General features: G+C 44.8%; 1 long non-coding RNA gene across 3 annotated transcripts; it reads left to right on the top strand.

Moving 5' to 3' along the window:
* The first annotated feature begins 34,699 nt into the window (after nt 1-34,699).
* On the top strand, nt 34,700-139,691 carry LOC140707814 (uncharacterized). 3 transcript variants are annotated; one of them, XR_013536836.1, is made up of 4 exons: nt 34,700-57,869; nt 91,727-91,860; nt 137,002-137,069; nt 139,638-139,691. It is a non-coding gene; the product is annotated as an uncharacterized LOC140707814 (long non-coding RNA). The 3 variants fall into 3 exon arrangements; XR_013536835.1 differs by lacking the exons at nt 137,002-137,069; nt 139,638-139,691 and having other exon boundaries at nt 34,700-57,088; nt 57,504-57,869; nt 91,727-97,499; XR_013536834.1 differs by lacking the exons at nt 137,002-137,069; nt 139,638-139,691 and having other exon boundaries at nt 91,727-97,499.
* The last annotated feature ends 4,488 nt before the right edge of the window (nt 139,692-144,179 follow it).

The raw sequence follows: 144,179 nt of genomic DNA, 5'->3' as shown, positions 1-144,179 counted from the left end.
TTCACCCGTTTGATATATTTGCACCTTCCTAGTGGCTGTGTTGCTGTGATCTAGTGTAGCATGACTCCCAGGGGTGGGCAGTTCCTGCACAGAATTTTTTGCAAATATTTGGAGCGTGACTTTTAAGTAGCAAGCAAGTCTTCATATCCAAAGCGTTCACAGCGATGGAGAAACCTGTGGGATGAGCACGATAGCCATGGCAACCATCATGTCTGTTCCTCCTGCTGACAGTGGCGTAGGGAGAACATGTTGATAGGGATTGATTGGTATATACAGACTGTGCTCTGCAGACACTGCATGCCATATGGTGGGCGAGGCAGCAACGAAGGATCCCGGGTGTGTGTGTGTGTGACATTCAACTTAGTTTACAGAGTCGCTCTCCAGAGCTTGGAGAAGTTAGCTAATAGCTGGAGGATTCTAAGAGTCGCCCAAGAAATGAACTTTTCCAAACTCTTATCTCAACTCACGCGTTTTCCTCCTTCCTTGCAACAATCTTAATCGATATGGTTGCACTCTAAGATACTCTTAGACTCGTGTTGAAAGCTGCTCTTGATGCCACCAGCTTCAAGGATGGTGGGCGATTTCCACTGGGACTGTGGTGTTTGGGAAGAGATTGCTTTTCTTCTCGGCGACAGTCCTGTTCCAGATTACAGCCCCATGGTTGCTATTTGGAAACAACAGCAACTATCAGATGAGAAGAGATATTTAACTGATGTGTAGCTTGGCCTTTCCAGTTATTTTTCTTCCTTCAGCTGTTAAATATCATGATGAATGGAATATGTGAGCAAGTCCATTGTCTCAGACTAGTAAAAACAATCTTTTAACAAACAGATTAAGTAAATAAAATGAAATCTTCCAGGAACAGCTCTAGTTGAGCAATAGAGCAAGCTCTTGTTATTGCAGTGTGTGGGACAGATTGGATGACCCTCCCTTGGGTTTAAGGACATTGTGTCCTGTAGAAAGATTGGCAGAGGGGTTCAGCTCCCGATTCATTTGTAAACTGCTTAATTGTGCAATCCTCACAGGGCCCTCTGCTGTGGTTTTTTTTTTTTTTTTTTTTTTTTGGATCCACCAAGTAATATAAGCCATTGGTGAATGGACAAGTGGAACATAATTTATTAAAATAAATCATCCAGCTGGATTGTTGCTAGCCTCGTCGCAACTGGTTCAAAAGCATAATGCTTTAACAACAACAACAACCCAAAGCAAAACAAAATATCACCTCTGTCTGATGCCGTATGAATCCTGATGAGGAATTTGGAGGGCAAGGGAAGAAGGCAAGAAAGATCTTTTTCATGGGTTCAATAACAGTCCTCGTCCGAAGACCCGTTAGGGTTACTAGATGCAAAGATAAAGGGATTCTGTACCTTGAATACTTCTGCAAATTAGAAAAGGGGAGCATTTTGTATGTTCCGCTCTTCACACTGTGTGGGTCAGTGCACGTGTCCATGTCAGTTTTGAGAAGAGGTCCATTCTGGACCAGAGCTGGTGGGGTCTCACAGCCAGCGTAACCACGTCCTATCAGAATTATAATTGAGAAAGTAGCTTATTTGAAGCTTTTTTTTTGGTGGGGGGAGGTAATACCCTACCAAACAGGGAAACAGGAGAAATAACCTACCAAAAGTTTTATTCTCTTATAGGCTTGTGAAAGAGAAAGCAATTTGTCCAAGTTGCTATGATGCTGGGGATTTTGGAGTGGGGGCTGGAGGAGGAGTCAACTAAAACCAGAGTTTTAGTTTAAATCCCTCACGTCTACGTTGGCTTGGGCGTGTTGTGAGAATGGCTGACGGTCGGATTCCAAAAGATCTCCTGTATGGAGAGCTAGTGCAGGGAAAGCACCCCAGAGGGAGACCACAGCTGCGATACAAGGAGATCTGCCAGCGGGATGTGAAGGCCTTAGGAATGGACCTCAACAGATGGGAAACCTTGACATCTGAGCGTTCAGCCTGGAGGCAGGCATTGCATCATGGCCTCTCCCAATTTGAAGAGACCATTGTCCAGCAGGTCGAGGCAAAGAGGAAGTCACAAAAGCAGCAAAACCAAGGAGCTGGACAGGACAGACTGTATTTGTCCTCAATGTAGAAGGGATTGTCACTCTTGAATTGGCCTTCTCAGCCACACTAGACGCTATTCCAAGTCCTCTGTTCAGAGCACGTTACCATAGCCTCTTGAGACTGAAGGATGCTTAATGTAATCTAAAAAGTTTAAATCCCAATTTAAATGAAAAAATTGGATTTTTTTTAAAAAAATTAAATCTTCTAAAAACCTAATTTTTAAATGTAAATCATAATTTAAATCCATTGACATTCATCCTGACTCAGATTCATACCTCCCTTCCTTAGAGAAGCTAGACTTTGCAGCATGCCTTCGGTAACGTTTCCTGTGATTAATATACGGCTGCCTTTCAAATTGTTTATGAAGATTCAGTTGGTGGTAGATGCTGTTTTGTGCCTTCTGTTGTCTTTTTAGAGATGTGTTCATCCATCCTGTGCCGGTTAAATTAGTTGCTGAAGTACTGTCAGGTCCACCTCCAGATGCAGTGTTAGCCCTTAATAGCCTCAGGTATCCTGGGACTATCCTGTCATGAATATAGTTTCTCCCTCTTGCACTCCCTGGAAAAGACCCTGATGTTGGGAAAGTGTGAGGGCAAGAGGAGAAGGGGACGACAGAGGACGAGATGGCTGGACAGTGTCATCGAAGCGACCAGCATAAATTTGACCCAACTCCGGGAGGCAGTGGAAGACGGGAGGGCCTGGCGTGCTCTGGTCCATGGGGTCACTAAGAGCCGGACACGACTAAACGACTAAACACCAACATTGGAGTCCACATGACCGTTGCTGCGTTCTAGCCAGGTGATGTGATGATACGTATAGGTAAACAGCTGTAGCTTGCAGCCAGAGTTTTATAGTAACTGCTTGAAAACTGGAGAATTTCCTCAAGGGAGAGGAGGGAAAGAGTTACCTCTGCTGACTTTTTTGGAAAGGCTGTTTGGGGAAAGGCCGAAGACCTGTTTCTAGGTTTGCATTAAGTTTGATGTTGTGAGTGTTTGATTCTAGTTTATACTGGGTTTTTTTTATTATTAATTTAAGTGGCTTGGACGCTCACGCTTTTAAAGCATGAAAACAATGTAACCCGTGTTAATAAACCAATTTATTTATTTATTTGATTTATACCCCACCTATCTGGACTATTTGCCCACTCTAGGTGGCAAATTGTATCTAGTAAGTTTCAGATTACAGCAGTGCCTGGCATTACGATGTTAATTCGTTCCAGCGAAATCGCTGTAGAATGAAAGCATCGTAAAGCGAAATTTAAAAGCCCATAGAAACGCATTAAAACCTACTTAATGCATTCCTATGGGCTTGAAACTCACACTCCAGCGAAGATCCTCCATAGCGCGGCCATTTTCACTGCCCATGCAGTGAGGAATCTGTCGCAGAAAAGAGCGGGGAGCCATATTTTTTACCCGCCGGCCATTTTGAAACCATCGATCAGCTGGCCAAAAATCGTCATTTTGTGAGAATCGGTTCCCGAAGCAGGGAACCGATCATCGCAAAGCGAAATTCCCCCATAGGAAACTTCGTTGTAATGCGATTTCGTCATTAAACGGGGCGCTCGCCTTGCGAGGCACCACTGTACATGTGAATTGGAACTGTGTTCCAGTTAAACTACATAGTTATTAGTCCATCTGGTTTAGTGTTATTGCCTGTGTGTGGGGAACCGATGGCTGTGCATACAATTTTGGATTTCAGCTCCCATCATGCTTGTCTGCCGACCATGTGGGATGGGCCTGATGGAGGTTGGAGTCCAACAATGTCTGAAGGTCCACAGATTCTACATTCCTGGTTTACAACAAGTGTTTCAGGCAGTGGGGAACTTTTCCCCAGCCTTATCTGGAGATGCCAATGATTGAATGATGGAATCAATCTGGAAACATTTGTTTTCTCTTCCTTGATGGGTTGGTAGCATTCAAAAGGATAATAGTTTAATAACACCCACTTGGAAAAATCATACTTGGCATTGAAGTAGTTGCATATTTTCGAAACAAAATTAAATAGGCCACTTCTCGACAACTTAATGGAAAGAGGACAGACAATCCTTTAATCTCCTGCAACCATCCTTAGCATGGGATGAGGCACTTAAAAAGAAGGGGTGGGGAATACACAAAGCAAAATATTTTTCACTTGGTGAGCAGGGAGACTGCTGGAACATGTCACTTCAGGGTAAAACTCAAGATGATGTTTAGTAACATTTGACGAGGAGCTTGTTAAAAGCCAGCATTGCCTGGCTCCCACGTTTCTCCGTCTAATGGCTACAAAACTAATCCCAAATTGCAAAGATAAAGGTTCTTTTAAGAAACTGAAATTTCAAATTGTATGCCGCAGATTGGCAAGTGACCGTGCACCGAGCCTAGGAACTAAAGTGTGTCCGTTCGGCAGTGGCCGGGGGAAGCACTGATCGGACACACTGAGAGAAGGGCCGCCCCAAATAATGAATATATTTTTTGTGCCCTTGGGTTGGGAAAGGCTTATGTCTCAAACCTCTTCAGCAGTTTATAATAAAAATTCAAGCCAATGATTTCAAGCCAACAATTTTTAGAGGAATTAGAAGGGTGTGGATTTGGGAAGAAGAGCTTCTCGAGGGTTTTAATATTCTACCAAGACTCTACCTGACAAGAGGTTGAGAGTGAAACCAAAGAGTTGAGTAAATGAAGGTTATTTGGAAGGCTGAGAGTTGGGATGAAATCCTATACGTACATATCTGCTTAGAAGCAGAGTTTTCTACGTCCGGATGGGCAAATCCAGGGCCCCTCCTTCTGCTCCGTCTGTATTTTTACCGGAAGGCTATATAGACCCATAGAATACTTGAATTGTCATCGAGTTATTGGGTCCAACCACCTGGTAGAAAAAAGCTTCCAGAAGTTCCATTTGTGGACTACAGCACCCACAATCCCCAGTCATTGCTAGGGGCTTCCTACTTTCTGTGCGCTGTTTGCAGGCAGGGACATTTACCCCTATATCTTTCATTTATATAGCTCTTGAGTTCCTGTGAAATAACTATGGACGGGTTTCATTCATGGACTAATCACAGTATGGGTCCGGAACTGGATGGATTAGGTACAGGGGACATTATCAGCCAGTGACAGATAATGGAGTTCAAGTGGAGGACAACTAGAGGATTTTTCTCTAGCAGTGCTTTAAAGGTAGAAATGACCTCCCTTAAAGAAGACAGGTAGTCCCTCAAATGTGGAAATGGGAATTTCAACAGGTAGCAAAACGGGTACAATATTCTCAAACTTGAAGTTTCATGATTTCCCCCAGTGTTCTTTTAAAGCACTTTGTCCCTGGTTTGGATAGCAATAAAACTTTGTGCAAGCTACACCCATTAAAATTTCTTCCCAATACTGCTATTCAAGGTGCAGGGGCCTTATCCTATTTTTTGCATATAACCACCTCCTGAATGCTGAAAAATCGAATGTATGTATGTGATACACAATCTTGAGTTCCCGCCAGCAACGTTCAAGGTCTTTATTTTAGCTGGAGTCACGCTTGACTTTGATAACTGTAAGTGACAAGACAAGCAATGGGAGTATAAATGCAGTTTCTCTTCCTGCACAATTCCATGATATATAAATCTGAACAGGGGTAAAATGTCACTGGTTTCCGCTATTATTAGCTTGTTTCCTGACTAACTCCCCAAAAAAGAAAAATCTAAAAATTAATTTCTCAGAAAGAAAAGTATGTGTTTGTGTGTGTGTGTGTGTGTAAAAAACCATATGGACAGCAGGAGGGTGTGGGGAAAAAACACAGGAAAGAGGATTGCTAAAGGGATTAGAAACACCCTTTTTGGGGTGTTTCAGGAATGATGGCCAGATACAGAAGAGGACTCTTGAATATTGTTTGTTTGCTTGCTTTGTTTATATCCCAGCTTTCCTCGAATGAGCCAGAGTTCCTTGGCTCCTCTTCCTCCCCACGTTAACGTCAGCCCTGTGAGGTTGGCCAGGGTGAGACGCTGCAAGTGGCCAAAGGTAAATCCAGTGAGTTTCATGATGGAGAGTGATTAGAACCCAGGTCTTTTGAGGCCTACTACATCGTTCGCACCACTGTTGCACTGTGTCTGTTGCAAATAGCAAAGAGCGTGTTGTGCGTTTGAAGATGTTTTGACGGGAGGGCCTTCGGGTGAATGTCAAGTGCTTAGAAATACAGTGGTGCCCCACTTAATGATTACCCCGCTTGACGACGAATCCGCTTGATGACGATGTTTTAATGGGCAAAATCCGCTTTGCGGTTCCCTGCTTTGGGAACCGATTCTTCGCATTACGACATTCGTAAGTCGAGGTACCACTGTACATTTGCATGGTCTCTGAGGGTTTTTATTTAATCTTTCCAGGCAGTGCATCAGCGAATACTGATTCCGTGGATGAGGTGTGTGTGTGTCCTACGGCATGTATCTAACCAATAAGCTAAGTGACCCAAACTAATAAAGAAACCAAGCTAACGAAGTCCACAAGTTAAAATGTCATAATAAACAATCAGTCAGTATGTTTTCAGTTTGCATTCCCACATTAAGGTTTTCATAAGGAATGCAAAATGTTTTTATTCTTTCTAAACCAGTGGTACCGAACCCTTTTTTTTTTTGAATGCTTGTATAATAACCCCTTGTAAATAACCAAACCCCGGCCACACTGGCATGAAAAGGCATTTTTAATGACATTAAGTCATCCCTTCTCAGAAATCAAAAGGCTTCTTTTTCCCCATCGAAGGACCCCCTCCAAAAATACTGTATCTCCACTTTGTGCCCCTCCCTTGGGCATCTCAGCTCCCAGATTGGGAAACACTGTTCTAAACCAAGAGTCTCTGCTTATTTAATTTGAGATTGTATGCCGGTTAAACTAAAATGAGGCAAATCTGACTAAAAACTAATATATAAGGGGTGGTATAACTAAGGGAGACGTGTAAATTAAATTACTAAATCTGCTCTGTGGGTCTCTGTCTTGGCCCTTGCGTCGCTGTGGAAGTTTTTCATTTTCAGCCAGCATTTCCACATACTCTGCCCAATAGTGTGTAGGGTGGATTTGATTTAAATCATGATTTAATTTTTTTTAAAAAACTGGATTTTTAAAATGACTCAAATTAAAAAATGATGTTTTAAAATTTAAATCAATCGGATTTTTCTTTAATCATCAATTTTTAGCCATTTCTGGCGTCTCCGATATTCTGGAAGCTGTTAGAGCCGTATCCTTTCTGTGTATTTGTCTACATCTGGTTAGCCTTTGTTATGACAGCTTGGTAGCCAGATCTTGATTTCTTCTTGTCGGATGTAAAGCCCAGCCCACTATAATAGAGCACTTAACCATGTCGTGGGAAACCTTATTTTGGTCCCATCATCCCCACCATGGCATCTGACCTGTTGGCTGAGGAACTGTGGAATCTGTAGCCCACGCTTTTTCAATAATATTGTAGCCACGCAAAAACACCTGAACACAATTGCACCCGACAGGCTCCTAAACACACCGATGAAAGGAAGTCTTACGTTACTTGAAAGATTCCTTCCAGCGTGGGCTGCTCACTGACTGTCATTGACAAGCGCGGTCCTATTGTAAAGTGTTTTTTTTTATTCTACATGATTTTTAACAGCATTGACCAGAATCCTATGGGTGTTTGTAGGAGATGCTCTGGATGTCAAAAGGCACAGAAATTTTCATGCATGCAACAGGAGGAGGGGAAGAAATCTGTGCACTATCTGAGTCTTGCACCCAAACCCCAAGAGGGCTGGAATTGATGCCCCAGAGCTGTCTTTGAACCAGCTGGGGGACACCCTTGTCTGATATTGCTCTGGTTTTCTCCGAATTTTTCTCATTCCAAGGAACGATGAGAAGAACCTGGAGATGTGGGTAGTCACATTAGGTAGACTGTCTGAGCATCGGGTGCAATCTTAGGGTCCAATACAAAAAGCCCGTGGGCTTCCTTCCCGTTACGACCGGAGAATACAGTGGTGTCTTGCTAGACGATGATAATCCATTCCACTGAAATCGCTGTTTAGCGAAATCATTGTCTAGCGAAAAGCATTTCCTCATTGGAATGCATTGAAACCTGTTTAATGCATTCCAATGGGGAAGAATCGTCATTGTCTAGCAAAGATCAGCCATAGGAAAGCCGCTTTGTGAACCGCTGGTCAGCTGTTTAAATCGCTGTCTTGCGAAGCTTAGATCCCGAAAACACCTGTTTTGAGAGCGCGGAGGGAGCTGTCAAAATCATCATCTAGCGAAAATAAGTTTGCGAAGCAGGGACCAAACATTGTCCAGCCAGATTCCCCCATAGGAATCGCTGTTTTGCGAATCACTATAGCGATCGCAAAAAGCCAATGTCTAGCGAAAAAAATGTAATGTGGGGTAACTGTCTAGTGAGGCACCACTTGTATTTAAAATTGCAGGACACAAGAAGCAAACATTCAGGAATTGGCATCCGCATTTCTTAACTGCCCTAAACTTTTCATTCGCCCTGTTCTAACTATTGGGGCGCTAGGTTTTCATCTGGGGTATTAGCAGTTGGGATTTCTCCAGCTGTGCTCACCATGTTCCTGTGCAAAACCAGGGATCGGAGAAGGAACGTCTTCTCTAAAGCAGTGGTTCCCAACCTTAGGTCCCCAGATGTTCTTGGACTGCAGTTCCCAGAAGCCTTCATCACCTGCTCTGCTGGCCAGGATTTCTGGGACTTGCAGTCTGAGAACATCTGGGGACCCTCAGTTTGAGAACCACTGCTGTAAAGAGCACAGTGGGAGCCCCAGTCAAAATAATTCGTGAGTAAGGTATAATTCAGAAACCTCAGGCAGACAATATCTTATTAAAGACCAACTAACGTCCTGCTAAGAGTACACGAACTTTCAGGTTCTTCCGAGTTCTCTTATCAGGCTAAATGTTCCAACTGAAAAATTTGGCCAGATGTTGTAGCTTTTATTGTGTCTGTAATTAAACTCCACGAAGGAGCAGCTAGATTGTGGGGACGACATACGGTAAACATGCCACTTGTGAAGTTCCTGTGCCCCACATAAGTGACGCAGACTTACAGCATTAGTAAGTCACAGTTGATTCGAACAACAGTGTATTTTTATTTAGGAAAAAAAATTGAAATCCTGTTAAATGCAGCACAGCTGCAGTGTCAAGTTGCTGTCACTAGATGGACACAAAGACTATTGTAACCATGGTTGAGCGGTTCGCTTTGAAGATGATAAGCCTTCTTCTGCCTTGTAGCCAACTTTTGTAAAAGGCAGATAGTTGCATTTGCTAATGGGGGGTGAGGTTGATGGGGAGGGATATGTGATCCATAGATACTGCTTCCAGTCAAGGCGTTGGCAACATTGATCCGTTGCTCTGTGTAAGGGAAAGAGGGCCCGCTTCCCAATGAGCTTGCTCGTTCATTTAACTTTAATTAATGATTCAGTGTTCTGATTAACGAGGGATGTACACTAGACAGCTCAGTGGTTCAGGGAGTTCGATTCCCCACTTGCGCCTCCTAGACGGGGGCTGTACTTAATGATCCAGAGGGTCCCTTCCAACTCCGCAGTTCTAAAATTGTTGTTGTTACACCAATGATAAGATTTGGTTCAGACCTTGATTTAGCACTTTAGAAAGCAGTCCAATTTGACAAGGACCCGTTCAGAGACTGTCCCAGTTGACTGGACTTCAGACTGAAAAAAAGATCAGGGAAACTGAAACTTTATTTCTCCATTTTTGTAACTCTGGGAAATCAAATGACTGTACATTGCATAATTCTTAAATAGGACTGGGTGAAATTTCCAGGCATCGTCTTATCAGCAGATGACGCCTGAGAAATAATTGCAAGGATTTGGATGCTAGGTTTGTTTAATTCTTCTTTTTGAAACCCTCCACAAAAATCTGTTCTTTACTTTTTATTTATTTATTGCATTCATAACCCGCCTATCTAGTCGAATGACCACTCTAGGCAGTCGTTCGACAATATTATTTGACATAATAAAAGGGCATTTGCCAGCTGCTCTCTCTTTCTGTGGAGACAACATCCAACCAAAATTCAGACACATAGGACTAGGATGTGCATACAGAGATTGGGGGGGGGGGGGCTCTGTTGGTTTGGAGGGGTAGAAAACCTGCATTTTTTGAGGAGCAATTGTTATAAAAAGAGCAGATATTGGAGATTTGCACATTGGCTAGAAACCAAATTACAAAATTCAACAGGGTATATGTGGAGTTTCCTTTGCAGGGTGCCATCAAAATTCACTTAAGTTGGAAGTATAGTCTCTAAATCCCGTAAGGTACTACTACCTCCTCTATTCAGCACTGGTTAGGTTTAATCTAGAGTATAGTGATTGCCTTGATTTGCAACCATAATCCGTTCCAGAAGATGGACATAACTCGAAATGGTCGTAAGTTGAAGCACCATTTCCCATAGGAATGCACTGAAATGCAATTAATCCATTCCAGCCGAAGAAAATGTCCCCCCCCCCCCAAATCACTGCATACAAGACCCATCAGAAGTGCACAGAAAACAAACAGAGCAGATCGGAAATGCACAGAGAACAAAGGGACCAGGTCAGAAATGCAAAGAGAACAAAGGAAAAAGCAAGGGAAGCATGCAAGACCATCGGAAATGGGGGAACCCCCCCAAAAAAGCAACCCAAACCCCCAAGACCCATCGGAAATGGGGGGGAACCAAAAACAACCAAACCCCCAAGACTCATCGGAAATGGGGAAAACCCCCAAAAAGCAACCAAACCCCTCAAGACCCATTGGAAATTGGGGAAAAAACAAACAACCCCCCAGACCCATCGGAAATGGGGAAAAACACTCCAAAAAGCAACCAAACCCCCCAAGACTCATTGGAAATGGGGGGAAACCAAAAAACAAACCCCAAGACCCATCGGAAATGGGGGAAAAAACCCAAAAAGCAACCAAACTCCCAAAGACCTATTGGAAATGGGGTGGGAACCAACCAACCAACAAACCCCCCAAGACCCATCATAGCACAGAAACATAACCCCCCAGCTCAAAACCACGCTGCAAAAACACCCAGAACACTTTTTAAAAAGCAGGAAACAGCACCCTGGCAGCCTCCAACGACGACACACACTCTCTAACTGCTGGGGCGAAAGGGGTACAAAGAAGCAGCCTTGTCGCCACCTACAGCTAGAAATTTGAATTCCCCACCTTTTTTCCCTACATTTTTCTGTTCGTAAGCAGAAGCGCCAGCCTCAAGTCGAAGCAAAATTTTGCAGCCGGAGCTGGTTGTAACTCGAAATGGTCGTAAGTTCATAAGTCGAGGCACCACTGTACTGTGTCCAGTTCTGGACACCATACTTTAAGAAAGATGCTGACAAACTGGAGCCAGGTTCAGAGGAGGGCAACAAGGAGGATCAGGGGACTGGAACTCAAACCCTTTGAGGAAAGATTGAAAGAACTGGGCCTGTTTAGCCTTGAGAAAAGAAGACTGAGGGGAGACAGGATAGCACCCTTCAAATACTTGAAAGATGGTCATACAGAAGAAAGGCAGGATCTCAATCTTTCCAAAGTACAGGAAAGGTAATAGGGGGCAAAAACTAGGAAGCCAGATTTCAGTTGAATGTCAGGAAAAACTTCTTAACTGTTAGAGCAGTAGGACAATGGGACCCATGACCTCAAAGGGAGGTATTGAGCGCTCCAATGCTGGAGGCATTTAAGAGGAAGTTAGACATCCATCTGTCAAATGTACTTTGATTTGGATTCCTGCACTGAGCAGGGTGTTGGACTTCATGGCCTTCCACTTCCATTATTCTATGATCCATGACTTTCCAATTCAGTCTCCCCCCCCCACATGGGATCTGTCTTGGCCTATCAGTGTCCAAGAAGAACCCAGGAAGCTAACTTATTCCAACTCCAAGTCGGGCCATTGGCCCACCTAATGCAGGACTGCCTCGTCTGTTTGGTGGCAGCCATCCCTGATTCCAGACCCAGATGTTTCCCTCATTCTACCTGCAAACGCTAAAGACCAAATCTGGGACTTTCTGCCTACAAAGCAGATGTTCTGAGACTTGACCTTTCTGAGCTCTGGCATGGTTCCCTCCTTTCGTGGATCTTAATCCACAAAAGACCTAATCTTGACCTTGCTCTCTCCCAGAACCTCGGGTTCAGCAGCCAAGGTGATCTTGAATCCCAGCACCTCAGCAGTCATGCGTAGTTGAGGGCACCTGGATGAAGGAGCCAACCTGAAGGGGAAATGAGGGGGCCAGTCAAGGAGTTCAACAGGTCACAATATAGCTTATGAAGTCATATAATATGTCTGCCTCTAGCTATGGGTGCTGGTGAGTTGCTACCCTTGAGGGGCCTTTTAAAGGTCAAAATCTCACTTGGGTTGACCCACTCATGGAAGTTGTTCAAAGGAGAGAAGAGGGCAACTCACTGTGGACCCATAGAATCATACAACTGTCGAGACGGGAAGGGCCCCCAAGGTCATTAAGTCCAAACCTCGCCAATATTGGAATCCCATTCAAGAGAAAATTGGGCAACCCTCTGTCAGACCTACTTTGATTTGGATCAAAGCACTGAGTAGGGGGTTGGACCTGATAGCCTTATAGACCCCTTCCAACTCAATTATGCTATGATTCTAAGAGACACGGAACTTGATTGAGGTAAAACCTGTAGAATTAAGCCCAGAATGGAGGAGGTGGAATGACACTGCCTGTGTATCTAGTTCTAAGATAAGGTGAGAGACAACATTGTGAATCATAATTCAAGAACACAGGCATAGGAAAATAGGCTGACTTATAATGAATCAGACGGTTGGCCTGTCTACCCTTCATCCATCCATCCATCCATCCATCCATCCATCCATTCCTTCCTTCCTTCCTTCCTTCCTTCCTTCCTTCCTTCCTTCCTTCCTTCCTTCCTTCCTTCCTTCCTTCCTTCCTTCCTTCCTTCCTTCCTTCCTTCATTCATTCATTCATTCATTCATTCATTCATTCATTCATTCATTTAACTTATATGCCACCCACACTCCCCAAAGGTCGCTAGGTGGCTTACAACAATTAAAATACAGTTAAAAAGATAAAGCAATTAAAATACAATTAAAATATATACTTTAAAAATTGCCATCAGGACCCACAGTTGATATTATTTCAATTAAAAGCCTTCTGGAACAGGAAGCTTTTGACCTGGCGCCGAAATGTCATCAGCGTCTGCACTGGACAAATCTCAGTTGGGAGGGCGTTCCATAGTCTGGGGGCAGCTGCCAAAAAGGCCCTTTGTCTACAAGCTGTCCCTCTTACCTCCTTGAGGGATGGCTCTTTCAAAAGGGCCCCCTGGCTGGATCTTAACTGCCGGGTAGGTTTGTATGGAAGGAGGCGGTCCTTCAGGTATCCAGGGCCCAAGCCTTTTAGGGCTTTGTATGTAAAACAAGAAGGGACGTGATGGCACTGTGGGCTAAACCGCAGAAGCCTGTGCTGCAGGGTCAGAAGACCAAGCAGTCGTAAGATCGAATCCACACGATGGAGTGAGCGCCCATCGCTTCTCCCAGCTCCCGCCAACCTAGCGGTTCGAAAGCATGCAAATGCAAGTAGATAAATAGGGACCACCTCGGTGGGAAGGTAACAGCGTTCCGTGTCTAAGTTGCACTGGCCATGTGACCACGGAAGATTGTCTTCGGACAAAACGCTGGCTCTATGGCTTGGAAACGGGGATGAGCACCGCCCCCTAGAGTCGAACACGACTGGACAAAAATTGTCAAGGGGAACCTTTACCTTTACCTATGTCAAAACAAGCACTTTGAATTGGGCCCGGACAGCAACTGGTAACCAATGTAATTTAATCAGAATTGGCTTGATATTGTCAACTCAGACTGGCAGCTACAGCTTTCCAGTTTTACAGACATGATTCTTTCGTAACCCTATATAGAGATGTATTCAGGTCTCCCATCCAGGTACGCACCAGCCCTGACTTTGCTTTGCAAACAAAATTTGGTGAGGTGCACTGTGCTCAGGTCATGGCGAACGGATGGAATGTAAGTGAAATGGAAGGATTTGGGAGAAGGATCAGAATGTTGGAATGAAGATTATAGGAACTGGAAGGACGGAGCTAAAAATTATTCATCACACAAAACTCTTCTGCAGTTGACACTCTTATCTGAAATGTTGATGGCGACAGAGGAAAAAAGAGCAGCTATAAGCAAAGGATGCAAATCTCCTCCTGCTGACTACAGTCATTGTACTGCCTGTGATAAACCTTTCCCAAGGATTAGAAAGTAGACTTGTCAAATTAGACTAGCATCTGTCAGATCTGCTTTGATTTGGATTGCTGCATTGAGCAGGAGGTTGGACTCACTGACCTTATAGGCTCCTTCGAACTCTACGATTCTAAGTTCTTCTCTCCATTTGTCTTACCCCTTCAGTGTTCAGAGGATCTGGAGAATACTGCTTACTTTGTTTTGTTTTTTTGGCAGAAGGACAGTCTGTTTTTCTGTAGAACCTCTGAAGTCCACCCAAAGCTTTGGGAAGGTCTAAATCTTAATTCTGGACATTTTGGAAGGAAAAAATATCCATTTGTGTGAAACAGCCACTTTGATTTGCTAAGGATACCTGGTGCATCTCCAGTGATTATGCATGTTTTCAGAGCAGAGTCCAAGAAAGTGACTATCTGGACTTCAACGCCTGCTGTTTCCAGACTAGTTGTTCAAATCAGGAATTTGGCATCCAAAAAGTACTGCTGGATTAATTCGTCAAAACTCAGTGGTTTATGGATCTGCCTGCGGAGCCAGACATTAGCTATGCCTCCTCAAGAGGGCCTCAACTTGGTGATCCATAGGGTCCCTTCCCATCTCTAAGATGATGATGATGATTATAAATACCTTCTTCTGGCTTTGCTTCAGGCAGTGTTGATCTTGGCTCACAAAAATGCAGTTTCTTATTTACTTGGGCAAATCAGTGTAGAGCTATCATTGACTGCTGTTGGCCTCTTGATTTAATGTCTTGATTGACTGATGTAGTATTGCACAACTTTTTAATGTGTTTATTCAATTCATTTATATAGGTACTGAATTGCAGAGTCCAGTCTTCTTTTATCTGATAAATGAGAATATACTTTTACTAGTGTTCCTCCCCTCCTCAATCCAGATTTTTCAGTGTTTCATGGAGGACAGGCCAGCTTCTTTCTTTTTATGACTCTGGACAATGTTTAAGGTGCATGTGCCGACGTAAGTTGGATTCTGATATAATTGCAACGCATCGAAATAGAGAAGTTATTATTCTTGTCCTTCACCAATCCTTCCGCTTGAACAACGGGTTCAGTAAGAGGGGATTGTTGCTTTTGAAAGTGGTTTTTTTTAAAAAAGGACTTGTGGAGTAATGGACGGTGCAACATGTCGTGTGTGGGTTTTTCTTCCCTGCTCCTCTTTAATCGTGTTTATCTCCTTTTCAGGTTGAAGGACTGCTTTGTTGAACTTCTCGCCTCGTTAATCTCGGTCCTGACTTGCGGTGGCAGGATGATGCGATCTTGTGAGCTTACAGTGGAGGAAAGGATTTCATCAAGTGAAGAGCTACTTCATGGCTCCCTGAACAAGTCTCTGCAAGACATTTTTTTTTTAAGACGTCGGAAGGCTCTTGTGCGAGGCAAAAGGCTGTACGGACTTCTCCCCAATATTTTGTTGCTGTTGTTGGTTTGGTTTCCCTGCAAGAACATTTCCATCCATTACTACTCCAGCCCTGATCGTGTGTGTCTCTGACTAGGAACTTTGAAGCCAAGCCATGGGGCTGATGGTAGGCATTGAAACGGGACAGAATCTTGCAGGACCGTCGCCTCGGATGGTCATCCAGGAACAGAAATCCCACATAAATAATCTGCTTTGGGAAGGAATGATATTCCTGGATTCTCCAGTGACAGGATTATATTTCACTGTTGAGCTCAAGTTCTCCTACCTTCGGAGTCGCCTCCCTCCTTTATGGACCCAACTTTTATTTAAATCTCTCCCAACCAGGTGTTTCTCCGACCTGCCCTGATCTCTGGCGAGGAGCAAGACTGCAGCTACACTTAGCCACTGTGTTGTTCCCTTCCTGTGTTACCTTTACGGTTCAGAACGTCTTCCAAATATCCAAGCTAAACGTTTTTAGTAGCTGTTTCGGGGGTGGGGTGGTTATATTTTGTCCCTCAGTGGCACAAAACACAAGTCCATTCCCTTCATTGCAACAACTCTACAAGGGCTCGCTTATGGTTCCCTTTCGGTTTTGCTTTTCTGAACTCAACAAGCTCCGGCCCCTCGCACGTCTCTCATAACGGCCGCCAGATGTGATTCAGGAGCACACATCACTATTTTGTTTCTTGCTATGGCTTTATGATTTGATGGCAGCCCAGAGAAAAAGGACTTGCTTGCCTCTTCTTGGAGAGAAGTCACCTTCTCGTAACTTCTGCCTGCTCAGAAAGCAAAAAGATAGCTGAAGGCTCATCATTTTTGGCCACAATGCTACTGCCCTAAAGGTAAGACTTGGAAATATTTACATAAGACTTTAAAGCGCCTGTGTTCTGATGTAGGTGAGGTGAGGTACTGTAGGTAAGCTTCCTGAGGCAGTGGTTAACTGCAGTACAGTGGTGCTTCGCTTTACGATTGTCCCGCATTATGACAAAACCGCATTACGACAAAACCGCATTATGACGATCTTTTTGTGATTGCGATTGCAAAACGATGGTCTAAATGGGTTTTTTTCGCTTTGCGATGATCGGTTCCCTGCTTCAGGAACCGATTCTTCGCAAAACGACGTTTTTTAAACAGCTGATCGGCGGTTTAAAAATGGCCACCGGGTAAACAAAATGGCTCCCCGCTGTTTTCTGGGACGGATCCCTCTCAAGACAGGCAGCAAAAATGGCTGCCCTATGGAGGATCTTCGCTGGACGGTGAGTTTTGACCCCATTGGAACACATTGAAGGGGTTTCATTGCGTTTCAATGGTTTTTTTTTTCCGCATTACAATGTTTTCGCTTAACGGTGATTTTCCTGGAACGGATTATCGTCGTTAAGCAAGGCACCACTGTATTGCAGCCAAGACTCTGCTCTTGAACTGAGTTTAATCTCAATGGGCTCAGCTAGCCAGCTCAGGGCCGATTCAGCTTTCCATCCTTCCGGGGTTGGTAAATTGAGTACCCAGCTCATAGAGGAAGGGGAGGGCAAGGTGTAGCCTGCATAATTAAATTGTAAACCTCCCAGAGAGTGCTTTAAACACTATGGGGCCGTATGTAAGCAGCATACCTTGTGTGGGTTTTTATTATTATTATTGGCTTTTATTCGGTTTGAAGACACTCAAGGGCAAGGAAGATGGATCCCTTGCATGACAGAAGCCACGAACTGACTAATTTATGAAGAGCAACCAGGTTATTAAGGTTGTTCACTTACCTCAAGCTTGCATCTGGAAGTATAGCCAGTTTCCCCGAAAATAAGACCTAACGTGAAAATAAGCTCTAGTATGATTTTGCAGGAGGCTCATAATGTAAGCCCTACCCCCCCCCCCCCAAATAAGCCTCAGTTAAGTGAAACCCCACCCTCTACCCTTGTGCAGCCACCGGAAAAAGGTGACATGACTGTATTCAAATCAATGTAGATGGATCCCCTGAAGCATGCCCTGAAAATAAGCCCTAATGCGATTTTTTTGGAGCAAAAATTAATATAAGACCCTGTCTGATTTTCAGGGAAACACGGTATCTCTCAGATGCCACCAGTCAAATCGTAGTGTGTAACTTTCCCTAGGGATCCTTCCTGAATGGAAGGTTTTTTTTCCAGTAAGGAAAAAGCAAACTCTGGGAAAAGTTGGAGTGGTTAAAAAGGAAAGTCATGTTGCTCTGAACCTTCTGTGAGACTCAGCCAATCAGGCAGGGTGATTGCACATTAAAAGTTTCATCTGGAGAGCCTCAATTCTTCAGTCTTGTGGGTTCGGGAACAACATTCACTTAAAAAAGAGTCTTCACTGTGGTGATAGGCAAACCGCTTCAGGATTCCCAATGACTTCCCCCCTTAAGACCCCTTTGTATGCAAGAAATATACTTCCGGGGACAAGTTCCTCCTTTTCTCGGAGGGGGGGGGATCCAGGAGCAGAAAGAAAGGGGCATCAAGTTATTTCCAAAGATGATTTTATTCCCCCCTCTCCCTTTATCTGAGCCATTAGGCCTGATATCCAGGCCTGGCACAATTCAGGGTAGGACCACAGGGTGGGCGAAGATATGACTACCACCAGGCGTGCCAAAGGCGCCCATCCCTGTTCTCCGGCCTCGATTTGCATGCTGTTGCCTCTAGGGCATCGGATTTCAGTTGGTTCAAGTCCCCCTTGGGTTAAAAGACATGGGCTCCATCTGGTACAGAGTGACGTCCTGAGTATTTCACGATAAGGGAGAAGCTGGCTAAAGACTTGACTTCCCACTGTAAGAAGCAAGAGAGGCGATGGGCTGATCCTGCCCCTTACGATGCGCTTCAGCCCTTCCCCTCAAAAAGGATACTCAGCCATGCGTTACCCACATGGGTACTCACTGTACTTCAAAGGAAGCGCCGAATGCTTCCGCTCCCATCTTATCACCTTCTGCCTCGTCAAGTCTACAGAGATGTTCCTTTTGTGTGTGTGTGTGTCGGCTCTACGCATAGGCAGAAGTCCTGATTTCCCAAGGTTCTTGCTCGTGTGTAGAACTTACAAGCAACATCTCATCTGCAGGCGGGCCACTCTTCACATGCAGGAAGGGAGAAGGGAGGGACTTTATCAGGAAAAAACTTCCTAACTGTTAGAGTTGTTCAACAGTGGAACCAATTATTTTGAGAGATGTTGGGTGTTCCAGCGCTGAAGGCATTCAAGAGAAACTTTAGGCAACCGCCGGGCAGATATCCTTGGGTCTGTATTCCTGCATCCAGCAGGGGGTTGAACTTGATGGCCTTAGAGCAGTGGTCTCCCAACCTTGGGCCTCCAGATGTTCATGGACTTCAACTCCCAGAAATCCTGGCCAGCAGAGGTGGGGGTGAAGGCTTCTGGGAGTTGTAGTCCAAGAAGAACATCTGGAGGCCCAAAGTTGGGGGGGCCACTGCCTTAGAGGCCCCTTCCAGCTTCACTATTCTATGATTCTGTGATTTCTATCTCTTCCCCTCTAAACACAACGGGGGTGTTTCGGGGGGGGTAGGGCATGTCTGAATCCTTTATCCGAATGCTCATGGGTTTGGTGGCAAAGGGCATTTTCGAACGTCTACCTGTCCGCTATGAATAGCTGCAGAAGCTTTTGACAAAGACTTTCCTTATTTCTTCTGTGCTGTTCAGTTGGCACGAAATGAAAGACACGACAGGCATTAGAACACACATGGATACGCATGAGCAGAAGATTTTACCTTATGTAATTCCTCAATCCTGTTTTCTCTCGGTGAGCTCTGACAGAATGGCTTTTGCGATTTCTGCACCGAGGTAAGGGAAGAGAGACAGCTCGTAGAAATCGCTCAGGAACTACGCCGGAGGTTGATGAGAAGGACTGCGGTGTGTGTGTGTGTGTGTGTGTGTGTGTGTGTGTGTGTGTGTGTGTGTGTGTGTGTGTGTCCCCGAGTGCTCAGTTATCTATGATGAGTCAACAAAGGCGACCTAGTATGCTGAGTGGTGTCAATTTGGGTAAGTGGGTGGCATTGTTGAGCTCTCATATCCATGAAAAGCTTCACCCAGTATTGTTTGTAAAGCAGAGCCGGGAGCGTTTTTCCTCCTTTTTTTTTTTTTTTTGAGTATAATTCCCATAGCTCCAGTGGTGTAGGCATCTGGCCATGGAGCCAGAGGCTGTGAGTTCGATTCCCCACTTGTACCTCCCCAACAGAAGCTGGACTCAATGATCCATAGAGTCCCTTCCACCTCTGCTAATTCTAAGTTTATACTAACAGCATGGCCAGTGCTGGCCTTGAGGAATGTGGGAGTGGTTGTCATCCCCCAAAATAGCATTTCTTAGGGTCTGTTCTGAAGGCAAGAACCTGTACTGGTGTGTGTTGGACCGTACAATGCTGTGAGCCTGTGTTCTGAGCACACTCCTGTCCTGCAGCAAGTCCTGGACCCTTCATGCACGGCAGGAGAGAAAGCTGAACACCTTCCATATGCGTTGCCTCCGATGGATTTTTGGTATCACCTGGCAGGACAAAGTTCCAAATAGAGTAGTCCTAGAACGAGCTGGAATTTTCAGCATGTATACATTACTGGAACAGCGACGCCTACGTTGGCTCGGGCAGGTCGTGAGAATGGCTGACGTCTGGATTCCAAAAGATGTCCTGTATGGAGAATTAGTGCAGGGAAATCGCCCCAGAGGGAGACCACAGCTGCGATACAAGGAGATCTGCCAGCGGGATCTGAAGGCCTTAGGAATGGACCTCAACAGATGGGGAACCTTAACATCTGAGCATTCAGCCTGGAGGCAGGTGGCTGATGATGGCCTCTCCCAATTTGAAGAGACCCTTGCCCAGCAGGCCGAGGCAAAGAGGAAGTCACAAAAGCAGCAAAACCAGGGAGCTGGACAGGGGACAGACTGGATCTGTCTTCAGTGTGGAAGGGACTGTCACTCTCGAATTGGCCTTCTCAGCCACACTAGACGCTGTTCCAAGTCCTCCATACAGAGCACGTTACCATAGTCTCTCGAGACTGAAGGATGCCTAATCTAAGGACCGTAGAATAATAATGTACATCTCTAGAGGCAGCCTCTTCAAGGCAAAGAAGGGGTCTCTCCAAAGCAATCCGAACTAGCTCTGGATCTTCCTCGCATGTATTTTGGATGACTAAAAAAAAAAGCCCTGCCCCAAAAATAAGCTCTAGTGAAGTGAAATTCCGCCCTCCACCCTTGTGCAGCAACCAGAAGAAGATGACAGAATTGTACAGTGGTGCCTCGCACAGCGAGGTTAATCCGTTCCGGATTAACCCTCGCTGTGTGAAAGCATTGTTGAACGAGGCAGGAAAAGCCATTGGAACGCATTAAACATGGTTTAATGCGTTCCAATTGGGCCGAATACTCACCGTTCAGTGATGCTTCCCTATGGCCAGCAGCCATTTTTGCGCCCTCCCCTCGCTTTACGAGGGTGCAAAAACGCTGCGCGCGGCCATTTTGGGGCTTCCGGTGGCCATTTTGTAGCCGTGGAACAGCTGATCGGCGGGTCGCAAAGCGAAGGTTGGTAAGTGAAGTGCTTACCGACCTTCGCTCTGCGATTTTCGCCCTATGCAGGCACCGTTTTGCGATTGCATTTGCGATCGCAAAAACGGCCTCGTAGAGCGAATTCATCGCTCTACGAGGCGCCCGTTGTGCGAGGCACCACTGTATTTGAATACATGTGGGTAGTTGTATATGAAAAAAATAAAACATCCCCTGAAAATAAGCCCTAATGCGTTTTTTTGGAGCAAAAATTAATATAAGACCCTATCTGATTTTCGGGGAAACAGGGTAGTAACTCACCATCTGCTTCCATTTAGCATGCTTATTTCTACTCTGAGAAAAAAATTGAAAAGGTGCGTGAGAATCAGAAGTGAGCTTCGTTTTTTTGTAGACGGAGAAGGGGTGAGTGCTTCTTACTGGTGAAGGACACTGTGCCTCCGTACCAGAGTTAGCAAAAAGTTACTTGTTTGAACTGTACCTCTTAGCATCTCAGCCTGTTGACTAGCCATGCTGCCTGTACAATTTTAGGAGTCGTGGTGATTGAAAAATATATATTTTCTTATCTTTTATTCTGCTATAGGGAACCAGTTGTCTACACTTAAAATGCACCATTTGGCTTAACCTAGAGAGATGTGTAGGTAGGTAGGTAGGTAGGTAGGTAGGTAGGTAGGTAGGTAGGTAGGTAGGTAGGTTAGATTAGATTAGATTAGATTAGATTAGATTAGATTTCTGACTGCAGAGGAAGCCTTTTTACTCCTCTTTCTGTTAAGAAATCCTAGTTGAGGCCCTTTAAAAGGCGAGAGAAAGAGTGTTTTGCAATGTGTCATACTGTAATCCATGGTCTTGTGTTTCCTAGTGTAATAAAATAGTGAGTGGGTGGAGAAAAACATATCCTCCAGAGGAAGAGAGCTGTTAAATCATTTCGACTGGTTTAGTGATTCAGTCCATTGGTGACTTGTTGAAAGTTTTCTGCACCCTTGTTTCAACTTCCCAGAAATCAAGGCCATGTGCATGAGTAAAACCATCTCGAGGATGTTTTTAACTACGGTGCCGTGTACTTTCCCTCTAAAAACAGAAGCAGGGGCTGGCTTGCTGCAAGGGAAAACACATCGTCCCAGTTGGCTTGATCTCTCCTTCTTCGCCGCATCCGTGATTTTAACTTTGTGGTGAGCTACGAGAATAATCTTGGAGCGGCAGAGCTGGAAGGGACCTTATGGATCATCGAGTCCAGCCTGCTGTCAAGGAGGCACAGTGGGGAATCGAACTCCCAACCTCTGACTTTGCAGCCAGATGCCACTATCTTAAGAGTCCTATGAAGACATGAAGTGTTGTTTTCGGATTTCAGCTCTTCCGATTACAGAGGAAGTCATATTATCGATAGTTCAGAAGAGGCACGAACCATAATTAACTTGTAGATGAGGTTTTGCCAGTTTTTGAGTGAAATCCAGTGGTAAATCACAACTACAGGCCCGTTGAATCAGTGGGATTTATGAAGGAGTTGGCTTACCAAATCTCCACTGATTCGGGGGGGCTACTGTACCTGTGACCTGCCACTAGATTTCAGCCAAATCTCTCTTCATGGCCTGAGTTCGATCCGGATGGGTTCAGGTAGCCGGCTCAAGGTTGACTTTGGCTTCTATCCTTCCGAGGTCAGCAAAATGAATATCCAGCTTGCTGGTAGGCAGTGTTCTTTCCATAGCTATGTTGTAAACCACTCAAAGGATACTCTAGCACTGTTGTTGTTGTTTAGTTGTTTAGTTGTGTCCGACTCTTTGTGACCCCATGGACCAGAGCACGCCAGGCCCTCCTATCTTCCACTGCCTCCCGGAGTTGGGTCTAATTCACGTTGTTCACTTCGATGACCCTGTCCAACCATCTCGTCTTCTGTCGTCCCCTTCTCCTCTTACCTTCACACTTTCCCAACATCAGGGTCTCTTCCAGGGAGTCTTCTCTTCTCATGGGATGGCCAAACTATTGGAGCCTCAGCTTCAGGATCTGTCCTTCCAGTCAGCACTCAGGGTTGATTTCCTTCTGAATGGATAGGTTTGTTCTCCTTGCAGTCCAGGGGACTCTCAAGAGCCTCCTCCAGCACCACAATTCAAAAGCATCAATTCTTCAGCGGTCAGCCTTCTTTATGATCCAGCTCTCACTTCCATACCTCGCTACTGAAAAAACCATAGCTTTGACTATGCAGACTTTTGTTGCAATGTGATGTCTCTGCTTTTTAAGATCCTATCTAGGTTTGTCTTCACTTTCCTCCCAAGAAGCAGGCGTTTTTTAATTTCGTGGCTGCTGTCACCATCTGCAGTGATCATGCAACCCAAGGGGGTGGTATATAAATGAGAACAATCAATAAAACCAATGCTTGATATATTATGACAGCTCTTCTTATTGGGGGGGGCTGTACGCTTTCTGTGCCAGGTTCAAGTAACTGGCAAGCGGAAAGGTGAAGTTGGTGGCTTCTCTGCACCTGCATGACTTCTGGGGACGTGAAACATTCTGAACGTCATTGTTTGAATTGCGCCTGCAGGTTGATTGTTTGGTATTTTTATTTTCCGCATGGATTTTTGTATGCATTTTCTGTTTGCATTCTCTGCAACCTATTCTGCTTATATACTTTCCCTATCATATACTTTTTTTTACACATGTGCTCATGGACGAAACAGCTTTGTGCTTATTTTAGAACTGTGCATATTTATCCATTTGCATATTTAAAAATGCAGGCAATCATTCAGCTGCCCAAAACATACCATGAGCTTAATGTTTGAATTTCTGAGACAGGACAGGGACGATTTCCCAGGAAGAGCCAATGTGCCATAGAAATTTGCATGTTTGACTAGGAGAGTTGGGTTCGAATTCCCCCCTGGGTTCGGAAGGCCACACGCTTAATCTGACGTATGTCACAGGGTTATTGTAGGGAAGAAGAAAGCCATGTACACAGTCTTCAGCTCAGGCAATGAAATGAACCCCTCACTCAACCACTTTTGAGTTGAACCCACTTTGTTGAGTTGTTATGGAAAGAAAATTGGAGGAGAGAGGCTAGTGGTGAACCCCACATATTCTCCTGAGATTTCTGGTAGATTCTCAGAATCCTTAAGCCAGCAATACCCACCAAAAGAAAATTTTCAGAACTCTGCACTGGGGGGGGGAAATGGACGCCTGGAGGTAATTAGCTTTGAGTGTTCTCACACACTTCATTTTAACAAGTTTCTCACCCCTTTCTAGACAAGAAGGTAAATGGGGTTTCCCAGGGGAGGATCCCACAAAAGAGGGACTGCCCCAGATAAATAGTGGCCATTGCAGCGTGTATGGATCTAACAAATCATGAAAAGATGTATAGGAGAATTGGTGAATAAGTGGATGCACAGTGGAGTAATGGCTGGTTTATCTGTGAACAAACCCTGGTGTTTAGGAGATTTTTGGTATGAAACTAAATTTAAATGAGGATCATCTGTCAACCTTATCTTTCTTAAAAATGTTTTGTTACCTAGGAGATCTTTTAAAAGATAGGGTGTACTATAAACTCGAGTAAATAAATCATTGCTAAGGGAGGGGGGGATATCACCAAGCATAAAACTATGCTAGCACAGTGATGCCCCGACTTATGAACGTCCCGACATACGACCGTTTCGAGTTACAATCAGCTCCGGCCGCAAAAGTTTGCTTCTACTTGCGACCAGAGCTTTAAGTTACAACCAGAAAAAGGCAGGGGGGAAAAGGGGGGGATTCAAATTGCTAACCGTTGGTGGCAAAGAGGCTGCTTCTTTGTAGCTCTTTCACCCTAGCGGTTAGAGAGTGTGTGATCGGAGGAGGCTTCGGACTACCTGGTAAGGTAAGGTGCTGCTTTCTGCTTTTTAAAAACTGTTCTGGGTATTTTTGCAGAGTGGTTTTAGGCTGGGGGGATTATGTTTCTGTCCTGTGATGGGTCTTGGGGTTTTTGTTTGTTTTTTTTGGTATTTTTCCCCCATTTCCGATGGGTCTTGGGTTGTTTGCTTTTTGGGGGTTCCCCCCCCCATTTCTGATGTGTCTTGGTGGGTTTGCTTGCTTGTAGGGTTTTTTCTCCTATTTTTGATAGGTCTTTCGGGGTTTGCTTGCTTTTTGCTTTGCTTTTTTTGCATTTCCGAAGGGTCTTGCACGGTTTGTTTGCTTTCTGCTTTGCTTTTTTTTTTTTTTTTGCATTTTCAATGGGTCTTGCAGTTTGTTTGCTTTCTGATTTGTTTTTTTGCATTTCCGAAGGGTCTTGCATGGTTTGTTTGCTTTTCTTTCTTTTTTTCCTTCAGCTGTAATGGATTAATCGTGTTTCCGATGGGTCTTTGGCCAGAATGGATTAATTGCATTTCAGTGCATTCCTATGGGAAATGGTGCTTCGACTTACAACCATTTCGAGTTATGACCGGCGTTCCGGAACCAATTAAGTTCGTAAGTCGAGGCATCACTGTATTGGACAGAAAGGGAGAAGTGAAGGCCAATTTCCTAGAGGTTTGAGACCAGGGCAGACGGAACCACGTGACTTTTCCAGCGGATGGTTGTTCCAGAGAGGTGGCAGGAGGAAATTGCAAGCAGATAGAGAAATGATAGCAGAGGAGACAGTAGCTGGAGACGGCTCACCCTTGTAGTCCAAACAAGTAACTTCTGAGAATCCTTATGACTGAAATTGGAACTAAAGTTGGCAGTATCCACATGACTTCATCCAAATGTGTAGTGCGATCACCATTGAAGTATTGTGTACAGTTTTTGTCACTATGCCGAGAAAAGGGTCATGTACAGGCAAGCAAAGAGCCTGCCATGCCTTGCTTTGCTGGGTTGTTTTCGGAGGGGGGAAATGATCGGTTGCAGCTCAAGGAAGCCAGGATACAAGGAGAATTTGGTGGCTCAGTGGATCGCATGGTCTTTGAGAAGGAGGAGAGAGAACAGTTCTGGCTGTGAAGCCTCAGAAGATGAAAGGTGCCTGCCAGGTGTGAGGGCTGGTTGTCCAAAATAAGGGTGAGAACTCGAAGCCTTTCTTGATAACTGTGAGGGCCTCCTCACACGTCACAAAGGAGGTGTCACATCACTCTCACATACACATACTTTATTCACGCTGCCACCAACCATTCCCTCATAAATCTCTTCAGACAAATAAATGATTTTTAAAATAAAAACGTATGTTTATTTGTGAGAACAAAAGGAATGGTAAATCACTTTATCAATTAAAATAAAAGGCAATCTGAAATAATAAAGTATCCCCTCATACACACTCTCTCTCAGACCTTCACTAATACAGTACTTTATAACATATACAAGCCCTAACTCCCTAACCAAGTTCCTAACCGAACCCTATCTCATCCCAATCTTCCCATCTCCCAAAATCTTCTCAATTCTCTCTTCACCACATTCACTCCCCCTTTATATACATTAACTCCACCCACTGAAGTCCCACCTCCTGTCCTGCCATAGGTAGATAAACTCCAGCTATAGCAGTGACAGGCGGGTGACATCATCACAGCCGTCACAATAACGAACTGGAAACTGGTGGATGCCAGGGAGAGGGATACTGAGGGCAGGATTTGTGGGAGACGACTTCGGAAAGTCAACTCGTGCCTCTTACAAATTTCTTCCTGGCAAGACTTCTCCAAAATTCGTATGACCTGGATGGTATGAAGACCAGGCCTCTCCCTGTGCCATGTTGTTAAAGGTCACCGTTTCGTTGGACTGGATCTTTAGCTTGAACCACAGATGATGGCCAACCTTGGAAAAGGACTGGCGAAGGAAATGTAGCCCCCAACAACCTCCTCCTTGTAAACACTGCAGTGCCAAAAGGGCAACCATCAGTGTCAAAGGCCAGTGAAACAAAAGATGATCAAACCTTTGTTAAAAAGCTCAGTGAGAAATATCAAGCCACATGAGACTTTGAGTCCCAAGGAAAAATGGGACAAGAGACTCTGTCTTCTGTCAGAGCTTCCTCAATTCATGCAACACATCTCTGCCCAAAATTATGGTCAGAGTCTGGGTACGAGTGCCACAGACTGGATATTTGCTTTAAAAGAGGCAAGCAACCCATCCGGTGCTTCAGATCTTTCAACTCCCTTAAAACAAAGGAGCAGCAGAAGTATTTCTGCACAAATTGCAGAACAGCCTTTCTTGCTGATGTGAAAACTCTTGTCAAGCCCAACAAAGAAAGTATCACATACTTTTGCAAGGGACCAGAAAGGTTTTGTGGTCTCCAGGTCTCTGACATGTGCAGGAAGCAGGCAGAGATTCCTATCACACTTCTGTGTTTACAGGCCCTCATTTTAAGTCATCGCTCTTACTACCTATATATCTAATTGGAACCGTTTCGTGAATCTCCTTTTTATTGCTCGGGAGCACTCATTTCTGAATCCCGCCTCAGCATTTCAAGTGTGAGGCAGTTTCTGTGGGCTGCTGGAAACTCAATAGCAGTTAACGTGCTGAGTAATAACCTTGTAACATTTTACAGAAACACACAGTTTTTCTTTATGTGTTGTCTTGATGCTTCGAGAGACTAAGTAGCACGCAACAAAGAGAAAATGGAGGCCATTCAGTCCTCCATGTATTCCTATAAAAAGGTTATATGGGTTCATTATTTAGTACTGTATACTGTTTATTAATCTGCACGCCCACATGCTTATGGAGTGTTAGTGCTACAAACAAACACTTATTTTTCTTCCAAAACCCGGACTGTGTTTTAAGAACAGAAGATTGGAGAGAGGAGTGCTATCTCTTGTAAATCAGATCTGCCACCTGTTGCAAACTGGCTCCTTTACACATTCATTTATTTATTTTATTATTTATTTGAAATATTTTTTATCCCACCTTTCCTCTTAAAAAAAAAACCCCTAGGCGGCTTACATCATTAAAAAGACATTAGGTAGAAGCTAAGAACAGTAGCTGTATTAAATATATAAAAAAGAATGAAACAAGTATTACATGAAAAACAGTAATAAAATCAGTGCTAAAAGGCATTTAATACAACAGAGCACGACAATCCAATGTGAAAATCCCACTCAGGCAGTCAGTCACCTGAGAGAAAGCTTGCCTGAAGAGAAAGGTCTTTGCCTGCTTGTGGAAGGACAGCAAAGACGGGGCCAGGCTGGGCTCCAGTGGGAGGGAGTTCCACAGTCTGGGAGCAGCCACAGAGAAGGCTCTGTCCCATGTCCCCATCAGATGTGACGTGGTAGGACTGAGAGAAAGGCCTCTCCTGAGGCCTTTTAAAGCCCTGGCAGGCTCATAGAGATTCAATCCTTTAGATAGTTTGGACTTCAGCCATTTTGTGTAAATCAGGACAAAGCTTAGCAAAGTTGCCTTTTTTTGGACCCCAGTTCTCAGAATCTTCTAAGCACCATGTTCAGTGGAACCTCTCAGGCACGATAGCTGTTAAAATTCTGGAAGCTGTGATCTAAAAACATGTAAAATTCCCAAATTCTGCCATGGTTTCTTACAATGTATGGAAATTCGTAAGGCCTTTTAAGCTTACAGTGGCCGTAGTCCCAAGAAAACATTTTTAGATCCTCCTGGTTTAGAGGATTAAGAGTAAGTCTGAGCACTTCTCCTGCCTCATCTCCTGATGAGTCTTAGTTAATTTAACCTGTCATTCTGATTTGACGCACGGCTGGCTGTGTGCACCTGGCATCTCCTCAGATTGCCCAGGTGGAACTAGCCTCTATTTCTTTCCGCCTGATAAAACTATGGGCTTGTATTCTCTTCAGTCTTTAACCATGGTCAGAGCTCCACCTAGGAAAGTTGTCACAGCAGGTTGCCTGACGAAGTGGCCGTGATCCATGAAAGCTCACATTCAAATAGAGCAATTAGTCTTTAAGGTGCCGCAAAGTTTTTGTCTTCTTAATTTTTTTTGTTTCTCTTTTGTTTTTGCCTGAAATGCCAGCACAGACCGACATGGCTACTTCTTCTAAAACTAGTCCATAGTTTTTATAAGCCCGTAGACAACAAGGAAACTCATGAAAGAGGTGAAGTGGAAGCAGATGAGCTGAAGACCTGCTCTGGTTTGAAAGACAAGATAGGTTAACACCTGAAGCAAGGCTGTGACTGCCTTATAATTTTCCCCCTTTTGATAAAATAAAATACACAAACTGCTTTTCAGTGGTTGGTTGACTTTTAAGGTACAGAAGATTAATGGTATGAGAGGGAGTGTTTTGTCTTGCCAGGCTTCTGAGGATTGGTCAATGTTTAATGGGGTGGTAGCTATCTATTTTTGAGTTACCGTATTTTTCCTTGGTTTAGAAATTGGTGTAACGTTTATTCGATGATTTAACAAGAAACCTGTATTGACAAAGGTGTTGCAACCGTTTCCTCCCTCTAACAATGGGTCAGATGGGGGTTTCCAATCTTCAACTTTAAAGGATTGCACCCTTGAAGGTTTCAGGGTCCTGGGCAGTCCAGTGAAACATCTGTATTCAGTAAATGTATTGTCTCCCCTTCCAGGACGGGGACGGTGTCTTCGTCCCTGTTGTCCACCTGGACCTTGAGAGGGGGAATCCACCTGCCATGGTCCTCTGAGGGTTCCCTCTGTTGTAGCTCCCTCATCCTCCATTCTAATCTCTCCCTCCTTTCTCTCTCAACCTTCTCCTTCTCCTCTCTTAGCTTCTTTCGCCACTCTCTTGTCTTTTCCTCCCCCCATATGAGGGTTTTGGGGGTACTCTCGCGCCTTCTTCTGGCATCTGCTTCCTCCTTAGGGATTCTCAACTTCTCTGCTTTCCCCGTCCAAGGATCTTCCAGCCAGTTCCACTCCCACCCTGGCGGTAAATCATCGTCACCCCTTTTTATATCCATGAGACCCGCCTCCACTTCTACCCCGGGGGCTTCTGCTCAACTCCTGACAAAATAGTCCCGGTTTCTTTAACCATCATCTCCTTCAGTCTTCCTTCTACTGTCCATGGATCTGTTCCAGATGGCTTTATCTTCTGGGGAGGGGGAACTGGAGGTGTTTGGATATCCTTGTCGGCAGTGGGCGGGAGGGACGGCACTCCCGTGAGAGTAATCTTATTCTCACCTTCGTACAGAGGGGCCTTTGCAATCTACTGAATGTAAATCATTCAGCCAGATTTTATTGTCCTATGGTAGAAGAGAGCTTAATTGGGAAAGGTAAAGGTAAAGGTTCCCTTCGACAATTGTCCAGTCGTGTCCAGCTCTAGGGTGTGGTGTTCATCCCTGTTTCCAAGCCGTCGAGCCAGCGTTTGTCCATAGACAGTTTCCGTGGTCACGTGGCCAGCGTGATTAGACACGGAACGGCATGACCTTCTCACTGAGGTGGTACGAGGTGGGCCATCTCATGAGAAAAGAAGACTCCCTGGAAAAGACCCTGATGTTAGGAAAGTGTGAAGGCAAGAGGAGAAGGGGATGGCAGAGGACGAGATGGTTAGACAGGGTCACCGAAGCGACCAACATGAATTTGACCCAACTCCAGGAGGCAGTGGAAGACAGGAGGGCCTGGCGTGCTCTGGTCCATGGGGTCACAAAGAGTCGGACATGACTTAACGACTAAACAAGAACAAATCCTATCTCCCTTCAGTCGTCTTCTCTCTAAGCTAATCAAACCCAATTCTAAGTCACACAAGCTCTTGTGGTGCTGAGGAGCAGTTGAATGGCGTGTATATCACAATATTGGCCTGAAGATGCCCAGTTTCACCAAATTTCAGAAGTTGCAGCGTCAAAGTCTGGACTTGGAAACAATTTGGACTGCGGGTCCCACCAGAAATGGTAGGATCATCTAAGTAGGATTTTAAAAATAAAATACTCGAGAGCTGCTGAGAATCAAGAGTTGATCATAAAGGACTGGACAGACCTGTGGTTCCTCTGTGCTTCTGTTCCTTCAGGGGCGCAGAGGTGATTTCCAGATTGGGAGGCGAGCAACAGATTTTGGGTTTGGCGAGGAATAAAGAAGTGGGGGAGAGATAAGAATAACACGCGGCACTGCATGTCTGTTACCGAATTGAAAGGCACCTGTGGTTCTGTGAAAAATCCAACGCCCCCATGAGTTTTTCTTCTCTGCCTTCCCACTCTACAAACCTCCTGTTGTTGGTCAGTGCATGCTACCTTTCTTCTTTTTTTTCCTCTGTTCTTCTCTGAATCTGTTTTGGCAGGCAATTAGAGGGATAATGAATCGTTCTGGAAGACAGGCCTGCTCTGTCATGGTGTCTCCCGAGAAGAAAGGAACTCATGATTTATGTTTCATAAGGTTGGATGTTTGGGGTTGTTTTTAAAAAAAGCAAAATGCTTCAGTTGCTTGTTCTGATAGTTCTCTTAGGAATGAGAGAAAACACACTTGTTTTGGTGGATTTTTTTTAAAAAAAGAAACCATTAATGACAGTAAATGATGATGACTCATTTTTCTCTTTAAAGTCAGAGTTTCCCAAACTGGAAGCTCTGTCCTTTGAAAAGAACGGGTGAGCAGCTGACTAGGGGTTGAACTTGGGCAAGTTACATTTTTTAATTTTTGGAATACAACCCCCAGATTGGGGGGGGGGAGAACTCTGGAAGTCAAAAAAGTAACATTTCCGAATTCTGCTAGGGGTGCTGTCTTCATTCCTTTCTGGTAGCTTTGTACATGTGTACACACTTACATTTCTAAGTGTCGTTTGTTGGTCAATCCTACGTTAATACAGCCACGGCCATACCCACATGAAGGGGCCATAGCTCTGTGGCAGAGATACGTCTGGCACGCCGAGAGGCCCATGTTCAGTCTCCAGCATCTCCAGATGGCCCGCCTCCAGTCCTGGAGCTCCATGGATGCTCATTACATCAAGGAACCTGCAGCCCTTCAAATGTTGATGACCAACTATACCCACAATTTGTTGTTTAGTCGTTAAGTCGTGTCCGACTCTTCATGACCCCATGGACCAGAGCATTCCAGGCCCTCCTGTCTTCCACTGCCTCCTGGAGTTGAGTCAAATTCATGTTCAATGACCAACCATCTCATCCTCCGTCGTCCCCTTCTCCTCTTGCCTTCACTCTTTCCCAACATCTTTTCCAGGGAATCCTCTCTTCTCATGAGATGGCCAGAGTATTGAAGCCTCAGCTTCAGGATCTGTCCTTCCCACAATACCTTAGCTTTATTCAGGATGGCTGGGGCGGCGGGCAGCTGGGGTCCAGCAGCCTTCTTGGAAGGCCACAGCTCCATAGTCTAGGTGTAGATAACGGAAAGCCAGGTCAGTCAGCAATCTGATACATTGGATGTCATACATTGGCCCATGTCCTTCCCGGAGCCACTGATATTTCCCACTTGCTTTGCCCATTGAGGGCATGGGTGATCATTTTGTATCTGATTGTCAACATTGCCATCATCTTTTTGTAGCTGCCAGTGCCCCATGGGGACAACGGAACTTGGGTAGGGTGGTCTCTAGAGCAGCAGAGGGGCCTGCACAGACCTCCCGGCCTTGTTGAAAATTATTGGGCTGCGTTCATTACAACTTGGTTTCTCCCTAGACCTTTGGAGATAAGAGTAGTGCCTGAACTCTTCAAACCTTATTCGTTCGTTCGTTCGTTCGTTCGTTCGTTCGTTCGTTCGTTCGTTCGTTCGTTCGTTCGTTCGTTCGTTCGTTCGTTCATTCATTCATTCATTCATTTATTTAATATCCCACCTATCTGGTCGGTTAAGACCACTCTAGGCAGCTTACAGCATAAAAATACATAAAAGTATATAGTATATATAACAGTTTTTACATAATAGAACACATTTCAACAAGATGGGGCAAACAATAGGGAGAGGAAGGAAGGAAAGCATCAGGAATTGACTGGAGGGAAGGCCTGCCGAAACATCCATGTTTTCAATTGATTTTTAAAGATACCCAGCGAGGGAGCCACGTGAATCTCCAGAGGTAGGTTGTTCCGGAGGCGAGGAGCCACCGCCGAGAAGGCCCGATTTCTTGTCTTCTCCTTCCGGGCCTCCCTCGTCGTTAGGATCCTCAGCCTCACCTCCTGGGTCGCACGAGTGACACGGGTAGTTCTTGGTGGGAGTAGGCGTTCCGCCAGGTATCGAGGCCCTAAACCGTTTAGTGCTTTGTACGGAAGCATCAAGACTTTGAAGTCGATGCGGAATCGGATGGGCAGCCAATGCAATATGGCCAGAGTGGGTGAAATGTGTTGGTATTTTTCCACTCCACTAAGTAGTATGCCCGCTGCATTCTGCACCACCTGGAGTTTCCGCAACAGCCTCAAAGGCAGCCCCGCGTAGAGCGCATTACAGTGGTCTAATCTTGAGATTACGAGCGCATGCACCAAGGTAGTGAGCGCCCCCACATCGAGATAGGGCTGCAGCTGGGCTATCCGCCGAAGATGATAAAAGGCGGTTCGGACTACCGACGCCACCTTATTTGAAGAGCCTTCTGGTCATGAGGATTTAATGCTGGATGAAGGGAAGCATCTTCTGCTCAGCCTGAAAGCACAAGGCTGCCACTATCCTCAAGAGGTCGTTGTTCGGCTGTAGCCTGTGTTTTCTTGTTTCCTATCTCTAGAATCTCCCCCTTTCTCCCGTGATCTTGACAACCATGTAATGTATTATTTCTGGAGTGCCTACAGTCACTTCAAGGTCCCAGGTGCCTTCATTAGACAAAAGTCTGAAGATACTTCAGAAGTGGGTTGGGGAAGGAGAAATCCGTTAGAGGAAGCTGGAAGGAGAGGTGGGTTTCTAACTGGCATTTGCATGTATTTGAGTACCAGATCATCACCCTTCCTTGGTGTTGCCATGAAACTACAACTTCTCTTCACCGCTCCTCTTCCCTAGCTAGGGCCCACGTGCTTCCCTTGCCTGGGCTACAAAATGAGAGCAATTGACAGAGCCCCCTAAACTATTGTGATTCTTATGGTCATTGATTAGCAGTAACTGCATCCACTTGACCGCTAGCTCAGCATCTGGAGTACGAGTCTCAAGGATCTTGAGAAAAAAAATGTTATCAGTAGCTGTTCCATCTTTTCTTGCTGGTAAATGGGAAGCCCCAAACTCGTCCTGTTGAATTTGGGTTCGAATTGGGGCCTATATGTTAAGAGCGAGTCTGGGAAAAGTTACTTTTGATGGCTGGGGGATTCTGGGAACGGTCGTGCAAATTTTAGCTTCTTCTGAACTCTCTTGGGAGGAAAGGAGTCAAGATTTTTATTTTTATTTTTATTTTTATTTATTGAACAAGGGAGAAACACACTCTGACCCCTTCCAACTTTTGTTTTCTCTTTCGTTATTGTGCCCTCGAGGACATAATGTTCAGGAAACAATGGAATTTCCCTGATCCTTCTTGCTGTCAGAGAAGTTGAAAACCCCAACAGCCTATACATCAACATAAGTGAGCTCATTTCGGCCAAAGGATGTGGTTTATTTTTTGTCACTCCTGACCAAATTCAAGAGTGTTGGTGGTGGTTCTCTTCGGTGAAAACGAGATGAAATAATGAGCATGGTGGAGTGGTTCCTGGACTCTTTACTGGTGCTCTTCCAAAAATAAGGGGGTAAATTCCACCTAGAGTTGTACGCTGGAGGCCCCCTAAATAAGCAACACATAAACTCTGTGCATGCTAGAAATTTCCAGGACAGCCAACCCTCGCTGTTGTCCTGATAAAGAAGAGTAGAAGGGACAGTCATGGGATTCCCCCAAACTGTTTCCCTCTGCTGGGTGTATTTGTGTGGGTGAATGGTGCCATTCTGGCTGCAGAAGGATCTATGCTCCAATAATCGGTTTGCTGTTAGCATAGAGAGATGTCTTCGCAGTAATGTTTGTTATTACAGTATTAATAATGTTTATACTTTGGTTCATGCAAGGTTGTGGCTGCACCTTTTGGCAAATAATCTTGTTTTTCTGCTTGAGCAGCAGGCCAGGCAGGTAGAGGTGGAGGCTGGATTCTTGTATTGGTTGCTCTCTGATGTGCTTTGTCCAGTCACGTGGCTGATTGTCAGTGTCTAATTCTCCCAAAGACAAATTCACTTAAAGTTTATGCCATTCTCTGTTGGAAGGAAGGAAGGAAGGAAGGAAGGAAGGAAGGAAGGAAGGAAGGAAGGAAGGAAGGAAGGAAGGAAGGAAGGAAGGAAGGAAGGAAGGAAGGAAGGAAGGAAGGAAATGTAGATGATGGATAGAAGGAAGGAAGGAAGGAAGGAAGGAAGGAAGGAAGGAAGGAAGGAAGGAAGGAAGGAAGGAAGGAAGGAAGGAAGGAAGGAAGGAAGGAAGGAAGGAAGGAAGGAAGGAAATGTAGATGATGGATAGAAGGAAGGAAGGAAGGGAAAAAGGAAGGAAGGAAGGAAGGGAAAAAGGAAGGAAGGAAGGAAGGAAGGAAGGAAGGAAGGAAGGAAGGAAGGAAGGAAGGAAGGAAGGAAGGAAGGAAGGAAGGAAGGAAGGAAGGAAGGAAGGAAGGAAGGAAGGAAGGAACTGGTGATGGAAGGACAGGATCACTCTTAGCTTGTGCCTGGAACAACCTCTGTTATGTGCACAAGGTCCCAGTGAGGAACATATAATGGTGATTTCCAGATTCCAGAACTCGAGAATTTTACTTTTTGGACTGTAACTTTCAGTATTACTGCTCCTTCCTCCCTGCACCTCGGAAAAAGAAATCAATTGCACAGCGACAAGATGGGGGATACCTGGCTCAGCAAAACAACGAGGGAGAAGGATCTTGGAATTGTGGTAGATGACAAGCTAAATATGAGCCAACAATGTAATGTGCTAACAAAAAAGGCTGGTTAGGCCTCACCTCGAATCTTTTGTCTCTAGTTCTGGACACCACACTTCAAGAAGGATGCCAGCAAACGAACAAGTTCAGAAGCGGGCGACAAGGAGGATCAGGGGGCTGGAAACCAAGCCCTAGGAGGAAAGGCTGAAAGAATTGGGAATGTTTAGCCTTGAGAAAAGAAGACGGAGGGGTGATAGAAAAGCACTTTTCAAATATTTGAAAGGCTGTCAAAGGAGGGGCGGGATCTGTTCTCGATCATCCCAGAGTGCAGGACACGGAACAATGGGCTCACGTTAAAGGAAGCCAGATTTCGGTTGAATATCAGGAAAATCTTCCTAACCGTTAGAGCAGTATGAGGATGGAACCCATGACATCAAGAGGAGGTGGTGGGTGCTCCAACACTGGAGGCATTCAAGAAAAACCTGGATAATCACCTGGAAGATTTGCTTTGATGATATTCCTTCCTTGAGCAGGGGGTTGGACTTGATGGCCTTAAGAGGCCCCTTCCAACTTCACTTTCCTATGATCCTGTGAGAGCCTGGATAAATCTCTTTTTAAAGACAGCATCTTATAGAATCGTACTGCCAACAGGAGCAGTGGCCAGGTTGGTTCAGGGTTCTTGCCCTGAAAAGTAACTTTTTTTGAGGTTTCTGCTTAAAGAGTGCCACATTGCTATAGGGTTTGAGAGGTAGCAATTGATTGTGGGTGGGCAAGCTTAGCATTTTGTTCGCTATTGCATTTCCAGGAACTCCCAGGTTTCTTTAGAACATATGTAGAAAATTGCATTTCTCTTTGCCGTTATAGTGGCAACAGGCTTCTGGTGGCAGAAACAGTCTGCTTTCAATTGTGCACTTTAATTTTTATGTTCGTAGAATTGCTCTTTATCTGTTTCCAGTAACACCACAGCTTCATTTTGCTTGATCAAGAAAGAGGCATGTAATCCTCCCACAGGTGGCCTTGCTTGCTAGCAGATAGTAAGCGGTCTGTACAATTAATTCTGCACATTAGCATTTTCAATGGGAGGAAGAATGTTAACAGTTTTGAACTCACGTTGCAAAGCAGGAGGTATAAATGGGGAAATGTTTTTCTTAATTCTTTCTTCTGTGATTATTACAATATGGTACAAACGTCAGCGTCTATTTTTTTGTTGTTGCTTATTCCCATATTCTTCCAAATATCCCTTTAAAAAGAGGGTGGCGGTGCAGGATCTTTTTTCACCATAGTATATATATTTTTTAAAAAAAAACAATGTTTCTCAGGGCCAGCTAAAAGGTTATTATTTCTGGGCCATAGTCGGAGCAGGTGTAAAGTCAGGGGGAAACAAATTCAACAGCATAATTTAGTTTATTCTTTTTCTGCATTATATACTATGGTTGTCATGATATCACTGTTGCTTGCAAAATGTGCGGTGGCCAAATTCAGTTATGATTATGTGCTTAGGTGCATCTCAGTTGCGCGCTGGGTGTATGACCAAGCACACGATAGAGAGATGCCCCATCATCTTTTGATTTAGCTGTGATGAGCTGCAGCAAACCTTACATGAATAACAGTAGGATACTGGCTAATGTGTTAAATAATAGTGATAATAATAACAAAAAACAAACAAGCAGGGGGCCGGAGAGTGAGTCAGAAAGAGCGTGCCATTCAAAGGAGCATTCTGCACATGTTCAGTCAGTATTGCCAGATACCATTCGGGGCAGACGCATGGAGACCATGTAAGCCTGAGCCACTCCCAACATAAGGGGCTGGGTGGCTGCTGGGTTTTTCCTGCACACTAACCTCCACCTCTGAGATCACCCCAGCATCATCAGAGAGTGCAAAGATTGGCTCATAGAATGGACAATAGAATCACAGAAACCATAGAAAAGTGAAGTGGGAAGGGGCCTACAAGGCCATCAAGTCCAACCCCCTGCTCAAGAAAGGAACACAATCAAAGCATGTCTGCCAGGTGATTATCTACGTTTTTCTTGGATGCCTCCAGTGTTGGAGCATTATACACGAAGCATTATCCAATTCTGTTCCACATATCCCCTTCAGATACACTCATTCAAGACTGAGAGACTGCAGGGTAGCATATCCAGTTAGACCAGTGGTCCTCAACCTTCTCCCAACCGCGGACCAATTGGGGGTGTGTGTCTGTGCTCGCGGGTGGGCGTGATGCTGTCATGTACATGCATGCGGGGATAGCATGCTCATGGGCGGGGGTGGTGCTCATGCACATGCATGCGGGGGTATGGCATGCTCACAGGCGTGCGTGGCACACTCGCACACATGCATGGGGGGTGTGCAGGGGGGCAGGAAATCTGTGTTCGTAGCCCAGTCCTGCCTAGGCCACAGACTGGTGCCGGGGTGCAAACTGGGGGATGTGGACCCCTGAGCTATACAAACAGAATCACTACAGACCACATCAAGTGTCATTTCCTCTGCTTACCAGATCTTGTTTCCTGTTCGTAGTTATTATGAAATCCTCCTAATTAGTTTACTAGTCCTTCTTTCTGGTAGCTTTCTGTGATTATTATGCGCTTTGTCCAAGACTGCACAGGCTGGTTCTTTGCTCACGGTGGGGTGGGGAAAGTAGCACCTGACCCAGCCAGGCGCTCCAACCCACTGAAATATCCAGCCAGCTTATTAGAGGGTTAGACATTCTCGGCACGCTGTTGCACGAGATCCTTCCGGTAGATCCGAGCAAGCCTTGTCCCTCTCCGTCCCACGCTACCCATTCTGCTTCCTTCGGTTGTGTTGTCCTTCCTGGGACGTCACTCCTCCGTCCTTCCACCCCCAGCAGTGAGAGATGCTTCTTTGTGTGCTGCCTCAGTTTTGTGTTTGTGTGGCTGTTAGTTCCCCTGCTTGAGCACATTCTCCAGCACGGCATTTTGAGTGCGTGGTGAACGAGTACGGAGCATGAAAGGCCGTGCTGTGCTTGTACTCATGCGATACTTGTGCGCAGGAAACAAATTGTTCCATCGCTTGGAATAAAGGTCTGCTGCTTCCCTCGTCATTCCAGAAAAGAACATGAACATTTCGCCACAGGTATTCATTAGTCACTTGCCAAACGTTATTAAGATATACCTAGGGTGGGGGGGGGGAATGTTACATTTTGTGTATGTGCTCGTTGCTCGGCGAGATACATCTGTCTCTCATAAGCCACATCCCGAGTCCATCACACTTCAGAATGGCCAAAAAAAACACCCCACAATAACCCGCACGTAGGGCAGGGCTATGCAGATGAAATTATGGGGCTGTATAGATAAGGAGAGACTCAAATAGATGGGGTGACAGGAGACGGGGGCTGCTTTAGCCCTCATCGTTTGGAAGACAATAAGTAAGGTTTGGATCAGTGGTTCTTAACCTTTGTTACTCGGATGCTTTTGAACTGCAACTCCCAGAAACCCCAGTCAGGACAGCTGGTGGTGAAGGCTTCTGGGAGTCGCAGTCCAAAACTCCTGAGTAACCCAAGGTTAAGAACCAGTGGTTTAGATGGTACCTGGGAGGCAGGATGTCTGTATTGAAATGGGGAGATCATGTCCCCCATGCTGCATTCCACTGTCTTATGAGCAAATAATATCTGTAGCTAATGTAGGTCCTTGGGTACGGAGTGTCTGGCTATAGAGGTATGGGCTAGGCTAGGAGGAGGGCAGCTGAGATCATCAGGAACATGCATGGCTGATAAAGTAACATGCAGGACTACCCGTGTAGCCTTGGGCAAGCTGCACTGGTCCAAACTGCACCCCAGAAAGTGGGTCTGATAAAACTATTTTGGAGCACTTTATACCTAAAAATGATAACGCTGGCCAGATAGCTAAGTGACTTAGGCATCTGACTACATAGCCAGAAGTTGGGAGTTCAATTCCCTGCGGTGTGCTCCAGAATTGCCAGCCTATGTGGCCTCGGGCAAAGCCACACAGTGCCGGGGCCTCCCCAGAAAAGATAAACCACCTCTGAATATTCTCTGCCTAAAAAAAAACCCTGAAAAGGTTCGCTGTAAATCAGAATCGGATTGGCAGCCCATGGTAATGATTGTACTGTACCTGGAAAACCCCACGAACTTTATATCAGATGGCAGTGTGGTTTCTCTTTTACTGCGAACAGCTCGTCAGAAACAAAATTTAACTAATATTGGATTGCTAACTTTGTAAAGAGGACTGTTTACTTCCTATAAATGAAGCTGCACCATCCTCCTATATATATTTATTTGGAAGTCCGGCTGTGGAAGTCTTGCTGTCTGCTGGCTAGGGGATCATGGGAGAAAACGAACTCTTTCGAATTCTGCAACTTCGTTAGGACGAATTGATACTGGTTCTGTCTTCCTTTTGTGTTATGTCTTTTACATATAATACAGTTGATGTCGAGAGATGGGGACCTCATTTTCTCTCGTAACAATCCAAACTTTATTGTACTTTGATTCTGAGCCCGTCACGCTGCTTTTATATTCTTAGCCACCGAATAACGAACCCTTAGAGAGTTTCTATGTGTATTTAATGAGGAAAGTATCTCTCTGGCGTGATTTGCAAATTCCTGTTGCTGAAAACACCAGGAAGGTGCCGAAGAAGCGCACAGATAGTTTTGCAGTTGAGGACTTCGCTTGCCGAGAACGAGTTTCCATGGCAACGCAGGCCTTGATGGAGTTCTAACGTGCTGTTTGTGTCTTGTTTCCACCTCCTCTGTTTGCCGTTAATCGGGAACAAGAGCTTTGTTGAGAAGGCCTTGCTTTGGTTTTTCCTAGAATTTTGCTCTGTGCGTGGGGGCGGCGGTTCCCCTCCTCCTCATCAACGCTGTGCCCGTGGGACGTTTTCATTGCTGGTCTTTGAGGTTTGTGTGGATGTTTGGAGCAGCACGACCCCATCGAAATTCGTTCTGTCCTTTTTTTCCTTCCTTTTTGCTGCGTTGAGATAGAAATTTAAGGCTTCCACAGGTGTATTCAAAGAAAGAAATGGCTTGAGAAGGACCAACAGCTGTTGCCCGCAAATTTTATAAGAACATAACAGAAGATCCCAAGGGCCCATCTCGTCCAGCTGGCTGGATCTCACCGTGGCCCCACCGGATGCCTCTTGGGAGGACACCAGACAATGAGATCCCTGTCTCCTGATATCCCTCCCTTGCAACTGGCCTTTGGAGGTCCCTTCCTTCTAAGCCTGGAGGATTCTACATCCCCATCATGGCTTGTCACCTGCGATGGACTTTTTCCTCCAGGAATCTGTCTGAGCCCCTTTTAAAGGCATCTAGGCCAGATACCATCACCACATCTTGTGGCAAGGAGTTCCACAGACTAACCACATGCTGGGTCAAGAAATATTTTCTGTGGTCTGTTCTCCCTCTCCCAACACTGCATTGGAGTGGAGGTCCCCTAGTTCTGGGATTGCATGAGAAGGAAAAGAGCTTCCCTCTATCCACTTTACGTTTAATTTCCAATGTTGGGTGGAATGGCTGTTATGTCCTCCCTTTGAATAGCTGACCTCCTTTTTGGTGCCTCCCAGCCTCTGGCTCCGCACTTGGAGGCCTAAACCACTGAGTTGTCCATGGCTTCCCTGGCCTAGGAGGGAAAGCAGAGGCTTGGATTGAAAAACATATCTAATCAGCCCTCTCTTTATTTTTAAAGGAAGATCATAGAACCATAGAAAAGCAAAGTTGGAAAGGGCCTACAAGGTCATCAAGTCAAACCCCCTGCTCAAAGCAGGAATCAATATCAAAGAAAATCTGCCAGGTGATTATCTAAGCTTTTCTTGAATGCCTCCAGGGTTGAGGTAAAGGTAAAGGGTAAAGGTTCCCCTTGGCCATTTTTGTCCAGTTGTGTCCGACTCTAGGGGGCGGTGCTCATCCCCATTTCCAAGCCATAGAGCCAGCGTTTTGTCCGAAGACAATCTTCCGTGGTCACATGGCCCATGCAACTTAGACACGGAACGCTGTTTCCTTCCCACTGAGGTGGTCCCTATTGATCTACTTGCATTTGCATGCTTTCGAACCGCTAGGCTGGCGGGAGCTGGGACAAGCGACGGGCGCTCACTCTGTCGCGTGGATTTGATCTTACGACTGCTGGTCTTTTGACCCTGCAACACAGGCTTCTGCGGTTTAGCCCACAGCGTCGCCACGTTCCCCCACTCACCAACTCCCAAGGTAACTGGTTCCACTATCGTACTGCTCGAACAGTTAGGAAGTTTGGGTATGGATGACATTTGGTATGAAAAGACACAGACCGTACCTGCTGATTTAAATGTTGATGAATGAAAGGAAGGATAGTGCATATAAATCTGTATGAACTTCAGATATGAGGTCAGTTCCAGGAGTAGACATTCTGAAAGCTCCCATTCAAACCATTCCTCTTAAATTACTTATTATTGCCTGGCTAAATGTTTTAGCAAAGCTTTGGTGACCTCTGCTTATTATCTTCAACACTATGGTTTATCTATCTATCTATCTATCTGTCTGTCTGTCTGTCTGTCTGTCTGTCTGTCTGTCTGTCTGTCTGTCTGTCTGTCTGTCTATCTATCTATCTATCTATCTATCTATCTATCTATCTATCTATCTATCTATCTATCTATCTATCTATAGTAAGTAGTTGCATATTTCTGCATAGTTATAGTAACGGCGTGTCACTATGATGACCTTTGCTTATATACATTTATATTAATTTCTTGATCTGGACCAACGTAGCTGATGAATTTTTAGAGCTATCTTGAAGGCGTGACCTATTATATTCAGTGCTTTTGCTTTGCGTTTTGTTGCTATACTAGCCAAACCCCCTTTACCATCTTGTCGGGAGCGCCACCGTTTATGGGCCTTCTCGGTTTTACAAGGTCAGGCATAGACACGCGCTGCAACACCATTTATGTGACGGAGCATGAAGAGTGCCTATTTTGCTGGCAGGAAGAAAAGAAAGGAGGAAGCCGCATGAAACCAGGAAGGGGAGGATGGTGGGCAGCGCCATGGTGACCAGAGATGCTCCAGTGAAGGGGGGGGAGGCAGAGTAGAATTGCCCTTCAGCCTTAGGCAGGATAGCCCATCGGTGGAGAACCTTCTGAGTTCAGTAATACCTGGAGTGTGGTCTACCTTCCTTGCCTACCACTGCTCTCGTGGGCAAGAGCAGAGAGAAGTAGACAGCTCATGGATATCAGATGCTTCAGTGGAATAGGCAGTGAAGAAGTGGTTGAAGGGTGCTTCACATCTGGAGCAGTTGGAGAGCAGGCAGCAGATGGATGAAATAGGGAAGGAGCGGGCCACCTGGCTTCCCCATTCTTCTTCCCATGGAAGAGGTAGACTGCAGCTGGCCGGTTCCAACTGTATAGCGGAGGCTGTCACGCCTGCTTCATCCCCTTCTCATAATAATCGGACTGTGCCGTCAAGTTGATTCCGGCTTAGGGTGACCCTTTTCAGGGTTTCTTAGGTACAAAGAAATGGTTTATGTACTACTCCCTTCTTCTGGGGGGGTGTTCTGGGGCTGCAGCTTGCTCAAGGCTACATAGGCTGCCTCTCCGAGATACAGTGGGGGAATCAAACTCCCAACCTCTGGCACTATAGACAGAGACCAAAGTCACAGAGCTATCCCTCCAGCCAGCCCCTTCTAGCCATTCTCAAGTGTGGACTACGTTGAGAGCTCCCCACTCAAAGAAGACCAGTTGCAGGAGACCTTCACCAGAGAGGTGCATCGAAGCCCGTTGGGCTCAGGATCCCATTTCTGGCAGTGACCCACTAGATCCCTCCAGGAAGCCCCAAAGCAGAACAGGAGTGTAACAACACCCTCCTGCTTATGTTGCTGTTTGGAGGTTTGCTATAGATCTAACGCGACTGGAAACTATTACCCTCTGTGCAACTCTCTATATAGATTGACTCCTAAATGTATAGGATCGGACTGTAGAATAAGTAATGAAATGCAGATAGCATACAAGTCGGAAAGTTGATTCATCATGTGTTAACATGTGATTATTCCCATATGCATGCAAATATTTTGACCAAAATTGTCTTGTGTAAGAATCCCTTTTGATTTCTTGCGGGAATGAGTTTGCTGTTAATTAAAAATCCTCCGCTTGGATGCTGGATGCGCAATGACATTACATTTTGAGCAACAGAGAATCGAAGTGGAAACTTTTTAGTGATCAACAGCCTGCTTCTGTGGGTTATGTCATTTCCCTAACGTTGTCATTACTTGAGCAAGAGGGATTTGGCTTTAACCTGTCTTTGTGCCTTTAAAATCTTATCAGTTGCGAGTCATCAGTAGATGATGCGACAGTGAATTTCATACCTTATTTGTGCTCTATGTAAAGGTATTCTTTGCTGTGTCTCTCTAGGACCGGCTTTCCTGATCAGTTTCATTAGATGACCTGAATTCGAATGTTATGAGAGAGCGACAGGAATTGCATTCACTTTTTGCATGTGAGAGTCAATGTGGGATTTTATGTAGTATTTCCTGCTTTTCTCACAGTGAAGGGACCCAGGTGAATGGAAAAAAAACAATAATAATGCAAGTGTGAGTACAATAACTAACATTAAAAACACTCGACAAAATGTGTAATAATTATTACATGTAATGATATTTATTTTAACCATTGCTGCTGGGGCAGGAAATCCTGATGTAGACCAAGCTGAGCTACTTTGATGGTAATACTCATCATATAGGGGAGGAGGTGGCAGAATTTTGCAGTGGGTTCCCAGTGAACTGCATGCAGTCCCCTCCATCTCTTTTGTGCTTATTCTATCTCTCTGTTTCCTGCAGCCCTTTCTCTTTTTCACTGGAAAATTTGAAATTCTGTGCTAGAATATTGTTGTTTAGTTGTTAAGTCGTGTCCGACTCTTCGTGACTCCATGGACCAGAGCACGCCAGGTCCTCCTGTCTTCCACTGCCTCCCGGAGTTCGGTCAAATTCATGTTGGTCACTTCAATGACCCTGTCCAACCATCTCGTCCTCTATCGTCCCCTTCTCCTCTTGCCTTCGCACTTCCCCAACATCAGGGTCTTTTCCAGGGAGTCCTCTCTTCTCATGAGATGGCCAAAGTATTGGAGCCTCAGCTTCAGGATCTGTCCTTCCAGTGAGCACTCAGGGTTGATTTCCTTCAGAATTGATAGGTTTGTTCTCCTTGCAGTCCAGGGGACTCTCAAGAGTCTCCTCCAGCACCACAATTCAAAAGCATCAATTCTTTGGTGGTCAGCCTTATTTATGGTCCAGCTCTCACTTCCATACATCACTAGAATATCCTGAGCAGTAAAGGAGCTGCAGTAAAGATGCACCTGGTTTCCTTCAAAACCAGGTTTCCCTTCCTTATATCTCTTCATTATAAGTAGCATCATGTTCCTGTAAGCCTCCCAGAAGCAGTTTTCTTTATCAACACAGACTGCACCCTGTTTTTAGGAATACGAGCAATTTTCTATAGATAACCATGATCGCCATGGGAAATTGAAATGGGGGTTTCGTATGTGAGCCCTGGCACTGTCAATGTTTGTCATTAATCCCAAGAAATTGCCCACCTAAATCTAATTGTTTGGTGGTGGTGGTGGTGGTGGAGCCCAATAAGCTGACCGTATGTATCACCTAACAGCATCTTTATAGTCTTTCATTTGTTTAGTCGTTTAGTCGTGTCCGACTCTTCGTGACCCCATGGACCAGAGCACGCCAGGCCCTCCTGTCTTCCACTGCCTCCCGGAGTTGGGTCAAATTCATGTTGGTTGCTTCGATGACGGCCTTTCATTAGTTAACCTGTTTGGGCACCAACAGACTGAGACGGTGCACAATTTGGGAATTGCTGATAGAGCGTGATGAGTCACCCTTTGCAGGCTTGGCTGATGTGAAGCAGTTTTGGTCATCCCTGTCACTTGATGCCCGCGTGGCAGACTGCTCCCTGTCCCGCTGAGACTCTTTGTTTCTGTTTTTAAGGAGGTAATTTACACGTACACACGCACACTTTGTCTCTTTTTCTCTCGCTCTCAGAAAACAGACTTACTTTAAGAAGGATGACTTAGTGCTGCTTTCCTTTCAAGTCGTAGTTGTGACTCATTTGTTCTCTGCACTGTGGGAGATCAGCTGTTGAATAAGCTTGCATGCAAAAGGGGAGGGGGAGAGAGAAAATCTGTTCTGAATGTATTTGCAGAAATATCTGCACCTTGTGCTAAAAATATGAACGTTCTGAAGCGTCCAGCCTTGTTCACAGTTCCCTTTTCTTTTTGTATCACTTACTCTGTAATGGTTCCCTCTCTGCATCCCATTTCCATATACAGTACATTTAGGTTTGGCTAGTCATGGCCAAGCTCTTCTCAGACGCACACTTTAACATGGTTGAAGGGGAACTGAGTGTGTCAGTGAGCTGGAGAGCAGTGCTGTCTGGAGGCCAGACTTCATTATGAGCCCAAACTCCTAGCAGGGCCATCCAAGGTGGAACAGTCACAGCTGAGACACCAGTTGAGATGACTCCACCCTCTTCAAGGCAGTGACTGGGCAGCAGTGGTAGCTAAGGTGACACTGGTGGAGATGGCAGTGATGGTGACACTCCAGCTAACTCTTGTTAGTGCTGCACAGAAAAAGGCAATGGTCAACCCCTACTGAACGTTCCTTATCATGAAGACCCTATGATGGGATAGTCCAAAATGAAACAAGAGATAGTGTTGGAACATGAGGCTCGAAAAGCAGTCAATCAGCTACTGGGGAAGAGCAAAGGACATGTATGAATAATTCTTACTTTAATGAACCAAGTAGATTAAAATTGAAAAGACATTTAGCGGCTGATGTGCACAGAGGTGAAAGGAATGCCTGATGCGAAACAACACATACAATTAGAACATGGAACGTGAGAAGTATGAATCAAGGTAAACTGGAAACCATCAAGCAAGAAATTGAATGTATAAACATTGCAATGCTTGGTGTCATAGAATCATAGAATAATGAAGTAGGAAGGGGCATATAAGGCCATTGAGTCCAACTCTCTGTTTGATGCAGGAATACAAATCAAAGGATACCTGCCAGGTGGTTGTCTACATTTCTTTTGAAGGCCTCCAGTGTTAGAACGCTCACCATCTCTTGGGGTAATTGATTCCATTGCTCTACTGCTCTAATAGTTAGGAAGTTTTTCCTGATATTCAACTGAAATCTGGCTTCCTGTAACCTAAGCCCATTGTCAGTGAACTAAAGTGGACTACTCTGGAAATGACAAATTCAGAAGAAATGGAGTGACTCTAATACTGAGGCAAGATGTAGGACAGGCAATTAGAGGCTATAATGCAAGGTCTGTCAAAGTAATCAGATGGAATGGAAAACCTATCAACACCATCATTCAAATCTATTTTCCAACTACAGGTGCCGAAGAAGATGAAATTGAAAGCTTTTTACACGTATCCAACAGGAAATTGATCATGCACCAAAACAAATCACCATTGGTTGATGAAATACCGGTCGAACTATTTTAAACCACAGTAAATGAATTTGTCTAGAATCCTAACAAGAATATGCCATCACAAAGGAAAAACAAAACAATAGCCCACAGACTAGAAACATTGAATACACATTCCATTCCCCAAGAAAGGAAGCGTCAAGGAGTGCAGTAACTATAAGATCACTGCTCTAATTTCCAAAACCAGCAAAGTGATGTTCAAAGTGTTGTAACAAGGTGTTGTAACTTCTATGGAGCGAGAAATGTCTGATGTTCAAGCTGGATTCTGAAAAAGAGGCACTCAAGATTATATTGCAAGTAACTGCTTGGCTACTTGAGAGCACCCAATAATTTGAAAATAAGATCAATATATGTTTTATACACTACTGCAAAGTGTGAGTACAGTGGTGCCTTGCAAGACGAACGCCTCGTAGGACAAAAAAACTGCAAGATGAATGTTTTTTTTTCGATCGCTATGGTGCCTCGTAAGACGGCTTCTTCTATGGCCGTGCTTCGCAAGATGGTTTTTTTTTCAAGACTGATGCTTCGCAAGACGAAAAAATTCATTCGTCTTGTGAGGTTCCCATAGGAATGCATTGCAATGCATTCCTATGGGAAGCTGCTTTTCGCAAGATGATTTTTTCGCAAGACAGTGTTACTCGCAGAATGAATTACATTTGTCTTGCGAGGCACCACTGTATATGGATCACGAGAAGCTGTGGATTGTTCTGAAAGAAATTGTTGTGCTTCAGGACTTGATTGTCCTGAAGCATAACTTTTATTCTGGACAGGGAAACTACAGTTATAACAGAATATGGAGAGAAAGAATGGTTTTCTATGGGCAGAGGAGTCAGACAAATGTGCATTTTATCTCCCAGTCTGTTCAGTATATATGCAAAACATCATATAGAAAGCTGGACGAGATTCAGATGTAGGAATGAACTACACAATTCTAATGAAGATAATGAAATATTTATAGATTTTTGTATACAGTGGTGCCTCGCAAGACGGGTGCTCCGTTTAACGACGAATCTGCATTACGACGAGGTTTTTGTGATTGCAAAAGCGATCGCAAAATGACGTTTTGAATGGGGGAATTTTGCTGCGCGAAGATCGGTTCCCTGTTTTGGGAACTGATTTTCGTTTCCCGACGATAAAAACAGCTGATCGTCGGGTTTTCAAAATGGCCGCCGGGTGCTCAGAATGGCTCCCCGCTGTGTTTAGGAGCCATTTTTCGCTGCACAGGCACCCGAAAATGGCCGCCCCTATGGAGGATCTTCGCTGGACGGTGAATTCTTAGCCGATTGGAACACATTAACCAGGTTTTAATGCATTTCAATGGCTTTTTTATTTTCGCTTACGACGTTTTCGTTCTACAGTGATTTTGCTGGAACGAATTAACGTCGTAATGCGAGGCACCACTGTACCTTGGTTGAATCCTTAATCTAAATTGAAACCGCAGCCAAGAAATCAGAGGACGGCTGAGACTCGGAAAGTTAGCAGCGAAGACATTAGAAAAGGCCCATCAAGTGTAGGGATGTGTCACTGAAGTCCAAAACCACGATAATCTACATTATTATATTCTCAATCACTATATATGGCTGTGAAAGCTGGACAGTGAAGAAGGCTGAATTGTTTTTTAAGTTTCTTTTTAAATATGGTGCTGGAGGACGGCTTTGCAGGGCCATCCCGGACAAGCAGTAAGGTGAACAGGTGGGCCCTAGAGGAAATGACGCCTGAACCCGTCTCTGGAAGCAGAGATGATGAAACTGAGGCACATTGCAAGAAGTCAGGATTCTCTGGAAAAGACAATAATGCTGGGAAAAGTTGAAAGCATCAGGAAAACAGGAAGACCAAATACGACATGGACTGACTCCCTAAAGGAAACCACAGGATTGAGTTTGCAAGAGCCGGGCTATAATTTGGGTACATCTCAGAAAATCCTGTGAATGATTCAGAACTATACATTCACACAGTTCTACTTCTTTGGAGGCATGGATTGCCTAGCATCTATACGCAGCGCCTTCCCACATCTCTGTGCAATAGTTAGCTAAGGATTTCTGGGCTCCCATGGTTTCCCGATTCACATGCAGAAACCTGCTTCTGCAGACAGATTATATTTCCAGAGACAGCCTTCAGGTTTGTGGGATTCAATTTTGTTTTTAAAGTTAGACCCCCCCCCCAAGGTTTGGTCGGCTGGAGCCGGTTGCAGCCTGGTGTCTGACGAGCAGCAGTCGGTGCCAGAAAGAATACGATGGCTAACTGGCGTTCTGGGTCCTATAAGCCAGTTATTTAGGTAACCTGTGTACACAGAAAATAAACGCATAAATCTGTAATTGGATTGTTGATACAGATCAGATAATCGTACAGCCTAGTTAATGAGGTGGGGAGGGAAGTCTTTTCAGATATTGCTATTAAATAATTAGCAGCCGAATTCTCTTGTCAATGTATGGCAAATCGTCAGCAGGCTACGAGCGGTTCCCAGCTATTACCTCCCCCCCTACCCTAAACAGAAGAGAGAAGAGAAATATAGGTTAGACTTCTATAGTGGCTTCTTTAACTGTCCCAACAACCCCAGTTGTGAGTAACCTCAGCCCCCCGCCAGCTGCTTCTCACTGTTCCAAAAACGGCGCATAAAAACAGCCCTTCTACTAAAATCAGCAGTGATCGGTTTCTCCCTCTCTGTCTTTACTCCAATAAAGCGAGGTGCAGGAAACGTACTTTTTGTTGTGAAGGAGAATTGTGTACCCTGGAGGCTTGTGGAAGTGCCATTCTCCCACTTGGGGTCATGGAGGCTGTGTAAGCCACAAACCAGCCTCGGGGAGTGCGCACAACATGCGAGGAATCCCAACCATGGGATTTCCACTCCTCATCAAGGCGCCACTTAGATGCACTCAAGCAGCAGCTGTGCATCTAGAGTCATTTATCCCAAATGTTGCGCCTGTTCAGAGTGTCATTGCTCCCCAGAGGCATCTTGTTGACCGGTCCAGAAAAACAGGGTTCTGCTTGACGTGGATGTTTAGTCTGATTCAACGGGAGCTCTCTTTATGTTCCTAGATTCATGACTGGACAGTTAAGAAAACTTCAGTATGCGCACTTGTTCAAGAGATCTTTGGCGTGTACACATTCAAATATGATGGGGTTCGACTTTAGCTATCTGTCTATCTGTCTACTTAACTTACAGGTAAATCACCCTTGTAAATGACTTCATTACAGGTGATTTCCTTTCAGATAAATAATCCAGTGTGGTGTAGTGGATAGAGTGATGGACTAGGATTCAAGAGACCTCGTTTTGAGTTCCTACTCAGTCATGGAAACCCGCTGTGGGTGGTGACACTGGTAAAGCCATTTTTAAAATATCTCACTCACTTTGAAAGCCCAGTTACAGTCATTGAAGGTGAGAGCCGACTTGAAGCCATATAATTTACACAGTCTGCATGGTTCAGCACTTGAAATGAGCAGGAAGACTGACTTCTTTAGATTGAGGTGATGGCATCTTTGTAAGCGATGACAAACCTCGACAGCATCTTAAAAAGCAGAGACCTCACCTTGCCGACAAAGGTCCGCATAGTCAAAGCTATGGTTTTCCCACTATTGATGTATGGAAGTGAGAGCTGGACCATAAAGGAGGCTGACTGTTAAAGAATTGATGCTTTTGAATTGTGGTGCTGGAGGAGGTTCTTGAGAGTCCCCTGGACTGCAAGGAGAACAAACCTATCCATTCTGAAGGAAATCAACCCTGAGTGCTCACTGGAAGGACAGATCCTGAAGCTGAGGCCCCAGTACTTTGGCCATCTCATGAGAAGAGAAGACTCCCTGGAAAAGACCCTGATATTGGGAAAGTGTGAGGGCAAGAGGAGAAGGGGATGACAGACGACGAGATGGCTGGACAGTGTCACCAAGGCTACCAACATGAATTTGACCCAACTCCAGGAGTCAGTGGAAGACTGGAGGGCCTGGTGTGCTCTCGTCCATGGGGTCACAAAGAGTCGGACACGACTTAACGACTAATCAACAACAAAAAATCTTTGTAAGCACTAGGGCCTTGGCTGGTGCTCACTTTTTGCAGCATAAAGCGTTGTCTGTCAGAGCGCAGCTTTTGTGGTGGTGGCTCCCTCAATCTAGAACTTGCCATCCCAAGAAATATACCGCAGTATCCTTGACTGGCAGGATGGCTTCTTTTTCTGCCTTCTTCTGCCACCAGCCAAGCCTCTTCCACCCTTTAGCATTTATGTGTGTATCACAGGAAAGCGTCCTTGAAGGTTGCTTCAGAGCTGTTGCCAGTTTAATCTTTTTTTCTGCAATTGTTTTGTTTATGTTTCTTCCTTTGAATCCTCCAAGACGGCCTTTGCTGGTGGTCTTCATTTTGCAGGCAGTTTTTATGGAAAACTTTGCCCAGTGCCAGAACTGTTGGGGTGGATATGGGTGTAAATGGACCCAACCAAAATTGCCGCACTGTGAGCAGTAATTGGGTTTGAAATGCAAAACACACACACACACACACACGGTTGGGGAAGAGCCGAGAATTTGGCTGCACAGCAGTGCCTCGAAACCACGTCTTAATGTTTCATCCTTATAATCCTCAAATTGCAGCTAAAGAATTTGGGATGGGTCTACGGGGAACAATCAACTTTTCAAACTGTTGAGACTTAACACCTAACATGAATTTGCTTTTGCAGCCAGCTTCTAGGGTTTGCATATGCAGTTAATCGTACGGAGGCTATTAAAGGCTTCGCCTGTTCAGCTGAAAAGGCTAAAAGTGCCATATTACCAAAACATGTATGTTTATGCACTTAGTTTCTCTTGACCCGGAGGACGGTGTGCATTCTGTCTTCCCCATCCTTCCTCCCGAAGTTAACACACTCTGCCAAAGTTTGGTTCAAGAGAGAAGAATTTTGTAACCTAAATCATGTTTTGCAGATTAAGATCACTGCTTCTGTTTGCTGGGGTGTGTGTTTGTGTGTGTGTGATCTTTCTTTAAGTACAGTGGTGCCTCGCTTGATGGTGTTAATTCGTTCCAGCGAAATCGCTGTAGAGCGAAAACATCGTCAAACAAAATTAAAAAACCCATTGAAACGCATTGAAAACTGTTCAGTGTGTTCCAATGGGCTGAATATCTGCTCGTCCAGCAAAGATCCTCCATATGGTGGCCATTTTCTGTGTCTGTAAAGTGAGGAATCCATCCTAGAAAACTACGGGGGGCCATTGTCTCCAGCCGGTGGCCATTTTGAAACCCAACGATCAGCTGTTTGCTGATCGTCGTAAAGCGAAAATCAGTTCCCGAAGCAGGGAACTGATCATTGTTAAACGAAAAAACCCTATTTAAACCATCATTTTGCGATTGCAAAAGCGATCGTAAAACCTAATCGTACAGCGATTTCTTCATTAAGCGAGGGAATCGTTAAGCTACGCACCACTGTATTGTTATACTGTCTTCATTCAGAGGGATCCTCATAGGTATATTTCAAAGTTGAACAGTTTTCCAGGAGAGAAATGTGCTTTATATCTATACCCAAAAGTCAGGACAGTTTCCTGCCAGAGAAAAACTGGCTACCTGTGTTGCAGCCATGAACTTTTCTTTTGTAGCAAAAAGCTTTGTGAGACCAATAAGATGGGGAGCTCATCACTGACATGTTTTACCGCACAGCTGGGTGATGGGCACACGAGTTGTCTGATCTCAGAAGTGGAATATTCTAACAATTTTCTGTAGCTCTACACGTCTGTTATAGGTGGAAAGAGCGGCTGAATGTCCGAAAGTTAGTTATTTAGTTTATTGCTTCCCTGGCTTCTTCCTGTGAAGGAAATCAGCAAAAATAGGGGCAGGGGGATCATCTTCTATTTGGAAGCCACCGGGGGAAGGTTGTTTCGTGATACAGTGGGGAGCAAGGCCCCTTAATTATACCATCCCACTGAAAGCAAACCCACTAAAATTAACATGGACATCAGTTTCAGGGAACATTCAGTTTTGAATTTTCATAATTTCTGCTCCTTTCAAGTGCTGAACCGTGACAAATACACTACCTTCATAAATGGGCTCGGTGGGGACACAGGAGAGGGATCTTCTCTGTGGCTGCTCCCAGACTTTGGAACTCCCTCCCACTGGAGGCCAGGCTGGACCCCTCTTGGCTGTCCTTCCACAAGCAGACAGAGACCTTTCTCTTCACACAAGCTTTTCCTTAATTACTGTTCTGCCTGAGTGGGCTTTTTAAATGGATGGTTGTGCATAGTTGCTAGAGTAGTACGACAGTGGAACCGGTGACCTCAGGAGTGGGTGAGCGCTCCAAGACTGGAGGCATTCAAGAAAAACTTAGATAATCACCTGGCAGATCTGCTTTGATGGTATTCCTGCGTTGAGCAGGGGGTTGGACTTGATGGCCTCACAGGACCCTTCCAACTTCACTTTTCTATGATTCTATGAATGTGTTTTGGTGTTGGTTTTGTTTACCATTTTTTTTTAGTGTTGTGCATTCGTTTGAACCTTTTTGAAATACTTGTATATTTACTGTGTTTAGCTTTAAAATATTGCCTTTTAATGATGTAAGCCACCTTGGGAGAAAGCCACCTTTAAGGAGAAAGGTGGGATGAAAAACATTTTAGATAAATAAATAAAACCTTCTGATAATTAATTACTCTGAGAGGGGCAGTGGTTGGATGACTGAATGCAGGTACAGTTAGTGGTAGACTTAATTACTACCTTCAAGGAATTGCTGCCTATGAGAGGCTTTCAAGACTGTTTTGGAACTTCTGTTGAAAGTTGTTGGTTTGGAAAGGAAATATATTACAGTGGTGCCTCGTTTAACGAGGATAATCCATTCCAGCGAAATCACTGTAGAGCAAAATCCTCATTAAGCGAAATAAAAAATCCCATTGAAACGCATTGAAAACCCACTCAACGCGTTCCAATGGGCTGAAAACTCACCATCCAGCAAAGATCCTCCATAGGGAGGGCCATTTTCGGTGCCTGTATAGTGAGGAATCCGTCCAAAAACACAGCGGGGAGCCATTCTGAGCAGCTGGCAGCCATTTTGAAGCCGCCTATCAGCTGTTTTAAAATTGTCGTAATGCGAAGAATCGGTTCCCGAAGCAGGGAACCGATCATCGCAAAGCGGATATTGCCTATTAAACCATTGTTTTGCGATCGCAAAAGCGATCGCAAAACACTCATTATATGGCAGTTTTGTCATTTAACAAAGCAATCGTTAAGCGAGGCACCACTGTATTCTTTTCTCCCGGAAGAGCTAGGAGCATTTGTGGAATGAGACAGAATACATAAGGGCCGGCTTGTCTGTAGAGAACATATAACTAGGGCGATGTCAGGAGTGTATAAAATAATTCGAAGTTTACCATCAGCCCAGTTAGACACAGCTAATTTCCTTTCTTGCTAATGCGTGACGGAAGCAGTTGCTCTTTGTAACAAGAGGCCATTCACTTGAAACAATTAAAGAGTAAGTAGTGGGCTTCTTTATGTGACATAATTAAATAGTGGAACTGGCTGGCTTCCCGATCACCCGGAGTCTTGAGCATCCTGGAGGAGCTGTGAGATGGTCGGAGGTCTTGTGATTATTTATCTTACCGGTCAAACAAAAACAGAGAAAGTCAACCTGCTATCTCGCCCTGGATGGCTTGTTTTCTTTTATTGTTCCAGTCAAGGTTCTCTCTAAGGTTCGCAGCTGGGTGAGCGCACGTGATTCGGGGGGGGGGGGTTCTACACATCCTACCTTCTCCACAGACATCGTTTTCAGCCCCTTTGGTCCCGGTTGTGATGAAGCCCCACCTGTATGTGTGGGGGAGAGCCCGCCCAGTGGGTCAGAAAATTAGAGGGAATGTTGGTTCTTCCCCTACTTCCTTTGTAACATGTGGGCCAGTTGGTAGGAAGCATGTCCTTCCTGCGATGTTCCGAAGTCGTTGAAGAAGACAGGGCTTCCCCTTTTCCGTCTTGTCAGTATCAAGATTAAGGAAAGGCGCCAGCCGTGGTCCAAACTAGAGAAAAGCAGATTTGTGTTTCTGAAGCACGTTTCCATCATTCCCGAGGCAGCTATTTGGCGCAGCAGTTAATTGTATTGGAGCAGAACTTTGGTCTGGCTTCGCGTCCCCGCTGGACCATGAAGTTCGTTGGGCCAGCGACCATCACAAAGTTGTTCTTAGGACACAATAGGAGAAAATGGATCGGCTGCCTTTGATTCCTTAGAGAAAAGATGGAATAAAAAAATGTGTTATTTTAGCTGCTATCAATTAACTTGTGAATTATTGTGACTCTTATGGGAGTGATTAACCATCGCCACCGTCAAGCCCAAGAGTTTCCATGTGTGGGAATAGATGTGAACCCAGATCTCTGAAGTCCTAGTCTCTCTCTCCACTATATTGCATTGGTTCTTGAGTATACAGTGGTGCCTCGCTTGACGACATTAATTCATTCCAGCCAAATCGCTGTACAGCGAAAACGTCGTAAAGCGAAATAAAAAAGCCCATTGAAATGCATTGAAAACTGTTCGATGCGTTCCAATGGGCTGAAAACTCACCGTCCAGCGAAGATCCTCCATGGGGCGGCCATTTTCCGTGCCTGTGCAGTGAGGAATCCGTCCCTAAGCACAGCGGGGGGGGCATTTTCTTCAGCTGGCGGCCATTTTGAAACCCAACGATCAGCTGTTTTTGATCGATGTAAAGCGAAAATTGGTTCCCAAAGCAGGAACCAATCATCGCAAAGCGGAAAAACCCCATTCAAAGCATCATTTTGCGATTGTAAAAGTGATTGCAAAAACATTGCCGTGAAGCGGATTCGTCGTTAAACAGGGTAATGTACAATTATGCCTCACGGTGCATTGGTTGAACTGCAGTCTAGACTCTGCTCATGATGTGAGTTCACTTCCAAGAGGCTCAAGTAACGTTGAGTAAACAGCATTGGGGGAGAATGTGTAGCCTGCGTAACAAAAAATTGTAAACTGCCCAGAGAGAGTGCTAAGCACTGAGTACCAGTTGCTGGATATGGGTAACTGTGGGTTTTGTTTCCTGTGTATCTTTTATAGAATGAGAGAGCATTTACTGAGACTTCCATCTACCGTGTTGCCTTGAAAATAAGACAGGGTCTTATATTAATGTTTGCTCCAAAAACACATTAGGGCTTATTTTTCACGGGATTTTTTTTTTCATATACAACAATGTGCATTTATGCAAATGCAGTCATGTCCTCTGCTTCTGGTTGCTGCATAAAGGTGGAGGGCAGGCGTTTCACTTAACGGGCTTATTTTGGGGGATAGGGCTTCTATGACGAGCATCCTGAAAAATCATACTAGGGCTTATTTTCAGGTTAGGTCTTATTTACGGGGAAACGGGGTGTATAATCTGAAGCTTCACTACCCTTATACTATCTAAGAACTGTTGTTATCCTACCATGAATCAGCACGTGGTGCTCTAGAAAGATGGAGAGGACAAATCCCTGCTCCACAGGGTTCTGTGATCTAGAAATAGTTAAAATCAAAACAACAGCGGAAGTGGAAGTAAAGATAAAGGAGCAGAATGTACAGTCACTGCAATTAACTGTGCTGTAACATAATTAGAGCGTCGGAGCTAGAAAAGGAATACCTCCACAGAAAAAGTGGATTCTAGGGAGGGATTTGGAGGAGGGTGTTGTGGAGGTATTGCGGGAGATGACGCCATTTATAAAGGGTATCTGTCTGATAAGGCATATATTTTTGCAGTCTCTGATGGGGTGTTTATATTTGCAGGCGTTTCGGTCTGGAAACCTGCCCTTTTAAAACAGAAGGCTGATTCTGATGAAGCTGGTTTTTGTGCCCATGACTGTATTTCTAGTTCTTGTGTGTGTATACTTGCACCCGATTGCCATGCACATTAAGCATGATTTCTGTTCTGCAATCACAGTGCGGGGGGGGGGGGGAAGAGAGGTTCGTATCCTTCGGAGTGGAAGTAACATTGCAAAGCAGGATTACGAAGGGCTTGGAAAGAGTGATGTAAGCTGCACATACCAACAGCAAGCACAAACATCTCCTCTGTGTACCTTTTTTCGACTCCAATTTGGCTCTCGTTGGAAAGCATTACTGTAAACGCCTCTGTGGTCGATACGGCTCCTTTAAAAAAACAAGCAAATGCCAGACAACTTCTTGTTTTTAGTTCCTTGTCTTGGCTGTTTTTAGAGGGAGGGTTCGCGTTCTGGCACAGCTTTTCTCGGGCATCTATCCAGCCAAGGCAACCGGGGGGGGGGGGGGACTGGTTTTGGTGTGAGCCTGCCCGGCTTCTAAAGAAGACATTGGCGGCCCCAAACTTCCTGCTCCTTGCTATTCAGATGGTATCAAGCATGCATGAATAAATACTTCAAAGATTTGTCAGTGAGTAAATTCCCGTGTATCTTTGTTGTTCCTTTTTTAGAGACCTGTTTTCTCTCTTCTTGCCCGTCCTCTCTGCAATGAAACAAGAACGCAAGAGCCTATCCTGGAGGGCCCGGGGGCGTTTTAAAGGCTCCGCCTCGTCCTGATTATGACCTGAACTTTGTGCTATCATTATGAAGCAAACATGCAAATGAACTCTGGGTGTGGCGTGGCTGAAGCCTGGGACTCCATTCTGTCATTTGGATTACCTGCTTGGACTCGGCTTCGTTAATGGCTTCCTTCTGCAAGCCTCTCCGAGGGTGCCATCAGCCCTGGACTTTGGGGCGGCCGTCCCGGTTGCCCCCCTCAGCAGAATGACCTCGAAGGGCCCTCAGATGCTGCGGAATTAACGTCCTATACATTGAAAGTAAGTGAAAAGGTGCATATTCCCATTTTAGGACTGTGGGAGGAGGGTAGGGCAAGGTATACGGGTCTCGAGTCCAGAATCTGAAATTAATCGCCATCGCCACTCAACGTATGTCACAGATGGCACGCGTTGTGTCTCCAGAAACCGAGGGGATTTGGGGGTGTTTTTTTTTTGGGTCCCTTCTCTGTCGGAGCTTGGACTTAGCGTCCCAACCCAGTTGCGGCTGTTGTGCTGACTGGAGACTCCTGGGAATTGTAATCTCCAAACCACCCACCCTGTAATCATGACAGTTCTGGCTTGCGTGATGCTGCTGTGGATTCTTTGATTTTTTTTGAAACTTCAATTGTAAAAAATAAAACCTGCAGGGCTCATTAGGGAGTTGCCACATTTCTTTTCTGCTGTGGTTTCTGCTCTTCACACTTCCTCGCCCTTTGCTTTTGATGGAGTCAAAAGCCGCATTCTCCTGCCATTTGGTCCTGTTATTTCCGCTTCTGGGCCAGATCCCTGGATTTCATTTTTTTTAAAAAATTGTGCATCATGTCAGAGACACCTGTTGTGACATTTTGGGGTTGTTGTTTTTTTTTTTGCGTCTTTCACTATGTAAGAAAATCAACCACTTTCTGCTGATAAAATTAGCAAGTTGGGAATCAGTTCCTCTGACAGAGGGCTGGTCTTGTTCCTATATCCGTATTCTGTTTTGTTGATCTCACGCAGTTTGAGCGCATGAAAGTAAATTCCCTTCAGAGAAAAACATGAAAGCCCCAAAACAAAATTTTTGAAAAGATTTGTGCTGTACCAGTCTTACTGTATATTCTTTGCAAGATGCTCAGTTTTGCTGGTCGAAGAAATTGTATCTGTGACAGAACGGTGCCACGTTTTGCTGATCAGAGAAAAAAAAAAGAATGTTGGGGTCTTGAGCTTAGACGCGCATACACAGAACAGTTGATTGGTTTGCAAGGCCTTGAAAAAGCCTTAGAAAACTGTCTTTGTAGTGAGTGAGACTTTTCATCCAACTAGCTTAGTATTGTTGGCCGTAGACATGCAGAGGACTGAGTTTGGTACCACTCTGAAATTCCACAAAGTTTTGGGGGGGATTCTTCAGAATTTTTGGAGCGTGATGCACAGGTTAGGCTGCTGGAAGAAAACAGTAAAGTCCAGCGGTTGGGGATACATGGACAAATGTAAAGTGTAAACTCAGTTCTTCACATCTCATGTTGGTAACGAAGTGATTGCATTGCCATCAACTGTCCTTCCAGCTTCAGCCGTCACCACATCTATGAAATTAAAATCGCTCAACCACTTCTGAGCATCCCTTCTTAATAGAATTCGACCCAAAATTTTTTGTCGGGGTAGGCAAATGGGTGGGTGTTGCAGTGCAGAGAGATGGTGGCAAGCTTGGTTCTTCTTGGCGATCCCCTTTGAATTCACGAGGACAAGATATGAACGGGATACGTGCGAGATATGGCTAGGTTAAAGTAAAGGTTCCCCTTGACATTGAGTCCAGTTGTGTCCGTCTCTAGGGTGCGGTGCTCATCCCCGTTTCCAAGCCATAGAGCCAGCGTTTGTCCGAAGACAGTTATCCGTGGTCACCTGGCCAGAGCAACTAGACATGGAACACCGTTTACCATCCCACCAAGGTGGTCCCTATGTATTGACTCGCATTCTTACATGCTTTCAAACTGCTAAGTTGGCAGGAGCTGGGACGAGCAACGGGAGCTCACTCCGTTGTGTGGATTCGATCTTACGACGGCTGGTCTTCCGACCTTGCAGCCCAGACGTATTTCAGGTTTGAGCGTCACCAGAGAAAGAAAGCAAGTTTAGCGTTTAGCCTCCACCCTCCAGTACTGAAGGATACCCCTCATTCCAGCTTTGGGACAGCGCCTCTGAAGTGGTAAGCTCCAGATCTGTGGGAGTATAGCCCCCACTATCGCCAACCAGTTTGGCTACCGCCTGTCCGGTGTGAAAGGAGTGTTAGTCAAAAAAAATCTGGAGCAAGCCAATTTGGGGTAGGCTGATGGAAGAGAATGGTAAAATCGATCAAGTGGGATAAATAATGCTAGGTGGACAGATGTAAAGAACAGAATACAACTGTAGAACGGAGTAGATCTCTGTTTGCAACCTTTGCCACCTAGGAAACTTAATGAGGCTTTTTATTTTTTAATGTATTTCATTTATTTAAAGAAAAACCAAATGCATTGTCTCCGACGCATTTTTGGTATCACCTGGCAGGTCAAAGTTCCAAATCAAGTAGTCCTAGCATGAGCCGGAATTTTTAGCATGTACAGTAGTGCCTCGCATTGTGACGTTAATTCGTTCCAGCAAAATCGCTGTTGAATGAAAACGTCGCAATGCAAAATGAAAAAGCCCACAGAAACGCATTAAAACACGATTAATGCGTTCCTAGGGGCTTCAAACTCACCGTTCAGCGAAGATCCTCCATAGCGCGGCCATTTTCGCTGCCCGTTAAGCGAGGAATCCATCCCAGAAAACAGTGGGCGGCCATGTTTTTTCCCGGCGGCCATTTTGAAACCACCGATCAGCTGTGCGGAAATGTAAGCTTTGCGATGATCAGTCATCGCAAAGCGAAAATACCCCATAGGGAACATCATAAAGTGATTGCAAAAGCGATCGCAAAAAGTTCATTGCAAACCGATTTTGTCGCTAAACGGAGCACTTGCTAAGCGAGGCAACATTGTATACATTACTGAAACAGCGACATTTACGTTGGCTTGGGCATGTCGTGAGAATGGCTGATGGTTGGATTCCAAAAGATCTCCTGTATGGAGAATTAGTGCAGGGAAATCGCCCCAGAGGGAGACCACAGCTGCGATACAAGGATATCTGCAAGCGGGATCTGAAGGCCTTAGGAATGGACCTCAATAGATGAGAAACCCTGACCTCTGAGCGTTCAGCCTGGAGGCAGGTGTTGCATCACAGCCTCTCCCAATTTGAAGAGATCCTTATCCAGCAGGCCGAGGCAAAGAGGCAGACCCGAAGGCAGCAAAACCAGGGAGCTGGACAGGGAACAGACTGTATTTGTCTTCAGTGTGGAAGGGATGATCCCTCTCGAATTGGCCTTCTCAGCCACATTAGACGCTGTTCCAAGTCCTCCATACAGAGCATGTTACCATAGTCTTTCGAGACTGAAGGATGCCTAATAAAACCTGTCTCAAGGCATCTTTCAATAATCACCCTAAAAATCAATAACACAAAGCATCCACACACAAACAATAAACCGTAGGAATTGGTAATTTAAAAGTAAAGCATAATTATTAAGATCCGGGGAAAATTGTAACTAGGAGCGTTACTGGTGACAAAGCCAGTGATCATAATATCTCTGACACTCTAATCAAGATGGTTGGGTAAGGAAGATCACAAAGGTTTGTAAGATAATGTACGTGAAGTGCTTAAAGCATATTAAATACGTGCTTTATAATTATCACAGGAGTGTCATGTTGACAGCTGCTTGAAAAGAAGTCTTTTATGTCTGGAAAGTTAATTGACTACTATTTTCTCATGGTCGAATGTGTTTTGCTTTGTTTTTTGGTAAATTAATAAATGTGCTGCTCTGCGCATGTCCACATCTTACGCTACAGATGCCGCTAAGTTTTGCCTAAAGTAAAATCCCAGTTGGATTTGGAAAGCTTTTCCAAAGGGAGAGAACAGTCCTTAGGAATTCCAAAGACCTGGGATTAGTGGAAATGAAATTTCAAAACTAAACCTGGCCATTTCTGCTCAGGAAAAACATCTGAGGAATTCAGGAGGAAGCCGAAGGTTGTCCTTATCCATAAAACACATTTGCCTAGACTAGATGGATCTCCAGTAGTAACAGAGATGAGGGTTGACACCAGCATTTGAGTCCCTTTGCATCTTATCCTTGCTGCTTACACAATCAAGTTGGAGAAGTGGCTAGCCAGCGTCGGTGTTTGTTTTGAGAGCAGCAGAAGAGAAGAAGCCGTCCAGACAGCCTCTTTGCTTTTATCTCCCCTTGAGGTTTGACCACAGAGGCTGTTGTTTTGTGAAGAAAGGTGGCTAGGAGTTGAATTGTGAGGGAAAGCTGGGAGCCTACAGTCGCGCCCTGCTTAACGATTACCCCACATTACGACAAATCTGCTTTACGACAATGTTTTTGCGATAGTCAGATTTTCAGAATGGCCGCCGGGTGCTTAAAATGGCTCTCCGCTGTGCTTAGGGACAGATTCCTCGCTATACAGCCACTGAAAATGGTCGCCGTATAGAGGATCTTCGTTGGATGGTGAGTTTTTAGCGCATTGGAACACATTGAATGGTTTTCAGTGCATTTCAATGGGTTTTTAAATTTCGCTTTATGATGTTTTCGCTTAACAGCGACTTTCCTGGAACAGATTATCGTCGTTAAGTGAGGCACCGCTGTAGTTGCTCATGAAGCTAACAGATTGCTCGCCACTGGTAATGAAGAAAATGCTGAGAAACACGTTTGTATGGGTGCACGGATCATCAGCCTTTTTGGTTTTTTTTAAACTGCAGTTTCTGTAGACTTCCTTGCCTTGCTGATTCTGAGACCAGCTTTTCTACATGCCGCCAGTTTGTCATGGCTGTCCCGAGTGGGGTGTAGTTTGGTGAGCATGCTCTTTGTTAGTGGCCACCCACCTGAACCAGCCTCACCCCATGGCATCTATTGGCAACTCCCAGCATCGTGGCTGGACTCACAGCTTATCTAGACATTAGCCCTGATCTCTGGGGCACTGTAAGTCTTTTCAGTCATAGCCTGCGAAACCAGGAGCTAAACTAGAAGCTGTACTTCCCACGATGAGAACTGACCGATTCAGTCTTGGGTAAAATTACGGTGTCCTAGGGCACCCCAAGAAGAAAGGATGGTAAATGTCTTGTGAATACCCTGTACCTAGAAGGACAGAGCTGAAATGGAAGCTGTCCTACTTTGGGCACATCATGAGAAGACAGGATTCTTTGGAAAAGACAATCATGCTGGCAAAAGTTGAAAGTGTCAGGAAAAGAGGAAGGCCAGATGTGAGATGGACGGACTCCCCAAAGGAAGCCATGGGCATGAGTACAGAAGAGCTGAGCAGGGCTGTTGAAGATAGGACATCTTGGAGAGCTCTCATTCATAGGGCTGCCATAAGTCGGAGGCTAGTTGATGACACAGAACAACAACAGAAAAACTCAATCAACTTGAACATACATAATTGTTCTTGTTGGCTAAAAATTCAAGAATCTGAAACTGGCCTGTGAATATCTGCCCTATGCTCTTTTTATAAAGCTTCATAAAATTACTTTGTTTTGAACTACAAGTTCCAGAATCTTCTAGCTGATTCTGGGAGATGTAGTTTTTTAAAACGTTTCCAAATGCTGCTTTATTCTGTAATAATTTATAGGAGATGAGATGGATTGTTCATGGAGGTTATACTTTATTAGCTGAAATCAATTAGTAAGTTATAAGTATAGTTGGCCCATAAATAAGTAGGGGTTTGGTGAGTCACCTCCTATGTAAGTTTCATTGATTCATGGGTCTCCTCCAGTTGTGAATACTGTATTTCAGCTATTGTGTGTTTTGAGTAGGGGGGGGTCATCCCCAAAGCCCGGCTTTAGTGTCTTATGGCAGAAATGGTAAAAGGGAGGAGAACGCATATTTTACTGTGCATGCAGGAAGGTGAGGTGCCTCCAAACTATGACTTAATGCTGGACAAGAAAACAGGGTCATCTTGTACCTGCTTACTTCAGGCGTGGAGTTTTAATGAGCAATAAACTGATTAGGAAGTACTCACTTTAAAATCATAACAACAACAAAAAAGAGTTGGACAAAGTACAACCTGGGCGAGGGCTCGAGAAATGTAACCTGTTATCGTTTGTTTTTATTTTTCCAAAGGTCTCTGCACCAATTAAGTTAACAGAATGGCTTGCTGAGACGTTTTATTTAAAGCTGTTTAAAAATGTATAACAATTCAGAAGTAATTTTGGAGAATTGAATTTAACATGATGATGATGGTAGGTAGGTAGGTAGGTAGGTAGGTAGGTAGGTAGGTAGGTAGGTAGGTAGATAGATAGATAGATAGATAGATAGATAGATAGATAGATAGATAGATAGATAGATAGATAGATAGATAGATAGATAGATAGATAGATAGATAGATAGATAGATAGATAAAGTAAATGAAAAGTTCTTTAGCTGGTACCGGAAAGACATCATAGTGGAATTGTACTCAGGTACATCTGAAATATTGCTGTCTTTCAACCTGACAAATTATAGGGTGCCCAGCTATCCATCATCTCAGTGGTGTGAAAATTAGTAGGTTACCTGGGGGGGTCTTACCGCAGCCAAGGTGTAATGATGGGTATCTGGTCACATAAATTATTGCAATTGTTCATTATGGAAAGGATTTTCCTTCCGTGGAAATGTTGCATTACATTATTGGGGCAATCTCTGGTGTTGGATGACACACCCTGTCCCTTCAGAAGTGGGCATATAAGGCTGGGCGTTTCCCCCATTCTCACCATGCACAACTTACAGTAACATCAGCAAAATTGGTTTGGAGGCTGTAATTTTCCATTCCATCAAAAACTGGGGAAGTACCTGTAACAACCACCCTCAAACCTCAAAGAGTGGTTGCTACTTCACTTTAAAAACCTCTGCTGCCACCAACTTATCCTTAAAAATAATCATAAAAGGACAAGTATATCTTTTAAAAACAAAAACTGGTTTATTGATTACAAAAATAAAAATAGTAAATCACTGGTGAAGAATCAATTAATCAATCACTGTTAATAAACACTGGCTCACACAGACTATTTCTCCACTGACAGGCTCACTCACTCACTCTAACTACTAATCACTTTAAACTCTCAGCTCAAACTCTCTTCTCCAATCTCCCCTCACACACTTCACCCCCCTTTTTATACTAGCTCCTCCCCTTAAGTTCCACCCTCCGTCATACCATAGGTTGATGACTCACTGCCCAGCTGTGACGGACATGTGATGTTATGTCTGCCCGTTACAGTACCTTAGTTAGAAAGGAGCATCAGTTGTTTTGCAGCGTTTTGGAGATATTAGGTATCAGGCACAGAAGGTTGCAGGGTAACAGGTGAGTGACCCATCAGGGTAGTGATGCTCTTTATTCTGTTGTTCCGGGATTTCCCCTGCAGTTTGTACATTTGTATTTCTCATGCCTGATGCAGGTCAGAGGGAAGCAATGGGGTGCTGATCAGTTTGGAAGCATATCGTAACTGATGTATTAGCTTGTTGTTATTATTTTTCTTGTTTGTTGTTGTTTAGTCGTTAAGTCGTGTCTGACTCATCGTGACCCCACGGACCAGAGCACGCCAGGCCCTCCTGTCTTCCACTGCCTCCCAGAGTTGGGTCAAAGTCATGTTGGTTGCTTCGATGACACTGTCCAACCATCTCATCCTCGGTCATCCCCTTCTCCTCTTGCCTTCACACTTTCCCAACATCAGGGTCTTTTCCAGGGAGGCATCTCTTCTCATGAGATGGCCAAAGTCTTGGAGCCTCAGCTTCAGGATCTGTCCTTCCAGTGAGCACTCAGGGTTGATTTCCTTTAGAATTGATAGGTTTGTTCTCCTTGCAGTCCGGGGGACTCTCAAGAGTCTCCTCCAGCACCACAATTCAAAAGCATCAATTCTTCGTCGGTCAGCTTTCTTTATGGTTCAGCTCTCACTTCCATACACCACTACAGGAAAAACCATTATTATTTTAGAGAGAGGCAATCACTTAAAGAACCATTCTGCCCAGGAGCGACATTTTTTGCAATCATGAACCAACACCTCTTGTTTCTTACGTTCCCTGCAGATTTAAACATTGTCGGTGACCAAACAGCTGGAAGCGACATGGTTAGTGTGGTCAGTTGGAAAAGTAATTGTTAATGATGTTACTTTTAAAAGGTTGCTTCCCACAACCAGAAAATCTGAAAGTGTTTAAGAGTTCAATGTGATTTACTTTCCTGTGCATTTCCTTTAAACCGGTTGGCGCAGTCATCGAATGAAACAATGTACTGATGAGTGTATTTTCAAGGAAACGAGTTGGTGTACTGGTACATATTGTAACAGCAACTATTATGTGAAATAAGGAGGTCACATTGATCCGTAGCAAATTCAGGTCCTGCACAGATATTCAGTGAGGTCAGTTGTTAACTCAAGCAACCTCTCCTGCATTTGTTTATCTAAGCAACCTGTCAGCTTGGAACAACCTGGAGGAGGTTTCAGAGAAACTCATTGTCCACCGTTTGAGTGGTTATTTTTCTCTCTCTCTCCTTTTTCTTGACGTGGAACTGCTCGTTGCTCTCTCCCCATGTTCTGTTTTACCTCAGCGGTCGGCTTTATTAACCTATTCTCAAGGTTCTTTTTCTTGATATCTTGTTTTCTCCTTTTTCTGTTCTTTCCTCTTTTTCCCCCCACTGAGCATAGATTGTATGATGATTCAAATACGACTTTTCCATCGGGCTGAGATTTAGTATTACTTGCATATTACAGTGGTGCCTCGTTTTACGATTGCCCCGCATTACGACAAATCCACTTAATGACGATCTTTTTGCGATCGCAATTGTGATTGCAAAACGATGGTCTAAATGAGGGAATTTTGCTTTGCGATGATTCCCTGCTTCGGAAACCGATTCTTCTCAAAATGACGTGTTTTTTAACAACTGATCAGCGGTTTCAAAATGGCCACCGGCTAATTAAAATGGCTCCCCGCTGTGTTTAGGGACAGATTCCTCGCTATACAGGCAGCGAAAATGGCCGCCGTATGGAGGATCTTCGCTGGACGGTGAGTTTTTACCCCATTGGAACACATTGAACAGGTTTCAATGCGTTTCAATGGGGTTTTTTCTGCTTTACAATGTTTTCGCTGAACGGCGATTTTCCTGGAACGGATTATCGTCGTTAAGCAAGGCACCACTGTATTTATTACCTGCCCTGTATATTGAATGTTTCTTCTTTATGTTTTCAGTTATTTTAAGGGCTGTTGTAATCCCATTAAGAGATTAAATGTATGCATATAGGGGTGAGGAATTTGAATCCCTGTTGGACGTTCTTGGAGAAAGACCCGGTTTGTTGCATTTTGCGATGGCTGCAGAGTCCCAAGGCACCCCCAGAAAGAGGGGATTGTAAATCACTTCGGAACGTGCTGTACCTAAAAAAAATCCTGAGATGGGTTACCATAAATCTGAGTCCTCTTGATTGCATGCAAAAACAACAAATGAATAAACAAAATGCTATAAGAGAAACAGATACATGTGTTTATACATGCACGCACGCGCACACAGAAACACACAAGTTGTGGTGGTGTAGTCCGTTGGACTGGTACTCCGGAGACCTGGGGCAAACCCACTTCAGTGTAGGGCTGGCAATGATATCATTCATCCCTCTAAAGCCCTAATTGGGTCACCATAGATCAGAAGCAACTTTGACAGCACATGATGCACACCCATACACATTTATCTTTGTGAACGTAGACCCAGTATTTCACATGCCAGTTGTAAAGGATACCTGCTAATGGTATGTAGTCACTGTTTTGAGCTGACAGTCAGAGATGAAATCTAATAGGTTTCTGGACCCGCACACATTGAGATTATTACAATTTAAATCTTACATTTCCTTAAGTTGATTAGGTATCCTTCAGTCTGTGGTCACGTGCTCTGTATGGAGGACTTGGAACAACGTCTAGTGTGGCTGAGGAGGCCGATTCGAGAGTGATCATCCCTTCCACCTTGAAGGCAAATACAGTCTGTCCCCTGTCCAAAACCCCTGATTGTGTTGCACAGATTTTGACTGTTTGTACATAAAGTTGCTGGTTTGTTTGATCTGATTCGTTTTTAGCTGTGCTGCTTTTTTTGTTTTGTTTTGTTTATTGAACTGTACCTTCTGGAATCTAAAAACAGTGTGAGACAGGGTTTTCAATAAATACATGTATGTATGTATGTATGTATGTATGTATGTATGTATGTATGTATGTATGTATGTATGTATGTATGTATGTATGTATGTATGTATGTATGTATGTATGTATGTATGTATGTATGTATGTATGTATGTATGTATGTATGTTGAATGGAATATCTTGTGAGGGGAAAGAACTTTGGTAAAATGCCTAGTGTTCGTCTTTCGACATTATTACCCAAAGCATAGATAATTATACACAAATAAGGAAAAATAGAGGCTTAAGTATAATTTAAATACAGTGGACCCTTGACTTACAGACGGCTTGACTTACAGACTTTTTGAGTTACAGACTTCTCTGGCCGCAAAATTTAGGTTTGACTTGCAGACTGAGATTTGACTTACAGACCAGAAAAAAACCAAAATGGAACAAAAATGGCCTGTTACGGGATTAATCGGTTTTTAATGCACTGTAGCTCAATGGAGACTTGACCTACGGACTTTTTGACTTGAGAACCGCCTTCCAATACGGATTAAGTTCTCAAGTCAAGACCCCACTGTAAATGTTCCATGTCTCTGGCACAATTTTGACACCTTGATTTTTGAAAAATACAAAGTATGTTGATCCATATGGATAAAGGATGGTGTAGTAGCACTGCAGTAGGAAACGAGAGACCCTCCCATATTGCTGGGTTACACCTTCTAGTTTCCCCATCCATTGCCATGCTGGCGGGGGCTATGCAGAACTGTGGCTCATCATCTTCCCTATGGGCCACAAGTGCCCCACCCCTCAAAAGAAGGAAAGAGAAGACCGGAAAGCTAAAAAAATAGGAAGCTTGTCATTCCTAGAAGGCGTAGGGATTATGAAACAGCAGAAACGTTTGCTTAAGACTGAGGGACTGTGGTGGAGAGGATGGAGAAACCAACCTGACCATAACCAGCCAAGATGGAAAAACAGTGTGAAGAAAACAGGAAGGAAAGAAAGTAATTTCCCTAAAAGTCAGCTGGAGAGCCAGGAATAGACCCCATTTCTGGTGACTCCTGGTCAGATGTTCAATCTAAAGGACCCATGGCATGCACTCTTTCATAAGGGAATCTTCCAAGTATTAGGGCAAGGATCATGGGGGAGGAAGTTGGGATAGCAGTACAAGAGCAAGCTCATAGTCTTGCATTAAAAATGGAACTTGCTATATAAATTTGAGGTCAAAAAGTAAAGTGAGGTAGATTTAGACTAGGCAGAATTCAAGGATGATTCTATGACTGGATTAAAGGTGTCAAAGTGAATTCTTGGGCCTACAATTCCAACATTATCCAAGTAGGCGTTAGCTGGTGTATGCTAGCAGTTGTAGTCCTTGACCACCACCATCCTGAAAACCCAACCCAACCCAACTAAAGTGTTTACCATCCCTGCTCTGGATCCAAGCCATTTAGGTTCCGTAGGCAATTCACTGTCCTTCTAAGTGACTTAGAGGTAGGAATTTAGCCCGAAAGTCTAGAGACTGAGCACTAGAACAGCAAACTAGACAAACTGGAGAACCTCCAGAGGTTTGGAATGACCGTTCCCATAACCCAGGACCCTTGGCCACGCCGGCTGGGCCTGATAGATGTTGTAGTCTGAAAGACCTGAAGGCTTCCAGCAGGTCACCTCTTTCATGTGTAAGCAGCAGTACTGAGCTAAATAGGTGAATGGTTTGACTTATCAAGAGCATAACTTCCCAGCTGACTTTACAAGCCTCTGGCACTTCCAGTTTAAAACTTTTTAAAAGGGATCTTAACCAGCACTAAGGACAGCTGTTGGGGGATATGAAAGCCCTTGGCGACTGAAAAAGACACAGAATTTGGCTAGGAGAAGCAATGATAAAACTAGCTGGAAGTCTACTTCATATGGGTGGCTGCTTAACGCCTTGCTATCCCATTGGTGTTGATTTTGTCATACGCGATCAAATTACTTTCCATCTCACAGCAAATTTGTGAATAAATGACTTCCACAAGGTGATGTCATTAATTGCTCAGTTCAGGCCAAAGAATCATAGAATTAAAAAAAAAACTGGAAACAACCCTGCAGCATCAAGGCCAACCGCTTGGAAAACAAGAAATCAACATCTCATGCATTCCTAGTTTGTGGCCATCTCACTTCTGTTGAAAAAACTCAAGTGAAAGAGTCTTCCGAGGCAATCCATTCTACTGTTAAACAAGTCAGAAAGTTCTTCCTAATATTGAGTCAAAGGTTCCCTTCTTTGGACAGGTTCCAACTTGCCAATCATAATCTTAAACCGTGGTTCCCAGAACTGGACACAGTAGCGCGGAGGATGCTTAACTAACCAGAGCAGGATGGGGTGGTATTATTACCTCCCTTGATCTGGATGCTGCACTCCTGTTGATGCAATCTAGTATTGCATTAAAAAAAACCTGCTGCAACACACTATTTATTTAAAATATTTTTACCCCTCCTTTCTCCTTAGAAAAGGACCCAAGGCGGCTTACAGTGTTTAAAGACAAATCTATAAGAACAAAACAATGAGTATCCAAAAGTGGTGTACATCATTAAAAGGCAATATTATTTAAAGCTTTAAAAAAAACCCACTATGTATATAAATATTAAAAGGGAACAAACAAAACACCCCTCTTAGAAATGGGGAACAGAAGCAGTACAAACAATCCATAACAATCCATCTAAAAATATCACGCTCAAGTAAGCTAGTCATTGAACGAAAGCTTGTCTGTTGACATGTGTTTAGTTTCTGATCTGCTAAGGACCCACGATACTTTCCACGTGTACTTCTGCCAAGCCAGCTGTCACCCATGTTATATCGGTGCATCTGTTTTTTCATCCCTAAATGCAGAGGATCAGGTCCTTCCCCACCCGCTGTTGAAACTTTGCTCGTTTTTGGCCCAGCTTTGAAGACTTTGCATTCTCCAATCTATTTAGGTAATCTTGAATCCTGATTCTGCCTTCTGAAGTATTACCTATCGCTCCCAGTTTGGTGTTACCTGCAGTTCACCTATTTTGTTTCCCATGTCCTGTACATTAGTATAGACACATCTGAAACTATGGATCAGTCCTTCCAGCTGCTTCCTTATTTTCCCACCCATTGGTGAGTTCCTGTTCCATTATCTCAGTGTCTGATGCTTCATGGACACTCTTGTGCATATTATTTGTGCCTAGTATCTCTCTCCTTGGCAATATTGAGTTTAAAGCCCCACCCCACCCCTGACCAGGATTGTAGATTCTTGCAAACTGAAGGTCACGGTATCCTTCATTGAGTCAATCTATTCTGCTTTGGATCTTCCTCTTTTACCGTTGTCTTCAACTTTTCCTTTTCCAGTATATCTAATCCTTTCATAATTTGTGCAGTTGAGCCCCTCCCCATTATTAGCCCCAACTGAATAAATTCTTAGCCTCTATGCAAAATGTTTTCCATCCTAAATTGAGGCGTGCTAAAATGGGAATAAGTAGGAAGGGAGACATGAAAGAAGATGATTGCTAGCTTCATGTAACTGTTCTTGAAAATACTGGATCCGTCTTAACTGAGACAGGCTAAGCTCTGTGGTAGAAACAGTTAAACGAGTGCTTCTTATCTGGCATAAGATTTACTCGTACATGTTGTAAGAGAGCCCACCCAGAGATCTCAATCATCTTTATAACCCCTAGGCTGAGTTCAACCTGTTTAGGTGGAAGAAACAACCTGTCTCTCCTCAGAATACCGTATTTTTCACACCATAAGACACACTTTTCCCCCACAAAACAGGGGGGGTGGGGTGGAAAGTCTGTGTGTCTTATGGAGCGAAGAAAACAAATTATATTTTCCTGTTTTCTTCTCCTAAAAAATTGGTGCGTCTTATGGAAAGGTGCGTCTTATGGGGAGAAAAATACAGTACTTCTCTAAAACATCTGATGCCAGCTCGAGAGGCGCTTTGGCAATTTTTGGCATCACATGAACGTATATTTTCACTTGCAGTGAAATTCATACCTCAGAGATCTATGACTCACCATGAAATACAGAAAGTATATTCTTTCTCTAGTGGTGGATCATTTTTAGTCTTTTGTATCTCCAGTAAACCTTCTGGGGTGGATGGCTGAAGTGAGCTCCCAGGTTTAAGGAAGGGAATAAGTCACGTGTTTCTCAGAAGTCTGGAGAAGTCTTATCCAAGGAAAATTGACCGCCCTCCGTCCAGTGTCCCTTGGTATTCCGGATATCCTAGCAGCGTTGTGGTGGGAAAACTATCCGAATATCTCAGGAACAGTAAGAGAGAGCTGTTTTGGCAATCAGTTATTTCCTCCAGAATGTGCAGTCGCGTTTTAATGAGGGGCTGTGAACTTTATGTAAGGTGCTTGTAAAGAGCTTGCTGATATAATAAGGACCGTCTGCCCAAAACGGAAGTGTCACTTGACCAGAATTTGAAAGGCTGGGTTGCTGAATTGGTAGAGTCTGCATGCTTTTGTATGCCTTTAATTGAAAAAAAAATTGTGTACTTTTCCATATTAGGAGCAGCAATTGTTATAATGTGTGTGTGCATTCATGTATGGGTGCATGGACGTTCTCTGCAGGCAGTGTGTTAAAGGTTTATGAGAACAATGAGAGAATGCCTCTCCTGAGATGCCGCCTTCCATGCGTACAAAGTGCTAAGATAAAAATAGTGGTGAGTCTTGGACTGTGGTTTGTCACAACACGTTCCATGTGATACGAGACTTGTCATTTTTCCCATAGCGAATTCACAGTGGCAGTATTTAGAAGTCACAAAAAGTGGAATTTTATCATTATGGGAACATGCATGACCCTCTATGGAGTGCCCTTTTCTTCCACTGTGGGTACAGAGAAGAGGCTGAAGCCTTTTGATTTGGGGCCTTAGTTCCACAACATTTTTTGGTTGTCTGAATTGCATTACACAAACTTGACAAATTGCAATTAATATTAATTTTGGGCAAAATTCAGGGTCATTATTCACTTCTGCTCAGCTTTACCTCCCGTCCTCTCCCCTTCAGTGTCCTCCTGCTACCTTCCTTTACCTGTTCCAAGGATCCTCTAGCTATCCAAAGCAGATTTTGAGAGTCCATGAGAGGCTGGGAGGTGGTTGGGAAATTATTATCCCTTCTTCTTCTACTGACAGTAGCTGTTCTGTTGCCAGGAGAGGTTAATTGGGTTCCACACTATGGTTTATTTGAAACAAACTAACATCAAATTGTAGGTTGCCAAGATGGCTTGTTGCAACAAACTATACTTACAGTTAACCACAGTTTAGGGTTCAGATGACATACCAAACTACAGTTAACCTACAAGCTGAAACTTCTGGTCTCTTTACAACCACGTCAAATAACATGGAGAGAAGAGAGTCCATGAGCCAGATGGTGGCGTCATGCTTCTTCTCATCACAATGAACTATAGTTTCCTGTGATGTCTGATGGCTTCTCTAAAGTAGCTAACCTTTGAAAAACAGTTTGTTGGCCAAACCATTTCAGGAGAGGTACCCTTATACTGGGTCACCATTTTGTCTGAGGACTCAACTGACCACTGAATTGAATGAACCCAGAATCATGGCCTGGCCGCTAGATGGGTGGGGTAAAAGTTGAATTGAATGAATGAATGAATGAATGAATGAATGAATGAATGGCAGTTATACTAAAAAGGAGTAGAAGAAAGAGGCAAATGAGCATTAGCCATGACCCTGTATTTTGTAGAGTCTACATAAGCCGGGAAACTACGTATATTCTAAAAATTAGAGTTTTCTACTATAACCTACTATAGGGATATGGTGGCGCTGTGGGTTAAACCACAGAAGCCTCTGTGCTGCAGAGTCGGAAGACCAGCTGTCGTAAGATCGAATCCACATGACGGAGGGAGCTCCCGTCGTTTGTCCCAGCTCTTGCCAATCTAACCGTTCCAAAGCATGTAAAAATGCAAGTAGATAAATAGGTACCACCTCGGTGGGAAGGTCACGGCGTTCCGTGTCTAGTCGCGCTGGCCACGTGACCACGGAAACTGTCTACGGACAAACACTGGCTCTACGGCTTGGAAACAGGGATGAGTACTGCGCCCTAGAGTTGGACACGGCTGGACAAATTGTCAAGGGGAACCTTTGCCTTTAACTTACTATAACCGTCCATTGGTTTGATTATAGTTTTGCTGCTCTTTGGCTTTCCAGCGTTGACTAAATGGCCAGGAGCTAGGATTTTCTTCCTTCGAACCTCGCCTGGGTGCGGTCTTTTCATCTCTCTTCTGTTTGGCCAGGCGGCTGAAAGAGGCAGTGTCGGAATGAGCCCAGTTCTGCCTGTGCAGGTTTCTCAGATATTCGTTGAGAAGGCGGTTCAAATCCATTTGTTTATCTTTTCTAAACTTGACACCCATTTAAGCTTATTGCGCTTTTCTTATACTCAGAGAAACAGCAGAAGGTAAACTAGTATACTTTTCAAAATGGGACCCGGTTTTTACTTAAGCCAAGGGGAGGCAATGGAAGGGACAGAGTCCAGAGAATGTGGCTTGCACTTGAATTTCTGTGGCACAAAGGTAAACTAAGTCTGTTGTGATTCTACCTGGACTTAAATTGTTGCATTTCGGGAGGCAAATCTGTAAGAATTTGTGTGACTCGTCTCCCGTGTTCATGGGGAACTTAAATACATAGAGCCTCAGAAGGCTTTCATTAAAGTCTTCATATTTTATAGATTGAATCACACATCATATACATTTTATTTGTCATTGTAAAAGAACATATTCCACACTCCGTTTCCCCCCCCAGGAAAAAAAAAACCAAAAAACAGCTTTGAAAAAAAAAATCCCCCCCTCCCAATTTTTCCGGGAAATGAGTTGTCAAGCTTCATAGCTGAGAAGGGAAGGTTCAAACAAGGACAGAAACAATTCAAACAAGGAAATGAAAAGATGTGTTAACAGTGCAAGCCTGTCTATATCTAGTCGGGAGTTAAGTCCCAATGAATTCAAGGAAGGCTGCCTTCGAGGTGGGTGGGTAGGAAGGAGGTTTTAACAGTTTGAGCAGCTAGGTTGCAAGTTGACTTTAAAGGCCACTCGATAGGAACTGCTGAGATGGACTTTTGCCAAGACAGTCCAAGGAAACAACACTAGACTCGTAAACAAACATCCTGGTTTCGAATGAGGAAGCGCTCTGCTTTTATTTTATTTTAGGCATAACACTTTCAGGCTGTATCCCGGCAAACTTTTACCTAGGAGGCAAAGCTTGGGGAAAAAGTTGACTTCAAGGGCTGCTGTTCTTTTTAACACCTCCATCATCCACCCGTGTCTGACTGGAAGGTTCTAGCCGTTGTGGTCCAGTGGGGAACCACGTACACACACCTGTTTGGGTTGTATAATCTGTTCGCTGCCGTATCGATGTTGCCGACCAAGTTGGAGTTCATTTTCTGCACTGCTCGTGCCGTGTCTGCTTGCCCACCACGGCGCTGAAAAAATGTGTTTTCTGTTGGGTGGACAGGTGTTGAGAACGTGTCACCTGCACAGCGAGCTGTAGGAAACACAATGATCAAAGTGTATAGCCATTAAGATGCCACCGTGATTTCTATGTTTTTTTGCAGAAGCAGGCTAATATGGCTGAGCTGTCTTTTCCCATGCTCGGGACGAGAATGTTTTTGGAGGCCTTGCTGAAGGAAAGATTTCGGGGAGAGGCTCAGAAATAAGGCTGTCCATGAGGGCATTTGTCCTGCTATCTAGCACACGGATGGGTTGGGTTGGTCCACTCTTTTTTGTTGTTGCTGTTTAGTCAAGTCATGTCCAACTCTTCGTGACCCCATGGACCAGAGCACACCAGGCCCTCCTGTCTTCCACTGACTCCTGGAGTTGGATCAAAGTCATGCTGGTTGCTTCGATGACCCTGTCCACCCATCTCGTCCTCTGTCGTCCCCTTCTCCTCTTGCCTTCACACTTTCCCAACATCAAGGTCTTTTCCAAGGAGTCTTCTCTTCTCATGAGATGGCCAACGTCTTGGAGCCCCAGCTTCAGGATCTGTCCTTCTCGGGGCTGATTTCCTTCCACTCTTTTTACTGGCATCCATATGTGGACATTGCGGAAGCCGACCAACTAGCACCTTTTTTTTTTTTATCCTCTTTCAGGGATTTTTACTATTTTAGTATGAGCTGGAGGTCTCTAGTTTAGTCTGTTCCTAGCAAGTGTGGTTGCTGGGAAGGGACCTAACTAGAACTTTGAAGCTCCTGCTAACGTTCATTTCCGGTATCCTGAAGCAGCTTACGAGCCAATTACAGTACTTACGTCCTTGTTACTACTAACTGGTTACGTCAAAGCTCTGTATACACGACTAGGAGATCATTATACAACGTGTCATTTTGTATAGGATGGTGTGACATTCATAGGTACGACAGAACAATGCCAGCTATAATACAGACAGATAAAGTGGCTAAGAGAAGGGAGAGAAGAAGAAGAAAGGTTGGCAGATGTGTAACATCTTTGTATGTCTAACATCTGTGTTTCCGTCTAACAAAGGAATTCCGAGCAGATGCAGATAGCTGCAACCCATCAGTGTAGAGTAAGATATTATTTCAGTTTATTTGAAATAAAAATCTTATAACCAAGATTAACTAATTTCTTGAAATTTTAGGGTGGGGGCAAGAGCTAGATCTGTCCAGAATGAGCAGAGAATGGAAAATTTAACTCCTGAGAGCAAAATCTCCTAAGGGTTACATGTGGAAAAGGGCGTTTTAGCAGCTATTCTTTGTCATTCCGCCCACTTAACGGTCATTTCAGTTCTTTGTTTGCCGGAGTTTCTGATCACAACATGCCAGAGTTAAGGCCATGGAACAGACGGAGCCGTTTCTGATAATAGTGTATTTATTTAGCACCTTGTTCTTTGATTTTATAATATTTCTTTTTAGTGCTTGCTAACTTTGGTTCAAGTGCCGTACTTTGACCTGCGGTGTATGCATCCATTGATACAGTGCTGCTTATTGGATTTGGTGTGGGGATTTTCCGCTCTTCCAGAAAAGTTTCAACTTGCAAGGAAGTTAACAGCAGCATGGGTAGCTGCCTGAATGGGAAGTCCCTCCTTCAAGATTCACGGCAGGAGAAAATTGCTAGGAGAAATAAAGAAATAGTTCTTGAAGTTCATACACCCAAGAATCTGCAGTAAATACATAATAAAACAGGGGTAAGGCCGTTTAGAGTTCACGGGGCAGAAGAGGGTTAAGTATATGGCCGTGGCACAGCTATGTAGATAAAGGCGAATGACAAGTTCATGTGGATTCTATTGATTCCTGTTGGATGGGCCAAATGTGAGATATATCTGGGAGAAGACAAAATGGTTTCAACAGGGAAGAAGCATCTTCCTCCTCCTCCTGCTATCTTGATTTCTGCACCTTGAACTGGAGATGTGTGTATGTATATATTACAGTGGTGCCTCGATTTATGAACGTCCCTACTTATGACCATTTTGAGTTATGTCCATCTTATGGAATGGATCGTGATCGTAAGTCGAGGCACCACTGTATTAGGTAAAATTTTTATTGTTTTTTTTAAAAGCAACGTCAAGGTGGCATAAATAGGTCCCTTCCTCCCCACAATGATTGGTAGGTCGGATAGGCTGAGAGAGATCACCCAAGATGCTCCAAGGTCCAATGACAGTTGGCATCTAGATGTCCCTGTGTCCCAGGTGCAAACATTTTAACCACTACACAACACTGTACTGTGTCATGCTGGGTAAGAACTGGACCTGGTTTCTAAACTCAGCTGAATCGTCTTGCTTAGGCTTGATCTAATGTGATGAGGTGGGATTTCTGCCTTGGTTAGCCAACAGAGTAGTGTTTACCATTCCTGAACGTCTTCAGCCTCCGTCTCAAAGGAGTGACAGAACCTGAGGTAAAGCGGTTGTTCTCAAGATCTACCTCTCCTGGCCTTTTGGATCACAGCTCCAGCATCTGTGACCATTGGCCCTGCCGGCAGGGTTTTCTTGGGGGTGGGTGGGTCTGAAGCTCAAACCATCAGGAGAAGTCCTCTGAAGCACAGAAGCAAATATGGCCCCAGGAATTGCTTCTCAACCGCAGGATTTAATCTCCTGGTTTATTACCTGCAAAATGGGTGGCTGTGGCCCTTTCTTTCCCAGTGAATTTCCACAACAGATGCTGCCAGGCATCTGCCTTGGCAAACGCTGGCATTGCTGGAGGACTGAAGTGGCTTGTCCCACCCTAATCCTTGGTAGATAATTGATCACATCAGCCAGCGCTCAGCAACTTTGCCACAATTGGCAGCTTCAACTGCTTCGTAGGAGTTGCAGGATTGGCCCGGCGAGGGAGAGGCTAGCCTAGAAGGCATGGGCAGAGCTGCGTGGCGGCAGAGGCGCCTTCCTGGTGCGTCTCCATCTCCAGCCCACATCTTCAGGGCTTTTGTCCAAGGACACAAAATGTACTCCGAGGCACATTAATTGCAGCCGGGAAGAAGCAGACAGGCATCTCCGTGAGCAGGAACAAGAGGATGAGGAAGTGGAGGAGAAGAAAGTCGAAAGGGGATCTGCTCAAGCCAGTCCTGCCAACTGTGCAGGTAGCTTTGTCGCCCGCGCCTTTTTTTGTACGAAAGGAAGCCGGGAAAAGGGTGGTCCCTACTCCCTGTTTTCACGACAGCCACCTTGCAGAAGGCTTGCCGTGTGTGTCGTGAATAACCTCATGGCATTTCTATCCGTTCTTTATGCCTTTGAAGGGTGAAGGAAGAAGCGTCCAACTCACCTTGGCCACACGAGCAGAAATGCCTCTCCTGATTTCTGGTAACGCTGGATCGTAGTGGCAGAGGAGAACCGGCAGCTTGCTCCTCTCCTCTCCTGACAATGCCAGCATCTTACTTCTAGGCTTGAGAGATGGAGCTGTAGAAGGGTCATCATGGAGGGTGGCTGCAAAGAGAACAAACAGGTGCGCACCCCCTCGTCTTCCCTGTATTTTGTTAAATTATTGTTGTTTAGTCATTTACTCGTGTCCGACTCTTCGGGACCCCATGGACCAGAGCATGCCAGGTCCTCCTGTCTTCCACTCCCGGAGTTGGGTCAAATTCATGTTGGTTGCTTTGATGACACTGTCCAACCATCTCATCCTCTGTCGTCCCCTTCTCCTCTTGCCTTCACACTTTCCCAACATCAAAGTCTTTTTCCAGGGAGTCTTCTCTTCTCATGAGATGGCCAAAGGATTGGAGCCTCAACTTCAGGATCTGTCCTTCCAGTGAGTTATAAAGTAGGTATAGGGATTTAAACCCCATCTTTGCCTTGAAGTGTACGATTTGGTCCTTTGCCACAGGCGTGAGTTGCCTTCTGCCTTTAGCCAGCTAGCCAGATGTGTGAAGGTTGGCACATGCTGAGATTGCCAAACCACTTGGAATTGGAGGTGAACCAAAAATGTATGGGAAGCAGAGCTTGGAAAAATGACATTTTCAGACTACAGACCCCCGCAGAATCTCCTAGCCATCATGACCTCACCTAGCTGGGGATCTGGAGAATTGCCAACTAAAACTAGTGTTTTCCAAACACTGCAGGGAAGCCATGTTCTTGGCATGGTAATTCAACAGCTATGGCCAAGAAATGGTTATCAGAACTAGTTGTGTATCATTTTCTGAGCTCAGGATGCTAAGAGGTAAGGCTTGGGGTTGTGTCTGCCCACAGGCTCCCTGCAAGACAGAAAGTCATATTCCAGAAGTTGCCTCCCATATTACTGCAGATCGTCCCCCGCCATGTGGAGCCTTCAGCTTGTATAGAAGATGCTGCAGAATGCTTTTTAACATGTGCCATGATTCCATAAACATATATTAAGATCCAGGTCTATGTGTCGTGAGTACACTCCTGTACTGCAGTGAGTCCTGGATCCTTTGTACATGGCAGGAGAGGAAGCTGAACATGTTCCATATGCCTTGTGTCCGAGGCATTTTTGGTATCACCTGGCAGTACTAGAATGAGCTGGAATTTTATAGGATGTATACATTACTGAAACAGCGACATCAACGTTGGCTTGGGCATGTCGTGAGAATGGCTGATTGTCGGATTCCCAGAGATGTCCTGTATGGCAAATTAGTGCAGGGAAAGTGCCTCAGAGGGAGACCACAGCTGCAATACAAGGATATCTGCAAGCGGGATCTGAAGGCCTTAGGAATGGACCTCAAAAGATGAGAAACGTTGACCTCTGAGCGTTCAGCCTGGAGGCAGGCGGTGCATCATGGCCTCTCCCAATTTGAAGAGACCCTTGTCCAGCAGGCCGAGGCAAAGAGGCTGTCCAGAAACCAGCAAAACCAGGGAGCTGGACAGGGGACAGATTGGATTTGTCTTCAGTGTGGAAGAGACTGTCACTCTCGAATTGGCCTTCCAAGTCCTCCATACAGCGCACGTTACCCTAGTCTCCCAAGATGGAAGGATGCCTACGATAATTCCATAAAATACAGGAGTGTTTCCCAGCAGGCAGTTCCTGGTGTTACTGATCAAAAGGCATAGTGTACCTGTTCCATCTTTTCCTTCTTAGTTCATTTTCGCTGGTAAGAGAAAAGGGGCAGCAGCGAAAACCCCTTTCTAGGGTTATATAGCTATCTTTGAGGCTTCTGAACCTCCTCGAAAATCCCATGCATGAGGCAATATTTCTGCCCAATTAAAACCAATATGTCTAGATAGAATTGCTGGATAGCTCAGTGGCTTAGGCATCTGGCTGCAGAGCCCGAGGCTGGACATTCAACTCCCCCACTGTGCCTCCTTGATTAGGGCTGGTGTTTTAAGATGATGATGATAATGAATGTATCCAGTGTCCTTTGAATACAGGTAGATTGAAAACTGTTGCTTACATTGATACTTGTTTTGAGGCTGCTTTGGGGGGAAAAAAGTCAGCTGTTGGATTTGCTCTGCTTATAAAATGGGTGAATTCAAAATATTTTTTACTGACCACATGACACAAAGGCTGATTTGAATTGGCCCAGCTCTTTTCTATCCCAAAGTGCTTTTTTTTCTCTCCCTTTACTGCTGGCAGGCTTCTACCCTTTCAAGCCAAAATGAGCTTTTCCCTGTGTGGTTATTTGCGATACGTTCTTGTTAAGAGGGTATGTGTGTGCGTAGGTAGTGCTTTGACGACGTAGACCGTCGGGGCATGTTGTTCCGGCCCGGGTGGACATGCGAAAGCGAAGCACCATGGTTTCAATGTGGGGGATTGGGTTCTAGTCCTGAATCCTGTCAAACACAGTACGCTTCAGATCATATGGAACGGTTCTCTTGTCGTAAAGCAAAAGCTTAGTGCTGTTAATTGCTTAATTGACGGGTCTGAAAGTGGATGAGTTTATCATGCCAATAGTTTAAAAACCGTTATGTGGCTAGAGATGAAGTAATTCCTGCACGTGTTTCCATGAAAGCAAGGAAAAAGAGTAGCAGATGGGAAAGGGGAATGTGGTGTCGTCGCACAATTAGTGCCACCAATGAAAAACACCTTCTTGTGCAGCTGCTAAGTGGTCTGCCAAAGTCTTAGAACGACACAGAAGATATTAACAGCCCTGCTCAGATCTTCAGCATGGGGCGCCTGTACAGATACCAATGGGCCAGCCAAAAAGAGACATGGATAGGTTCTAGATCAAATCAAGCCTCAACTATCCCTGGAAGCTGGAAGGACGAATCGGAGGCTATTGTATTTGGACATATCGTGAGAAGATAAAACTCTCTGGAAGAGACAATATTAGTGGAAGTGGCAGGAAAAGAGGAAGGTGAAAGAAGAGGTGGGCTGACTCCATAAAGGAAAGTCATGGCCTTGCGTTCACTGCGCTGTGAATGAGAGGACCTTTCGGAAGTCACTCATTCACAACGTTGTCAGAAATTGGAAGTGACTAGATGGCTCGGAAAACCACAACAAAGTCCTAGGAAAAAGCAGTACTTAAAAGAAAACCAGTGGAGTTGAAGAACTAAATAAAGGCACAACAATACATTTTGCTCCTCCCTAGCTTGAGAGGAGCAAAGTGATGACAAACCTAGACAGCGTCTTAAAAAGCAGAGACATCACCTTCCCGACAAAGGTCCGCATAGTCAAAGCTATGGTTTTTCCAGTAGTGATGTAAGGAAGTGAGAGCAGGACTATAAAGAAGGCTGACCATCAAATTGATGGTTTAGAATTGTGGTGCTGGAGGAGACCCTTGAGAGTCCCCTGGACTGCAAGGAGAGCAAACCTATCTGTTCAGAAGGAAATCAACCCTGAGTGCTCACTGGAGGGACAGATCCTGAAGCTGAGGCTCCCATACTTTGGCCATCTCATGAGAAGAGAGAAGACTCCCTGGAGAAGACCCTGATGTTGGGAAAGTGTGAAGGCAGGAGGAGAAGGGGAGGGCAGAGGATGAGATGGTTGGACAGTGTCATCGAAGCGACCAACATGGATTTGACCCAACTCCAGGAGGCAGCAGAAGACAGGAGGGCCTGGCTTGCTCTGGTCCATGGGGTCACGAAGAGTCGGACACAACTTAACAACTAAACAACAAGCCTGAGTGGAAATAACTATTTTTGAATTGTATCCGTGTACTCGCCATTGCCCCTAGTCCCCTAATCCAGCAAATTCTGTAAGTTAGTTTTCTGAGTTAAATGAGCTTTCTCTTTGTAGGTCAGCTCTGTTTTTGTTCAGCTCTGTACAATTCAGATCTGCATTCATCTCTCCTGGCATCTCAAGGAGAAACAGGGACCCCGGGCTGTGTTTATGCAGCATTTGTTGCTATGAGCTGCCAAACGATGAATGAGCCGCGTAGCTATTGTTTGAACATCCTCCTAGCCATTTTACCTCCTGGTTATTGTATTTGTGCCCAGCCCTTATCTCGGTGGCAGCCTAACAAATGTTTGTTAAATATTACTTGTTCTTTGGCATTCTTTGCCTGTGCCCTTTGGCCACTTGGGTGGGAGGAATTTGTGATCATGAGAAGAGCATGTTCTTTCAGTAGAAGCCTCGCAAGCAATTCTTTCCCAGAAACTGGCATTTGTATCGCTGCTTGGATAATCTTAGATCAGTGGTTCTTAATGTGGGCGATAATGCCCCCCAGGGGGCGATTTCATTTTTTAGGGGGGCGGTAGAACGAAAAGGGGCGGCATGGGGGCGCTGGAGCAGAAGGGGGCGGTAGGGGGGCGCTGGAGCAAGCCAAACCTGTGAAGATGGCTGCAGCCTTTTTACAGTGTGCATAAATATATATTTTCCTACAATTTTAATTTAGTTTCAGACTTTTTGTCTTGAAATTTTTAGTTCCTGCATTTGTTTTTATGCCCTTTTTATATTTCATCTTGCGTCTTAAAATTCACTTGCAACTAAATCATTAAATGTTACTTTTTGGGGGGCATTTCATTTTCTTGGAATTTAATTGTGTTTTCAGGGGTCATTGGATTTAAGTGTCTTAAATAAATAAATAAATAAATAAATAAATAAATAAATAAATAAATAAATAAATAAATAAATAAAAGATATCATCACCGTGGGGAGGGGGGCGATGATAACTTCCTCAATGGCTCAAGGGGGCGTTTCTTTCAAAAAGGTTAAGAACCACTGTCTTAGATAATCTGAGAAGGCAGAGCTAGAAAGGACTCTATGGATCCTTGAGTCCAACTCCTGTCAAGGAGCCACAGTGGGGAAATTGAACTCCCAACTTCAGGATCTGCGGCCAGAGATCTAAGCCACTGAATTATTTGGAGCCTGGAGTTTCCATAATAAATCCATTTGAGTATTGGAAAAGACGTGGAGTAATCTAGTTCACTCAGATCCACTGATATAGACCGGTTTCAGAAGTTAAGCAAGGTCGAACATTGCTTGGACGTAGATAGGAGATTAGATTAGATTAGGCATCCTTCAATCTCGAGAGACTAGGGTAACGTGCTCTGTATGGAGGACTTGGAACAGCATCTAGTGTGGCTGAGAAGGTCTATTCAAGAGTGACCATCTCTTCCACACTGAAGACCAATACAGTCCCTTCCAGCTCCCAGATTTGGCTGGTTTCGTTACTGCCTCTTTGCCTCGGCCTGCTGGACAAGGGTCTCTTCAAATTGGGAGAGGCCGTGATGCAACGCCTGCCTCCAGGCTGAACACTCAGATATCAAGGTTTCCCATCAGTTGAGGTCCATTCCTAAGGCCTTCAGATCCCGCTTGCAGATCTCCTTCTATCGCAGCTGGGGTCTCCCTCTGGGGTGATTTCCCCGCACTAATTCTCCATACAGGAGATCTTTGGGAATCTGACCGTCAGCCATTCTCACAACATGCCCGAGTCAACGTAGACGTCGCTGTTTCAGTAATGTATACATGCTAAAAATTCCAGCTCGATCTAGGACTACTCTATTTGGAACGTTGTCCTGCCAGGTGATACCAAAAATCTGTTGGACACAACACATATGGAACGTGTTCAGCTTTCAGGTAAGGCTGGGGAAAAATGGTCTCTGAGGACCCAAAAAGCCATTACTGCCAGTCAGAGTCGACAAGACTGGAGTAGATAGACCAAGAGTCTGACTCAGCATAGAGCGTCTTCCTGAATTCCTATGAAGAGTGTTTTTCAAGTGGGAGAGACAGGTCAGGATGTAAAAAACTCAGTTTTGATTTTGTTGTCTTCCTCCAAGTCCCATCTGTATTCTTATCCCATCCTTTGCTTGCCATCACGTTGCAAGATTTGACATTTTCTCTCTGTCTCTCAGAGGCTTCCAATACACATTTCCTGGAATATACGTTATTTTAACCCCCTTTCCCTCATGTATATATTTCTGCCCACTCTTCCTGCCTTAACTAAAGGGTGTTGGAATTGCACCTGCCAACTGTGCACATGAGTAGCTGTTCATGTTTTTAAAATGGGTATGCAGTGCCGGAAAACGTACCACAAGCCCTCACAGATGTGCAGAGTTCTCAGACAAAGTGCACTTTGTGTCATGCAGCGTATCTCGCAGGGAGCCAGAGATGAAAAATCACTTCTGGTGATTTCAAGATCCTTGCCAAAATTGTCTGTTTCTTGGAAAGACCCCAAACAGATAATTTTGAGAATCTCAACAGCCACCGCAATACATTTGCGTCCTATAAGAACTAGAAAGCCACCCTTATTTTCGGATGGATGGATGGATGGATGGATGGATGGATGGATGGATGGATGGATGGATGGATGGATGGATGGATGGATGGATGGATGGATGGATGGATTGATTGGAAGACTGGTTGGTTGGTTGGTTGGTTGGCTGGCTGGCTGGCTGGCTGGCTGGCTGGCTGGCTGACTGACTGACTGACTGACTGACTGACTGAAAAAAAATCTGTGTATAATCAAAAGCATGCTGTTCAGACCTGTGCAATTCAAGGCAGAAGTGTTTGTTGCCTTAGCTGGCAGAAGTGGCCATGTATCAAGCAGTACCGATGGCTAGATAGAAGCCAGACCTTGCAAAAAAAAAAAAAGGACTTTTTCATGCTACAGTTGCTAGGAAGTGAGTGATCCTGCTGGCTTGGAAATTCTAGGAGTTAGAGATCAAAGAAGGGCACCTTTTGAATCAACCTTTTCAGCGCCAAGCAGTACTCAGTCGGGAAGATTGCGGTTAAAGGAAAAATCACAGCTATTCCCCGGCACTGCTGAATGCATGCAGTGCCAGGGGGAATCACGCCCTGGAAGGTTCCTGATTGTTCGCAGAAAACACATTTCTCTTAAGGAAAGGGGTTTCATTCCACCACCAGTGGGAACTAAATGGGAAAGAGGAAGGCAGATTGGTTCAGAGGGTGAGTTACTAGGCCTCGGGATGTCTGAGTCAGCAGGTCCCATCTTCTGCAGCCAGCAATGACCCATGGCAATTGCAAAAACCTAATTGTATAGCAATTTCCTCATTAAGCGAGGCAATCGTTAAGCGAGGCACGATTGTACAATTCCTGCCATCCAAAGCCAACTCTGACCATACTGGTTGGAGATGACCGGGGGGGGGAGTGTAGTCCACCAGATCAGAACAGCAACAAATTGGGAAAACCTGGTCGTTGTTGGCTAGAGTTGTGTCATTCTCACTGTCCGTGACCTTTTCCTTTTAAAGTTGACATTGTTGAGAACTGAACTGGTGGGGGGGGGGCTGCTACATACAGAACACATGGTTTGTCATTAAGTGATGCTCTGTCATTCCCTGGAACGCATGTCGCCGTCATGATTCTGCCGTGAACCTCAAACTAGCTGGGAAGACCATAGCAGTCTCTGCCGGGCTTGGAAATGTTTCTTTCTGTACTACAAATTCCAGAATCCTCCAGCCAATATGGGTACGTGTTGGCTGGAAGACGTGAGGAGATGTAGTCCAGAAAAGTAACTTTTCCAAGCTTGGGTCTTCTGCACCTCGGGAAGCATCCGTCCTTGAAAGAGAAAGATGCAAAATACTTATAGCACATTCGGGCCAGGATGCAAAAAGAGGGGGAAAAAAGGAGAACATTTTGTTTGCATCCCAAAATAACTAATTTCTGCATGAAAAGCAGAGAGAGGAGGGGAGGGAACTCTGCTAAAATTGTGCCCTGGAGGGGTGGAGAGTCTTTTCTCATGGAAAACGAATAAGTTGGAAGTAATACAGAAAAGCTGGCTAACAGTGAAAGAACACTGTGGCGGGTCTTCCTGTTTCTCATCTATAAAACCAACATCCTTTTCCGTTTGCCCCGTATCAGTGACTGGACCAAATAAGGATTTATCTTTGCAACAGGTGTCTCGAGAAACAGGCAGCTTAGGGGACTAGTCACTCTCTGAGTCAATGGGGCTGGCAGGAATTTGATCTGAGTAATAAAGATCTGAATGTTGATTTGCCCCCACTGTCAACGTTCCAACTGTATGGGTTGTGGGTGGGGGGAGACAGTTATTTGTGTGTCTCTGTGCATCTCCACCCCACCGAGTCGGCAGTAGTGCCTCGGAACTATTAAGGAAATAAGAAAAGCTTGGGTTAAACCGTGTGGTTCCCCATGAAGGGAACCTCCTCTTGTCCTCTGTTGTCGGAGGGGTTTGAAGTGCTTCAAGAACTTAAACAAAACTCATTGATCAGGGAAGTTGCCGCTGTGAGACAATGGCAGATCTACCATAACCACTTTTCTTAGCAAGTTGTCGCCTGTTTTGGACCTTAGCAGGCTTTGCTAAATTCCAGGTAGTTCCAAACCCCAACCACTTCAGGGCAAACAACAACAACAACACTCGTCCTTTCGTATTTTATGTTTTCATCTTCCACATTTTGTCTTTCCAGAGATGCATATATATATTCTTACGCTCTTAACTTTCTGAGTATGTGAATGACGATTGATGTCGTGCTCATGAAGAAGAGCTTCGTTTTGTGGCATAGTGGTAGCCAACCTTTCAAACAAACAACAGTTCCTACGTAGGTGGTGGTGTTTCTCCAGCGTACATACTACACCTCATCCCCAGCCCATTTGTATTTGAGTTTTGTTTTGTGTTGTGGGTTTGTTTTTTTTTGTTTTTTGCAGGGGGGTTATTGACTTTGCTTTAGGGACGTGGTGCCACTGCGGGTTAAACCGCAGAAGCCTCTGTGCTGCAAGGTCAGAAGACCAGCCGTCGTAAGATCGGATCCACGTGACGGAGTGAGCTCCCATCGCTTTGTCCCAGCTCCTGCCAACCTAGCTGTTCGAAAGCATGTAAAAATGCAAGTAGATAAATAGGCACCACCTCGGTGGGAAGGTCACAGCATTCTGTGTCTAGTCACGCTGGCCACGTGACCACGGAAACAGTCTACGGACAAACGCTGGCTCTACGGCTTGGAGACGGGGATGAGCACCGCGTTCTACAGTCGGACACGACTGGACTCAATGTCAAGGGGAACCCTTTACCTTTGCCTATTGTCTTTGCTTTACTGAGTTGGTATAGCTGGCTGGGTTAGAGCAGCCGGGTTGCTGAGAGCTCAAATCCCCGCTCTGCCTCCCAGGAGAAGGGCCAGCTGAGATCACCTGGAGCCCATGTGGCCCTGCCACCTGTGTGGCCTTGGATAGACTATGCAGCCAGGGGAAGGGCTGGGAAGCCACATTCAAGTCCTTTATACAGTGGTGCCTCACTTAACGATTGCCCTGCTCTATGACAAAATTGCTTGACGATTAGGTTTTTGCAATCGCAAAACAATGTTTTATATGTTTTTTTTTTCATTTAACGACGATCCATTCCCTGCTTCGGGAACCGATTTTCGCTTTACGACAATCAAAAACAGCTGATCATCGGGTTTCAGAATGGCCACCGGCTGCTTAAAATAGCGCCCTGCTGTGTTTTTGGACAGATTCCTCGCTTTACAGGCAGTGAAAATGGTCACCCCTATGGAGGATCTTCGCTGGACAGTGAGTTTTCAGCTCATTGGGATGCATCGAGGGGTTTTCAATGCGTTTCAGTGGGCTTTTTTATTTCGCTTTACGACATTTTCGCTCTTCAGTGATTTCGCTGGAATGAATTAACATTGTTCAGCGAGGCACCACTGTACACAGATAACCCTGAAAGTCAGAATGGACTTGATGGCACATCATTACTCCTATATAATTCATCAAACTGGACAATTTTGTTCATAGTGTTTTGGAAGGCTTCCAAGCAGCCGTAGCATTATGGTCTCTCGTCATTGTGTGTCTTCAAGCTTACGGTCTAAGTAGCAGAGGGAGTGGAGTATTCCTCTTTTTGGGAGGGTGGTTTTCTCCATCTTCGCTCTGTGACTTGTTGAGACAGCTAATGACCATTGTATTACCAGCTTTCCTGCAGGCGGTTTCAAGGGTCTGACTTCACATGCCTTCCCCTTCCAGTCCAAGAATAACACAGACGCCCTCTGGTACGAGTAGTGCCTGTCTCTCCATCCCGCATTCAGTTGCTGCTTGCTCTTGCCCTTGTCTTCTGCAGCTCACCTGAGAGGCTCTTAACGGTCCCTGAGGGTTGGAGACATTTCAACAGAACATCGGCCTTTCTTTTTTGGGGGGATTCCATCCCATCAAAGAGTTAATTCTACCACCATCCCTTGAGCCGCTGATTAAATTCTCTCCGTTCTTTTAATTGTGTTTCTCCTCACGCACAGGAAAAGGGACTTGTGTGCATGTGTGAAATTTCTCCTCTTTCCATTCACCCTCTACTCTCTGTTGCACAGAGGACCCAATACTTTGACAGAACACCCACTTTGCTTTGCCTCCCACATACACCCCCCCTTCTTCTTTTATTTTCTTTCATTCTTTTCTGGACGGTGGATTTTTTTCTTTCTTTCTGTGCTTTGGGCATTGCTGGGAATCATGCCTTTCTCAGAAGCAGCATTGCACGAGCGCCTGAGCAGCTACTCACTACGAAACATGTGCCGCCCGGCCCCCCTGACTCATCTCCTTCGGTGTAGATCTGAGGTTCTGACTCAATGCAAAAACTGGCAAGATGGCTTTGCAAGGTCTGAGTGGACTTGACTGGAATTTGCATCAAAGCCAAGTGGAAGGTTTCAGGATCCCCCAGCGATGCCCCGCATGCAGCAGGGGTTGGAAAAGAGAGGAAATCATTCTCGGCCAGTCATCCTGTGATGCGGATGATTCACGGCCTGTGCTGTTGGTGGTCAGAGAGGCACATGGCTTGCCCCGGTGTCTTTTGTATGCTAGAGCCCCAGTTTTTCCTCCTCAGAGGGGTGTGCCTTTCATCCTTCTCATCTTGGCCAGTGAATGATTTAAAGATTCAAAGAGTTGGGATCGTTGCCTTCAAGGAACAAGTATTCGAGAGCCCGTTGGTTTGCAAGCAGGCAGGTTTTCTAGATGCAGCTCTTTTTTTCCTTCCAATCAGAACACAACTTTCAAAAAGGATACTGAAAGTTACCTACCAGTATATGACCTGATCTCTCCCTCCCTCTCTCTCCATTTCTCTTTCTCTGACTTTATCAAAAGCATCTGCTCTGGAGTTCCCACCAGCACCAGATCTTAGGAACCGCGGATGGATTTTGTGGGGTGGGGGGGCCTTGAAGTCAAAAGGTGGCCGATCATCTAAACACTCGTCTCGGCTGTGTAAGAAGAATCCCGAAGCATCCGTCTCCTCCCACGGGTATTGGCCGACTGAATTAACCGAATGGAGTGCTAAGAGAAAGTCAAGATGCAACGGTAGAGGGGGAGCTGTGCCTTTCTGCACGTGTGTTTTTAACTAAGTTTGGAATCACCCTTACTGGTGGTGGGGATGTCTTTACAGATTTGTGTCTGTGTGGTTGTTGTTTTTTTTAAGTACCTTTCCAAGTTCTGGTTGTGGGTAGTTTTCTCATCGTCTGTGGTTGGTTATTCTTTCCTTTGTGTTTACTGTCGGATTGCTCGCTTGGGGATAGTGGCTTGCATGCAGAATATGCCAGAGTTCAGTTGCTCTCATGTCCAACTAGAAGGGTTGAATTTCAAGCTGTGCCTCACAGGAAAGATCCTTATGTCTGGGTCTGTGGAGAGCTCCCGCCAAATGTCATGGTGAGTAGACATTACGAGGCTAGAGGGGCAAATAAAATGGACAGAGGTTGTATTTGCTCCATTAGGGCATGCTAGACGAGGTGATTTTAAGGCAGCTTGCTAATGTTTTTGATTACGTTATCAATTGGATGGATGGATGGATGGATGGATGGATGGATGGATGGATGGATGGATGGATGGATGGATGGATGGATGGATGGATGGATGGATGGATGGATGGATGGAAAGAGAGAGACATGTATATATTTATTGATACACCCATGTGTGTGCACACGTGACACTGGGCGTGGACATCTCCCTGGTCTCCCTGATGTATCCCACTGTGGACACCTCACTTTCTTTGAAACCCAGCACGCTTTAGAAGGGAGGAGGTTGGCTCCGAGAGATCTGAATCCCAGCTCAGACTCCGCTTTTGATCTGTGGTGCGGCAAGTAATTTCCCATCTGTGAAATGGAACTTGGAGCGGCCCACCTTGTCAGACTGTTGTGGGAAGGGAGGGAAAACACAGCAAAAGATCGTTGATGGAGAAAGTAAAGGACGTACCGGTGATTTCCTTTCATCCAGTAAATGGGAAGAGCTGTTTATTCTGTCAGGGACGTTTTAGCTGTGGATTTTCCATGGAGTTGATCCAGATGCCCTCTAGGTTCCCTTTCAAGTCTTCAGTTCTAGGATTGTAACATCTGATAACTGTTTTTTTTTTAATTTGTTTGGTGTGGCTTCTGTTCATTGGAAGCATCCTTTAGCCAGATGTCCAGTTTTGGGTGACTGTGGATAAGCCTACCCACCGCACATCGATCTGTCGGTCATTCTATTATATTTTCTAAAGGGATGTATGTCTGTGGTATGTACATGTTCTGGACCGGAGGAGGCTAGCATGACTTAATTTTTAAGCACCGGAAGATGGCTTGGTTCTTGGAAACACAGATTCACCGGCAAAAGACGCCAATTTCCTGCGAGCGTTCAGCAGAATCCCATTTTGAGATCTGTGAATAGATGGTTAGTTGAGAGGCTGCTATGAAAACAATCTACAAGGCAGCTTCTTGAGTTATGGAGAGAGAGAGATTGAGAGAGAGAGAGATAGGAGGACCAAGGATGCCAGGACAGGCTCATTGTGCATGCAGCTGGGGCAACGTGCGCTGCACTCTGTAATTTGTGGAATACGAATCCTTCGCAGTGGCTTTCTTTCTTTTCTTAAAAATAGTCTTCTCTTCCACGCTTTGGCTCGCGTGACGAAATGGGAGAATGTGGGCTCAGGAAACGGGAGCGCCACGTGCCTGATGCAAAGTGGAGTGCCTGGCTGAAGGTGTTTTGTTTTGATTTTTTTAAAAAATGCGAATGATTCGCTCTTGCACCTTTCGGCTTAGGTCTTGCGCTGGCATTATCACGGATCGACAGCCCTTGCCGAATCGTGGAGGCACATTGATCCTTCTTGACAGCAGCTGCCGGACTGCTGTCGTCGGTAGGGAGAATGATACTGTTCCAGTGAACGGGAAAGAAAAGAGAAGAAAAGAAAGAAAGAAAGAACAACATTTTCAGAGAATTGCTGTGCCTAAGTTGTTGACCTACTGACTCGCGAGGAAGATGGAACTGGGAACAGAGAATTCACTAGCAGGTGTTTTTTCTGTCTGTCTTTCTTCAGGACCAGCCATGAGCATCGCCAGCTGCGAAGAGGCTGCATGCACACCAGACAGCAGATGGATTTAATTCCTGAAATTACAATGAATTCTTAGCCTCCAGAATATGAGGCGGGAGTCCGGTTGCTCTGTCGGCAAGGTAAGTTTAATGCCGTTCAATTTTGCGTGACTTTAGGGCGTTTGCAGCTGCCTTCTTAAATCAGGACTGATCATATCTGTGCTGCCCTTGTTGTGTGCTTTTAAACCCTTGCGTGGAAGGTGGTAGAGGTTGAAAACTGAGGCCGAATAGGGCTTTGCCCCAGAAAGCAGGTCTCCCCGCTCCCCATCCTGAAGGGTGGATGTACTCGTAGCTTGATGGTTGGACATGAGGCGCATGGATAAAAAACACGTGTCGGGTGAAGTGTTTTTCAAGTGTCAGACACTGGCACAGATAGAGGGGTTGCCGTGTGATATTGTCTCATGGCTTTGTGGCGTAGAATGACTCTCTCGGTTGTGGTCTTGTCTCAAATGGGAAATAAGTCCTCTTAATTTGTTTCTGGCCAGTCTTAATGTTCATGCTTGGGCGGTCCTTGAGGCGAGGGCTATATGTACATATTTAAGTGGTGGGGGAGTGCTGGGGCTGTGCTTGTTTGCATCTCCAAATCTACCCAGGGACACACCCTAATTCCGTGGCGTGCACCACACAGCCGACATCGCTACAATGGCGGAAGCTGCCACCCCAGTTTCCTTATAAGGCTATTGTTAAAAAATCGGGCTTTTCGCTGTCATTTAGAAGGCTAGGTAAAGGTTCCCCTTCACATTTAGTCCAGTCGTGTCCGACTCTAGGGTGTGGCGCTCATCCCCAGTGTTTGTCTGTAGACCGTTTCCGTGGTCACGTGGCCAGCGCGACTAGACACGGAACGCTGTGACCTTCCCACCAAGGTGGTACCTAGTTATCTACTCGCATTTTTACCTGCTTCCGAATGGCTAGGTTGGCAGGAGCTGCGACAAGCAATGGGCGCTCCCTCCATCATGTGGATTCAATCTTACGACTGCTGGTCTTCTGTCCTTCCAGCACAGACCGCTTTTGCAGCTTAATCCGCAGCGCCACCACGTCCCTACGTGAAGGGTAGGCTGAGAGAAATCTCCTGCCCTCTTTTCTGACAGGAGACGGTCCATTTCAGGGGGCTTACGAAACATATTCAACGATTTTCACCATGGAACTCTATAGGCAGGCCACCTCAGTGCAGCCGTACATCTGTAGTCAATTACATACACCGTATATTTGTTCCGTCCCCTACAATTGATGTGTCCATTGGACTTTTTCCTCCTGCACCCTTTCCTCCTTAGAACAGGACCTGATTACCCGTTCAAATCAGACAAGGCAAAGTTTAAAATGAGGTCCTCATTTCTGGTGGAAGACAATTCATTCCCCAAGCAAAGGAAGTCCTTTACCTTAAAAGCGGCCTCTTGTTTCTTGCCTGCTATAGCCAATTTAATCATAGAGAAGAGGATAGGTGAGGAATTCCTACAGAGGGACGGGAGCCCCCGTGCAGGCTTTGGGCCTGATTAAAATGACCCGTATCACAACCCTCTCTGTTTTATTGCCCCCCCCCATTGCTAAAGGACAGCTGGAAATGATGGCTGAGCGAAGAATGTCTGGTGACAATATCTCTTGGCCGTGGTAATATTTCTAGCCAAGTCATAAAACATAGGTGGCAGTGGGACTTTTTTCTTTAACTCATGGCAGGTGTTGCTCACATAGAGTGGGGCGTTTGCTTTCAGTGCCCTTAATTTCCCTCAGATTTACAATTTAAAAGGATCAGGAAGCAGTTATGATGCGAAATATCTCTGCCCAGAAACCCTGGTATACTGCTGAGAGGTTAGCACAGCCCTAGATGGACCACAGTTTGGAAAAGTTACATTTTTGAGGGGTACAACATGCAGAATCTTACCAACAGCTGAATTGGGCCTTCCTGGATCTTAACAGTCCAGCAATTTATCCCTCATTCATGTGGCTCTGAATCTCACTCAGTATAAGATAACCTCATTTATTCATGGAGAGGGGTTGCTTAGGAAACACATTCATGCTCCTCACGCTATTGCCATATAACCCGGTGGCCATGCCTTTGCTCTGTGGGTCATGACTCCTGTCCTCTAGCAGTTATTTACCGTATTTTTCCATGTATAAGACTATACTTTTGTCTAAAATCTTTAGACTAAAAAATTGAGGGCCGTCTTAATACACTGAAGTAAGCTGAGGAGAGAACAAAAACAAGCAGGGATCAAAGCGATCCTGCAGCGCTTTGATCCCTTTCCCCCTACACTTGCTAAGCCCCACTTTCTTAATTTTAGATTAGAAAAGTGGGAGGTGTCTTATACATGGGGGCGTTGTATACACGGAAAAAATGTGGTATATTTCCGTGGATATTCTCTTAACTTCTGGCCATTGTGAGCTGTGTTTTTTGGTTTCAAGCCCGGAGCCCGTCCACACTGGCATATAGTTATGGTATATGTAACCCTGATGGCACTGTTTAGCACAGAAATAAAAAAGGGGCCCAGCCTGCTTGTGTTGCACTGAGAACGATCCATCCTTACCTCTCAAGAGTTGTCCTGTATGTTTCTGACCCTTGCCCTAGGGCGCATGTTCTTGTTTAGATTTTGAACCCTGCAGGCTCAGCAAGCAGGTGGGGACGAGCAGCCCAGGAGACCGAGACTGTCGCTGTACAGCACCCTGAAGACTGCCATTGCCTCTGCCCCTGCAGCTCCAGAGGTCACCTTAATAGTGGCAGTGGTGGTGGCAGCAGAGTCCACAGCAGTAGCTGCTGCTAGGCTCCTGTGAGCCCCTCCAATCCTGGTGCCACAACCGGTTGGCCACCTCTGCTGATCAGGTGTCCTCGGCTGCTGTTGCGATGGTCTCCGTACTCCCAAGTAATCCGGGTAAATCATTATGAGCTTTGGACATGAGTATTCCTTCCTTGTCTTTTAGCTCTCCCCCACAAGACACACATACTCAAGGGAAGGGGGAAAAGACTGTTCTTAAGTTTCCAGCTGGTTTAAACTGTATCTGAATGCAAAATGTGGTGGTTTGTGTAAGGATCAAGCCATAGTTTCCTGTGTTGGTATGGAAGCTAACCATGGTTTGCATAAGCCACAGCATGACACATTTTGCTACAATAACAAACTGTGATTTGTTGAAATTAGAATATTAGAATATCCCATTTTTCTTCTGTTAGATGCAGGGTTGAGGTTTACCCTGCTTTATTCACATACCAGGAAACCATGGTTAGTTCTAATATCTGAAGGAGGCCTCCATTTTATGGTTTTTTTCCAAAATGAATGATTATTATTAAGGCATTTTTGGCATCTTTTTTTTCCTAAAATGATTGGTGGGTACGTTGATAGTTATTATGGCAAACAGCTGTTGATAGACTTTTCTGTCCCTTATGGATTTTACATCCTTCTCATCTTAACGTCACAGTATCTGTGCTTACCCAAACCTCTCTCAGGTCTCAAGCAACCAAATGTGGAGATGCGATGTCAGATTTTAAATTGTGAATCAGAAGTTTGGATTTGATGTGTTAGAGAAAGAGTGTTAGCAGACCTTCAAAAACATGTTGAGAATACTAAATTTCAGGGCTGTTTCAGTAGGGCTCAGCTTAAAGCTCTATATTGACAATATATTGTTGAAAACCAAGTATGCATTCTTTGCCTCCCTTCCCTCCAGCATTACCTCAGCTTTTCTATTTCTGTTTTTCCATCCGTTGGCAATACTAAACAAACAGCACTAGCCTCAACACCTCATCCCACAAAATGCCCATTGCCCCTTGTATGGGTTTTTTTTCCCCGCTGAGCTGCTAGAAAATGTTGCAGTCGTAGTGTGAGGACAGCTTAAACAGTAGAGGCTAACCAGAATGAACTTCCCCATTTTCCCAAGTAAGAATGAAGAGGAATGCGCCCTTACAATGCAGTTCGGTGTGTACTTCGAGGAGTTGCACTAAGTTTTGTGAGGTTTGCTGTTATTGTTAGGTATCGTCACATTTCCTCCCACTTACGGCAACTCTACGAATGAGTGATCTTCGAAAGGTCTTTCTAGACTCATGCCCGTGTCTTCTTTTAGGGAGGGAATCCATCTCATATTTGGTCTCCCTCTTTTCCTGCTGTCTCCCATTTTCCCCAACATGATCTGTCTTTCCCAGAGAATAAGTCGCCGGATCACTACTCCCCCCCCCAGCCAAACCTGAGGAAGCGGCTGCAGTCGTGGTGCTAACACCCCGACAGGCGGCGGGCCACGATCTGGAGTGGAGTCTCGAGGCATCTCCGTGCCCGGGATTCCCCCTTCCACCGCCACTTCTGGTTCTGCCACCCCCACCCACTGATTTTATTTTGCTTTGCTTTTTAAAATTTGGGCACTCTGGCCCAAAAAGAATCGCCACCGCTGGTCTACTGTGTCCTCAAAAATCTCCTCAGCACCATATTTCAAAGGAATCAAGTTTTTTTTCCCCCCGTCAGCTTTCTTTACTGTCAAGCTTTCAAAGCTCTACGGGGTAATCGGAAATACAAGTATGTGGATGATCTTCACTTTGTTCTCCAGTGACACATCCTTACACTTCATGATCTTTTCTAATCCCTTCATGGCCGTTCTCCCACGTCTTCTGATTTCTTAGCCGCCGCCTCCATTTGGATTGATGATTGAACCCATGTATACATCTCAAACCCTTTCAATTTCTTCATTGTTGACATTCACGTTGTGCAGTTCTTCTGTAGCCATGATTTTTTTTTTTGTCTTTTTAATATTCAACTACAGTCCAGTTTCTTCTTTCTCTTTTTCTAAATGCCATTTCAGGTCATTGTAGCTTTCCTCCTAATAAGATGGTGTCATCTGTTTATTTTAAATTATTGATATTTCTTCCACCATTTTTACTCTTCCTCTATCTGAATCTAGTCTGGCTTTCTATATCATATGTTCTGCATATAGATTGACTACCAGGGTAAATAAGCAGAGGATTACAGTCTAGCTGAACATAGTAGGTTTTACTTCTGAGTTAAAATGCTTAAGAATTCACTTTTTGATACCCATGTTTCTGTGTGTTTGACGTTTTCACAATGTCAGCATGCAGGTCAAAGTTTGGTATCATCTGCACAGTAAATTGGGCCTATATAGAACCTTGGTGTTCATTTTTGAAAAAGCACAATGCAGTACCTACCATGTATTGATGACGAATGTGAGAATTTGTTGCAGTGCCTGTCGAAAACTTCCAGAGTCAGGGGCAATGTTTGATCCTGATATCCAGGAGGTGGTTCCAATGAGCTGTTTCCAATTAAAGTAGACAAGGCTAGGCTACATGGAGAAATTATACGAAAGCTTCCCATCTCCTTGGCAACCCCGTAGCTTGACTACAAAGCAAAGCACGCTACTTTTCCTAGAAGATGGACTGCTGGCAAGTGATGGTTTGTATTTTATAAGGACTGGGAAGAATGTGGTTGGCTGTAGCATGAAGAACTTCATCAGGAGGAACTGAATTGAATTGAAAGGGGAAGTGAGACACATGCGTAGAGGTAAAGATACAGGAAAACTTATATCCAAAAAGAAGGACAGATTGAGCATCTCTAATGGGGACCAGTACTGTAATAATCTTCATAGAAGTATGTAGGGAGGGAGGCCAGCAATCACACTATCTCTGGTGTCTTATACAAATGCCAGGAATATGGGAAACACGCAAGAAGAACTGGACATCTTAGTTCAGGAGGGGTAGATATGACTTGATAAAGATAACTGAAACTTGGTGGGCTAACTCCCATTACTGGAGTACAGCAATTGAAGAATATAAATTGTTAAAAAAACTAGACAGGATAGGAAAGTACAGTGGTGCCTCGCATAGCGAGGTTAATCCGTTCCGGATTAACCTTCGCTATGCTGAAGCATCGCTGAACGGGGCAGGGATTTCCATTGGAACGCATTAAACATCGTTTAATGCGTTCCAAATGGGCCAAATACTCACCGTTCAGCGAAGCTTCAGGATGGCCGGCAGCCATTTTCGCGCCCTCACCTCGCTTAACGAGGGCGCGAAAACGCTGCGCGCGGCCATTCTGGGCCATTTCCCGGCTTCCGGCGGCCATTTTGGCCGCCGAACAGCTGATCGTCGGGGGTCATTTTGCGAAGATCGGTAAGCAAAACGCTTACCGGTCTTCACAAAGCGAATTTTTTCCCATTTAAAAAACGTTGTGCGATCACATTAGCGATCCACAAGCACCGGCAGAACGTCAACAAAAAAGAGGAGAATTTGAAACTCAACAAAACTTGGCTCCTGGCTCTCAAAAATACAATGTGCAAAAGGTCAACAAACTCTACCCGGCCACAAGGACCAGGGATCACTACATACAAAAGACCAGCTAATGACACCCATCAACCACAGTGACAGATAATCTCTCCTCCTTATCACAACAATACACCCACCACAAGACACACTAATCACCCATCTACAAAAAAAGACAAAAGCCCATCTCACAGCCATAAATACTCCACTCCCGAGCCTACTACACCAGAGCAGAGTGCTGTCCTCTGAAGATGCCGGCCACAGAGACTGGTGAAACGTTGGGAAGAACAACCTTCAGAACACAGCCAAAGAGCCCAAAAAACCCACAACAACCACTTTTCAAATAGAGTGGTGCCTTGCTTAACGAGCGCACCATATAACGACGAAATCGCATAGCGATCCGTTTTTTTTTATCGTTAATGCTATCGCTTACCGATGGGCCCTATGGCCGAAAATCGCTTTACGAAGATCGGTAAGCGTTTCGCTTACCGATCTTCGCAAAACGAAGCCCCGACGATCAGCTGTTTGGCGGACAAAATGGCCGCCGGAAGCTCCATAATGGCCGCAAGCAGCGTTTTCGCGCCCTCCCCTCGCTTAATGAGGGCGCGAAAATGGCTGCCGGCCATAGGAAACCTCGCTGAACGGTGAGTAAAGGAGCCTTTTGGAATGCATTAAACGATGTTTAATGCGTTCCAATGGCTGTCCCTGTCCCGTTCAGCGATGTTTCGCTATAGCGAAGGTTAATACAGAACGGATTAACCTCGCTATGCGAGGCACCACTGTACTTGAAAGATTGTCATACAGAGGTGGGGAAGGATCTGTTCTCAAGTTACAGGAAGCCAGATTTTGGTTGAACATCAGGAGAAACCTCCTAACTATTAGAGTAATACAACCATGGTACCTATTAGCATGAGAGGTAGCTAAAGTAGAAGCATTGAATAATTAGAATTTGTGTATGTATCAGTGTATCATTAATTAATTGATTGATTAAATAAATCTAGTAGGGAAATACCTACTAGGATTCTGGCCCATGTCATGTCTCCTAGAACTAATGTAGAAATGTCTTAGTAGGCATGAGCAGTTGAGACCGCTTGCTATAGTTCTTATGTACAATCTGTAGTAACTCCTCTATTGTAGAAGTACCGTTCCGAACCTGTTGATGTGTAAGAAGTTGAAAGCTTTGGGTTATTCTGAGCAGCTGTTGAGCAGGGAGAAAGGAACCATTAGAAATGGCTCTAAGAAATGCTTCTATTGTTCTGTCTTTGTATAAAGCAACTAATGGACGAAGAGTGGCAGAAATGTAGAGAAGATGTGTACACTAGACAGCCTTTTTAGCAACTCCGTTTAGCTTCTTTTGTGGTGGGAACTGTAACTTGCAGGTACTTAAGAGATATGGCCTCTCTAAATGGTAAAGAAGGAGTACTATGTAGTTCAAGCATCAGCCTGTGCTTGTGTCTGGGGTCTGTTGTCGGTTTTGAGGTGAGCAGAAGGTCTGTGTGTGGGGGGGGGAAGGAGAAGTGTGTTGGTACCGCAGGTCAGCAGTTTGTAGAATCCCTTCTCAGCCTGACCTGATGATGCCAAGCACTGAACCTAGGACCTTCTGCAGCCAGGTGTTTGTTATTGTTCGTTAAGTCATGTCCGACACTTTGTGACCCCATGGACCAAGGGACTTTCAAGAGTCTCCTCCAGCACCACAATTCAAAAGCATCAATTCTTCTTTATGGTCCAGCTCTCAACTTCCATACATCGCTCCTGGAAAAACCATAGCTTTGACTATGCAGACCTTTGTCTGCAAGATGATGTCTCTGCTTTTGAAGATGCTGTCTAGGTTTCTCATCGCTTTCCTCCCAAGAAGCAGACGTCTTTTAATTTCGTAGCTGCTGTCCCCATCTGCAGTGATCATGGAGCCCAGGAAGGTAAAATCTGTTACAGGTGCATTGCTATTGAATTAGAGAGTTGATTGTAGGGGGTTTGTTTTTTGTTTCACTGGAAGTTTTCTAAGTAGAATTTGCACAGTGGTCTGCAGGGCGTCATCTAAGTCCTGGTTTCCTACCTCGAAGGGTGAGTTGGCTTTCTTGAGTCTTATGCTTCTATGACAGTAATCATGATCATGGACCAGACCGAATGAGAAGCTGTTGTAAGATCGTGTTGGAGGAAACTCACATTAAGTTTCCATGAAATCTCCTCCATCCTCTTGTCCGGGACGAAAACCTAAAGCAGTGAGCAGCTTTCTACGTAAGCAGATGCGCCAAAAGAAGTGGGTGTCAAGGTCACAGAGAAAGTCATCTTTTGTGGTTTCTGTGTGGGTGAACAAAGCCCAAATAAAAGGAAGGGTGGAGGAAAATATGTTGCTTGAATTCCTCAAATAAAGGAATGTGATTAGGCACAGGATCAGACTTCTTTTCGTTGTGTTTATTTTTTTAATAAAAAAATGGGTTTTTGTGTTTGAGGCCATAAATCCTTACAGAGTAACCGCTGGGGTTGCTGAAAAAGCTTGGGTTTAGCGGCAAGTCTGGTGAAGCCGCTCCCGCATAAACAGGGTTTCCTCTTATCTAAGGGAGGAAATGCTGCATATTTATGGCTTTTGTGATTTGTAACTGTCAGGCAGAAAGTGGAGTTACAGGTCAGATTTCTCCAGTCTAGTGCCAGCCCAAGCGTTAATTGCTAAGAAAGCTGAAGCCAACCACATGAAAGAAATGAAACATCTCTATTGTCGGTTAATTGTTGCTGACACACCTGCATGGTGCGGATAGCGATAGCGTTGAGCAGTTTGGAGTGGTGCCACTTATCCTGGGCAAATGGATTCCTGCCCTTTTGCGAGCATCCTGTGTTTACTGATTCTTGCGCACAAAATAGCATTAAGTGGTGGGGTTATTTTCGCTATGATGCACCAAGGGGTTCGTGCCAAGATGATGGGCCTGAATGAAAACTTCTTTCTGTCATTATGTTTATGGGGGAATACCCAAGAGTGTACGCAAACTTTCTCTTTGCACTCTTCAAGGAAAAGACACGGAGAAAGAGGGTATTGTATTTTTAGGAGTGTTAGTTTTGCAATCAAAATGTGTGGCTCAAGCAGGAAAGGGGAATCCTAACCAAGGAAATTTAGTCTCTGTGGCCAGCATCTTCAGAGGACAGGAGTCAGAACCCTGTGCTCTGGTGCAGTTTGTTTGGGAGTTGAGTACTTATAGCTGTTGGATCAGCTTTGTCCTTTTCAGGAGATGGGTGATTATGGTGAACCCACAACAACCATTAGATCCTGGCCGTGAAAGCCTTCGCGAATACAAAGATCTAAACTGTTTTTCTCAAGAATGACTGAAGACATTTTGCTGCCTGAGGTAGAGCAGTACATCTCTCTCACACACCCCCATCTTGGTCAAGAGGTACAGTACCCAAAACTGGTCAGATAATTATTGCCCCAGCTGCATTATTTTCGTTCTTAAGAAGATCACCCAAACCATCACCTATTGCCCCCTGTTCCGCTATTCCTGTGAATAGAATAGAATTGCTAGACTGGCTGTCATTTCATGATACCCCAAACCTGCTACTTGAAACAGCTAAGTTAAGACTCTGCCTTAACACTAGGGTATCACTAGGTTTTTCTCTTCCACACCCAGAGCCTGGACCTCAGTTATAGGTCAAAAAGAACTCTGTAGGAAAGCTGCAAAGAGCTTCAGAAGGTGGTGCAAATTCTTGCAAGGGCCTGTGCCAGCCCCAGCAGTGCAGCTGGGTTATCAGCCCCTGGAATACGCCCCCACAATCCTCTTGAATATAAGCAGTTAGATTATACCAGTGTTTGAACAGCTTTGGGTGGCTTTTGCTGTAATCCAGGGCTATGTCTTGGATGATCTTTCATTATTTTTTTTAACCACTGTTTGTTAATACTGGCTTATTTCAGAAGTGGATGGCTGTAACATTTGGATGTTTTCTAGCAACACCCTTGCCATTGGCTGTGACGGAGGCTACTCTACAGCAGTAGTTCCCAACCTTAGATAACCCAGGCATTCTAGGATTGCAACTCTCAGAAGCCTTCAGGACTAGCTGTGCTGGCTGGGGTTTCTGGGAGTTGCAGTCTGAGAACACCTGGGCTACTCAAGGTTGGGAATCGCTGTCTATGGGGAAGTAAGCTGAGGAGAGAACAAAAACAAGTGGAGGGGAAAGCAGGGATCAAAGCGATCCTGCAGCGCTTTGATCCCTTTCCCCCTACACTTGCTAAGCGCCACTTAGATTTCTTAATTTTAGATTAGAAAAATGGGGGCGTCTTATACATGGGGGCGTCTTATACACGAAAAATATGGTAACTCATCCAGGACAACAAGCAATTTTTAAAAAGAGTAACTCACTGAGGACAGTTGGAAGCCATGCTAGCTTGGGGATTCTGAGAGCTCTAGTCCAAGAAGTAGCTTTTCCAGGCTCTGTAAGCCATTTGAATAGAATAATGTTGGAATTGTGATCTCTTGGATACCTGGTCTGGCATAGTGCCAACAGAGGGGTCTCAACACCTAGTGGTTCACTCTAAGGTTGGGCCAAACTGTATAATCAATGTATGTGTTTGTTATCATCCCAGGCACTTTCTTTGTTCACCCACAGCATGGTGCAAAATAGAGGAAGATTTATTTTGATGGGAGTCATACTTGAGTTTCTCCCCATCTTTTGTCCAGTACTTAAGTTTACCAAGGGGAGAAAAAAATGACAATTTCAGCTTCTACACCTTTTTTCACATTACTGTACAGTCGTGCCCCGCTTAATGATTGCCTCGTATAATGACGAATCTGCATTATGTCGACATTTTTGCGATCGCAAAATGATGTTTCCATGGGTTTTTTTCGCTTAGCGATGATCGGTTCCCTGCTCTGGGAACCGTTTTTTCGCTTTACGATGATCAAAACAGCTGATCGTTGGGTTTTCAAAATGGCTGCCAGCTGCTCAAAATGGCTCCCCGCTGTTTTTAGGAGCCATTTTTTGCTATACAGGCACCCAAAAATGGCCGCCCCTATGGAGGATCTTCGCTGGACGATGAGTTTTCAGCCCATTAGAATGCATTCAGGTGTTTTCAATGCGTTTCAATGGGTTTTTCTTTTCGTTTGACGACGTTTTCACTCTACAGCGATTTCACTGGAACGAATTAATGTCGTCAAGCGAGGCACCACTGTACTGTGTAGCAACAACAGAAGCAATGTGCTCAATCGTTATGGTTGTACATGAATCCTTTGGTCTTTGGGAACAGCTATAGCTCTATGGTCAACCTTTGCTTTCCATGAAGAAAACCCAAGACTGTCAACGTCAGCATCTCTCCCATAGCTATAGAAGATCTCAACCCTACGTAGGTGCCAGAGACTTGCTGCAAATATTAAATGAGAAAAGCACTGATTAGTCTCTGAACCAGAGTTCGGAAAAGTTACTCTGTTGAACTTAACAAGTTCCAGAATTGTCATCGGCTTGAGCATTGGGGGGGGGGTCATTATAACCGGGAAACGTCGAGAGCCTTGTGGTCCAGTTTCTCTTAAGCTTTGCTGGGAAATGGCTGCTTGATGGATTCATAACCCTAACAGCTACCAGGGTTCTCTCTGCAGACTTGCTACCACAAGCGTCGAAGAGGAACGCATGATCCGTCTTGTTGCCAAAACAGTGTGCTAGGCAAAGTATGTGTCATGTGCTTTGGAAAGTATGTTTGGTTTATGTGGATTCGCCAAAACAAAACAAAAGCAGTTGCGTGGGGTGGGGGGCAAATTCCAGTCCGGGCAAGTGACTCTTGTTCTCACCTGTTCGGAATTGCATTCTTGCTAGTGAGAGTTTCTTTTCAATCTGGCAAAGGAAGGAGGTTATGACCCTGTCAGCCGCTGCCTTCGTACAAGATGCCACCAGGTTGTTGCCGTCTGTCTTTTCATTCTCAAGCAGAGAATTCTTGCTTCCTACCCTGTTGCAACACGGTAGATTGAGGATGTCCAAACCCTCAACAGGTTTGGATGTAGTTTTCCATCCTTCTGTCTTTGGGGCTCTCTTTACCATTTGGTAGATCTCGAATTGTTCCCATGATTTCGCGTCAAGCAAAAGTTGAAATGAATCGTGGTCGTCCCCTGCTTTCCGTCTTTCTATGGATTCCCTATGTAGTTTTAGAAGATAACTGAAGAATTCCATTATCGGCTCAGTCAATGGACACTCCGTAATGCGAAAGACTGGGCAAATTAGTAAAAAAGAGAGAGAATTTAATTAATTGTTAGCAAGCTCACCATCTGTCTTGTGAGAACTCACTAACAAACAGTTAATTAACTGTTCAACTTTTTAAGGCGGTGGGGACTAAGTTTCCCGTTCATTATTTGATTGCCCACTGACATATGGTGTAAAAGAAGAGGAACAACGTAATGAAAAGTTGTTAGAGGTTTCCTCCTCCATGAGATAATGGGCTTTTGTGACCTTACGTGTTTGCGGTGGGGGTGGGGAGGGAAGGCAGCTGTATGGGTGGTCCATAAGAATTATCCATGATAAGGAAAATCCACAATTGGGCAATATCTTTGCAAGAAAGGGTTAACGTGGGGTAAAATAATGAGCAAGACTTCAGATTCTCCAGAACTCTTCATTAGGCAGGATCATAAGCAAAAGCATAAAAGAAGAGGGTGGGAGAGGAAAATAAAAAGTGTGTCTTCATTTCGTTTGCGCCTAAAGATGGCTGTGCAGCAGGCAACAACAGACCTGAGTTTGAGATCTGTACTCAGTAACCTAAGAATATTTATTTCTTTATTTGATTGATTGTTTTTTTATTTATTCATTTAATCAATCAATCCCACCTTTCTGCTTAAAAAGAACTCAATGATCTGTTGAGCTCAGTAGGACTTGCTTCTTAAGAGACATATACAGGAGGATGCTGTTAATTGGATTTGGCTCAGGTGGTATTCAAGTTTCAGGTTGTACTTAAGATAGCTGGGGTGCAGAAACACACAATGGTTGAGTTTCCATTTAAAAAAAAATCAAATAAAATAGTTATGTGGTGCTCTTCTAGCTTTAAGTGAAATCTGTGGTTTAGATCTCTGGCTACAGACCAGAGGTTGGGAATTCAGTTCCCCATTATGCCCCCTGGAGAAGGGCTGAACTTGATGATCTATAGTAGTGGTTCCCCAACCTTGAACCATCCAGAAGTTCTTGGACTAAAACTCCCAGAAGCCTTCACCACCACCTCTGCTGGCCAGGATTTCTGGGAGTTGAAGTCCAAGAACATCTGGAGAGCCCAAGATTGGGAAACCACTGATCTATAGGGTCCCTTCCAGCTGTGCAATTCAAAAGTTCTTGTTACACAGACTCCCTGTCTGATGGGGAGCAGAAATAATGAGAAACGGGTGATGCTTTTAGTTAGATATTTGGAAAGTAGTTTTAGATGGCATGCTGGTTTAAAAAAGGAAGTAATAAAAGCCCAAGTAGGGAGCACTCCTTAGATGGTACAATTTGATTCTGACTTCTTGCAACCCTTCTTGAGATTTTCTAGGTATAAAGTACGCAAAGATAGCCTACCACCAGGCCACCGGAAAATCACAAAAATAAGCTAGCTTTCTGCTCTGTGCAATTCTTCATCAAGCTCAGCCTCCCAAAGCTTGGAGGTGATGCAGAAGAAATGTAAATGTTCCACAGTGCATGGCCCAGGTTTCTTTATTCAAACCAGGTTCCAAAATGGGTGCTATAGAAACAGCTCGGAGATGGTAGCTTTCAATTCTATTTCTGGTGGGGTGGATTAGAATGTCACTCCCAGTGTTCTTGGACAAAGAATTTCCAGTTGCTCGGTATCCCTCATCCCATCCCCAACACACGGTCCTATATCTTCAATGCATGGTTCCCATTTGGATGGGAATGTTGTTATTGTCCAGTTGTTAAGTCGTGTCCGACTCTTTGTGACCTCATGGACCAGAGCACCGCCAGGCCCTCCTGTCTTCCACTGCCAGTTGTGTCAAATTCATGTTGGTCGCTTCGATGACCCTGTCCAGCCATCTCATCCTCTGTCGTCCCCTTCTCCTCTTGCCTTCACACTTTCCGAACATCAGCATATTTTCCAGGGAGTCTTCTCTTCTCATGAGATGGCCAAAGTACTGGAGCCTCAGCTTCAGGATCTGTCCTTCCAGTGAGCACTCAAGGTTGATTTCCTTTAGAATTGGTAGGTTTGTATTATTTGCAGTCCAGGGGACTCTCAGGAGCCTCCTCCAGCACCACAATTCAAAAGCATCAATTCTTCGGCGGTCAGCTTTCTTTATGGTCCAGCTCTCACTTCCATACATCACTACAGGAAAAACCATAGCTTTGACTATGCGGACCTTTGTCAGCAAGGTGATGTCTCTTGCTTTGTAAGATGCTGTCTAGGTTTGTCATTGCTTTCCTCCCTCGAAGCAGGGATCTTTTAATTTCGTGGCTGCTGTCACCATCTACAGTGATCATGGAGCCCAAAAAAGTAAAATCTGTCACTGCCTCCATATCTTCCCCTTCTATTTGCCAGGAGGTGGGGGATGGGACCAGTGGCCATGATCTTAGCTTTTTTGATATTGAGCTTCAGACTACTTTTGGCACTCTCCTCACCCTCATTACGAGGTTCTTTAATGCCTCCTCACTTTCTGCCATCAGAGTGGTATCATCTGCATATCTGAGGTTGTTGATATTTCTTCCGGCAATTTTAATTATATCTTGGGATTCATCCAGTCCTGCCTTTCACATGATGTATTCTGCATATAAGTTAAATAATTAGGGAAACAATATACAGCCTTGTCGTACTCATTTCCCAATTTTGGATGGGAGTAGAGGTACACAAAAATTTGGCAAACCTTATATCGGAAAAGTTTAGTCTACACCTTAGTAAGCCAACTGCAGCCAGATTAAAAGTATTACATAGTGGCTAGAGGAAAATGACCCTTAGTTCGCAATCCTGTTTGGGTGATCTTAAATGGTTATGATGTAGAAGATGACTGTCCTGATCAGGATATATTCCATACAGTGGACCCTCGACTTACAGACGGCTCGACTTACAGACTTTTCGATTTACAGACTTCTCTGGCCGCAAAAATTAGATTCGACTTGCAGCCGGAGAATCGACTTACAGACCAGAAAAAAACCAAAATGGAACAAAAATAGAATAAAAACTGCCAGTTATGGGATTAATCAGTTTTCAGTGCATTGTAGGTCAATGGAGATTCGACCTACAGACTTTTCGACTTGCAGCCACCATTCCAATATGGATTAATTCCGTAAGTAGAGGGTCCACTGTAGTCCAAACAAAAACAAAAGAGTAGGGGGGAGGTTCTTGTACAGAACCCGAAGACCAGTCGCTCAGAGGTTCCCCCTTTGTTCACTGATTATGCTATTTTAATTAAAAGAAATATCAACGTTTCATCAAGTATTTCATTTTCCTTCCATGTGTCTGATGAAATGGCCTTGTCCACAAAAGCCCCCATTAAAATATAGCCGTTATTTCTAAAGGTGCCCCATGTTTTTGTCTTGTTTCTTTGGATTTTGCCTGACATGGACCTTCAACGGCTCACAGCGCTCTATTAGACTGTAAGATGCTATTCTCTTTTGCTCCCTTTTCCCTGCCTTTTTCGCTTAGTTAACATTGTGAAGCACAATTCAGGCCTGTTATCGGCAGTATTAACACACACATACATAAACACGATATAATTAAGAAATGTTTTTGACATCTCCTCTCTGTATGGTTTCTTATACTCCTTGGTCTGTTGCTCCACTCTTCATTCTGAAGTTGCCTAATTGGATCACCCCCTAAATGCGGAGGCAACGGTACTACAGCTCTCTAGCCAATGTGTGTGTTTGCTTTTTTCAATGTGTTAAGGAAGTATAAAAACGTAGGAAGAGAGAAATCAGGAGAGAGTGGTGCAAAAGACAAGACTTAATTGGGGATAAGGACGACATAGAGAATGGAAATTTTTTTGGACAACCCAAGCGAGTAGGACAGCACTGAATCTTGTCATGAAAACACTGTTGGCATGGAAGAGCTTAAGAGGAGGACAAGGTGTTCCCTAACACACCCTTGCTTTCCATTTCTGCTGTTTTTGTGCAGAACATTCCTTTTGCCTGGGATCATCTACCAAATTGCCAGAAAGAAGAAGCTCGTCTTGGTTTTGGTTCATAAAGGCTTTGGTAAACTGTTTTCCCCGGAGACATACCATCCCTTCTAGACCAGTTTTTAAGAGCACGATGGACAGATTTGAACTCCAGGGCCAAAATACGCTCTCCGATGGAGGCATGTTTTTTACATCTCCCCGGAACCATCAGATTCTCCCGTCTCTCCATTTTAAAAAGGGATTTCCCCCAAGCAACAAACTGTTAAGCTGCAGCTTCTGGATGCTTCCAGAAGTAGCCGGGCATCCTTTGAATAAATACATTGCTGTCACCCGTTGCAAAGTTTTTACTCCAAAAATAAAATACAAACGCAAGAGTTTTCGAAAGGAGACTTCTGACAACTTCTTTTTCTTTGCTTTATTTTCGTGGCATCTTTGGCAGTCAGTCCCATGGCTCAGAAAAAAATATTCCAGAACCTGTTTTGGATGTTTCCCCCTGTGTCAGAAGGAAGATGGCACAGCTAGTAACTTTTAGAGCTTAGGAAAGCCGCCGCTGTGCTGGATGAGAAAGTATAGAAATTAGTCCCAAAAAGTACTTTTCCCAAGGTCGAAATGTGCTGCGCGGTGGATGAACAGAAACCGAAAAAGCATTGTGTCGAGTGAGGTGAAACACAATGTTTTTTAAATTCTTGGTGGCCATGTCCACATGTGCAAATCATTGTTTGACACTGGAGAGATCACAGAGTGCACAGAACTATGTATTGAACGTGTCCGAAGGTTGCTTAAGATGCATGCCAAGGCCTCCGAAAGCCGTTAGTGGGAACTGGTGACCTCTTTTTAAACAGCAGCTGGTTCTAAGAGCAGGAACTGAACTGGAAATGTTGGAGATTTGCATTGTACACAGAACTGAATAGGAGAGCAGACGGAAAGAATGTGCGACTCGGGTGCGTGAGTAAGTGATTATGTGAGTGGGCGGTTAATTAGGTTGGCAAGCGCAAGAGAAGCGGACACAGAGATGAACAGTTGGTTGAACATGAATTCAGAGTTGGTCCAACTTCATTAGCAACCATGGTGGTGTGGCCATGTAACAATGCAAGAAGCTTGGTAAACACCGGGCAGGAAGGGGGCAAGCCTGCTTGCTGACGAGCCAGGAAGTTTGGGTGAAATCTGGAAAGCTATATTCATATGTTTTTCCTAAATCTACTTGCCAGACTAGCAGGTAATGTTTGACAAGATCGCTGACGGGAGAAGGAGGAATAAAATCTCTGCTTCTTGTGCACTGCATGCTAGTTTCACTTCACCTCAAAACAAAAATAACTCACATTTCCAGGTACGGTAGCTCAGCTAGGCGTTAACGGTATTGTCTGGTTTGCTCGCGAGATCCCCTTTTAAGTAGATATGTGAAATATTAAACTTTGGACCTTCTCTGTTTAATGTATGGATTCTAGGGATGTGCATTCAGATATATTCAGAATTCACTAAATAATGCCATACTGGCATTATTTTTTTTTCCCCCTGGGATTTCCTTTTGTCTCCTGAGCACATGGGCTGGGGGGTGGGGCCTAGGGGTGGGACTTCCTGCTTTATAAGAGCGTTTCCCAGAACCGCGCGCCTAACGGCGTGCGAAATTCTCAAATTTTGTATCTGGCCTTAATATGGTAAATAGGAAAGCCAATTAGATTTGCATAAGCCGGGGAGTCAGGAAAGTTTTAAGGATCAGATCATACTTTTGCACTATCAAAGAGCAGGCCGGGTAGGTGGGGCTCGTCAGCCATGGAAGGCAGCCCATCTAGGAGAAGGAAAACTCCGATTTCAAACCTCCACTGCCTTGTGGCTATATCCATTCATGGAAAAGGCTTCAGGAGTTAACCTCGAGGCAAAATCCGGAGCTGGAGTCCCAAAGGCAGCATGTGTCATTCTGCCAACTCCTGCGACATTCCTGGAACCAGTTGTATTGGCTCTTGCCTTTCCATTGGATCATTTCAGCAATGTGGAGAGGGGGGATCTGCTGCTTGGGTAACAGCCTATCCTCCATATTAATTTACCCAGGCTTCATGCTCTGGAGAGGACACTCCTCGATTCAGAGCATGTTACCATAGTCTCTTGAGACTGAAGGATGCCTATGCAATGCCATACTGTATTCAGATAGTAATTCCAAATATATCCGAATCCGAATTGGATGGTTACAAATATCTCTAATAATACTTGGAGTTCCATTGACTCTTATAGATTAGAAAGCAAAAGTATGTTTCTTCTTGCTAAAGAAGTGAAACTGAAACCTATCTCTCAGACATCCTGTAGCGATTTATTGAGAAATGAAATGTACAGACATTCTGGCACCAGGAGTAGTGGGAGCAGAGAACTTATTGTTTCCTGATTGGGATTGCCAAAGGGAGGGGTGCTAGAGTGAGAGCCAAACCTTTAAATGATGTCTTATCTTCTACAGTATTCTCTAGAAACAGACACAGATACCTCTGGAGACAAGTGGCTTCCTTGTTGTGAAGGGTCAGAGTTATCAGCGGGCATCGGTTGAGCCACCAGCCTTGGGAAGCAGAGAGGTAGGTGGGCGAAGAGCAAGGGGTGGGAGGCAGAAAATGCCAGACCCGCTGCTCGAGAATAAGTCCCAGACTACCCTAGAGGAGTTGGGGTGTGTGTGATGATGATGCATGAAAAAGCCTTCTGCAATTGTGAAAGTGCCACCTTTGCTCATCACCGAGAGGAGAAGATAGCCATTCTCTCTAGTGGAGAACACTGTTTTCTATAAGATCGTAGCAGAAACGGCAGCCTGTTACCAAGTGCCATCCCCAAGGACCCTTAGCCGCAGGGTGGTGCCAGATTTATATTGGGGAGCCAGGCCTTTGGTGCAGCCGCAGGTATACCTTTTAGAAGGGTCAGGGTGAAACATAGACCTATCCGCAGCGCATACCTGACAAGACCTTGGTGGGAGGTGGAGGCATCAGGCATAGGGCAACACACAAGGGAAGCTTCCATCGGTGTGGCTGCTCCTCTGGGTAGAGAAGAGGGGGGCATTATGGGTTAAGTGGTCTGCATCCAACAAAGCTTCGAGAGTGCAACACCGCTGCTTAGGGGAGAGACGGCCACACTTAGCCAGCCGATCCCAGTGTCCCAGGCCTTGGTTGGCATGATGGAGGGCAAAATGAGGGGACAGCTTAAGTGGTTTCTATAGAAGGAGAATTATGGTGCTGGAGGAGACTCTTGAGAGTCTCCTGGACTGCAAGGAGAACAAACCTATCCATTCTAAAGGAAATCAACCATGGAGTGTTCACTGCAAGGACAGATCCTGAAGCTGAGGCTCCAATCTTTTGGCCATCTCATGAGAAGAGAAGATTCCCTGGAAAAGACCCTGATGTTGGGAAAGTGTGAAGGCAGGAGGAGAAGGGGACGACAGAGGACGAGATGGTTGGACAGGGTCACTGAAGCTACCAACATGACTTTGACCCAACGCCGGGAGGCAGTGGAAGACAGAAGGGCCTGTCGTGCTCTGGTCCATGGGGTTACGAAGAGTCGGACACGACTTAACGACTAAACAGCAACTACACAGAGGGAGATCATTTTTCTGGCCTAAAGTCATGGCTCTGGCCAGCAAACTGAAGAACCCATTCCATTCCTGGTTTGCCTCCTTGTAGAAGAAGGAGGGCTACCTTTTTGGATTCCCAAATTAAGCAGCAGGCAATGGATATTAGGCAGCAGCGGGAGGGGAAAAGGCCATTCTAGTCAACTTTCGATCCCATGCAGCAGTAGATGCTGAAGAAGGTCTGTCTAGCACTGCGGCCATCACACGGAGGAAGTAGAAACTAGCCATGTTCATTGCAATCCAAACAGCAATACCAGTCATTGTGTTCTAGAGTCCCTCACCCCAGAAACAGACTCTGTTTGGGGAGGTCTGCTCCGTGTGGCCATGGGATGGCTCTCTTGCCCACCAACTGGTGTGCCCGGGGAGAAAGTGGCAGGGAACTTCGTCTCAGTCCACACGGCTCATGTCTGAAACCTGGAACTGTAGAAAAACTTATTTTCCTTGAGATCAACCTACCATTTCTGACCTTCCCCAAAGTCCCCTTTAAGTAAGAAATTACGGCACACTCTGCTCACAAATACAGGATCTGTCGTGCTTCAGTCTGCTGCCCCCCTCCTTCTGCGTCCTTCATTCTTTTATCTAATTATTCAACTGTTATTCTGCTCCTCTGGCTGCAAAGCCACAACTGCTATTCCAGGTTTTGCAGTTGGGCCTCCAGTTGACCCTTCCTAGGGGAGGAATGTTTGCTTCTTCCATCATTACCCGGCATCTTCTTAAGGGAACGGGGTCACTGATATTCATACCTGTGTGAGATGTGTCCGTTTGTTCAAGCCCAAGACTGCAAAACGGAGCAAGAGAGATATTTTTCCTGCGGCAGTGAAGTGGTAAAAGACTTTTGACGTTTGAAAGATTTTATAACATCGGTGTTCACAGTCGTACAGTTTGCATCATGATGGCAAGTATCTGCACTTCTGTATCAGCACCAAAAAAATATATCCATGGACATAAGTCTCCTCCAGTTTTTCCCCCATAATTGGGAACTAACAAATATTGTTGGTAGTCATCCTGAATATAGGGATCCAATCCCATCATTTTCTCCTCCTTGGAAAGATGGGATTGGGTACCATTTCCACTCTCTTGGCTGAACTGTGTGCTACAGGTAACCCGTTATTACACGAGGAAACTCCTTAATTAGTAAAGGTGTGCTATTATCACAGAAAGAGCTTTTCCTAACTCACCTAGTTTGTCCATTAGCTGGCTTTATTTTTTTATCAGTTTTCTGAAGCTGAACAAAGGTTTTGTTCATAAATCTGATTCCTCTGACTCTGAAATCTGCCTAAATCACATCTCCAAAGTGGTAACATGACTTTAGTTCAGTGACCGCTTGTCTTTAACCTGTAGCTTGGCTTTCCTCCTCTCCATGCTTTTTGAAATGGCTTAGGAGACTGGAAGGAAAAGTAGAGATATACAGTGGACCCTTGACTTACGGGATTAAACCGTATTGGAATGGTGGCTGCAGGTCAAAAAGTCTGTAGCTCGAGGCTCCATTGATCTACAATGCATTGAAAACCAATTAATCTGTAATCGGCCGTTTTTATTCCATTTTGTTTTGTTTTGTTTTGTTTTTTCCCGGCCTGTAGGTTGATTCTCAGGTTGCAAGTCGAACCTAAATTTTGGGGCCAGAGAAGTCTGTAACTTAAAAAGTCTGTAAGTTGAGCCGTCTGTAAGTCGAGGGTCCATTGTAGTGGGACATACTTTTTTTTGGTGGGGGAGATGAAGATATGGGACTTCCATATGCGTTGTCTCCGATGCATTTTTGGTATCACCTGGCAGGACAAAGTTCAAAATAGAGTAGTCCGAGATCGAGCTGGAATTTTTAGCATGTATACATTACTGAAATAGTGACATCTATGTTGGCTTGGGCATGTTGAGAGAATGGCTGATGGTCGGATTACCAAGATCTCCTGTATGGAGAATTAGTGCAGGGAAATCGCCCCAGAGGGAGACCACAGCTGCGATACAAGGAGATCTGCAAGCGGGATCTGAAGACCTTAGGAATGGACCTCAACCGATGGGAAACCCTGGCATCTGAGCTTTCAGCCTGGAGGCAGGCGGTGCAGCATGGCCTCTCCCAATTTGAAGAGACCCTTGTCCAGCAGGCCGAGGCAAAGAGGAAGTCCCGAAAGCAGCCAAATCAGGGAGCTGGACAGGGGACAAATTGGATTTGTCTTCAGTGTGGAAGGGATGGTCACTCTTGAATTGGCCTTCTCGACCACACTAGATGCTGTTCCAAGACCTCTATTCAGAGTACGTTTCTATAGCCTCTTGAAACTCACTGATGCCTACAAGGCTGGCTAAATAGTCATATGCCGGACTGTTCTTCCAGGCCTCTGTGGTCAAGCTGTCTTTTTTGTCTCCCTAGTTCTGCATGATTTCCCTAAGCGTAGGAGCCTCACTTAACAGCTAGGAGATTTCCTGCACGCAGGTCAGTTTCCATCCTCCTGCCTCCCCATTCCTGCTTTGAAGTGTGCTGGAAAGCTGCATTTGAGCACTTGTTTAATGAGGTAGAGCTCTCCTTCAAAAGTTTGCTGATCTCCTGACACTGGATGGGAATAACTCAAAGTTGTTATTTGCTGTTTTAACTCGTGATGTCAAGATTATGGCTCTGCCACAGTGACCTTTCCAAGGCACTCTTACAAATGACCTATTGTTTTAGACTTACGGCTACAGCATCCTGTTTGGTTGTATAATTAAGTTATTCCCAGTACATTTTCCTTTCCGGCTCTCTCCCCACCTCCCTCCCCTGCCCCGGTGATAAAACAGACCTTTGGGACGGTTGAGCAGCAGGTACAAAACTTTTGTGGGACGTTTGTGGAGGTAAAAGGTTTTGCGGCGGCGTTTATTAGAGTCCAACCAACTGAACCACACCTTTAAAGAAACACAGTGACTTAGTGATTAAAGAGCTGGGTTTAGATTCTGGAGAACGCGTTTGAAATCCCCATTTTGTCCCGAATTGCACTGTGAGACCTTGGGCCAATTTATCAACCTAACCTTTACCTCCGAGGGTTGTCAATCGTGCACAGTCCAGTCAATTCTGATTTAAGGTAACCCTTTCCAGAGTTTTCTAAGTAAAGAAGACTCAGAAGTGGTTGACTGTTCCTTTCTTCTTGGGGGTATCTTGGGACTGTGTGACTTTCCCAAGGCTATACAGGCTGCCTCTTTTCCTGGGTTGCACACTTGGGGGGAATTGAACCCCCAACCTCTTGACTCCACAGCCAGACAGGTACCTGAGCCACACCTACACATGGAGTCTTGAGCTCCTTTGGGGAGGAGGAGAATAAAAATGCGATGGATGGAAGGAAAGAAAGAAGTCTATATTAAAATATTAATTGAGGTACAGTGGTGCCTCGCTTGACGAGGATAATCCGTTCCGTTGAAATCGCTGTTAAGTAAAATCCTCGTCAAGCAAAATTTAAAAACCCATTGAAATGCATTGAAAACCGGTTCAATGCGTTCCAATGGGCTAAATACCTCAGCGTCCAGTGAAGATCCTCCATAGGACGGCCATTTTCCGGTGACTGTAAAGCGAGGAATCCAGCCTAAAGCACAGCAGGGAGCCATTTTGCACAGCAGGCGGCCATTTTAGAGCCACCGATCAGCTGTTTTAAAATCGTTGTCTAGCAAAAAATCGGTTCCCGAAGCAGGGAACCGATCATCGTTAAGTGATTTTTCATCATAGGAACATTGTTTTGCGATCGCAATAATGATTGCAAAAACTTCATCATAAAGCGGTTTCGTTGTTTAACGAGGTAATTGTTAAGCGAGGAACCACTGTACTTGGGAACATAAAATTGGATGGGCTGGATCAATTAAAGTTCTATCTTATCCAGTTACCTGTTTCTAACAGTGCCTAGACATATACTTCCGGAAGTGCCCAGGTAAGAAGGACTTTACAACAGAATAAGCCCTAGTTAAGTGAAACCCCTCTGTCCACCCTTGTGCAGCAACAAGAAGATGACATGACTGTAAAATGAAACATCCCCCGAAAATAAGCCCTAATGCGGTTTTTGGAGCAAAAATTAATATAAAACCCTGTCTTATTTTCGGGGAAACATGGTAGTTGTTTGGGATTACTACTCCCAACATCCCCCAACTAGGCTCGCCACTGGCTGGATTGATGGCGTAAAAGGTAAAGGTTTCCCTTGAAAGTTTTTGTCCAGTCGTGTTCGACTCTAGGGGGCGGTGCTCATCCCCGTTTCCAAGCCATAGAGCCAGCGTTTGTCCGAAGACAATCTTTCGTGGTCACATGGCCAGGGCGACTTAGACACGGAACGCTGTTACCTTCCCACCGAGGTGGTCCCTATTTATCTACTCGCATTTGCATGCTTTCGAACCGCTAGGTTGGCAGGAGCTGGGACAAGTGACAGGAGCTCCCTCCGTCGTGTGGATTCGATCTTATGATGGCTTGGTCTTCTGACCCTGCAGCACAGAGGCTTCTGCACAGGATTGATGGGAGAATTCTGGAAGTTATAGCCCCCCCCCCAGTAACTGTTCCAAACTCTGTTATTTAGGTATAATTGGTCGCTGTGGAGATAATACAGTGGATTTATCTAATCCGCCTTTTAAAGCCACGAAACAGAACGGCCGTCCCTGCATCTTGTAGCAGGGAATCCCGTAAGTGAATTGGGACCCAATGTTTTGTGTTCCTAAGCGGCGTTGTGCTTAAGGTGGTGGAGAAGGAAAGAAATGCGGCCACTCCCTTCATTCCAAATATGCAAAGGGTTGCTGCGGAAGGAAATGTTTCACGAACATTGTGTTCCTCTTAATCTCTATGCAACCTGTAGAGGCAGGTGTTTCGCAGGAGAAGAATGGGAAAGCAAGCAAGCGGGCAGGTTACGCAACGGGAACAGAAATAAAATACCGTAGAAGAGTTCAATCAAGCACCTTCCAGCCGTTAAAGAGGCAGGCGTCTAATTAGCCTTCAGGCTCTTCTGCACATTTGCACCTCTCTATGCAGAAGCGGCTGGAGGCTTGCACCTCCCAAGATTACCCATCCCAGACAAGATGCTTGACCACAGGGCAGCAGCAAAGTGCAGGGTCCCTGTTCAGTTCCCATTATCCCTGGACACAGTGTGCAAAAAAGGTCCTGTCTGGAATCCTTTGAGTGTTGCCCGTTGTCAGAGTCACAATGCTAGATTCTGCACGCAAAGACTCTGACTCCAGTGCAAAGTAGCTTACTGTGGGTGCCGTTCCACTAGTAATAAGAACCGCAGTTAAATCGACCGGAAGGTTATTTACATTGATTTATGAAATCTCGTTTCCATGATGCATGGGTGAAACCGATTTATTTGGGCTGCAGAGCAAGTTATTTTTCAACTGGCTGGCAGGGGCTTTTTAAAAATAACTCACTTCTTAATCAATTTGATTCATTTCAGTTTGGTGGCTTTGGAGGGTGCTGTTCAGTTTACTTTGCCCTTTTGAATGTCCTCAGCGTTGACATCGTGGTTTTTCCTTCTATTTAAAAAAAAATCTCTTATAGAAATGTTTAGCGCTGTATCACTTAGTGCACCGTCCCCATGAACGTATTTTTTTGTCAGATGGATACAGCTATCAGTTTATTGCTGTGTCCCTTATTTTTAAGAAAAGTCAAATGGTTTATGAAAAGCACGCTCCTGAAATGAGTTGATTTAACAGCATAGCTGCCAAAACTGGTTTTAATTACCAGAAATAAGTCAATTTAATTTCAGTCAAAGTGAACCCAGGTACCGATTTATATACCATATAACTTGAACCTGGTATTTAAAAAGTTAGAATAGGAATTGATTCAAATAGCCAGTGGGACCACACCCTGCGTTACCATTCATAAAAGTGACTTTTTCCACCTGCCCAGTGGTTCAAATTGCTAATGAATATTGTCAATAAAATGATTATTTTTCCTAAAGGGAGATCACCTGACCCACCATGTTAACCCTGATTATTGTTGGGAGAGTTAAGCATGTTCCACCAAAATAATAAAAAAAGACAAATTGTTAGCACCTGCTGTTTCCACGGCAGTATCAAAACATGACAGAATAGGTTAAAAAACTGGTATGATCTGTGAACTCAGTTGTATTTTTGACTCATCCATGCCCACCATGTATCTACTACCATCTGCAGCTTGGCTTCTTTGTCTGAGTCATCTGAAATGAAGTCCATGTGGTCAGTTTCTGTGGACTACAGAAAACGGTTGTGGGTTAGGAGATTGAGAAGGGGGCCCTATCTATTTATTTAGCATAGAGATCAGGATTTGGAAGAAGCATGATAAGTACAACCATAGTGTCATCATCTGCCTCTTTTTGACTAGAGATCAGAGTTACAAGCACTCTTTGAATTTCTCCCGTCCTCCGTCACGGCACTTTGTCATTTTAATGATGGAGTCCCCATTATATTTACCCCTAGGAGGCTTCTAGAAGGGATGTGGTGGCGCTGTGGGTTAAACCGCAGAAGCCTCTGTGCTGCAAGGTCAGAAGACCCGCCATTGTAAGATCGAACCCACGCAACGGAGGGAGCTCCCGTCGCTCGTCCCAGCTCCCGCTAACCTAGCCATTTGAAAGCATGCAAAATGCGAGTAGATCAATAGTTACCACCTCGGTGGGAAGGTAATGGCGTTCCGTGTCTAGTTGCACTGGCCACGTGACCACGGAAACTGTCTACGGACAAATGCCCCGAGAGTCAGACACGATTGGGCTAAATGTCAAGGGGAACCTTTACCTAGGAGACTCCTAGGCAGACTTGCACAGATCAGAAATGAGATGGTCACAATCTTGCAGACTTACAGCTTAAGAGACACAGCACAAAAGGACGAGGAATGAGGAGGGAGGAGGAAGAAAGCAAACTGAGGCGCAAGATTCTTGATTACAAAGGCCAGAGTTAATACTTTTTAGTATTAAGTTATAAATGATGCAGAGCAGACAGAAGAAGCTGCAAAGGGATCGCCTTTAGTCAGAATTGACTTGGCAGCAGGCACTTATTTTAAAGACATTTGCACAAATTCACTTAATTGGCACTTCTGCTTTGCTTCGCTCTTTTGTGGAGGATCATGGTTTCTCAGCACAAGAATTACCATGTGGAGTCAGATTATGTAAATGTCCTCTGTTCCTTCCTGCTTCTTTCTTCCAGCCTGTAACATGCATGGTAGAGAGAACCCAACGGGGTAGACTTGATATGATGCATCTGGAGAGCCCTTAAAGGAGGGTCACATTAGATGGGCCATGTAATGCTGAGATAATGTCTACAGGGAAAATAACCAGACGGCTCAGGGAAATAGAAATATATTTAGCAGATTACAGATTGCTCTTTAAAATGTTGGAAAGGAGAGAGGAAACGCCGCATCCTTCCCTTCTGAGGGCTTGTGGTTTTGTCTGTATTGCCCTGCATTGCGTTTCTATTTCTCTTCCTGCTCCTCTTTTTTCCACCTGCCAGTGGAATCGGACATGCATCTTAATGGTCTGCCCTGTAGCTGTATGGGATCTGCACTCTTATTTGACAGTATGTCTGCTTGAAACCTCGTTTATAGCTTACCTCTTGAGGCTTTTTAGAATGGTGGTCTTTCAAACCATCTGTGTTTAGGAGAATCTTATCATCATCCATTTGGTCTGTTCAGTCCTGTTAAGAGGTCTCAGTCAACAAAAGCATCAAGTGAATACAGTACAGTGGTGCCTCGCAAGACGATGTTAATTCGTTCCGCGAAAATCGCTGTCTTAGGAAAACATCATCTTTGGAAACGAAAAAGCCCATTGAAATGCATTGAAACCAGTTCAGTGCATTCCAATGGGCTGAAAACTCACCGTCCAGCGAAGATCCTTCATAGGGGTGGCCATTTTCGCTGCCTGTAAAGCGGGGAATCCATCCTGAAAACACAGCAGGGAGCCATTTTGCACAGCGGGCGGCCATTTTAGAACCGCCGATCAGCTGTTTCGAAATCGTCATTTAGCGAAAAATTGGTTCCCGAAGCAGGGAACCGATCATTGTTAAGCGAATTTTCCCCATAGAAACATCATTTTGCGATCGCAAAAGCGATCACAAAAACTTCATCGTCAAACAGTTTTGTCATTTAATGAGGCAATCGTTAAGCGAGGCACCACTGTATGTGCTAACAGATGAGAAAGGGAAGCAGTGAAATTTGCACCCTTCATGTTCAGCTTTTGGGAGCTGACAGTGACGTGGACATTCCATGCCTGGAAAAATTCCTTTTTTTGTACTGCAGTTCCCAGAATTCTCCAGGAAGGACTCTTGAGTTATTTATCTGCATCGTTGGCTTCTCTGGATTTTGCTTCCTTTTGTTGCCTTTTTTAAAAGGATACGCTGCAGTTCTTCCTGGGAGTTGTAGTCTCACTGCCCACTAGGTTCTATATAGGGGGCGTCTTCCAAAAAACTGTGACTCCCAGGGAGTATCACAGCAACTTGCTTCTTTTGAAATATCAATAGGAAGGAACAGTGAAGCCTGTTCATTAACAGTTTGCTAGCCTCAACCCCATGGTCACAAGCTGGCTACTGGGCCTTCCTGGACAGGAAGGAAAAGGTCTCTACCTCTTCTGTTTAAAGCTTTGTTGACTAATAGATCTTCTTGATCCTGTGTTGCACGAAGGTCTTGTTGGTGGGCTTTCCCGCTGGCATCTATTTTGCCAATGCCTGAACAGAATGTTGAACTAGACGGGGCCTCCGGTCTGATCCACTCCTTATGGGTTTGTCTATATTTTGGTTATCTCTCGTCTTCTGGTCTCTCCTTATTCTTTAGTGCTGACCATCGGTTTGTCCTCCAGCTCCTGACTCACTTTGGATTGCTCTTTGCAGCCTGCCTCTGGCACGGCCCAGTTTGCAACCGGGAGTCCCAACTCCAGGGCAGCTCATAGACTGGGACAAGGAGGCCTTACGGCAGAATTTCAGGGGAGCCACGCCTCTACCCCATCATCACAAGCCACCCTCGGCCCAAGCCCTCTTGTCTAGGGCTTCTCGGCAACCCACCCCTTTTCTGAGACCCACAATTTGGTGGCACAACAGGCATGCAGATGGTTTAGGCTTTTTTCCCTCTGGCATCTTGAGGTATGGCATGGATAGAATCCTGCTTGGAGAACCTCTGCCAGCCAAGGAGAAAGCCGCTTTCTATTTATCTGCACCCCTCTGGTTTCTGTAGTCCTTTCAGATATCGACTGCAGATAAGTGTTGTCTTCTACGGAGAAGTCCTGTCTGGAGCAGATATGGCTAAAGGCCCTCCTGCCCTCTCCATGGAGGATGATGGGAGAGAAGAAACGTCTGCCCTGGCATGATGTGTGGAACCAGGTACATGACAGGTCTCTACAGAGTATGGTGCCTTCTTACAATTCATGTGGCACAATTCACACAGCCAACAGAGAAGCTCACATCCCCGTTGCTTTCAATAGGAAGCAGGCATGTTTTCTGAGATCTGTTTCATATCTTGGGGTGTCGGGAAGCAGGGAAAACATTGTGCAAGTATGTGTGTGTGTGTGTGTGTGTGTGTGTGTGTGTGTGTGTTTGTGAGTGTGTGTGTGTGTGTGTGTGAGAAGAGAGAGAGAGCAGTAAATTCCCTGAAAATCCACCTCCTCCTTGCTTGTCTTGTAAAATCTGCCTGGATAATTGCTTTCACAAAGAACAAGGCAGGGCACACGGCTCCCGCCCCCCTGGGAGTTGGAGGTACCTAAAATTAGGACCGGTTCCAAAAGATAAAGCGCTCCCTTTTCACGCCATCAGCACGTGGTTTTCCCCCCTCTGTGGGCAATTTGCATGTGCAAATGTTATGGGGAAACGAGTGGCGCAAAAGCCTCGTGTTCGGGAGATATGAGGATGACGAGGCAAAAGCTGACCTGGTTAACACCTGGACGAGAGGAGTCACAGTGACCTCTGTGGAATTTGGAGCGGGGGGGTATTTTTAGAGTTGTTCCTCGTGGGGAAAAGCTTCAGTGGATTGATTTATAGAGCAACAGCACAAGCCGATGCACCGCTTACTCGGAAGTAAGTCTCACTGCCTCCCCTCGGGGCTTAGCCCTTATACTTCCCTCTTGGACTAAGTTACCTATTTGAACGTTCCTCCTTGTGAAAGGTAAAAATAAATCTGTGTGAGTGTGCCTGAAGCAAGGACGTCAGGGAGAAGAATTCTAGTTCTAATTTTCTCAGTGAGCAGAGCTTGGAAAAGTCTCTTTTTTAAAAGAAGGAAGTAGAAGTTCCAACCTGTTTCCCTGAACTTACGTTTTTCTGTGTGCTGAAAAATTTGGGGATGGTAAACATGCACACAGTACTCTCTCCCCCCCCCCACCCTTCCGTTGGTTGGACAGCTCTGGAGTAAGACAGTCCCAGAAAAATCTGGCTGCTATTAGCCTGCTGAAAGTTAGTAATCTCAGAGATGTGCAGAGTTGTGTTTTGGACTACAACTCCCAAAATCCCCCCCCCGGCAGCACTGAAGACTTCTCAGAGCTAGAGTTCAGAAACACAAATCGGCAAACCTCTTAAGAAACGTTTTCGTGTCGTCCTCCTCCAGAGAGAAAGAAGAAATGCAAAGTTGTTTTCCTGTGCTTTCTTTCCCTTGATGCATAATGGGTAGCCCACAGGGAATGGCGGGGAAGTTAATGCCAGTCAGTTGCTTCCTCCTCTGAGCGCCAGTGCTTCCCAACAAACTGGTCTGGAAAAAAAGACGGACATTGGGTTTAGACACACGCCCCTCCTCATCCACTTCAATGGTGGTGGTGGGAAGGACTGGACCACATTATAGAAGGTCCTTTCCTCACCACACTCTTTGTGACCTGGTTGCGCATTGGTGTTCCAGGACATGTTCCTGATCCATCATGACAACATGGGGAATTCTGAGAGTCATAGCCCCAAAAAAGGGGTTGTTTCATGTTCAGGATTTGACCTTGGATGCTGTAATATGGATTCTGGTTGATTTTACTCCTTGCATCCAGTTTATACTACCGTGTATAAGATGCCCCCATGTATAAGACCCCCCCATTTTTCTAATCTAAAATTAAGAAATCTAAGTGGCGCTTAGCAAGTGTAGGGGGAAAGGGATCAAAGCGCTGCAGGATTGCTTTGATCCCTGCTTTTCCTTCCACTTGTTTTTGTTCTCTCCTCAGCTTACTTCCGTGTATAAGACGACCCTCTATTTTTAGTCTAAAGATTTTAGACAAAAATGTAGTCTTACACATGGAAAAATACGGTATTTTAAATAGTATTTTTTTTCTTTCTCTCTGTTCCCTGCCCACCCTCCAATTTAATTTCTTCTTCCTTGACTCTTGAGTGCGAATGACGGTCACCCTTCATTCTTCTAGAATGACTGGTCTGCCTTCCTGACTCTTACCCATTTTTGACATCTCATCTGTGGGTAGTCAGCTTTCCTGTGCAGAGTCATTTTGCTGATCTCATAACTCGAGCATTCATTCCTGGAAATGTCTACCTTCATCTTTTGCTGTCTACTTCCTCCTGGCACATACTCATGTCTTCCAACAGAACCATTTCCAGATGGCATACTCATCTTGAGTGAATCTTGTGCCATCTTTTGATGGAATTGGGGCAGAAATGAAAGGGGTCATGGCCAGTCTACCAACAGCTTTGTAGAGAATAACTCAACAGCTTTGTCACATTCCTGCAACTTCCTTCTGCTGGAGATTCTTCAAAGTCCCCGTTTGAGCATATTTCAGATGCAGGAATCCCTCCCGGAACATATTAGTTGAAGACTGAAACATCCTGGTTACTTCAAACAAAACATTTTTTGGGGGAGGAAGACATATAACGGTTTGTATTTCAAACAAAGATGTTTACCCCCAATGTGTGGAACACCACTTGAGAACATCTAGTGTTATAATCCAAATGGTGTTCCTTTTTTTCAGAATTCATGGGATATTTAGAACATTTTGACATTCACAACATTTGCCTTAATAGGCACAACACTTGATGACTGCTTAGGGCAGCAGGTCTCAACGTAGGGTCCCCAGATGTTCTTGGATTAAAACCCCTAGAAATCTTGGCCAGAATGGCTAGTGGTGAAGGCTTCTGGGTGTTTTAATCCAAAAACATCTGGGGACCCAAGGTTGGAAACCACTGGCTTAGAGGGATCTTTGACCAAACGCATAAATAGATATGCTTTTTTATGTCCTTCTGTTGAAATCCCATGGGTCAGCTTCCAAACATACTCATCCTTCTGTGTGTGTGTGTGTGTGTGTGTGTGTGTGTGTGTGTGTGTGTGAGAGAGAGAGAGAGAATATCAATGCCTGTCCTTATTCTCACCATTTTCAGATGTGCCAACTGTCCATCTAAAATGGTTGCCCTTAAAAAAAATTACCTCCTGCTTCATTAATCAAGCTTGAGATGTACAAGTCATTCCATCATTCTTATCTACATACCAGAAAAAGTCAAATCTTCAGTTTTGCTGCTTAAAACTAGAAGATCAGGGCCCGGCGTAAAAGCTCTTAGACCTACCCAGGAGAAAAACGTGTTTAGTAATGAGTGGGCACAGCACAGTTATCATTTCTGTAGCTTCACTAGTTGAATACTGTTCAATGCTCTGAATCTCACTGTTAGTTCCTACTAGAACAGACAGATTCTGTAGGTCTGATTATAGTTGGGGCTCACTGTTGGATTTCGCCGAGTTACTTGTATCTTAATAGATCAAGAAAGGCAAGTGGAGAAACTGAATAATTCTACAGTAGTTGAATTGATTGGTTGATTCCTCCAGATTCCCTGCAGCATCACTGCATCGACTCAGCATAATTGTAAGATGAAGTTTGAGATGGCTGGTATCAGGGACGCCACATTCTCAATACAGAGCTACTCTTTGAGGGTGGGGCTCCTGGAGGAGCTTCTAAAGCAGGAGGACAAACTCGAACCAGAGCTAAAAGCACAGCTGCTACGAAGGCAAAGAGGCAGAGTGGGTGATTTTGAGCAAAGCACACTGCTATTTTCTCTCTTACCCCATCTCTGCTGAATGGGATAATAATCCTGGACTGTTTTATGAGTGGATCACTAAGATGCCAACCTAGCCGTTCGAAAGCATGTAAAAATGCAAATACTGTAGATCAATAGGTACCACCTCGGTGGGAAGGTCATGTTGTTCCGTGTCTAGTTGCACTGGCTACGTGACCACGGACATGGTCTTCAGACAAACGCTGGGTTTACGGCTTGGAGATGGGGATGAGCACTGCGGCCTAGAGTCGGACACGACTGGACTAAATGTCAAGGGGAACCTTCACCTTTACCTATCACTAAGATGACTGAGGAAAATGTTTATAAGTTGCATAAATAGCCATATAATTTTGAAAGAAGGAACAATGCTTGGATAATGCAACTGGAAAATCTTGAAGGGGATTCCATAAATTGTCCGTTACCATCTTGGTTTTGTCTGTGCCATCGAAACCATTTCATATACATTTGTTTCGTGATTGTGAGTGAATGCTTTCTGTTTAAACTCGGCATATTTAGTCCCCAGCCAATATGTTCCCGGTAGTATTCCTACATCTAAAATATGCTCAAGCTGGGACTCTAGAGAACCTCCAGCAAAAGAGAAGTTGCATAAAAGTGACCAAGCTGTCGGGGTGCCAGATGAGCATGACTTGTGGGAAATATTTCTGTAGGAAAAGATGAACATACACACACAAAAAGGAATTAGAGGCCAGGAGATTAAAAGAGAAGCTTCCAGGAAGAAATGTTTAAGTCATACAATAAACTATATGTATGAGTCACTAGTTATAACTAGGATTACTAAAACAATTTTTATAAACTACTTCCTTTTTCTTTCCGCTGTAGAGTTCTGCCTTTTTAAGTATTCTGGATAACAGAAATTGTTCTATTGTAATGAGGAACAAGGACCTGTACAAGGCACTGAAGCGATTGGAGAACCTTTTCATCCATTCGGCCAGCTTCTTAGATTTCAAAGTATTATTCTCACCGTTCAACGCTTGTGGACTAGAAACTCACTCTTTTTTTTTAAAAAAAAAGGTGCCAATAAACAGCAACTAATATTCTTCACTACCAGCCATAAGTCTTACCTGTTGATATCTCAACATTCCTCCAAAAAGCTCAAAGTGCCTTGCTAGATTTGGTGGGGAGAAGACTTAACTGGCCCACGGTCGGCAGCAAATTTCAATTCTAAATAATGCTTTAAGCCTGGATCTGACTCTCGTTCTCTAACCATTACACCACACAGTTGTCCCTCGAGGAGACTGTGCAAAAGGTTTAGCATGTCTACCCACTGTGCCCGGCCACTGCTAAATGCAGCTGGCACCAGTTACACAATCAGCCCAATTAGCAAAAGCTTGTCCATGTTCTCTCTCTCTCTCTCTCGTTCTCTTTCGAACATCACAGCGCATGATTCCCGAGCTTTTCAAAGAGGTTGATGCTAATTGTGCGCCGCTTAGAAATAATGACGGGTCCCAAAGCCTCTGCTGTCAAGCCTTCGCTGCCATTGATCAGAAGTGTTTTCCTTGATTTTGTACATCTATAGAAGGCTTGCAGGCTTAATTCAGCATCAAAGCCTCCCCCCCTTTCCCTGCAAGAGCAGAGCTTGGACAGAAATGGAACCAGTGCGCCAGCAAGCGCTTTGACCAGGGACAAGGTGGGAGGTGGAGAGCGAGCGCCTTTTTGGATTCCCGTCATCCGGGAGGGGAAAAGAGCGCTGTGTGGTTCAGTGAACTCAGAGGGTTTTTAATGGGCCTCCTCAGTTTTCATTGCCAAACCGTACAGCAGGTCAGAGCCGGATCTGGTTTCTCTGTTTTCTGTTCTGCTCTGCAAGAAAGATTCAAGATCTCTGGTGGCATGGACTGCGTGCTGGATAGCGGTTGCGTCCAGTTGGGCAAATGTAATGTGAGAGACCTACAGAGAAGTTGCTTGCAGAATTGTGGTTCAGATTCTTAGCAACATGAGAAATGAATGTTAGGTCATTTGAGGGCAGGAAATGTTTAGAAGAAACTGTTGAGAGCTTTGAGTCGTTCATTTAAAAAAGTGTAATAATATTAATATTAATAATAATAATCATCGTCGTCGTCGTCTTCATCATCATCATCATTATAAATATTATTATTATCATTATTGGCTATTATTGTTCTTTAGTCATTAAGTCATGTCCGACTCTTCGTGACCCCATGGACCAGAGCACGCCAGGCCCTCCTGTCTTCCACTGCCTCCCGGAGTCGTGTCAAATTCATGTTGGTCACTTCGATAACACTGTCCAACCATCTCGTCCTTTGTCGTCTCCTTCTCCTCTTGCCTTCACAGTTTCCCAACATCAGGGTCTTTTCTAGGGAGTCTTCTCTTCTCATGAGATGGCCAAAGGATTGGAGCCTCAGTTTCAGGATCTGTCCTTCCAGTCAGCACTCAGGATTGATTTCCTTCAGAATGGATAGGTTTGTTCTCCTTGCAGTCCAGGGGACTCTCAAGAGTCTCCACCAGCACCACAATTCAAAAGCATCCATTCTTTGGCAGTCAGCCTTCTTTATGGTCCATTATTGGCTATAGCTCCCCTCATCTGCCCGTTGGCAAAATGAAACATCTGCCTTCCGTAGAGTCTTGATTAAAAACGAATTACCTTAGGAGCTCAGAGCTGCAAAGAGTTGGTGTTGCCGCTATAGTTATTTTAAGGACAACAACTGGGAGCAGAACTGCGTGGGAGTTGTCGTCTGAGAAGTAATGGTTAATGGGGCATCTTGATGTGCTGAGACACACTTTTTTTTGTCAAGGGCAAGAAAAATTGTATCTGTCCCTATGCTAAGGGGAAAGCTTTGTTCAGCTTCTCAGGGGGCATTCCAGGAATAATGGAAGTTGTAGTGAAACCCATCTGGAGTCTATGAGGGTAAGGCAGGTAGATAGATTGTATCAACCATTTTAGAGCAGTGATGCACTTTGTAAGAGAAATCTGCATTTCTGTACCTGCCTCGCTTTGATGCTTCTGTCATCTGTTTATACTGGTGCATAAAAGTATTTTTACATTGGCTGTAAAAATTTGTATATGTGTGTCATTGGCATCCCCCTTGCTTATATGTAGAATTCAGCTAAGTATTTCATAGTTTCTTGATATAAAAACGTTTTATTTATTTATTTATTTATTTATTTATTTATTTATTTATTTATTTATTTATTTATTTATTTATTGGACTTATATACCGCCCCATAGCACTACAAGCACTCTCCGGGCAGTTTACAATTTTTAATTATACAGGCTACACATTGCCCCCGCCCCCCAGCAAGCTGGGTACTCATTTTACCGACCTCGGAAGGAGCCGGCTACCCGGGATTTGAACCCCAGGTCGTGAGCACAGTTTTAGCTGCAGTACAGCGTTTTAACCACTGCGCCACGAGCCTCAGTTTTAAAAAGGTAGTATGTTGTTGGTCAGCCCCCTTCAACTCCGTTGGGAAAAAAAGACCCTATTTATTTTCCAGTTTTCGTACATTTGTGAGTCCTGTAAAAGAGAAGGGATCCTCGGGATGAGGAGGAAACTTTTCCCAGGGCTCACAAGGTGCCACGGAACAGAACGCGTGGCTCCCAGTGAAACAACATTTGCAGCCGTTCGGTCCACAAAGACCTTCTCCAGAAGGGTCCGTCTGGCATCCTCATCGGATAACATGCAGGTGCAAGGCTAATACCTTGTCTCCTTGGCGGACGTCCAGTTCTGGATTTTTATTTGCTTTTCTCTCTTTGAGCTGTAAATAATAAATATGCATAGACATATGCAGCACTCTGTAATAGTTGGCCAAAGCAAGTCTTCAGCCCAAAAATCCAGGGGGTTGGGGGAAGCTCCTGCTGATCTGAACACCCTGCATGAGATCCTTTGTCAGGCCCCTTGTCTGTCCCCTTCACATATAGCCCGGAGGGGAGAGCAAAGTCTGGCCCTCTAAATGTTGCTGGACAACAATGCCCATCATCCTGTGCCAGCACAGCCCTTTGCGAGGAATGCTGAGAGGCTCAGTTCCACACCATCTGGCACGCCGCACAAAGGACTGAGTCTTCTCCCATTTACTTTCACTTTTCCAATGGCAAGCTGCAATATCCTCCCTCCACCACCAGTAATGCTGAGGTTGATAATGTGGCACTCAGCTATCTGGAATGTTATTCACCCTGTGCAATACTGCACCCTTACGCCCGAGAAATGTGTGCGGGCAGAGGAGCGCATGCCTCAGGCACCGTCTCCTTCTCAAACGGTGGCACACGGGGACAGCACTGAGGGATGACCTCTGCTGGAGAAGTTCCCTTTAACCTCTCTTACCCTCGCCCCTAGAAAAGAACACCGGTTTGTTCAGACGACAGGTGTGTCAGGAAAAGACGGACGGCCTGTCTCAAGTTACTCCAGCCTGGCTCCCCAAACCGCAGGGTCTGGCTTTTGGCAGATCAGAAGGCTGGACTGATGTTTTGAAGAAATCTAGCTGAGAATCTATAGAAGAATTGTGGGATGATTTCCAGCAATTATACAGGTTGCGTGCGCATTAGTTGGCGTGGCTGTAGCTCGGAACAAAATCCAACATTCAGGGAAGGGCTTGGGTTCCTCCATTGGATGGATCCCATTCTAGCCACAAAATCTCCAGAGTGGACATTTCAGGGGTTGTTACTCTCTTGTACTTTTATGTCACACTCCGTATCCATTGGAAGGCGTTTTTCTTAGCATGTTGGTGACACGTTCCTTCTTGGTACAGTGGGGTCTTGACTTGAGAACTTAATCCGTATTGGAAAGCAGTTCTCAAGTCAAAAAGTCTGTAAGTCAAGTCTCCATTGACCTACAGTGCATTGAAAACCGATTAATCCCGTAACAGGCCGTTTTTGTTCCATTTTGTTTTTTTTCTGGTCTAAGTCAAATCTCATTCTGCAAGTCAAACCTAAATTTTGCAGCCAGAGAAGTCTGTAACTCAAAAAGTCTGTAAGTCAAGCCGTCTGTAAGTCAAGGGTCCACTGTAGCTACTTCTACTATATCGGCTTGGTCAGAAAAAGTTCTGCAGGCCTCCTGGGCAGGAGAACAAGTTAAGAAATAAAATAAAGCAAATTTCACGTGATACTGAATTGCACTTCTGGACGAGAAGGTGAGCACCTTCATCTGTTAGTAGAAAGTTCGCAGTAATTCACCAGAGTTCAGTGCCCAGTTATTTCATGGCGGTAGAAAGAAGGAAGCATAACCATTAAAGCACCATAAAGCATGGAAATGTTAGCCCCTTGAAAGGCAACTACAGTACTAGAAGCCCTCAGTTAAACAATCCAGTGGCAGGCAAGCCATATCTTAATTTCCAACTCCAAAACCCAAATGTTTTCCTTGAAGCTGTCTTGCGTTTTGGATTTGGAACATCCGAACGAGGCGGGGGAGGAGAAAGCGAGAGAGAAAGTGCAGTGGAACTGCAGCCAACAATTGCAGAATAAATTCCCCAAGAATTGACCAGCATTCTAAGCTGAGAACATGTTGTCCTTGTTTTTGACGGACTGCAGTTACATCATGCGGATCACTGGGATTTTTCTCAGGCTGGAAGGTTAGAAATGCAAACTGAAAACAGAAAAACAAAGACTCGAGAAAGGGAGCCGTCTGGGGAGAAAGGGACACTGACAAATTTGTTTGTAGACAGTTTCTGTTCCATAATTTTTGCAGTCATTTTTTGAAAAACTTCCGATTCTTCTTGCTCTCTCGCGGAAAGGAGTCTGCCAGACTTCGGGAGTGGCAGAGAAAAGAGGAAGCTTTCTGTGAAAATTTAAATAAACCAAACGCGAAAAGGCCAGAGGGCGATCGAAGGCCTTTCTGTGACTGTATTGCAACACTCACACATATCAAGGACCTTTATGCCGTTTGGGGGAGAAAAGCAACGACTGAAGGATCATGTTCTCGATCTTTTCTCCTTAGTTTTGCAAGAAGTGGGGGCATGGGCTTGATGGGCACTGGGGCATTCCTAGATGGTGTAGCCCCAAAAAAGTTTTAGTTTTCCAAAGTTTGATTGTACGTTTTGTCTCCGGTGCTGTTTTCTTCCTTATAAACCTGCTCCATGCTCAAGAGCATCTGGTGCATCAGTCAGACTAAACGTGTTCCCTAATGGATGTACAGCAGGTCAGTGGGCAGACCTCAGATTTCCAGCATCTGCTTTTTGTTTTGTTTGTTTCTGTTCAGTGAACCTCGAGATTCACCAGCTGGCAGAGGGTGGAGAATAGTAGCTCGTAGTAGAATCACAGCTCCCACCGGAATTAAAGTGCTTTTGAGCACATGGTTCAGTTGGGATACAGGAATTGAGGTGGTAGTCCTTTCACACGATCATCCACCCCTGATTCTGCCATTCATACCCACCCAACCTGATCCTGTTTGACATCAGATGAAAAAAAAGTCTCTGTTTTCCTGCTGCTGCCGAACTGTTTAGAATCCACAGACTTGAGCCGGTTTTATTGTTAATCGTTCAGAGAGCTATCCATAGACACATCTCCGTGCCCTGTTTCCCGTAGAGACGACGATATAAGCACATCTTCAAGCAGGATGTTGGAATTCATTTAGGGATAAATAGATGATGGGGATGTGGGGGAAAAAACATGAGATTTACCTTCCACATCTTGCACCACCGGGTAAGCTTTCTGGCCTCTGTGGGTCTAATGTAAAGGTCTGAAACAAAAATTTTACACAGTCATCCCCCCCATGTGGTATACCATTCCTTTTCACAAATTGCCCTTTTTGGGAGACATTACAACCTGAACGGGATGTGGTGGCGCTGCGGGTTAAACCAGCCGTCGTAAGATCGAATCCACATGACAGAGTGAGCTCCCGTTGCTCGTCCCAGCTCCTCGCCAACCTAGCTGTTCGAAAGCATGTAAAAATGCAAGTAGATAAATAGGTACCACCTTGGTGGGAAGATCACGGCGTTCCGTGTCTAGTCGTGCTGGCCACGTGACCACGGAAACTGTCTTTGGACAAGCACTGGCTGTACGGCTTGGAAATGGGGATGAGCTGCGGTGCATAGTACTGCATGAGTTATCTAGAACCCTAGAGTCTAGAACCCTAGAGTTGGACACAACTGGACTAAATGTCAAGGGGAACCTTTACCTTACAACCTGAACCAAAGTAGGGCTTGACGTGTACGTTGCGGTGAGGAGGTTGTGTTAGCTCCACCCCAAAATCCCACCTAGCAGTCACCGAGACCTTCAGGAATGTCTGAAGTGGAGACCAGAAGCATGTTCGACTCGGCATGCTTACAGTCCTTGTGTGGTCAGAAGTCCAGATAAGGGGAGAGACTAAAGCACACTGACAGCCTTCAATTCAGACCTGTAGCTATAATTGTTTTTTAAAAAAGTACAGCACTGTACAAAACTTTGCCATGACTAGCATACAAATGTGCACAAATAAGGGGTGCAGATGGTCTTACAAGGCTTGGAGCTTACTTTTTTTCCCCCCAAACAGTAGTCCCTAATGTCACACAAGGAACCCATTTAGAAAACACACAGACTTTGAAAAGATGGCGGTGGCTCCATTCCAAGTTCTTAATTGTAGATTTACGAAATCCATGCTAGGGAGCAGCAGCACATTTTAAAGAATTAATTTGTGCCCTGCTCTTAAATTTCATTTTGTCAAAACAGCACTTCGTGCTTTTAACGGCAAAACTAATCTGCTGTTTTACAATATACGCTGGAATATTTTTTTAAAAAAAGGCACATTTGTCCCCGCATGACCTCTGAAGACCTTATTGTCAGATGCTTGTAACACAGCTCCCAAAACAACAGTGTGATGACTCGTTTTTTTTTTTTTTTTTTCCTAATTTACATTGTGAGGTTCTTGTTACTCCCCCAAAGGAAGACATTATGGGGAATACTATAAATTGTGACTCAGAGCTTTCAGCCTGTGCTGTAGAAGAAGTTCCATCAAATTTGACAGACATTACAGTCAAGTCGACATATATGAGATTGCAGTGCACAATATATATAAACCATGAGATTTTGCTGTTGCAAAAATACCCCCAAATAGCCTCTCCCAATTGGAAGAGACCCTTGTTCAGCAGGCCGAGGCCAAGAGGCAGTCCTGAAACCAGCCAAACCAGAGAGATGGACAGGGGACAGATTGTATTTGTTTTCACTGTGGAAGGGATGGTCACTCTCGAATTGGCCTTCTTAGCCACACTAGATACTGTTCCAAGTCCTCCATACAGAGCACGTTACCATCATCTCTCAAGACTGAAAGATGCCTAACATAAAAACCTAAGAAATCACTGTAGACCTTGTCTGTTTTGTGTTGAGTTGTGCAGCTGAGTACGCAAGCGATAATGTCTGTGATTTCTTAGTTTAAGGCACGTCACCCTGAAAAATCAACACAATTCACATTGTCTCATCATGAAATCCCGATAGGTTTTTGGCCATTATCTCTGTCCTTTGACAGCACTGAAACATGCCCTTTTCGGTATTTTTTTTCTTTTTGCACATGTTTTTATATCTTTTTTGGGAGCGATTCACTCTATTCCACGCTATTATTATTCTTTTAGTCTACCATTCCAGACCTGTATGAGAATGTCTTTTATTTTTCCATCTGCGTTGTACATAAATTTATTCCTGACTACTATCCGCCACATTTCAGATCCATTCATCCATCCAGGCTAAATGTTGCGAAGCTGTAGGCAGAATGATTAATGATTTAAAAAAAACCCTCAGGTTGGTTTAAATAAAAGAAACTGATTTTTAAAATTTAAACCATGATTTCAATCAATTTGCTTTAAGTTAAATCTACCCTGACTATAAGAAGTAACATTTTTGGATTATGACCCCCCCAGCAAACCCTAGCAGCCCACCCGAAGACCATGCTGACTGTGAGTGGCCCTGGGAGTTGTAGCCCCCCAAAAAAGTAAGGTCTCGTACAGTTCCAATGTTTGCCAGTATACCTCAGATAGAGAAGGCAGTAATCATTACGTTAGACTGCACAGGGAAGCCATTGAAATTCACAAACATCAGCAGAACTTCAACAAAAAAAAGAAAGTTTGAAACTCAACCAAACCTGGCTCCCAGCTCTCAAAAATACAGCATGCAAAAGGTCAACGAACTCCACCCAGCCACAAGGACCAGTGATCACTACACACAAAAGACCAGCTAACGACACCCATCAATCACAGTGACAGATAATCTCTCCTCCTTATCACTACAATACACCCGCAACAAGAGCACACTGATCACCATAATCACCCATCTCCTGAAAAGGACAAAGCTGATCTCACAGCCATAAATACTCCCAAACAATCTGCACCAAAGCACAGAGTGCTACTTCTGTCTTCTGAAGATGCCGGCCACAGAGACTGGAGAAACGACAGGAAGAACAACCACATGGCCAAAGAGCCCGAAAAATCCACAACAACCATGAGATCCTGGCCATGAAAGCCTTCACGAATACATTTTTCTTATGTCTTGCTGCCTGGTCTTTAAATGCTGAGTTTGAACCTCAGACTTCTTTCAAGAAAAAGCATGTGCTTGCTGTGTCGCTGAGTTATGTCCCCCTCTTGTTTTCCTTTTTACTCCTACTATTAATTTGGGTTCTGTATTTTGACTTTATTCCTTTCTACCTATCAATATTCAATTACTACATTTCCCAACAAGTTGCTCTTTTGTTTACTCTCATAACTCTAGATTTTTGACAGCTTAATAGAATTGCAAGCAGAGTACATGGAATTCTGTCACGGATTCGCTGGCGCTCATTAACACCAATTCCTGGCAGGGTTTTTTCTCTTTCTTTCCAGTTCCACCAAATGTGCATAAAAGCTCTGCCTTCCATTTATACTGTATATAGATCCAATATTGTCTTTGGATGCTTGAGAACTGAATGCCACTCAAAGAGAGCAAAGTGGAAAACAAGAGAAACCGCAACAACAGAGAAATTTCTGTGAGCAGAAAATGCAAGTGTCTGTGGTTTGTTGCAGATAAATCTTCCATAGCATTTCTTTCCAGTGCTTTCCTGCTCAGAGTAATTTACCAAGGAGGATTCTCAAAAGGGCAGGAGTGAAAGAATATGGCTCAAAAGACAAAAAATTCAACAAAATTCCAAAAGAAGTTAATAGCTGTGTACAATACAATGGAAACTTCACAAGATGTCAGATGCATACTTCACAGCAGTTTTCCCTAACACAGCCTGCGGTCACACTGGCATTAAGAACCACATGTAAGCGTCATTTAAATCAGTTTAGATTGTATCCTTCACACAATGCAAGGGTGAAATCGATTTATAGGGGCTGCAAAGTTAATCTTTTTCAACTGGCTAGCAGGGGCTCTTTAAAATACAGTGGTGCCTCGCAAGACGAATAAAATTGGTTCCGTGAGTCCTTTCGTATCGTGAAAACGATTGTCTTGTGCCCTCAATGCATTCCTATTAAGCGCCTCACAAGAAGAATGCCATTTTATTTCGTCTTGCGAGGCATCAATGCAAGACGAAAAAAATCATCTTGAGAAGCACGGCCATAGGAAAAACCGTCTTGCAAAGCACCGAGGACATCACAAAACACTTTCGTTTTGCGAGTTTTTCGTGGCGCAAGGCATTTGTCTTGCGAGGCACAACTGTACTTTGCTTCTAAAATAAAATCAGCTCAATGCGGTTTTGTGGAAATGAGTCGATATCATCAGTGGAGACGGCAAAAACTGGTTTAAATCTTCAGAAGTGCATCAATTTCCATTTAGTGCATTAGAACGCAGCCGTCGGTTTAAATATCACAGGACATGTTTTAAAAGCCTGAACAGAAATTGATTCCAATCACCAGCCTGACTGCAGCCATCGTTTCTCTCCCCCTGTGTCTGGACAACAAGTCACATGATGCTGTGCTGGCTGGGAATGAAACGGAAGCTGTAGACTGAAAGTATGGGGGGTACCGACTTGGAGAAAATGGGTGGGGGAAATCTTTCAGTCTCCCAAGGCAACTAATATAGATCCAGTAGAGTTTCACAAGAAGAGGATAGATTTTTTCCCCTCTCTGGGTGGACATGAGGATGCTGCAGAAATCCAGACACCAGATTGAGAGCAAACCAGCTATTTTGGTTCTTGGGTCATGTTTGTTTACAGAACATTGACTGCAGGTCACGCGTATTTGTTGGTTTGGCTAGTAGCTTAACTTTCTGCTTGCTGCTAACAGCACACCCGCTCGTTTCTTGGAAATTGTATTGATTTTGATGTGCTGTTGATACGCTGTGAGCCAACTCGTTCTCCAAATGCTGCTCCTGACAGAGCCGGAACGGCACAAAAGGCAAGGTGTTGGAAGGGTTAAGGGAACCTCCATAAAGTAGATTCAGCTTTCTTATTCATGCATTTTTAAGTTTATTTACGGACGGGTGGTTGAACAAATGATGAAGAACTCTAAAAACAGAACAAATTGGAGCTTTTAAAAATATATTTCCCCCCTTTCATTTGCTCCCAAATGCACAATTTACCTTTATTAGTGTCTGTAAAAGGATATCTCTCTCTTTCTCTCTCTCTCTCTCTCTCTCTCTCCCTCACACACACACACACACACACACACACACACACACACACACACACCTGAACCCTAATGCCCCTTGCACGTCCCTTTTCACTTTGCCAATCTCAAGCTATGCCACTCAGCAGGCAAAAAGCAAACTGCATCTCTCCCCCCCGACCCCAAAGAAATAGACAACAGTTTTGAAAGCTTCCCAGCAGGGCTCTGACCTCCTCAGAAGTAAGTGGGAAAGCGCCATCGCGATACACTTCCCTCCTGGGTGATCAGGGGAAATGAATTAATTTGCCTTGCAGGAGAGACCCGTTGCCACAGTTTCTGCCCCTCCGTAGCGCGTGTTGTACCACGCCAAGCCTCAATGTCGTCTGGATGGTGGTGGTGGTGGTTGTGGAAGGAAGGGTATGGAACATTGGGGACCAATTTGGGGGCATTTTGTGGCACTGTCGGCCATCTGGAAGAGCCCAGAGTAAAATTGCATTCCAGCCTGAAAGGAATGGCATGCAGTAGCTAGACTGTTGGTGATCTGATCAGTTCCTGCCATACCTTGGGGAGATTTTTGTACTGAGATTTTCACAATAAGTAGTTTCATTTGCATGTACGCCGCTAAAAGGCAGATGATTAATCAGCCAACAGCTCTCTGCGAATTAGTCGAAAAGCACAACTAAGCATTGGGGACATTGCACGGGGTTGGATTTGATTGCTTTTATTTGTCCCTCTTTTTTTTTTTTTACCCGTAGCACATATACTCTTCTGTATAGCTGGGAAGGCTGTCAGGGTGGCTTACTTGCCAATACTTTTAATAACAAAAAGGCAAGATAGTGCCTGATACTCTACCTGTCTTTGTCTTTTTTTTTCCCCTCTCCCTCTCTTTTCCTTCAGCACCACTGAATTAAAAGATGAAGCTTGGAGAAGCAAAGAATGCAAAGTTCTGGAATGTTCCTGGCATCATCTGAGTAATAGCATTAATACCCTCCCCTCCTTTTTCCTTTTGATTTCAGGTGCAGACGTTTATTTCATGTGGCTACGTCGGTGCTGAAAAGGCATGTTTAAAAGGAGCCATTGAAAGGTACGTGCGTGTGTGTGTGTCTTCAACATGGGCTTTTCCCTTTCAGAAGCAGTGAAATAAATAGCCCAAGAATGACGAGGGTTGGAACAGGCCTTTGACAGGTTTGAAATTAAAGAGACAATGGGGAAGAGAGAAATCATTGACGGGAGCGCTAAGAAAAGCATGTACTGTAGTAGGTAGCAAGGAATCACCAAGGTTGAAACTCCCTTGGTTCAAGCCAATTCTGACTCATGGCGATCCCTTTGTAGAGTTTTCCAGGTAGAGAAGACTCAGAGGTGGTTGACCGTTCTCTTCTTCTGAGGTTGCCCTGGGACTGTGTGCAGCTTGTCCAGGGTCACACAGGCTGGCTCTACTCAGGAGGCACAGTGGGGAAAATTCAGCTCCCAACTTCTGGCTCCACAGCTGGATACCTCGACCACTGAGCTATCCAGCCAGCCTAAACTTGGGTATACCTATAGCATATGGTTAGAAGCAGCCATTCCTTCAGCTTGGAAGGTACCTGTCATAGCACAAGCTGTCTCGCCTCCCATCTCATTAATTCACTCGTTTTGGTGATGGATCCTCAGGAAGTAAACTTGGCCATCGCTTGCAAATCGGATGGCTCAAGCAGGAAGTTCTGCAAAATTGGTCTTAACTGTGGGACATCAGCTTTCTTTCTAAAATCTGTGAAATGGGAATAAAAATGGAAATCTGCCTTAAAGGCATCTCACAAGAGGCGATGAAATAAGATGTTTTGGGAACAATGGAAATAAAAGTATTGGTATGTCCTTGACTCTTTGTAACTCCCAGGGAGTTTACAATTGAAAATAGGAAGATAACAGAATGAGTCCTATAAGAATTCAGGGCAGAGAGAAACACGCTAGTAAAAGATGAATGTGAGCCACTGCAGCTATGTGCCTGACAAAAATAGTAGGTTTTAAGAAGAGATTAGAAGGGGAAGAGACGTTTTTATGGGTTCTGAGTGGGAATATTTTATTTACTTGCTTGTTCTTCGTCTTCCCCATAGAGCTGGACTAGATTTAGTGGGCTTAAGTTGCAGGACAGTAGAGTTCGGCTGAATATTAGGAGAAACCTCCTGATGGTGAGAGCATGTTGATAATCCAATTTGTTACCAAAAAAAAAAAAAAGGCTGCTGGTCTTCTCTGGAAGCAGAAGGTGAAAAGGCATCTGTCGAGAATATCTCACCTCTGAATTTCCTGCATCAAGCAGGATGATGGACAGGAGGGTCCTTCTGGCTGTGAGGCTGAGTCCTTGATTGGAATGCAAGGCATGGAGACCAGCAAAGAACAGTTGGAGCCTCATAAGAGAATAAGAAGTAACTGGTCGGGAGCAAAATTAGGGTTTCTCAGAAGACTAAATAGAGTCATTTGTCTTACGTACAACAAAATAACTTCTGCTCTTACAGTTCTGCCGTACATCGTGACCCACAAGTGAAATTATGAATAAACCACCCTATAATTTGCTAACCACACTTGGAGGTACATCAGTAGGGCTGGGGAAAAGCAAGCGCTGGAACTGAACCCTGCTCATGCTCTTGGAATGTTTCAAGCGGAAACGCTGCCCCTTCAAGGAACCTTCTCCAGGGCGGCTGCCCCTTCAAGCCCTCTTGATTAATCGTGGAGTCACGCTTTCAGAATGCGCATCGTTGTCCCTCTCGAAGTAGCCAGAGTGAAATGATGGATTGTTTCTTGTTCAGAACTTTCGACCGCAGGATTTCCCCTTTCTCATCAGGAAGGGAAAAAAAGAAATGCCGGCTTGTGCTGCCGGAGACCTTGAATCCGTTCTTCTTTGCAGGTTGTGAGATAAGACATGAATCAAGGAGTGGAGCTTTTCAGAAACAAGGCAAAAAGCCTGGAGACACTGAGGAACCAGCTCTTGGGAACGGACAGATATTCCATCAATGTCAACTCTGGATTACGTCATGTTTAAGTCAGTTTGACCTTGGTGAAGCCGGTGCCCTCTCCAGGTCTGCTGGCAATAACATGTACAAATTGGAATAATCCCTATCGGTAGTTACTGATCAACAGTAACATCCTCACCTTTGAGACTCTTGACTTCCCCTGCTGTGTCCCTTACCCATTTCTGGTAGGCTCCTGCCATCGTGCTGACACGTGGGTGCAAAAACAAACACAAAGGCCACAAAAACAGGGCTTCTCTAAGTACTAGCTTGCTAGGGATTTGGCTAGATGACCTTTGGAGTTCCTTCCAACTCTGCGATTCTGCTAGAATTGAGGACACCTAAGAAAAAAATACTTGATATGACTGTAATCCTAAGCTCTCCTTCCTTGAGGCATCTGACCAGCCAGAGCCCGAGAGTGTATATATGAACTCCAACATGGAATTTCTAGTCTCAGCTCAGCTTCCTCCTTCACCTTGCGCTGCTTCACCTTGCCTGCTCAACCATCATCCTCCTCCCTTTGTTGTTTATGCCGCAGAAGGAAAAGGGAGAGTCCTTCTCTGGAAAGTTTTATGCCTCCCCATTCTTCTTTGCCAGTCCCCTAATGTGAAAAAAAAAACTTCTTAAGAAACCAAATACCAATATGTGTTTGTTAACATCTCTTTTTCTAGGTCAAAGCGGGGTGCTCTTTCCCCAGCAGAAGGAAGTCTTGTCTGGAACTCCTCCAGGGAGCTGGTTTCATATGGTGGTTTAGATTTAAATACACAGCGTCTAGCACCATTTGAAATCAGTGTTCTTGGGGGAAGAATGGCTGCCCTTCCTCTCATTGGAGCAGGAAACAACTTCGAGTTTTTGAAGTGAGAGAGAGAGATTAAAGGCTTCTGGTAAATGCTTTTGCAACAACCATGTTTGGGGGGGGGGGGAGGATTTATGGCACATATTTCACAATATAGCCTCCGTAGCAAAGTTGAAAGAAGACCAAAACACGATTTTTCTCACTCAGAACATTTCTCCTTCTGACCAAGGCCAAGAATTTCGGTTGTTCCGGTTTCTCCCATAAGTGTCCTGCTTCCCAGAGGGCAGTGACAGAACCTAGAGGTATATTGTAAAGCCGATGAATACTGTCAGGTGGTGTCTTCCAGATTCAGGCCATGAGGTGTTAAAAGCAGCCGGTTTGTAAATCCGTACGTCTTCCTTCTTTTTCTTGTGGGCTTGGGATTTGGTGTTATCTCTGTTCCAACCAAAGACAAATCCGGTAGGTCTGCGCTGTTCAACGCCAAAGTGCCTAGAGCAGCCGTTCCCAACCTTGGGGCCCCAGATGTTCTTGGGCTAAAATTCCCAGAAGCCTTCGCCGCCAGCTGTGGTGGTCAGGATTTCTGGGAGTTGCAGTCCAAGAACATTCAGGGACCCAAGGTTGGGATCTGCTTGTTTAGAGACACTAGTTGTTCCAATTTCTTAATCAGGATGGCAGATTAGTGTCTGAATCTTGCATAGAGGCTGGTTGCTGTTTGGCCTACATACTGCAGATAGCAGCCCGGTTGCCTTGATTACTGGTTGGTAGTTTGAGAACAGGTCTTACTGAGAAGGGACGTGGTGGCTCTTTGGGTTAAACCGCAGAACCCTCTGGGCTGCAAGGTCGGAAGACCAGCCGTCGTAAGATTGAATCCACATGACGGAGTGAGCTCCCGTCGCTTGTCCCAGCTCCTGCCAACCTAGCCATTCAAAAGCATGGGGAAAATGCCAGTAGATAAATAGGTACCACCACGGTGGGAAGGTAACGGTGTTCCGTATCTAGTCGCAATAGCCACGTGACCACAGAAACGTCTATGGACAAATGTTGGCTCTACAACTTGGAAATGGGGATGAGCACCGCGCCCTAGAGTCGAACATGACTAGATTAAATGTCAAGGAGAACCTTCACCTTTACCTTCCCTTACCAAGAATCTCTGTAGATGTGGGGCTGGTGGAAAGGCTTTGTTGGGTGTTTTAAATTCAGTTCATACCAGGGACACGTGACCAATTGCAGAGTGCCTTCCGTGTTGCTGGCATGAAAGGAAGGATACTGGCAGTAGCTAGAAGCTGGTTGGAACAAAAGATATTCACCAAGCACACTCAACAAGCCAATGAAACATGCTTTTCAGACTGACTTCTTCCTTGGATAAAATAAGAGCACAGTGCAACGGTTCAAAGGAAATTACATTGAGACGTGTAAAGAACTCAAACCTCAGATTTCTCCGTTGCAGGTATTTGCCTCTTGAGATGGGCACGGGTTTCGCTTCTGCCCACTGGGCCCAATTTCTATTTCAGATGCCAAACGATTGCACATTTCATTATATTGAGTCTCATTAAACTTAACCATGCTGAGAAGCACAGACGTGATGTTTGTCTTTAAAGAGTTTTTTTGAGATTGTCAACACTTATTCCCTGATTGCCATCAGCTTTTGACCCCCCACAGCTCACCGTATCCCCTTTGGAGGATGACTGATTTCTTCTGGTGTTCAGAGTCTGTTCCTCTTTCTAGCACCATTTGAAATCGGTTATAATGATCGGGGAATATCATCTTGGACCGAAACTCTGCAATTTCAAGCAGTTAAAAGGAGAACCTTGTAGCCCTGGTTTGAGATGCTACCTCTGCCGTTTTATCTCTACGAAGAGCAGAGAGGCTGGAACAGGACGGCACCATCGGTTACCTCTGAAGTACAAATAATATCAGCCTACCTCACAGGGCTGTTGTGAGGGGCAAATGTAATAAAAGTTACGATGCACTTTGAAAGCCAACATCTGTAACTGAATTTCTTTCCTTGCATAGCGTTATGTGTGTATATATGCACCTACGGGCATGTGTAGAAAGAGGGACTGCCACTAGGAAAATTTCCATTTTGTGGTAACAGCTCTGATAATTATGCTGGCTGAGAGTTTTGTCCAAAATGTGCCCCTCTCGGGCTTGGTTCATGAAGAAAAGAGTCAGATTGATGTATAGGAGATGGAAGAAGACTTTTGAATTAACATGAGACTTTTGAATTTCTTGCACTGAAACCCCTAGAATTCAACAGGAATTTCCCCAGCCAGGATTCCAGGCAGTTCAGCCAAAACACCTGGGAGTGACAAGGGATTTTAAGACTTGTAGGTTTTTTTAGAGGCATCCCTTATGGAATCTAATGGGAAGAAAGCTTATCAGTCCCATAATCAGAGATGGACATAAATTGATTTGGCCCAATATGTTGAACTTTGTGCGGCACCACAAGTGCTGCACATTCCCTTCCCCCACCTGGCTGGCCCACTCACAATCTACCACGTGGCGCCCAGGTTCTCCTTGAGCGGCTGTCAAGTCCAGCCAGGAGCTCAGGCTTCCCTGCCCCGCCTCCTCCAGCAGCTGACCACTCAGGCAAGGAGGTGGGACAGGGATACTTCCTGCACAGCCATTGAGTGGTCAGCTGCTGGAGGAGGCAGGGAAGGGAAGCCTAAGCTCCTGGCTAGACTGGACAGCCACCCGAAGAGGAAGACCCAAGCAGTGTATGGGCAGACTGTGAGGGGGCCAGCCAGCAGGGTGGGGTGCAGTCTGCTAAAATCTGACAAAAGGTGTTTCTCTTGAAGGTGACACAACGATCTTTGTCAGTGTAAAATAAAATATTCCTACCATGATGGCCAAAATCCTGCTGCCCAACTGTGCACGGTGTGACTCGAGGCTGCCCTGTGGTAGTTCTACTAGCAGTGAGACGGAAGTGTTATCCCTGAAGCGTTTCCCCTGGTGCACGGTGTAATCTAGGAAGGACCGCATTGCACATGTAGGCCCTTGGAAGATATTAAGTCAGTGCAAAACATTAGGAAAGAATTTCTCTAAGGACAGAGAGGAAGTGAGGAGAGAGCTGCACCAGAGGCTCACTGAGATCATGTGAGTGTTGAAAAACTCTGTAGACTTTACATATTTGAGGGGGGGGGACTGCATCTCCCAGAATTCTGGCTTGGGGGGGGCGGGATTCCTGGCAAGTTCAGGACAGATAGAACGGGTATTTTATCTAGGCAATGGGCTCTTTGATTTCTTGTTTTCTTCTTGCATTTCAGCCCCCACAATTTGCCAGGAATCCCCCCCCCCGCAAGCCAGAATTCTGCAATTCTGCAGCCCCCTCCAAAATATGTAAAGTCTACAGAGTTTTTCAACACTCACATGACCTCAGTGAGACTCTGGTGCAACCAGTGGACATGGCTGGGAGTGGGTAAGTGCCAGGGGAGCTGCAAGGGGATTACAGCATCTTAAAAAGCAGAGGCATCACCTTGCTCACAAAGGTCCGCATCGTCATAGCTATGGTTTTTCCTGTCGTGATGTATGGAAGTGAGAGCTGGGCCATAAAGAAGGCTGACCGCCGAAGAATTGATGCTTTTGAATTGTAGTGCTGGAGGAGATTCTTGAGAGTCCCCTGGACTGCAAAGAGAACAAACCTATCTGTTCTGAAAGAAATCAACCGTGAGTGCTCACTGGAAGGACAGATCCTGAAGCTGAGGCTCCAATACTTTGGCCATCTCATGAGAAGAGGAGACTCCCTGGAAAAGACCCTGATGATGGGAAAGTGTGACGGCAAGAGGAGAAGGCGACGACAGAGGACGAGATGGCTGGACAATGTCATCAAAGCAACCAACATGAATTTGACCCAACTCCGGGAGGCAGTGGAAGACAGGAGGGCCTGGCGTGCTCTGATCCATGGGGTCATGAAGAGTCGGACACAACATAACAACTAAACAACAAAAAACAGAGATTATAAAGTACGTTTTAGGAAATCTAGCAAGTTCTTAGTATCAGGGGCAGGCTATTTGTCCTTTGAACTCTCATCTTTTCCAATTTGTCACTTTCGAAATATGTTCAACTACAACACCCACAATCCCCTAGGGCCTAGGCAACTTCCTCCAATAGGATTTGTAGTCCAAAAAACCTGGAGAGCACCAGCCTGGTTGATCAGGCTTGTTCTTATCAACTCTGACTCACGGTGGTTCCCTTAGAGATCTTTCCCATCTCTTGCTACCCCATCTTTTCAATTGGAATACCAGGGATTATAAACACAGCCTTGCATGCAAAGAATATATTCTACACTGGTTTCCCCCCCAAAGCTAAAATCCTTTGAGTGTGTGCTGCCCTCTAGTGTTTCGCACTTCAATCACAGCTTCTTTCTTTAGAGCAGTGGTTCTCAATGGGAATGCACAGAATACCATCCACTTTGATT

The sequence above is a fragment of the Pogona vitticeps genome, chromosome 5 (assembly GCF_051106095.1).
Source record: "Pogona vitticeps strain Pit_001003342236 chromosome 5, PviZW2.1, whole genome shotgun sequence".
NCBI classification, from domain to species: Eukaryota; Metazoa; Chordata; class Lepidosauria; order Squamata; family Agamidae; genus Pogona; species Pogona vitticeps.
This window is presented reverse-complemented; position numbering and strand designations above follow the sequence as displayed.